This window comes from Cygnus atratus, chromosome 26 (assembly GCF_013377495.2).
Source record: "Cygnus atratus isolate AKBS03 ecotype Queensland, Australia chromosome 26, CAtr_DNAZoo_HiC_assembly, whole genome shotgun sequence".
Classification (NCBI taxonomy): domain Eukaryota; kingdom Metazoa; phylum Chordata; class Aves; order Anseriformes; family Anatidae; genus Cygnus; species Cygnus atratus.
In genome coordinates, this window is record NC_066387.1 from 3,333,578 (window position 1) to 3,456,692 (window position 123,115).

The 123,115-nt window shown below is 46.7% G+C and overlaps 4 protein-coding genes, 3 long non-coding RNA genes and 1 other non-coding gene across 16 annotated transcripts; 5 read left to right on the plus strand and 3 right to left on the minus strand.

Annotated features, from left to right (window-relative positions):
* Positions 1-1,254: 1,254 nt before the first annotated feature.
* NMRK2 (nicotinamide riboside kinase 2) lies at positions 1,255-17,778 on the minus strand. 3 transcript variants are annotated; one of them, XM_050715665.1, is made up of 8 exons: positions 7,592-7,627; positions 7,257-7,298; positions 5,705-5,795; positions 4,436-4,607; positions 2,844-2,915; positions 2,232-2,338; positions 1,727-1,812; positions 1,255-1,622 (listed from the first exon to the last, which is right to left on the minus strand). In XM_050715665.1, the coding sequence occupies exons 1-7, from the start codon at positions 7,607-7,609 to the stop codon at positions 1,727-1,729; spliced, it is 588 nt and encodes a 195-aa protein (XP_050571622.1). In that variant the 5' UTR covers positions 7,610-7,627; the 3' UTR covers positions 1,255-1,622. The 3 variants fall into 3 exon arrangements, with proteins under 3 accessions (XP_050571622.1, XP_035423984.1, XP_035423985.1); XM_035568091.2 differs by lacking the exon at positions 7,592-7,627 and adding an exon at positions 4,808-4,856 and having other exon boundaries at positions 7,257-7,410; XM_035568092.1 differs by lacking the exons at positions 7,257-7,298; positions 7,592-7,627 and adding an exon at positions 17,728-17,778.
* Positions 11,041-15,134, plus strand: LOC126913577 (uncharacterized). The gene is made up of 4 exons (XR_007709159.1): positions 11,041-11,164; positions 12,405-12,593; positions 12,718-12,792; positions 14,527-15,134. It is a non-coding gene; the product is annotated as an uncharacterized LOC126913577 (long non-coding RNA).
* A 3,320-nt stretch (positions 17,779-21,098) lies between the features above and the next one.
* Positions 21,099-33,641, plus strand: LOC126913581 (spidroin-2-like). The gene is made up of 3 exons (XM_050715690.1): positions 21,099-21,607; positions 24,907-25,076; positions 33,577-33,641. Exons 1-3 carry the CDS (start codon positions 21,135-21,137, stop codon positions 33,639-33,641), a joined length of 708 nt encoding a protein of 235 aa, XP_050571647.1. The 5' UTR covers positions 21,099-21,134.
* An 808-nt stretch (positions 33,642-34,449) lies between these two features.
* On the plus strand, positions 34,450-46,721 carry HNRNPM (heterogeneous nuclear ribonucleoprotein M). Of its 3 annotated transcripts, none has more exons than XM_050715633.1 (12): positions 34,450-34,468; positions 34,554-34,647; positions 36,874-37,068; positions 38,057-38,210; positions 39,067-39,116; positions 39,523-39,583; positions 41,822-41,923; positions 42,511-42,555; positions 42,947-43,021; positions 43,502-43,600; positions 44,215-44,996; positions 45,133-45,282. In XM_050715633.1, exons 2-12 carry the CDS (start codon positions 34,570-34,572, stop codon positions 45,244-45,246), a joined length of 1,755 nt encoding a protein of 584 aa, XP_050571590.1. In that variant the 5' UTR covers positions 34,450-34,468; positions 34,554-34,569; the 3' UTR covers positions 45,247-45,282. The 3 variants fall into 3 exon arrangements, with proteins under 3 accessions (XP_050571590.1, XP_035424017.2, XP_050571589.1); XM_035568124.2 differs by lacking the exon at positions 34,450-34,468 and adding an exon at positions 46,286-46,721 and having other exon boundaries at positions 45,266-45,317; XM_050715632.1 differs by lacking the exons at positions 34,450-34,468; positions 41,822-41,923 and adding an exon at positions 46,286-46,721 and having other exon boundaries at positions 45,266-45,317.
* A 1,514-nt stretch (positions 46,722-48,235) lies between these two features.
* TIMM44 (translocase of inner mitochondrial membrane 44) lies at positions 48,236-68,180 on the plus strand. Its single transcript, XM_035568104.2, has 13 exons — positions 48,236-48,481; positions 50,560-50,667; positions 51,158-51,328; positions 51,883-51,963; positions 52,618-52,767; positions 53,829-53,968; positions 54,456-54,541; positions 55,552-55,644; positions 55,979-56,103; positions 57,786-57,836; positions 60,582-60,671; positions 64,609-64,719; positions 67,412-68,180. The coding sequence occupies exons 1-13, from the start codon at positions 48,455-48,457 to the stop codon at positions 67,529-67,531; spliced, it is 1,353 nt and encodes a 450-aa protein (XP_035423997.1). The 5' UTR covers positions 48,236-48,454; the 3' UTR covers positions 67,532-68,180.
* Positions 68,181-75,466: 7,286 nt separating this feature from the next.
* On the minus strand, positions 75,467-83,834 carry LOC118258971 (uncharacterized). 3 transcript variants are annotated; one of them, XR_004781935.1, is made up of 3 exons: positions 83,709-83,834; positions 81,537-81,662; positions 75,467-79,410 (listed from the first exon to the last, which is right to left on the minus strand). It is a non-coding gene; the product is annotated as an uncharacterized LOC118258971 (long non-coding RNA). The 3 variants fall into 3 exon arrangements; XR_004781936.1 differs by having other exon boundaries at positions 75,467-79,700; XR_004781937.1 differs by lacking the exon at positions 75,467-79,410 and adding an exon at positions 80,004-80,706.
* On the plus strand, positions 83,679-119,760 carry LOC118258969 (uncharacterized). 3 transcript variants are annotated; one of them, XR_007709155.1, is made up of 5 exons: positions 83,679-83,817; positions 111,162-111,309; positions 113,222-113,445; positions 117,103-117,216; positions 118,155-119,760. It is a non-coding gene; the product is annotated as an uncharacterized LOC118258969 (transcript). The 3 variants fall into 3 exon arrangements; XR_007709154.1 differs by having other exon boundaries at positions 113,302-113,445; XR_007709153.1 differs by lacking the exons at positions 111,162-111,309; positions 113,222-113,445.
* Positions 99,453-104,601, minus strand: LOC118258972 (uncharacterized). The gene is made up of 3 exons (XR_004781938.1): positions 104,336-104,601; positions 100,245-100,409; positions 99,453-99,550 (listed from the first exon to the last, which is right to left on the minus strand). It is a non-coding gene; the product is annotated as an uncharacterized LOC118258972 (long non-coding RNA).
* Positions 119,761-123,115: the final 3,355 nt, after the last annotated feature.

Consider the following 123,115-nt stretch of genomic DNA (forward strand, 5'->3'; position numbering starts at 1 on the left):
TCTCCCCACCAGATTTCATTACTTATGTGCCTGCCTAAAAGCCTCGTGCAGAACAGCAGCCGTGCTCTTCCTGAAGGAGGGAACCTGGGCAGAGCGTTGTTCCCAAAGGCCCCGGAAAGCATGTGATGAATAAAGGACAATAAAGACCTACCGCTTGGTTTTGCGTCAGGAACAATATCTATCCCCCCTTCCTTTCTACAGCGTGTCCTTCTAGGTAACATTACACTCCATATTACAACTTATTTCAATGTTCTCATTGTGTTTGCCTCTTCCTTCTCTTTCGTGCTCTCTTGCTTTGAGTGGGAAGCTTTTCTCATCTCACCATAACACTGAGAAAAAGCCTACCATCAGAAAACCCAATCAAACTCTTTCCACGGGTCGTTTATTGATGGTTTTGCTGGAAAGGGAGGACACGAGAGATCTGTGTCCTTTCACCGTACCGCAGGGTTTGTCTTAATGCAGGGTGTTCCTATACCTGTTGGGGCGTGAGCTCCTCTGCAGGACATTTTGAAGGCAGATCACCCAGTGGGGTAAAGGCCTGCTTTCTCCAGCACAGGCTCCTTGGAACACTTCCACATGAAGTTAACCAGGAGTCTATCAGTAAATTCACACGCACTCCAAGGAGACGTTTGATCACTGTTTGTTTCAGCCTAAAATTAGGTTGGCATTTTCAGTACTAATTCCTGAGAAGAGATTCCTCATATAGCACAATCTTAATGTCATTCCCTATGAAAACCCACAGATTTTCCTGCTGGATTTTCAATTCAGTAACACAGCAGTCCCCACCTCACAAAATTCAGCTAGCTGGAGAATTTAGGACACAATAACTCTCGTCTGGACTGCAAAAGGCAGAAATGCAGGCGTCCGCCCAAACCTCTCACCTTGGGAGCACTCCACAGTTCTGTGAAATGGGCCACGGTATCTCTGCACGCTCATTTGCCTGAGCACAAAGTGAGAAATGCAGACAAGCTGAGGCTGACATAAAGCTGGTTTCACACCCGTGATTTAAAAATATCCGCGGTGCTGTTCACGTCCCATGATCGCCTCTGAGACTCTCACCCTTGTTGGACACCCGAACTATGTTTCCAGGCTGGAGTTATCGCTTAAAGCAAGGCTGCCTGAAGCTGCACAGGTATGGTTAGCATGAAATGTCAAATGCCACGAGATGTGCGGGCTGCTGTTGTACTGGTGGTGGTGTGCGTGCACCTCTTTCTACTAAAGGTGATCGACATATTAAAATGGGAGCTCAGAAAAGAGATTTTAAATAGATTTTTACTGAATTTGAACGATGACGTTACAAACAAGCCATTACATAAAGGCTTAATATCTGCAGAAGCATATAAGCAAGAGAGGCAGTTGTTTTCCAAATGCATCTCTACTTGTCCCACCATGAAAATGCATTTTCAACTTATGTTTAAGCCAGTGGAATATAAAATAGGAAAATTAAAAAAAAAATCCTGTCCATCACAGCTGCAAATAACTTATCTTCATTTTTCAATTATATACAAAAGATGCTTTCCAAAGGGCAGTGTAAGAAGTGTTTACACAAATAAACCCCAATTCTGACTTCCAAGTACTATTTACATCATTCTGTACACGGGTCTTTCAGGTCTTCCGAGACCCTGCAAAGCAAGAAGGAACAGTGTGACCATCCGAGCATAAAAACAGATTGTTTCCAGCAGTCAGCCCCTCACATTTCACCCCCTTGGAGCAGGAATGTATTTACCTATAAGCAGTTCAAAAGCTTGTTCTGAATATCTTCAAAGACTTGATTGTAAAGCTCATCTCTAGACTTCAGTCCATCTAAATAAACTGAAAGAAAAAAGACAGAGTCAGTCCATAGGCTTCTACTCGGAACAAAGTTTATATGTAGATTAGTTTTTTAGTTATTTTACTGGATTAATCCAAATGACGACTTGTTTTCCACTTCTGTTTTCCAGAAAACAGAACCCTTCTGAGAAACCTATGTCCCCCAAAACCTCTTAACCCATTATAAAGTTTTATTTTTCCTTATAATAAAGGAAAATATTCTTATAATATAAAAACAAAGAGAAGGAGTTCTTAGCTGTAAGACTGCATATATTTATCCGTCCAGAAAGTAGGCCAGGACTACAACTTAGTAATAAAAATAGCGCCTTGCATCATTACAGTTAAAGTTGCCTTGATTACATTACTGACTTCCTTAAAATCCAGAGTATAGTACCAAAGGATTTGGGTTTGGAGAGCCTTACCAACATTAACACCGTTGTCCTCCATTTCTTTCCTGTGCTTTAAGTACATGGGCCAGACGTGTCCATCGAAGAGCCCGGGGGGGTCAGGGACAGTGTAGTTGCGTGTGCTGCAAACGTGGAGGTGGGAAGCAGCGTTAGGACCGCGGGGACTGCACCCTCGTGCAGTACCAAAGCCTGACGTTAATCTGACAGCTGCGTGCATGTGAGAACTGGTTGCTCTTATCAATAATTGGCAATAGCTTCCACATTTTGCACGAAGTTTATTCAAACACCCAAAGGAATATGGAATGTAGTGGCAGGCAAAGCGAGCATCGCTAGGGGTGCGCTGGGGCTCACGAGGGAAGCACGCAACAAAACTGCTCTCTTTGCACCCCTTAACAGATGCAATCTTGACAAAACCCCCCCAAAGGGGGCAGCCAGAGCTTCAGTAAGCGCCACATGAAAGTCTCTTCCTCCAATTAGATTAAACTTTTTAACTGTAATTCCAATTTGCAAGTGACACAGATACATCCTGATGACAAGAAGATGCAGGTAGCTCAAAAGCCTGCCTCTCTTGACTGCAGCAGGCAGTGTTTTTGGGGAGGAAGAATCAAAGTCAAAGCATCTGCTTACCTTCTCCTCCTTTTGCATTCATCGTACGGAACTGCCAGGTAGTAGCGTATGTCAAAGAGGTCTATCAGTGGTCTAGGGTGGGGTGGAAAGAAAGAACGTGTCTATTTATTGCTTTCTGATAGAGAAAAGTGCTAAGTTACCCCTGAAAGCCATATAAATCTTTCTGCTTCTTACATGTATGACTATTGCAGGCAATTCTGCTTTTCATTAAGGCAAGTTCTGATCTATGGCAGGTTTATTACTTGCTATAAAACATGAACAATGTGAGCTTTCAGAGGTCAGAACTCTCCCTCCCTCCCCAATATCTGCTACGAGTTACTGGGGAAGATTAGACGTGGGGCTAGGTGGGCCTGGGGGGTGAACCACAGCTCTTGCTCTATCCGCTCAATTTTGTTTGAAGTCAGCTGAAGTTTTAGCTCCTCAGTCTGGCACAAACAAACTTATCATCATGCAGAAGCGAGCTGTCAAAACGTGCACAGAGAAACAGGTTTGGTACAGGTTCCTCCAGAAACCCAGTCACTGAGCTCCACCGTGGCTTACAGAGTTGCGCTGCTATTAGGCTGCAGAAAACAAACCCTGAAAAAAAAAATCTAAAAAGCATAGAATCATAGAATGATTCTATTTTAGAATCAATCTATCATTTAGAATCATAGAATGATTCTAAAATCTAAAAAGCAGAATCTAACCTAAGCAGCTAGTTTGACCCTGGTGGGATGTCTGGAAAATGATTATGGTGTGAATTGAGCAAGCTCTGGGGAATATAAAAATATATAAAATATTCCCCAGACGAAGGGCAGGCTCCTGCTCCCGGGACGGAGCACTGGGGTGGTATTTGTAACCTTCAGGAGAGGTACGAGCGTCACCTCCCAAGGGACGGGCCAAGAGCAGCAGGTGCTGTGCTGGGGCAGCCCGCAGCTGGCCGCGCTTTGTGCATGCAGCCCAGGGCTGCTCGTCCTGTGGCACAGCTCAGGAGGAATTCCACTTTTGCCAAGTGTCACGCACAGCTTGTTCTTGTAAAAGTTTTGTAAACAAAGCCACAGCTTGGAGCCAGCCCTCTGCTCGCTGTGTTTATAGCACACATTTTTCTGGAGTTTATATATTTAGCTATTGGAAATCTCCGCTCTCTCCTCTACTTGTCTTCCCAGCTTCTTGCCAAGCATTTTTTCCCCATATAAGAATGCGAAAAGGTTGATCTTTGATCCAACGTACAATTAATTACTCGGCTGAATTTAGTCAGCGTTAAGCAAGCACATATACCACATGAGAACTATTCCTGAAGCCCACGAGGGATTCCAAGCAGTGAATGCAGCACTGATTATCTCCTTGTTCTTATCAATGACCTTCTCAGGTCATGGTTTAGGCAGTGCGGTGGGAGAACAGGAGGGAAGGAGAGCTTCCTGCCCTACCCCAAAAAAGCCACTGTGTGCAGCCCGGTTTTACCAGCAGCAGATTTCTTACGCGTGAGAAATTCTTAAACATGATACCTCAGAAGGAGAAGGAAGGGTGTATTAGTAAAAAGGAAGTTTTAAGTCCTGGCACTAGTCATCTAGCGTTCCTCCCTGGAAAGCCATTAATAGTTCCCCAAACCTTACTTGTAATTATAAAGCAGGAAGCCTTCAATGACCAAAATATGGATATCTTTGGAGGCTGGCTCTTTAGAGCCAGGCGTGACATTCACCCCGTGGGAACGGGCAAACTTCACTGGGTTCTCAATCCAGGCACGCACAGTGCTCACCATTGCCTCCATATCCAAGGAATCCAACACTAGTTAGAAGAAAGGGGGTGGGTGGGAAAGAGGTACACAATCAAATACCTTGAACCACACAGGTTTGAAAGTATAATATATAATGAACTTGTAAATTTTGAAATTACAATTAATTTACTATTAAAACTTTAATAATTAAAAAGAAATACTTAGGAAAAAAATATACATTACTGCATCCTATAGCGAACACTGCTCTTACCATCCCATTGTTTAAAGCCGTCTTCCCCGACTTCTATTTGATCTTGTGGCTGAAATATAGTGAGCAATAAAACATTGCTGCAAACTCAGCGTGATCAGTTACCTAAGATCCGATCACAACCTGGACGCTACCACAACACCCAACAAAGTGTTCACTTAACGAAACCACTGCCGACCTTACTGAGATCAAGTTAAAATTTTAAATTCCCGTTTTTCACCAACCCGAGAGCTTTGAAAAAGCATTCTTGGCTCAGATAAGCCACATGTGACAAAGAATTTGAGGTTGACAATTTGGTATGCTATTGCTGGCCAAAACACTCCAGGTCCCCTATTTATAAGTGAGCAGGTAAAGAATTATTCCTGGCCAAACTATTTATAAACAGGGGGCCTAGAGCGAGCACGTGTGGACTTAATATGCCAATGCAGTGTTAAGTAACTTCGAGTTTACCTGACCAATAATAGATACCTGAACTCCTCCTAACATTTCTACCAAAAATACAGGGCAGCACAGTATAACTCGTGGGCCAGTGAAAGCTTTACGTGTGCCAGGTTCCACATCCTTATGGAAAACCATGTGGGACCTTCTCCTGCGCGCCGAGGGCTGGCTTCTGACCCAAATTCATGCTCGAGGCCACCGCCAGGGCAGCGCTTGTGGCTCGGCACCACTCCACAGGTGCAAGCCGCGCTGTGCGGGCTCTGAGGGCTGCTGGGGGCACATTTTTTAGGTGAAATGCGGAGAAAAGGCCCAGCTTGAGGGGTCCACATGGACAGGGGGCTTTTAGCTGAGCTACAGCTGGGTCTGTCCTGGGGACTGAGGGAAGCTTTCGGTGCCTGGGGCCACTGCTACGCGTGGGAGCGGCGGCGCGTGCCGGGGGCGAGCGGGAGGCGCCGGGCTCACCTTGAAGAAGTCGTCCTGGTGGACGACGCAGCAGTTGGGCAGCGCCTTGACAAGCCTGTTGGTCAGCGTGGTTTTGCCACCGTTGGTGACGCTGAAACAGAGAACGTGAGACAGGAACGGGATGAGGGACACTGGCACGGGGAACACGGGGATGGCGGACACGGGGATGGGGGAGCCACTTTGGGGTGCTGACAGGGACATGGGGCTGACGGGGGACACAGGGGGGGCACGGGGCTGACAGAGCTGCTTTGAGGTGCTGATGGGGACACGGGGAACACGGGGCTGACGGGGAGACACGGGGCTGACAGAACCACTTTGGGCTGCGCGCAGCCCGCGCGCCACGTTTGAATTTCCCGCCTCGGCGGAGCGCGCTGGGCGCTGATTGGCTCTCGCCGCCCCCCTCCCCCCCCCCCCCGCTCCGGCCGCGGCTCGCGCCGCTCTTAACTGCCGCCGCTTCCCGCGCGCGGGACGGCGCGTCCTTACCCCTCCCCCCCCCCCCCCCGCTTCCCCCGCCGCTGAGGGGAGCGGCCCCGCCGCCATCTCGGCCGCTCCGTCCCCTTGCCTTCGCGGCTCTCCCCGGGGCTGGGGGAAGCCCCGCGGGTGTTTCCGCAAGATGGAGGAGGGGGAGGGGGGGCTGAGCCCTTTCCCTCAGCTTCGGGAGTGGGCGTAAAGCGCCCGAACCGCCCTTGCTGCTGCCCCTCGTTGCCCCCTGACACTTCTGTTCAGGAGGCTGGCGTCCGTCGGCTTAAGGGGCTGCCCCGTGAGAGCAAGGCACGCGAAAAGTGCCTTTACAATTCACTAAATTAGTTGTGAATGAGGGAAGCTCCTTCCTTTTACAGCCATTCAGAGTTGTAGCCGCAGAACCTGCCTTAACACGAGACATCTGCACACCCCCCCCCCCCCCCCCCCCCAGACGGGAGAGCTGTCAAGCCTGACTGCACTTAATCTCTATTTTTTTAATCCAAAGGCTCACAAGATCACACGCTGTCCTCGACCTGCCTTTCGGCTCAGTCTTGCCTGGGGTCACTTTTGCGAGCTCCTCTGCAGTGAGTGGAGCGCTGCCAAGTTGCATCAGGCAGCCTGTCCTCAGCCGCAGGCCTGCTTCCAAGCCCTCCCTTGCTGCCGAACAGAGCTTTTTGTCCAATAATCCAACTCAAAGCAGTTCCCCCCCCCTTCCCCGTGTCCTTCAGAGAGGCTTTTAAAAGCCTAAATTAATGTTGAAAACATCCTTTTACAGAGTTAAGGCGCGCCATGCCTGTAACTTCACCTATGAGGCTATTTGCAGTACTTCTTTCTACTTCAGTCTATTTGCAATACTTCTTTCTACTTCAGCCAGCCTCCCGTTAATGCTATAGAAGTTTGGGGGACGCCTCCCTGCAGAGCTCTCAGTGTTACATAAAACACAAATTAAGAGCCAGCAATTTGTCGGTTTTCTAGAATCCCGTACCACGACGGTCCCTTATATAACCCCCAAGGCTCAGCTCATTTTACAGCAATTAGGCACAAAGGAAAAGCAGCGTATTAGATACCGATGACACCGATAGGAACTTACCCTCCGATGCCTATGATGTATTTCATCTCCGCAGAGTTGCTTCTGTAGCAGGAATGCGGCGAGGAAAATAACGCGGATGAGGAAGGCTGAAGTGACTTTTGGCAGCACAAAGCCGCTCCGGGCCCTTTCCCCCCCTTTTTCCTGCCCGTTTCCCCCCTCAGCCCTGCTCCGCTTTACTATTCCATTGAAGAAAAGGCGGGTTGAGCTTTAATTTATAGAGCCCCGCTGCAGCGCCCTCCCCGTGGCTTCCCCGCCCCGCCTGGTGATGGAAAAGCCCTATGACTATCATGAGCCCAAGATGCCATATTTTAGAGCCCGGATTAACCAATCCTCACCTCGGCATATAGGGTCATGCGCGCTGCCGCTGCACCTGTTTCTGCACCCCTTGCAGACCCCCACTCCGCTGCCCTTGCTGCCTTCGCTATAAATAGCTTTTTGGCAAGCCTTCCCTTTGCCTAAATTAGTAATGGGGTAGGTGAAAATGTCACCCCTTTTTACATTTCCTTTGGGAGATCTGGGGAAGGGTATGGAGGTGTGCAAGGATATAATTAAGTGCCTCGTTTTTTTTCCTTGAGGTCAGATGAGCTCTCTCTTTGCTTTCCTCCTCTTTTTCCCAATCCCACTTTGATTATTTTAAGTGCATCCAGGAACGTAACGAAAAAGGAATTTTTTGTTTCTCTAAACTTCTGATACGGGAACTAAAATATTTTTTTTCCTGTTTTTAGTAAAGCTGTTCAGAGAAAGGAATATGCAGATGCTGATGACTAAAATCAGTAAATCCACGATCTTTTAAAACTTTAGGAGGAACATTTTGAACCTTGGGCTTGTACGTCATACGTAGACACAAAGTCATAAAATTACATGCTATACAATTATATTACAGATATATATTATATAGATAATAAAGATATATATATATATAGATAATAGACAGATAATATATAGATATAGATAATATATATTATATATATATATTATATATATACAATGATACTAGCTTTCCTGAGGGCTGCCTATTCCCCAGTTCACTCATGTAAAGCAACGCTTTTCAAGATGTGTTAACTCTACCTGAACTTGAATAAATAGTTTATTTGCATAAATGCCTCTCAACAGAAATACATGTTGTAGAACCTGTGCTTTAGTTTTAATTGTTTCAGATACTTCTAAAATCTCTCTTGAAATATGTTAGGTAAAGCGGAGTTAGCAATAGTTCTGAATGTTTTTCAGATTAACATAATGATGTGAATCATACAGCATGCATTTTTAAATAATATCTTGTATAATAGAGTTTAAATCACCCAAACCACTGTGTCCTTTTTCCTTTTAAAAATTCTATGTTTCACACCTTATAAATATCCCCAGTATTTTGCGGACACCGATGACACCTTTTTCTCAAAATGGGTAACTGTGAGGCATCATTAATTTTTATTTTATTTATTTATTTATTTATTTATTTATTTATTCAGAACAACTGCCTCCATGCTGTATTTAACTTGAATTTCTCTGTTTCAGGCCTGAAGAAAGGTTTATGGCCTAAAAGCTTGTTTGCAGCACCTTAGCTATAGCAGTTGATCCAATAAATGATGTTACTTCTCCCTACAAATCTTGCCTGCCTCAAAGGCTAAATTATGTTCATCAGCCATAAGGTCAAGGCCTAGTGCTTTGATAAAATGAGCTGATCAGGAATAAATATGGGCTAAAAATTAGTAGCTGTCAGAGGCGTCAGATTCTGGAAGTCCTGCAGTGAAGGTATTGGAGGCAAGAAATTATTATTATTTTGTTTTTAAGAGAGAGCCTGGTAAATTTATGAACAGGATAATGCAAAGTGGTCTTTTTCAGTCTATTATGCTGTACTAATTCTGTGGGTTTAACAAATAGACCTCAGCCAGTGCTTCCACTATAATTCTTATATATTGTCAACATTAGTATGTTATTGGATTGTTTCTGGAGACTTCACCTGGAAGTTATACTTTTATTACCGTTACCAAGGTAGCTACGTAAAATGTTTGCTTCAGGGAAATTTGGATCTGGAATTCCTGAACATGAATGAGACGTGACTGTCGGGGAAGTTGGATTTCCAGCAGCTGCCCATCACAGCCTTTGCAATGGGGAGTCACCAAACTGAGTCACCAGAGCCTCAGCTGGCGTCAATTGTCATTGTGCGCTGAAGTGGAGCAATGACAATTTACACCAACTGACAATTTGGCCTAAGATTAGCCCTGTGCTCAATTTTTTCATGCCCTTCACTGTGTTTCTCTTCTGTCCATGAGCTAGGAAAATGTCTTGGTTAAAAAAGCAAACTGTGTGCTATACTAGTTTATATTTTACCACATTTGACCTTGTGTGCTAGGCAAAAACTGGAAGCCTTGGCAGTTGTGTAAAAGTTAGGTGGGGATACTGGTGTCAGCTTCCTTTGATCCGGTCTTCTTTATGTTGGAGTCCTGCTAATCCAAATATTTTTGGAATGTGCCAGCCTCCAGGTGAGTGAAAATTGTATTCTGCCCTGGTGTCCTTACTAATATGCACGTGCTTCAGAAACAGAACTTAGGTTTTTGCATTGAAAAATGAATATTTGGCCTAAGATCGAAAGAAACAAAACATTTATAGTATAGGTAGAAAAATAATAATAAAAAATATTGCAGTTAGCAGCAGCTGGTTTTAGTATTTGGCTGTGTTGTTCGGGATCAGTGAAATCTAGAACAGCGAAGTTCCACTATCTCCATTAAGAAAGTCAAAGCTCTGTTTTTTCTGAAAACAAATTTTCAAGAAGGCATTTTTTTTTTCCTCACTGTTCCAAATCTTGTTCTGTGAGCACTCAGTGTAAGAGCTCATTTTTTAAAGCCTTTTCTTCGTGGTCCCTCAGTGCTCCTGGGGATGTGTCTGGCTTTTCCTGAAGCTGTTTTTAAGCCACTTGTCTATGTTTTTCTATCACCTATATTCATAATCATGCACAAAACATCCAGTGAAATCATTTTCACCCACATAGCTCAAATTCTTAGATTCCTGAGTGGCCACAGCTTTGCTGTTGTTTTAGGAGGCGGCATGTGTCTGCCTGTGTTTGGAGATCTCAGGCATTTCAGCTGTCTGCTTCGTAAGAACCCCAAAGACCTCTTACACAAAACTGTCTGAAATGAATGGTGACAGTTACACTTACCAGCTACAGCAAACTTTACCCAACCTGTAAAAACGTCTATGCAAATGCCAAGTGTTCATACATTCTTTTTTTAGCAAGCTATGTTAGCCACGTTTCTCAGTGAGTTATGCGTTGATCTGAAACTTCCTTTTTTTGTGCTTGTTTATCCAGCAGATACGTTATCTGCTTGACACTTTACTAATACAAATACCATTCAACAGCGGTTTTCAATCAAAGATAGAAAATGTTCCCTCTCTTTACATTATTTTTAGAACACTGATGTTTACTAAAAGTTTAATATTAATCTCCTCTGTTAAAACTAAGATCAATTTGTCAGAAGATGATTTAACACTTGCGGAGCACTCATGTTGTTTCCCTGAGCTAGTTTAGTTTTTGTATATCCATTGACCTCTCTGTTGCAGGATGTGACTCATTTATTCTAAACCTTTAATTCAGGCTTCAAATCCTTCCCTAATCATAAGACATTGCTTATGGTATGAACAAGGTTATGCCAAGGTTCCTTAATGCTTTAGTTAGAGGCAGGGGGTGGGTAGCGGCTAGATGAGACAGCCTGCCAGCTGGTGAAAGAACAGTCAAAGGAATGAGAGTAATTTTCACTTGTGAATTTTTGAATTACAGGTTTATTTATTCTTCGCAGAACGCTGAGTTGGTCGGGTTTGCTATGAAAACCTTTCAACAAGCCTTTGGAGACCACACGTCTCAACAACGCAAAAACTTTGGAAGAAGACAGGCTTTTACTTTTCAAAAAGACAAGGTGAGAGAAAGTAAGAAGTGACACAGTAATTGTTAACTGCTAATAGCTAGGACAGCTAATAGTAAAAAAAAAAATAGGCTAGTAGAATAAGAGGCTTAAATACGATAATGCCTAACTAGCTGGCATCTTGTCCCAGTGATAAGCAGACTGTCTTTCAGGGTGCCACTGTCAGAGGTGATATTTTCTGCCACTGCTGCCGCTGAGCCCACCGCTGCCATTAGTGGCAGGAAGTCTGTAGTCCCATGGAGGAGGGAGAGGTGGAGCAGTAGGTTGGCTGCTCCCCTAACCCTAATTATGACCCTAACCCAACACCTACGTCACCAAATTCTCCCATGAACTACTGCTAACAAGGGAAGCCTTTTGGTAGACCTGAACTTCATTTGGATGCCATAACACAACCCCCCACACAACAGGACTCTGCGCTTTCTCTCTCACCTAACCCGAACCCGAACCCTTATTATGACCTGAAGCCAACAACTATGTCGCCAAATTCTCCCATGAAATAGTGCTCACAGCAGAAGCCTTTTGGTAGACCTGAACTTCCTTGGGCAGCCCTTACACAACCCCACACACAACAGGACTCTGTGCACTCTCTCTCTCCAAACCCTAACCCTAACGCTAACCCTAACGCTAACCGTAACTCAAATACTAATTATGACTCTAACCCAACACCTACGTCGCCAAATTCTCCCAACAGTGGTCACAACGGAAGCCTTTTGGTAGACCGGTGAGAAACAAAGTAGTGTTTTTGCGATAGAACGTGTTTTTGCAGTGGGAAATTCCACTAACCTTGCATATTCAAAAGTGATTGTGCAGGCATGACAGTAGCACAGCTGTGGGGAGTATGGTAAGCAGATAAGGGGAAGGCCCCCCTGTCCCAAAATAAGGATGGTAACTAAGAAAAACAGGACGAACAGTGCGAAATCAGTAAAAAACAAAAAGTCACGGGCCTTCTAGTCATGAGAGAAGAAGGAAAAAAAAAAAGGGAAAAGGAGAAATTAATGGTTGGTCAAATGAAATTGTACGTATATGGTATAGTTATAAGTGTTGAGTAGCTTGTGACCCTGTAGTACTCAGCCAGTGAGGAACCAGGGGAGGAATCAAGCATCGGGTAATAGGGAATATAAGGTTATGATAGACTTTGACTGTGTGCTCCTGCTTGCAGGATGCCTGCTATTGCAGTCACAAATAAAAATGCTACTTCACTGAGATATGTCTGAGCCTGTGTTCTTGGCTACAGAGTGTTTCTCACAAACTGGGGGCTTGTCCCGGATCCTGTTGCCTTCTGGGGAACCCTGTTACCACTGCAGCAGGAAGGCGTGCTCCGCTGATTTCACCGGTCCTGTGCCTTGGTGATGCAGAGAGCTGATGAAGGAACTGAGACTGGTTAAGAAGGCAGGATTGGTGAAGAGCTGGGGAAGAAAGGAAGGTAGGCACTCCAGTTTTGAGAATTGACCTGGTAACTCTGCACAGACCAAGGTAAGAAATATTAAATATTGCCTTGGGGATCAGGTAAGACTCTTGTGTGACGTGATTGAGACGTATTTCTGTAGGAAGCGAGTGTGGAGACCCGACACGTGGTTCTGCAGCTCAGCGAGGGGCGAGGCCAGGGACAGAAGAAGTGAAAGGTAAAGGTGAGAAAGCAAGAGTCTTGGGGAAATGTGGTGTACGGTACAGCAGTACGCCGGGGAATCTGGTTAACCCCTAAGTGTATGGTACTGCCTTGCACAGTAAAGTGCTCTGCAATACTCCCTCATTTTCTAGAACTGGAACGTTAGTGTGTGGTACCCTGCAGGAGGTAAAATTCTGTAACACACTGACAAGGGCTAGGAAAAATAGGAAATGAGGGTTCCAGGGAACAGAGAGATATCCTGGGGCAGTGCCTGCCAACAGTCCTTCTGGAAGAATGGTAAGAAAGTGGAAAAATAATACCAAAATGAGAGGAAATGATAAAAAGAAAATGATTAAGTACTGTGTATTAATCTGGACAAAGGAACGAATTAAGGAAACAGCAGGATTTTGGCCAAAATACGGGTAGGATGACAATTCAGGCTTTAAATTTATATGTAAACAAGAAGACTCCTCTTTCAGAGGAGGAATCAAGTTATGCTGCTTGCTGGGTGCAGGGGGTAAGTCAGTTTTTATTGAAAAAGGGTCAGGACCAGGAGAAAGAGGACTCAGAGAGAAGGACGGGTCAATGGGAACCCTTGGGTAATTTACCCCCTCCCTGTAATCCTAATATTGCACTGGTGGCAGCAGCAGCTGCTCCAGGAAGGGAGACGGGGACTGCAATTAACACTGCCCCTAGAGAAGGAGGGCACTTTGGGCTCTGGTAAGAATTAGAACAAGGTAGAAGAGATATTGAGAATTTCACCTTCCCCTATGCTCCCAGTACTAACACTCCTATGTATCCTCTTAGGGAGGTCCCAGGGAGGCAAGGACAACTAGGTTCTGTGACCCTGTGCAAGACTGGGAAAGAACCAACCCCCCCAGACTAGTACTAATTCTGACAGAGCAGAAATATCCGCTTATCCAACTGAGATAATAACAACCCACAACAGAGAAATCATACGAGAGACTTGGGGTCAGAAGGAGAAAGTAGTCGGGGATGAATCCTGAGGACCCGGTAGCCCAAGGGCTCTTTAAAGTTCATTTTGTGATTAAAGCCTGGCCAGATACGCAGAAAAAGCTCCAGAAGGTGGGAGGATAGAGTGAACAGTCACTGGAGACCCTCCTGCGGGAGGCCCTGAAGGTGTATGTCAGGAGGGGAGAGGAGAAGGAAAAGCAGGGAGCGAAACTAATGGTCTTCACAGTGTACCGGGTAGTGAGGCAGAGGATTGGGGATAGAGGAAGAAAACTTTCAGGGGAAGTCGAGTCCAGGATGGAAGGGAGAGGAAGAGAGGCGAAGGAATGGCATCCAAGGAAAGCTACCTGTGTTGCAGCCTAACTCCTAGCAGGGACAGGCTTTGAGATGTTCTAAGGCCGCCCACTTCCAATAGGAGTATCCGGAGTGGACGAAGGAGGAGCGATTGTTTGCTGTTATCAGTTCAGAATAGCGGAGTCAGGGCTTCCCAGAAAGCTAGTCCCACTGAGAGCCCCTGATAAATGAAACGGGCTCAAGGGTTGAGATAAGAACAGGGAGGTCACTCTACAGTTATCGTCACGGGCAAAACAGACTTAGCATAGGGAGATTAATAACATTTATTACCCATTGCTGACGGGCTGGAGCGGTGAGAAAGACAGAAACAAGCTGGGGGCACCTTCCCCCATCTCTCTGGGGGTAGAAGGGGCTGAGATAACAGTGCTACTTTCTGGGGACACCATGCTGAGACTAGGGCAATTGTTGTATGTACCTGAGGCAGGGTCACTCGTTGGGATCAGACAGGAAAGGAGATCAGACAGTAAAGAAGCGGATCAGACAGTAAAGAAGCAATTGACTACGTCCTGGAAACTTGGCTCCCCGGAACGAAGTGCTGACCTTTGGCACTTCTCCGAATTCAAATGGTGCCAAGCAAAGATGTGGGAGTTTCGCCATATGAAACCTAATTTGGATTGCCGGACCTGGGCAAAGGGAATGAACTACCTCAATTTGAGACAAAAGATGCTTTTCTTAAAAACTACATGTTTGGGATTTTGTCGTCTTTGTCATCGCTCAGGACCATTAGTCCATTAGGATCATTAGCTCAAACCCCAACCTTGGAAGTCCCGATCCATCCATTCCGAGCAGGAGATTGGCTTTTGATACGAGCGTGGAGGGAATTGAAACTGCAACCTGAGTGGGACGGACCGTTCCAGGTACTCCTGACTACTGAGATGGCAGTAAGAACAGCTGAGAAATGGTGGACTCAGTACACTCACTACACCCGGGTGAAGACATCAGTTGACCCTGAGACCTGAGAGACTGTTCCTAGAGGAGAACCTTTAAAATTAAAAATTAGGAGGAGGTGTGAATCATAGTTGTAAACTAACCTTTAACTTCTCCTTGGGAAAAAATAATGAATACCATGTGTAATTGGGAAAAAGAGATGGATTACATAGAGTGTTCCCAGGGTATTTTGGTTTTTATATTGGTATGTATATCGTTCTTCATACTGCTGGAAATTCAGGGGGCAATAATACTGACCCTGGATGTGGAAATGTTACCTGTGAGGGAGCGAATTATCTATGTTGTACCGAATATGGTAATTACGGGAATGTTAATATTCATTAACATATCCAATATTCTGGTGTTAATGCACACCAGACACAACATGGGAATCATCCTGTAATCAGATGGCCAGGCCTGAACGGCAAGGGGTGGTGTTGGCTACCTGGTAGTAAAGCCAGGAAGGTGTTGCCCCTAGAATGAGATGTATGCCCGCTCCCCTCCCCCCCAGTATTCGCCCCTTGACTTAATTCTCAGGGGTCAGAATCCAGCCTCAACATGGACCACAGAGGCCAACCAGGACATTGCCTGTTTCCTCTTCATCCCCTGAAAAGCGGAGTCACCCAGAGGTGGGCCAATAGACTACCAAGCCAAAACCCATTCCTTTTTTCCAGCTTTTCTCCACTCACCTTCCTGATCTAGCGCTTCAATTTGCCATGCTGAGCCAAGGCCACGTGGGTTAGACCAAGGAGAAAGAACAGACAAACGTGACAATCCACAAAGCAGTCTGTACCCTCACCCCTTCTTTCCTCCCATACAGCCAAGCCCCAGAACCACGTCCCCCAGCCCAGCACTGACACTTCGCTCACCTAACATCCCAAAGAGATGCATCACGCTCCCTGCTCCTGCACTCCGAGCATCTCCAGGTTCCAGGATCTGCCAGGATCTGGAACCGTTGGCATCTGGCGCGCCTCAGAAACGTGGCAGGAGATGCACACTGCTGTCACACGGTGCTTGCCAAGGCAAAACAGACTAACAAAACCCACCGACCAACTCACTGCCCACAGCGCCGTCCAGTCGCCCTCATTCCTCGTTCAAATTTCCAGCTTAGCCTGTGCCTGTGAGCCGGGCTACAAGAAACAAAAAGCGAGGGTCATATCCGTGAGGGACACACGAACAGTGCAGCTCCTCGTAGAGGACTCGAGCACAGAGACCGGAGCCAGAAAGAACCTTCAGGTCCACAAATGCCAAAAAGCCATGCACACACAGCAGCCCTGGCAGGGGTAATCACAGACTTGTCCTCCAGAGATGGAAAAGGTGACCCTGCTATGGTAACTAAGGTGACCCTGCTCAGCCTCTTGGTAATACTGCGCCTATGTGGCCAAGCCGCTCGCGGTGTGTATGAAGCTCTGTGAGTCCTCTGGAGAGCTACACAGAGGCCTAGATATATCTAGTGATTAAAATACAACCCAAAAGCATAAGTGTGCCCCGTCGCATCCCACAATCAAGTTGGCCACAACCTCTGCTAAACATCCCCCTGTTCACTGAATGCCACGCAGTCACACTCCGGAAGGCTGCAAGGTCCAAAGGCTCTACCGCCACCAAAACAGCAGGCGAGACCTCCAAAATATACCCAACTGTCCCTAACCCTGAAAAAGGCCACGCGGTACGTGCCCGCTGCTGCTGCTGTCAGACACACGCCTGCACAGGGAGCTCGGGCAAGCCCCAGCCCTGCCCCAGGGGGCACCTGCACAGCCCCGGGCCTGCCCCGACCGCCCCCAGGGGGAGCGGGGGCCGACGCGCTGCCACGGCGCATGCGCGGCGCCGCTCCGCCTGCAGTGCCGCGGTGGGGCCAGCAGGGGGAGCGCGGAGCCGCAGTGCCGCCCTCCGCCACCAGGTGGCACGCGGCGCCGCCGAGCCAGCCCGCTCCGCGCATGCGCGGAGGAGCCGCCCTTCCTAACTGCCCACGTTGCCCAGGCTCGGAAGCCGAGCGGCAGCGCGGAACTACATTTCCCGGCACGCCCCGGGAGCCAAGGCGGCCAATCGGAAGCGCGGAGCCCAAGGACCACAACTCCCGGCATGCTGCGGGGCAAGGCCGCCCCGGGGCCTGCGGGCGCCCGCGGCTCTCGGTGCCTCCCCCCCCGGCGGGGCCTTCCCTGCCCCGGCCGCCGCTCCCGGGGGTCCGGCCGGGGACCCCCCAGACGCCCGCAAGCAGCCGCGGCTGCCTCGTGCGGACCGGCCCCGGCCCGGGGAGCACAGGCAGCGCTGGGCCAACCCCCCCCCGGGGACGGCGATGCCGCCGACCGGGGCCGCAGCCACGGAGGGGGGCACGGGGCAGAAAGAAAATTGTTAAAGTCCTGTGCAGGACCCCGGGAGGTGTCCCGCTGTCCCTCCGTCCGTGTCTGTGCCCGTCCCGTGGGGAAGCGTTGCCTCCTGTAGCCACGGGCTGCAAGGCACAGGAGGAAGGAAATGAAGGGAAAGGGCACAAGCAGCGCGAGAGAAAATGGACGGACGGACGGACAGAGGGACAGGAGAACCACCCGGAGGGCAGGGAGCAGGGCAGGGGTGCTCGAGAGGGTCGGACAGGGAGCCCAACAGAGGCACAACTGCAGTGGGCACGAGGACGGAGAGTAATGGTAATTTTATTACCACTGCCTTCAGATATTTTTGGTTTGGGGAAATAAGAAACAAAACATACCGTATCAGAGATGACTCCGTTTAACAGTCTCTGCATTTCCGTTATTTGAAAGAAAAAGTCATGAGGATGAGTGCAGAAGTACGCAGCTATTGCCGACAGAGACACTGTAAGTAGGCCTCTCAGTATTGCTTTTGGTATCGCATAGGGAAAAACGTTAAGCCTAAAATTTCTCATCCGTAAGGCCTTGAAGGGCAGGCAGAGAAGGAACCCGATACTCAAAGTATGTCTCCTGAGAATTACATGGCTTCTGGTCTCACAGGATGAGGCAGAAGTATAATGAATTCCTTCTCCATCTCTCTGGAAAGAGCTTTTCTCTGTGACAAAAAGAAAAAAACAGGTTGTTATAATGCAAGTCATTACACAAAGCCACACTCAGTGAATTCACTATTACAGTAAGATCATTTTTAAATGAACACACTTGGGCAGCACTGTTACCAAATCAAACATAACATTGCACAAAATTCAACTCGAGATAAAGGAAATGGCAAGCTGAAAGGACACATACGTGAGCTAAGGCATCTGCAACAACGGTAGATGGTTGTCCACAGCCCCTGTATATCATCTGTGGGAGACAAAGGGATACCACAGAACTGTAGGGGTTGGCAGGGCCCTCCAAAGGCTGCCCAGACCCAGGTCTCTCAGCCTCTCCTCCCAGGGGAGATGCCCCAGGCCCCGTATCAGCTTTGGGGCCCTCCACTGGACTCTTCCCAGGCGCTCCCCATCTTTTTTGAGCCGGGGAGCCTAGAACTGGACCCAGAGCTCCAGGTGAGGCCTGACCAGGGCAGAGCAGAGGGGGAGGATCACCTCCCTTGACCTGCTGGCCACGCTCCTTTTAACGCACGCCAGGATCCCGTTGGCCTTCTTGGCCACCAGGGCACACTGCTGGCTCATGGCCAACCTGTCGTCCACCAGGACCCCCAGGTCCTCCTCCGCAGAGCTCCTCTCCAGCAGGCCGTCCCCCAGCCTGCACTGATACCTGCGGTTGTTCCTTCCCAGGGGCAGGACTCCACACTTGCTCTTGTTAAACTTCATTTGGTTTCTTCCTGCCCAGCTCTCCAGCCTGTCCAGGTCTTGCTGAACGGCAGCACAGCCTTCCGGCGTGTTGGCCACTCCTCCCAGCTTTGTGTCATCGGCGTACTTGCTGAGGGCAGACACTATTCCCTCATCAAGGTCGTCGATGAAGATGTTGAACAGGACTGGACCCAGCACCGACCCCTGGGGAACGCCGCTAGTCACAGGTCTCCAGCCGGACTCTGCGCCGCCGATCACCACCCTCTGAGCTCGGACAGTCAGCCAGTTCTCAACCCACCTTACTGCCCACTCGTCTATCCCACACTTTCTCAGTTTTGCTAGCAGGATGTTGTGGGAGACAGTATCGAAAGCCTTGCTGAAGTCAAGGTAGATGGCATCCACTGCTCTCCCTCCATCAACCCAGCTGGTGATGCCATCATAGAAGGCAACGAGGTTGGTCGAGCACGATTTCCCCTTGGTGAATCCATGCTGACTGCTGCTCATAACCTTCTTCTCTTCCAATTCCTTGGAGATGGCATCCAGAACGAGCTGTGCCAACACCTTTCCAGGGACAGAGGTGAGATTGACTGGCCTGTAGTTTCCTGGATCCTCCTTCTTGCCCTTCTTGAAGATCGGAGTGACATTGTTTATCCTCCAGTCTTCAGGCACCTCTCCTGTTCTCCAGTTTTCCTTTTACTGTTTACATACTTTAAAAAAAACCTTGTTATTATCCTTTATCTTCTTTGCCAGCTTCATCTCCAGGTGGGCTTTAGCCTTCCTTGTCGCATCCCTGCAGGCCCTGACAACACTTCCGTACTCCTCCCAGGGGTCAGGCCCTTTTTCCACATTTCCTAGACCTTCCTCTTCCTCTTGATCTTGTCGATGAGCTCCTCGCTCATCCATGCAGGTCTCCTGCCCCCATTACCCAATTTCCTGCTCTTAGGGATGCACCGATGAGCTTGGAAGAAGTGCTGTTTAAATGTTGCCCAGCTCTCACAAGCACCCTCACCTTCTAGCAATCTACCCCATGAGATACCTCCAAGTAGGTCCCTGAAGAGGTCAAAGTTGGCTCTCTGAAAGTCCAGGGCAGCAATCCTGCTTTTTGCCTTACTTCTTCCACCAAGTTCCATCTTGAACTCCACCATCTCGTGGTCGCTGCACCCCAAGCTGCCCCCAACCTTCACAACCCTAACAAGCCCATCCCTGCTGGTAAGAACGAGGTCCAGAAGCACCCCCCGCCTCGTCAGCTCCTCAAATATGAGATGATTTTGTTCCCCAAATACATACACTGTTCTCAGGAACTCTAAGTCTGTTAACATGCCAACAGTATTGGGTTTTATTGCCCAGGAGATCTTTCATAGCTTAGTCCAATATTGCAGACCCATTATTAGCAACAGATGAAGCTGTATTGTGAGCAATACTCATGTGCTATGAGTTATATAAGAGTTATATATAATAATAAGAGTTATATATAACTCTCTTAGTATTGAGTATTATAACTCTTATTATATATAATATATAATATAATAACATAATAAGAGTTATAATAATACTGAGAGTGCAAGGGAACACAGCGCTGGTGAACCATGAGCGGGGTCTGGGCCACATGCCTTGGCCTGTGGTGGTCCTCATGCTGCCATCTCAGGTTCCCAACATCGGAAGGGATGCAGGTTTCTCCCCTGCCTAGCGAGGAAATGTTTCCTGGTGCTAACATTACCTCCTGCGTTTGTTCCCACTGCCCTGTCCCTAGACACCACTGCTAAGAGCTCATCTCTGTCTTCTTCGCGCCCTCCCTTGAGGTATTTTACGAGGAGAGGCTGAGGGAGCCAGGGCTCTTTAGCTTGGAGGAGACTGAGGGGTGACCTTATTATTTATAAATATGTAAAGGGTGGTTGTCAGGAGGACGGAGCCAGGCTCTTCTCGGTGACACCCAATGACAGGATAAGGGGCGATGGGTGCAAGCTGCTTAAATATGAGATAAATTTTTTTATGGTGAGGAGCCATGACGGAGCGCTGGGACAGGCTGCCCAGGGGGGTTGTGGGGTCTCCTTCTCTGGAGATATTCAGGAGATATCTGGAGATACCTCTGGAGATATTCACGGCCCGTCTGGATGTGTTCCTGTGTGACCTGATTTACATAATCCCTGCTCCGGCAGGGGGGCTGGACCCGGTGATTTTTCAAGGTCCCTTCTAACCCCTAAAATCTGTGACGGTGTGATTTACGCGTACGGACGAGACCCCCCCCCGCCGCCTCGGGTCTCGTTTAGGGGCGGAGGGCGCCAGGGCTCACCGCCCGCCCGCCGCGCTCGGCAACACCCCCGCTCCTCACAGCCCGCACTGAGCCTGCCCAGCCCAGAGGCGGCCCTGAGGGAGGGGCCGTGCAGCGGGACGGCGCCATGCGCTGTTTGCCGGGCGACGCGGCCCACCAGGCCAGAGCGGGCCCCGGCTGGAGCCGCCCTCGCGGTTCCGGCCGCGGTCGGGGCTCGCAGAGCGGCAACGGCCCCGCGGGGCCCGGCGGGATCCCGGCAGCGGCCCCTCAGGGCCCGGGCCCGGCCTCTCAGGGCCCGCGCGGGCAGCGGCGCCGTGCGCAGGCGCGGGCGGACGGCGCGGGGCCGGGAGCGGCCCCCCCTCTCGGCGGCCCTCCCGGCATGCCCCGCGCGCGGGCGGCAGGGCGGGCTCTCGTCACACAAAGGCTCGGCGCTGGCAAAATGGCGGCGGCGGCGGCGGTAGCGGCGGCGGCGGGCGGCGAGGGCACCGCTAACAAAATGGAGGAGCCGCCCGCGGCGGCGGCGGCGGCGGCGCAGACGGCGGCGGCGGCCCCGCCACCGCCCAACGGGGCGGGGAGTGCTGGGGACGCGCCCGCGAAGAGGTAACGGGGGGGGTGGGGGGGGCTGTGGGGCCGCGCGCGCGCGGCTGGGCCTGACGGGGCCTGGGCCTGGCGTGCTGCGGGCTGAGGGGCCGCCGGGCCCGGGCCCTGCCCTTGTCCCTGTCCTTGTCCCTGTCCCTGTGGCCGTTGTTGATTTCCCTTCGTGTCCTAAGGGACACGGCCCGGGCCTGCCGGCCGCACGGGCTCACCTCTGCGGCCCTGAGCCGAGCAGGCCGTCAGGGAGCTCCCGGGGCCTGGACGCGGGAGGAGTCGGGATCTCGATCTGGGGCATCGAGATTTTTGTTTATTACACTTAGGCCCAGCAGAAACGTTTCCTCGGGAAATGTAAATGTTCCCATAAGAGTGTGGGTAGTGCCGGCGGGATGGGTTTTGGAGCTCTGAACTGCTTTTTCTAACTGTTCTGTCAGTGGCTGGTATGCTGTAATAGGCAGTCATCGTTCATACTGCTGCGATATCTGGAGCAAAGCGTGTCTCTGTCTTATCCTTGGTGACTTACCAGTGAAGTTAGTTAGGAAGACATCTGAGTTTGGTGCCTTGAGAACAAGAGATGACTTGAAAGTGATGCCAGACCCTAAGTAAAGGTCATACGTTGGATATAAGTACAACATTACAGGAAATGTAAATAATAATCACTTCTGAGGATTATGGTTATCAGTCTGTAAATAGGAAGTTCATAAGCAGAAAAAGTTTGAACTGCATGTCACTTTCTCATGAGAACACTAACCTAATTTTGAGAAGTTTCATAGTTAGCAAAACTATTTTTTTTTTTAATGCCAAGTAAGGACTGCATTTTTCCAGTTAATTTTTGTCCCCAGGCCTGAAATCTTATGTAGATGAGAATCAGCATTTTTAACTCTGTGTTCTGGGAGTGATCTGTTAGACTTTTGGTCAGATTTGTTTACCTGATGTGCCTGAGTTGTGCTACGCAGTTGGGCATCAGTCAGGTTCCCAGCCGCTGAAGGCTGTTACACCGTGCTGCAAATCTGCAGCCTGACTAAGAGTTGGGAGATAAGAAAAAACTGCAGCCAGAAGTATGTTAGTTGAGGCTAGAGAAGGGTCTTCAGATCATCTTCCTCCCTCGTGTTGGGTGTTTGATATTTGGAGGATATTCCTGTCTTGTCTTGGATTCTGGTTACAGCTCAAAGCTTGCCGTAGTTTGACTGTAGCAGTGCCTAGGTAGTACGGTTACAGGAATTGCTCTTAGATGAGACTTTCTGTAGCCTTGAAGCATTTCAGCTTGGAACACAAGGAAAATCAAGGTAGATAAAATATCTTATGAAAGTAACTACTTGAATGCATTTTTTTTTTCTGTACGACTTGCCTTTGCCACGGGGGTGTTATTTTTCTGTATTTCTTGCGTTAGCCTTGTTGTAAATGGATCACAGTTATTCACAGTTGTTCCTTATTGGGATGGGAATTTCACTCCCATTTTTTAATTCCCTAAATTTAATTTATTTCACTCCCATTTACTGTGGGAATTTCGTCTCCCATTTTTTAACTTAGCGATGCCTGCAGGCACGGTGTATTTATGGAGAGGATGTGGGGAACTCACTTCTTCCTGCTGTCCAGAACTGCCTTTAAATGCTCAGTTGTTCTCGTACTTGGCAACCACAGTGTTTTCCGTGGCCACGTGCCTGCTTGTTCTCCTCCTTTTAGTGTGTTGGAGGATGCCCACGGATGGAGTTGCTGTCTGACGTCCTGCAAAAGAGAAACATTGCAGCCAACGTAGTTTCCTTGATGTTTCTTTAGACCTAGCTGGATTTTGTTACACTGAATGTGATAAGAAATAATTTCTAGACTAATGTTTGACTTTAATAGCAGGTACGGTGGCTTGCCTGAATTCTTTACAGGTATACGAAAGCTTGACGTGTGATAATCTGCTCTGGGAGCTTTAAACGTAGAGTTGCAAAGATCTCTGCATTGTACCCCGTGACTTTGAAGCAAGTTACACAGCAGTTCTACCTATGGGTAGCTTGAACAGTTCTCATTTGAGGAATAGCTGTAGAAAACCGGTGCATTATAACAATTATAACAGAAATGCTGAACTTTGTGTTATTTCTTCAGCAAAACAGAAGCACGAGTGTTAAAAGAATTGTCCTGTCATAATCTGCTTTTGGATTTTTAATTTCTTGATTACTCAAGAATTTTTTTTGAAAGTACAAAGAAGGGAAAGCCTAACATTTCCTTTTTTGATTAAATACAGTAAATGACTAAAGAACATTTCTTCATTATAGACCTCTCTTCCAACATACTAGTTATGTGCAGAACCTGGATCTCCTTTGTTGTTTAAGTGGTACATGATGGCCATAACTAAGGTCAAATACTGTTAGCAGTTATGGCTGCATCCGTAAAGTACAATATTTGTGGCTGGAAAAGCGTGGGTTGCCTTGTAGTAAAAATGAGGAGCCCACTCAAATATCAAAATATCACACTCGATAAGCATCTGCATTTTTTTTTCCCTGCAGGCTGTTGTATCTGCTCAGTGATTTAATTTTTTTATTTTTGTTTGTATATTTATATACAGTTTATTTATATAGTTTGTGTATTTATATACAGTTTATTTTATTTGAATACTGCTGTTCAGTGGCATTTGTCTTGTTAACTAATGGTGGTGTAGGCTGGTTGAAAAATAGGCGTCACTTTGCGTTCTTTAATTATGATCTTCTGGAGCTTGTGTTCTGAAATAGGTAAAAACTATTCAATGTGTTTGTTGAAAGGCACAGTGACTTGAATTTGTGTTGCCCAAAAATGGTATTAATTGGGGGGGGTGGGGGAAGATGGTGTAAAAAGAGTGTCACTGACGTGAGTGCTTAGATACAGGATCACTTCGCTGAAATTCTTGTAGTGCAAGAATACAAATGTGGTAGGTCAAAGCATTATTGGTCTTAAAGGTGTTGAAGTATAGTATGTAAAGGAGAAAATAGGGCGTGTCTGGTCTGGAGCATCGCAAGGAGATGAAATTAGGCCTGCTTGGCTTTGAAGAGATTTAGCCTCTGAAACCAGAAGCTTTGGTTACGTTGTATAAAGAACGTGGGAGAAAATAGTGGGTCTTAGGGATATAAGTTGTCTGCTGTTAGGAACTCTTAGTTGCAATGCCATTTGTAGCACTAATACTCTGAGTACCACCTTGTCTTCTTATTACTGTTTTGCAAATAAATGAATAGATGAACGTTTGTGAGTTTTGATTTGTCTTGGGAATGCAAGAAGTTATGTTCCAAGAGGTGATATGACACTAATCAAATGCCAGAGTAGTTAATGTGTCCAATTATCTCTGTTTGCAGTGAAGGTGAACGACCAACTCAAAGTGAAAAAAGAAAAGAGAAGAGCGTCAAAAGAGGAGGACATCGCTTTGAGCCGTATGCTAACCCTGCTAGAAGATACCGAGCTTTTATTACAAATATTCCATTTGACGTCAAGTGGCAGTCTCTGAAAGACCTGGTCAAAGAGAAAGGTAATGTACAACCAGGGCTGACCAAGTGATGTCTGTCGTCTTACTCGTAGCTGACTTGGTAAGCTTAACAGTTGAAGTTCTGGGTGGACTTAGTGACAACGAGTTTTGCAGAAGGTCTCGAAGCCTTTTTTGGTGTTACACAATACCGTTCTCTGGCAGCCTTCCAGACGGATAGTTCCTTTGTAGGCACATTGGCGTATTTTTAATAGTGCTTCGTCAGAGATTAAAAAGAGCATTTGTCTTATGGGTGGAAAAATAAAAAAGAAAAATGAGGCTTTTATCAGATCTTAGTCTTGACATGAGCAAAACTTTCTGAAGTATTTTAATGTCTTCAGGGTTATAAAGGTAGCCATATAATGTCAATCTGGTGTATGTATATGTAGCTGTTTTTCTAATCTTCGTAGTGATTTGTGCTTAGATAAAGATCCATACTGCAATTGGATAGCAGTAAAAACGTATTTAAGGGTGACCTGCAAAGAAGAAAAACCAGGTTTGTGCTTTAGTACAAGCAACATGGGTAGGGCTTTGGAAATCAAGTTCATGATGTTTTCCTCCATCCCTACTTGTATTTAACTTACACTTGTAAATGGGAACCTTCTTAGTTTGTTGACCTTAGCACCTTCATCTCTTCAAGAAGATGAAGAAATTGAGCTGATTACTCTCAGGTGGTGACGAGTCTAAATGCATCTTCTTGGCTCACTTGATATTATTTCTTTAAGTTGATGCCCAGCCTACAAGTTTTCAACTCAGTTTGGAAGTGCAGTGGAGTGGCAAGAAAATACTTGGCTTCTCCATCATTAAAATGTCTCAAAACCTGTTAGGCCTAAGTAGTACGAGCATTGCTCTTGTGGGTCACTTCTAAAATGCATACCATCAGACATACATGTCTTGCATAACAGTGATCGATGTTCACTTGTGTTTGAACTCGGTAAGGAACTCGGTGGTTAGTGACTTCACAAGTTGTGGCCTAATGAATCGGGGAAAAAAATAAAATTTCCAAAATGGTTTTACAACGTCTGTCTGTGGAGGCAAAATGGAGCTGCTTAGTCTGCGTAGTGAACTTCAGGACTATAAGCCCTGGCAAACTTCCATAATTAGAGGCTGTGAAACGTTGATGCTTGAGATGCAACGATGGTTTCTTGTAATCTGAAGAACTGCAGTCTTAAGACTGCTTTAACAGGCCCTAATTATGCATGGTCCCCTGTCCTAAGCTGTGTTTGCACTTAGCTACACGAGATGCATTGGTTAATAGGAGTATCTGTATGTGTAGATGTCTAATTTTAAGTGCTGTGTTGAATTCCGTTCCAAGTGTCTTGTGGTTTCTCTCCAGTTCACGTGGATGGAAAAGTCCGATGTGAGATTGTTTCCTGCCTTGCTGTTCAGCTGCTCATTCCAGCAGATAATCCTAGGGGAACATTGAAACCTCTTCAGTCTGTCTGCAGGGCTTGTCTACGTATTGAGAAGCATTGTTCTTGGTTTTTGGGACTGCTTGTTAAAACATAACAGTTTAGATTTGCTGCGTAGTTGTGATTCATTCTAATTAGTCCCAGACTTCTACCAAATTGGTGCTCTTGTGCTGTGCTTGAACTTGCTGAATCGGTGCTTTTTGATATAAGGCATAGTAGTTCCAAGAACCAGGAATGTGGCTGTGGAAAAACCTAAACGTGAGAATTCTTGGTTTGTAAGCGTAAGAATTACAGGCCAAACGTTCAAGGCTTTGAGAGCATGTGAAATGGATCTGTACGCAAAGGGTAAACGTAGGTGATTCATGACTATTGCATTGCTTGGCAGTCATAAAGACGGAAGCTGTTAGCAGCAATGGCATAGCAGGTTACCGAACGTAGGAGGAGTTCACCTCTGTCGGCTCTTTTGTGTCAGTAAGTATGGGTTAGGAGACATTAGCTTTGAGGTCTCATATTTCTGCAACTTGGTTTTTTCAGATGCGTACATCTGAAATCTGCTAAAGGTGACATCTCTCAAGAGTAATGCCTTGGTTTAGTCATTTCAGTGAATTTGTTGGTGAAAGTCAATTACAGGTGTGCAGTATAACACAGTTATTAACAAAATAAAAAAATGTTCTTGTTTGAAACTCCCTTGTATTGGCTGACAAACACAAGGTTCTACTAAACTGAGGTAATCAGCATTGATAACTGGCAATTGGTAAGTGGCTTCAGGAGAAGAATGAGGCAGCAGTTCTGTGTGGAATTGGAATCTAACGGTAAACATAACGTGATTGAGTGCTAAATACTGGTCTTAATCTGTCCTCCCCAAAACGGCTCTGTTTTGGGGAGCAAAATGGTAATGCTTGGTGGCAGCTGGTATACATAATGTGATACTATGTAATTAAAAAAAAAAAAAAGGAGTTTGAGATATTTATGGATTCTTTTAGGAAATAGAGAACTTTGTATCTTAAACCTTTTCCCTGACAAGAGTAGCAAGGTGGCATACAACACAAGGAGAAATGTTAGCTGTAGGATCTGCTTTGTTGCAAAGCTAGGAGTAGTTACAGTCACGGGGGCAGTCGTCACATCAGATACAAAGATTTCAGGACATGCTAGGGACTACTTGTATTAGCATGGTTTTAACCTCATACTTAAAGCATAAACATGGTATCTGACAGGCATGCTTACCCCTTCATATCAGAATCTGAACGTGTGAACAGATATGAGGAAAAAAACAAAGCTGTTCCCTGCTTAAACTTGCTATGAAGAAAAGCAACCACCAAACTTTATGTGGTGCCTTCTGTCTTTCTCCATCTTGAGTAATTGTTAGAGTCTTTGTGACCTCTTGAAGATGTAACTCATGCCCTCTTGTTACTGGACTTGAACACAGGTACTGTTGAGCACTTCTGCTGGTTTGGTTCGGACAGCTGTTGCTCTGGTACCTGAACACAGCTCTTCCTGGAAGGCCACCCGGGTTTCAGTGCTAAAGAAGATTCTGTTGCAGCGTGCTTTCACACTGAACTTCTTGGTGGGCAAAGGGAAAAGGATGACTTAGTCAATGTAGAAGTGCCGATTTATCTGACTTTCCTCCTGCCCTTACTTTCAGTAGGTGTGCTAATGAGTTCTAAACAGGGCCGTACCTTGGTACAGAATGGTTCCTTTTCCTAGCAAGAAAATCACTTAAAATTGGATCTTCCTCAGTCTTTCAGCCTCTTCCCCACTTGTACATTTCCTGCCATTCTCATTCTTCATCGTTAGGTACCACAACCAGCTTTGTGCAAGATAGTTAAACTTAAAGCTGTAGCTTACTACTACTAACACTTGCCTGTTTCTCGTTCTGTGAAATGAACAGGATTTCACTGAATGTCAAAATCTCTTAGATGAGGGTCGTGCTGTTCTCTCTGCATTTCACAGCTGGATGCTGGTGGCAATTTAATTTATTTCACAGATAAAGTCCATATTCAAAACCTTACAGATAAGTAGTCAGCAGGTAGTTGGCTTGAATGAGGCTAAAGGAAGTCTATAATTACCTTTCTTCTGCTGGGAAATAAGGAGTGTTCCTTATCTGTGGGAGGTGATCTGCTGGGTTCCTTTTCCTTGTATTAGGGTACTCACGTGACTTTTTACAGACAGCAGAAAAGTGGTTTTTACTCTTCAGTCTGTTCTTTGCAGTTCAAAGCTATAGTCAAATGCAACTAGAGTAATTTATCTGCAGAAGAATTCCCGCAGAGTTACCTTAATGTGAACTGTAATGACTTGACTGAAACTTGGTGCCAAGCTTTTCATTGTGGCAAGTGGTACGTTGGTGTGATGTCCTGCTACCCTCAATAAGGGGGTTGGTATACTGCTCCTTTCTTGTTTTAGCACAGCATCTCAGTTGTACCTTTGTTATCTGAAGATGTTTCAGCTTGATTCACTTTTTGATTGAAGCAGAAAGCTTTCTGCAGTGAGAAGTCAACTGCAGTAAGTTAACTATTTGGCATTTTAATCATTTGTAGTTCTAAGATCTCTTTCATTGTTGAAAAGAATTGGCTGCTTTCAAATGTCAAAACTTGACAGTATTCTTCAGGTGGATGTGAGAACACTGAAGTATCTTTTTTAATGTATTTACATGTATGGTGACTGCAGATAGCAAGGTTTGATAATACAAATGTGTAGTGGGGCTTTACAGCAGGACATGTGGAGTGTTAAAAAAAATAAAACGAACAAGTAGCCAAGAGCTGCAGTGACTGCAAGCTTTTAATTTCTATTTTCTCTTTTTGCGTAATTTTTGCCATTTAGGACCGTGCAGTCATTAACTTGTGTACCTAATTGCCAGAGTTAGGTTGTGAGCACTAATACTGAAGTCTGGTGTTTGAGTACAGAGCTTCACTGAAATGTCTTGAGAAGCCATCAGTGGAGGTCAGTAACTTATAACAGGACTTTCAAATGTAAATGTTGCGTGTGTTTTCTTAAGTAAATTTTGTATTTCTGCTGTTGCTGTTAAATTTAATGGAAATTTTACCATCTTGGAAAATCTACATAATTTTTACTAAGAGCAGAAATTGTACTTGATGTTCTTGAGCTGACTGACACCTTGCAGCAGCTTTGTGCAAGATGCGGTACAGTCAGCTTCCTAGTAAGATAGACTGAGGAGTTTTCAGTATCACTTGAATGCTAACAATATCTTAAGCAAGTATCTTAAACTTTAATTGGACTATCTACACTGAAAGCTTTAATACTAATAGACTTCGAAATGTGGTGGTGGGATCTGAGCGTATCTTCGTGTTACTTTCATTGTTCTAACCGTCTTTTCCAGGTGGTCCTTCAGTGGATTCAGTGAGCTTTGCACTTCATCTGTTCTTCCAGGGCTCTTTAAGAACCAAAATTACCCATCCTTGGTTTTCTGGTCTCTTTCATGCAAGAGTGGGACTACAGGAGAAATAACGTGTTTCCTCTTCGGGAAGATTGTTTTTCTTCTCCCCTTTTGCACAGACAGCGTAAAAAGCTGTAGTTACAGTCTGTTCTCTTCCCTGCCCACCCTGGAGCTTTTCAGTGGTTGCCAGTCATGAGATCTAAGCACTGTACACGGAGGAGTAACTGGCCAATTCCAAATTGTCTTATGTTGAAGGCATTAGACTTCTGATGGCATGGTCTTCCTTCATGAATCATTCACTTTACAGTTTTTTCTAAAAATGATGGAAATCCAGGTAGTCTTGGTGATGTCTTGAGTGGCTACTTTCTCCTTAGTTTTGACCCTGTGAGACAAAGAAACTACCATTTTATAGAGCGTTTACCACTTCTTCATTTTCTGTGCTCCTCCTGTTGCCGAGACTTTTGTCTTTGGACTTCTCAGAGAGAATCATATTGCCCAACTTCATAATCTTCAAAGTTGATGTCTACGTCTGAGTCTGTTATCCTAGGTACTTCCTAGATACCTCTGTAGGGCTAGGTGAATCCATTTGAGCCATGCCTTGAGTTACCATGTACTTACATGAGCTTCCTGAACAATACAGGAGAAAATCTGAATGCTGACAGACTAACCTTGCCTGAACGTGTGAATTTTCCGTGCAGGTAAACTTCTGCATGGAAATTTGAGGAAATGTGACTGGTGTGAAATAGCACTTAGTCTTAAGTAACAATAGACATCCTTTTAGTTCGTATTTCTAGTTACTGTATTGACTGCTGCTTCAGTCTTTTGTTTTAGGAAACAAAAGGTTTCTGAGCTTTCTCAAATGTGAGGTTTAAAGAAGTCTGCTCTACCTTCAGTCTTAAAGACACCAATGGGGAACATATTCCTTAATCACATTTGCATTAACTTAGAGCTATTGGCTCAAAGATTCTGCAAATTTTATCTGCCCTTGGAGGCTGATCTGGTAACTGCAGAATCAGAGAATGGTTGGAAGGGACCTTGAACATCATCTAGTTCCAACCCCCGCTGAATCAGCTTGTCCAAAGCCCATCCAGCCTGGCCTTTAACGCTCCCCTGCTTTCCTGCAGCCCCCTTTAGGTACCGAGAGGGCCACTCTAAGGTCTCCCCAGAGCCTTCTCTTCTCCAGGCTGAACAACCCCAACTCCCTCAGCCTGTCTTCGAAGGAGAAGTGCTCCAGGCCCTTGATCATCTTGGTGGCCCTCCTCTGGACTCGTTCTAATATGTCGCTGTCCTTCTTGTGCTCCAGGTGGGGTCTCATGAGAGCAGAGGGAGAGAATTGCCTCCCTTGCCCTTCTGATCATGATTCTTTTGATGCGGCCGAGGATACAGTTGGCTTTCTGGGCTGCAAGCTCACACTGCTGGCTCATGGTTAGTTTTTCGTTAATTAGCAGCCCCAAATGCTTCTCAGTAAGGCTGCTCCCAGCCTGTTCATGTTTGGAATTGCCCTGACCCAGCTGCAGCACCTTGCACTTGTCGTCGTTGGACTTTGTGAAGTTTGTACAGGTCAACCTCTCAAGCCTGCCAAGGTCCATCTGGAGGGGAAAAACTTAGGCTGTGGTTTATTTATTTATTTATTTTTTGAAAGTTAAGTAGTCTTTTCTTGTGCTAGCAGAAGGAAAATCTTCTTACGTGTTTTTCAGGTGAAAAGTGCATTTTTATTGTAGTTGTTCTGTAATCTGGACTTGTCTTGGATACTGATCTTCTACGCTATCTGTGTCATCCCCCCCTCCCTTTGGTGTGCTTTTTGGCTATACAGGAAATTCAGATGCCCTTTTAAAGGAAAATAGCTCTCTCAAGGTCCGTTTTGTTTTTAATACAGGTGTCTCTAAGGCTCGAATGTGAATTATCGAGCAAAATTGACAAACTTTCTTAGTGATACACCATTGCCTCTGTAGTAGACTCCAGGAAATCTTGTTGTTCAGAGGTCAAATTAGCATATGTTAAATTGTATTTAATATATTATGCTCAAGCTTGGCAAACTTTTTTTGGGAAGTGTTTGTGTGCATTTTAAGAGATGTAGCTGGCTTTGATTAATGGTTGGGAGAGGAGAGCCCTCAGTCCAGAGCCTAAATAATGTTATTAGGAGAAATGAGGTACGGATCTATAACCTGTCATCTCTGGGGTCTCTGAAATGGACTGGTTTTTGTATCGTAGGGAATCTGAGAATTTGTTGTTCTCGATAAAAGTTCGGTTGGACTCTGGCTGCTGCTGTTGAGATGGATGGCTTCAGAATGACCTGGTAACGCTGAATATTTGGACTGGCCGCATGGGCCCCGTGTACCACCAAGGATGATGCTGGGATGACTGTTTACAGTGCAGTCCCTTTCACTGCAATTCCGTGGATACACGATCTCATAGTGCTCAGGTTGTAGGTGGTAATTAAACACTCTAATCTCTCCTGGCCCTTTCAAAGGGATTTGTTAGCCTCTACCAGTCTTGAACACTTCGTATCCTCGTGGAAGCATGAATGGATCTCACTGCTTATTCTGCCAAGCTAACTACTCTCTGGCTGGAATGCTGATATTGCTTAATTATTTTCAAAATCAGAAATGGAGAGGGAAAAAAATGTAATTTCATTAAGCATTCCTTTTCTTCCAGCTTCTAGAAAAAAATGTGGGATGTTCACTTTGGATAATGACACTAGGTGTCCGATAAATGACCAGTCCTGTGGGAGGTGAGGCTGAGCACTCCTCTCTGTCCCTTGCAAAAAGGTAGACCATCGAATGTGAGCTTCTAGATCCCTGCTTAGAGTATGTTACCAGTATTTAGGTTTGGTTGTTGTTTCCTGTGAAGACTGCTTTCTTTTCATCTTTCAGATAGTGTAACTTGGAGTCCTATCTTAAACTTTAAAAGCAGAACTTATAAAACCAGAAAAAAAAGTATTAAAAGAAAAAGTTTTTCAGTTATTCTGAATAAATTCTGTATGCCAGTCACTTCAAAGGCAGCAGCCATTTTGATAGTCATGTTCCGGAGGTACGTGATATGGTTATGTGGTCAGTTGAGGAAAAAAGCAATCCTAGTCTTGTGAGGAAAGGTGCAAATATAGTTTCCTAGTGCACTTTGCCTTTTACTGTAGACTCTTGTCTTGAGGGCGAACGTGACAGACAGTTAAACGCTAACCTAAAAAATACCGAACCTGAAAATGGACTTAAATTTTGCTGTGACTTAAAGGCTGAACTGCTGAAATAAAAAGTAGGCAGTGAGTGGTCTCTTGGTCTGTTGGTCAGTCTGATCCCCTTTTGGGACGTTTACCAGAGGAAAAATCCTGAGAAATGCAAGCAGCTGTTTGAGTTCTGGACTGTGGAGACAAAATCGTGTGCTATGTGAAGTGAAGGAAACTTGTTCTTGCAGACTTCCCCATGGATTTGGATTGCCTCAAGTAACGAGTGAGCACTAAAGGTCGAGGAAATTGGTATTGTGGAAATAGCTGGCTTTTGAAGTGGAGGAAAATCAAGAACATGTTCAAGTCTTAAAATGTTACTGCATACCTGTAATTGTCCAGTTTTGTGGTTTAGAGAACATGGAGTGTTTCTGGGCTTTCTTATAAGGCAGAGGCTCCATACACGGTTGTTGATTGTTCTAAATTCCCATTGTTTTCTTGGCTTTTCTCCCTTGGTATATGTGTCGTCTGGAATCTGATTTGTAGTTGGTGAGGTAACATACGTGGAGCTCTTAATGGACGCTGAAGGAAAGTCAAGGGTAAGTGTTTGAGAGAATTTCTTCTGTGGATTTTCTACATGACAAATGTAACTGTATGGTGGCGTGGAGCGAAAGGAAGTCAGGAAGGTAGAGAAGTGTGTATGCTTAGTGGCTATAACAGGATTGCTTAAAAGCTTCTTTGGGGCTGGGGAGGCGGGGGGCTGGGGACTTGTAAGAGCAGTGTTAGGGTGGTCTTCCACTGTGCTCAGGTGGCGTTGGCTGTTTGAAGTACCCATGGACACTAGCAGTATGTATAGTGGTACGGAAGGTTAACTTGTGTTTTGGAAAACGTTACTGTAGTGGTTTGCTGAATTTGTAAGGCCAGTGTGCAAAAGCAGGTTCTGGAAACTATACTTCCCGTGCCAGTAAACAGAAGTTAATTTCCAAGTTAAACGTATATTGCCTTTATAGGTACTTAAGTCAATTAGTCCAGTGAAAGTATCTTGCAGGGAAAAAATTCACAGTAGGAGTTCACTTAACTGTACTGAAGGATATGGATTTAGGGTGAGAGAATATGGCGAGGATTTGTCTGTATGACAGAGAAGAACAGTTGATGTGGAGTGTATGGTATTTTTCTTGGAGATCCTGGACTTAGTTCTGCTTGTTACAACTTCAGAAACTACAGTTTAATCCTGTTATTGTATAAGAAATTATATCTTATGGAATTCAAGTAATGAAGGCTTTATTGGGTAAGATTACATTTATTTTTGCCCCTAGGGTTAACTAATGTGATTTGACTTTTTTTTTTTTAAAGTGTTTTGTGCTTTTACTTACTTTATTTTTTTTCTTCCCTCCTCTGCTTGTTACTCGCCTCTGAAATCAAATCATCAGGGATGCGCGTAAGTTCACTTATGAATTCATAGCAAGAAATAAGGAAACTCTTGAGATACGAACAGCGTTCTTAGATGTCTTGTATCTTCACAGTGTTGTTGAATTCAAGATGGAAGAAAGCATGAAAAAGGCTGCAGAGGTTTTGAACAAGCATAGTCTTGGTGGAAGACCATTGAAAGTGAAAGAAGTAAGACTCGCGTCTGTTCTTTTAGTATCTTGGATTTAAGGTGAAGGGGATACCTCTTAGTCAAGCTTTATGGCTGACTCATTTGCGGATAAGAATATTTGACGAAGTAGAACTCTTCAAATAGAATTTAAAAAGACACATGGCTTTCTTTATTACCAGCACCTATTGCCAAACTTGAGTTTGAACTCAGGTGTCAAGACTAAGCTTGACTTAAAGAATAGGTGCTACTGATAGCAATGCAGAACGTGGATAAAGCAAGTGTTTGGCTCTAACTGCAGGTGTACTTCTTTATCTTTCGATAAAGAAACCTGCATAAGTATTTTGTTCTTGACTGACTTTTCCCATTTAATTCTGCACCATAATGAATGTATTTTACAAACAATTCCATAGAATAAGACGGTTTCTGAAATACTTTGAAGTTTTATTTCCGTTCTAATGGCTTTTCTGTTAGCAATCACTGTAACACGCTCAACTGTACTGTGAGTTACTCCTTATCTATTGACAAGTTTAAAGCCTTATCCCAATACTTTGGGAACCGTAGCTGCATCAAAGGTCCAATTAAAAATCAAGAGAGACTTCCTTCAGTGTTAGCGGTGATGCTTGGCCTTATGGTATGCAAGCTATATTTTTGGCTAAGCAAGCTGTGTTCTGCTGTGCCTGCCCCACCTCCCAGTGGTTGGGGAAAAGATATCTGCATGATGGGAAGCATGTGCACAAGGTCCACTTCTAGCAATCTGCATTCTGAGGAGCACTTGAGGAGAAGAATGGAGAGAGCAAGTGGCAGCACTTCTTGGAACTGGCAGATTTAAAAAGTAATAAATTCTGGGGGCAGTAGTCTGCTTCTCACTGCAAGCTATCTCCTGGCACTGTTGACCACTTGTGCCCTTTAAAGGAAGTGAGAGGTGAAATGGAAGGCTCAAAGAACAGTTCCATCTGAAAGTTATCAGGCACTGACTTTTCTGAGGGGCTTTTGGAAGAAAGTGGGCCATGTGTGGATCTGTTGTGGAGCTGTTAACGGCATACCGTTAGAACTGGAAATCAGGTTGTGCCCTTGGTATCAGTCCTTGAAAAGAAGTGGTTGTGAATTGACCAAGTCTTCACGAAACAACTGCCATACGTGAATATTTCTGCTTGTATGGTATAGACAGAACAGAAATTTATAGTTGAAATCAGCAAAGAAGCATGTTATTACTTTTAAGGGGTTCAGCACCATTTATCCCATGTGCTGCAGTCTGCCTCTGCAGGAGGAGTTAAGTTCTTGTAGATGACCATTAGAATTAGTTTTGCCAACTGCCTGGTACATACCTCTCCGTGTTGGCTGTCTCATTGCTGAGAAACACAAAAGCCTTCGTGTGATTGACCAAAAAATAATAGCTTTCACATGATTAATCCAGCTATCATTTCTCCTGTTTTCAGAAACGTGCTACTTTTTGCCTTAAAATTCAGATGAAGACTAAAATTCATGTAAATATCTTTTAACACTTCTGTGTTCCTGACTAATTCTATTTTGATGTTTCACTTTCTTCAGCAGTCTTGTGATACTTGTACATTTTGCTCGCTGAATACAGTGTGACAGTTCCAACTTAAGTGACATAAGTTTACCATGTATTATGAAGGTACTTGTCTTCACTTTCAGTATGAAGCGAAGCTACGATAGCTTTATCTCCTTGCTGGAAGTCTTCATCCTATACTTCGTATTTTCTAACATACCCTAAAATCGTGAGGTTTGGTAGTAATACAGTGATACTTTTTTTTCAGTTTGGAAACCTAGTGTGAGTGGGGGAAAAAGAGCTGCCCAAACCACTCTTTGTGAACTTTTACACGCTGTATCTTGTCTTGTAAGGAAGTCTAACTGCAAGATAAATGAGTTGTTGTACTGTTTTGAGGATGCCAAAGTTAATCAGTGTTTGTCTTCTAAGGCCTCCCCAGTACTGTTCTGTCTTTAGAACAAATGCGGCTGTGGGGTTTATTGTTGGTGTTAATAGATACACACCTGCAGAATCAGGGGGAAATGCATGGATAGGAGTAACTTGCTAACTTGAAGCGTGCTGGTGCGTTGATTTGAAAATTTAAAAAATAATTAAAAAAAAAAAAAAGAAGTTGGCTGAAGGTCTATAGGGACCTTGTATAAATGAATATCCCCTTTGACTTTTGGCCTTGCCACTAAATCCTCATACATTCGTTGGAATACGGATGAACTTAATATGTTGTTTGTGTTTTTTTTAGGATCCTGATGGCGAGCATGCCAGGAGAGCAATGCAGAAAGTCATGGCAGCTGGTGGAATGGGTATTGGTCCGGGCCCAGGTGGCCCTGGAATGCTCAATATCCCACCTAGTATACTCAACAATCCCAACATACCCAATGAGATCATCCATGCCTTACAGGCAGGGAGACTTGGAAGCACTGTCTTTGTCGCAAATGTAAGCGTTGTGTGGTCTCTGAACAGGGTCTAAACTGAGTAGAATCTAATGAATTAGAGGAAAAGCTGTAGACTTCCAGCTCTAGTGTTCTGTGACTAGTCTTGTTCTCTTCAGTTGGAACACCTGCTGAGTGGGAAGTAAGTTTTCACTCTAATGTATGAACAAAAAATGAGAACTTCCCCTTGAAAGGTATGCCCTGTTGTGGATATAGTATAAAAACAAACATTTCGGTATGCACATACATCAAGAATAGGACTAGTTTTCAAATCCTAAAACTGATCTTGATGTGGAGAAAATGTCTTGTTTGAAGGAGGGGCAGTGGGAACGTATTTAAGCAAGTTCAGTGGTGAGACACCAAGTTAGGTAAGAATCTAGAGAATATGAAATTGTACAAGGTCTGAGGGGTTTGTTCAGCTTTAAAGGAAGAAGGTGAAAGGGGTAATTGATTGTTGTCTCCAGCACCCTGACTCACATGATAGAGAGAAGATGGAACCAGACTCTTTGCAGTGGACGTCAGTTGGAAGATGGGCAATACTATTTAAATACTAGAATCATTTCTTTTTACTTTGAGACAGGTGAAATAAGGGAGAGACTGCCAAAAGACTGTACGCGCTTAAGTGTTCAGAGCTGAGCTGGACATAGCCCTGAACAACCTGAACTAATTATACTTGTTCTCAGCAATAAGTTAGAGTAATGACCTTCAGAAGTTCTTTCCAGCCTAAATTATTCTGCGATTCTCTTTGCTAGTGAAGTTGTAAGATCAAGTTGTATCCTATATACTGCAGTGCTTGATAACTTGTATTTTTGAATGAAGCTAAAAACAATGCATTTAGCATTCTCTAGCATTCTGTTATTTAAATTTTATCCCATCTCTATGAAGATGACTACTTCTCAGGATTGCAGATACCAGGAAAGGAAACTGATGAACACTGAAGATGGTCTTTGGATGGAAAGCTTTCTCATACTTCTAATATTACTTATCTTCCAGCTGGATTACAAGGTTGGGTGGAAGAAACTGAAAGAAGTATTCAGCATGGCTGGTGTTGTGGTTCGGGCAGACATCTTAGAAGATAAAGATGGCAAGAGTCGTGGGATCGGCACTGTCACTTTTGAACAAGCTATAGAGGCTGTTCAGGCTATATGTATCCTTGAAGAGTATTACTGGTAAATAGTAGACAGGTTTGGCACTCCATCCTGCACTAGCTTCCAAGAGTTTGCAAATAACTGTTAAGAAAAGCAGAATGAAAATAAAAGTTGTAGTATTAAAACTGAGGATATTGCCTTATTTTGCTAAGTGAAGCCATTGCAGTGTAGGGAAACCGAAAAGGAGAAAAAATATCTTGAAATAATTATTTTTGTTTGCTCAAAATCATTAACAAATAGATGTGAGTTTCTAGGCCAAATAGTAAATTTTGTCTGTCAGAGCTAGTATTGAATTAAAATGCAATTTCTAAGAAAAGATTTGTCTTAAATCCTGTAATGGAGGTAAAGGAGGAGTGAGACGGATCCAGCTGCAGTGTAAGCAGGCTTGATCTGGTGTGTTTCTCTGTCAGCCATATTACACTGCAAGCTGTGCTTTGCTACCTAACAGTCTACCCACACAAACACAAAATTGCAATGTGGATACTGTTACGTGCTTGATCTCTCAGCTTGGGTCTATGGTGTGGAAGGAGGGAAGTGTTTGAACACCTTGGCTGCTTTTGAGACATTTTAAGTGGTGTCTTAATGTCTTTAATATGAATCAGAAGACTTTTTGTAACTCATGTTTTAATTTTGAAAACAGAAACTATTTGAATATGCAGTAATTAGGTTTGGAAGCTTTTCAGTTTTGGAGAAAGCAAAAGAGTATTTGATAACCTGTGAATTACAGTATAAGAAGCTACCTGGAGTCTAGTGGTTTTCTGATAGGGTTTTTATATTCCCCATCAGATAGTATGTGGAGTTTTAAGACTTTTTGTGGTTCCAGTGCTTGAAAGATGATCCTTAATGAAACGAAAGCAATGTTTAATGGGCAGCTGCTGTTTGACAGACCAATGCATGTAAAAATGGTAAGTACATTCAGATTCTTACTACTTTTTGAACTGATAATGTGCTCCTGACTTTTTTTTTGGATGATGTGTGGCTTCAAGGTTGGTGCGACCTTCCCAGGGCAAACAAAGGTAAATAGCATATCATGACAGTACAGCCCTGTACTTCACATCTCATTTCTAACTCATGGGTTGAAATACTGGGGGAAATGAGTTCTGTTTAAAGGACTTGGCCTAATACCTAATGATGTCAACTCACACAGTTGTTGAAGGTTATTTCTAATTATTTTTCTAAAAGACAATCATAAATATAGTAAGGATTACTTTAGCTTTCTCTAATTACCTTTTTTTGAAAAGGTAGGAAATCATTCTAGTAAGAAAGCAGGCTAGAGTCATGTACAAACTTAATGTATCAAATTATTTTTAGGATGAACGAGCCTTTCCAAAAGGAGATTTCTTTCCTCCAGAGCGACCACAACAACTTCCTCGTAAGTCTCTGCTGTATGACTGAACATGTTATGTTTTTAACTTGTCTTCACAGCAACTTGAATATTTGCAAAATGAGACTCAATTTGAAAGCATTCTGCTCTCAGGTTTGCATTTAAAGAGATTTCCTGTATATTCCTGGATTACATTTATTACTGAGTTCATCTGCTGGCAAACAAAGCTGAGTTGTTAATAGTCCATAGGAAACTTGTGCTCAAGAGGTACTGCCTCTGTAGCCTGCCATATGTGGGAGGAACCGATGAATAAATAGAACACAACTAAAAACTATGAGCTGTTGTTAAGATGTGTAGGCAACTTTTGCTACTCCCCATCTGCTCAAACCCAGCCCTAGTAAAGCTCAAGTTCAGCCTCCTGAAAACTGGGATTCAAACGGCCTTAATATCTAAGAGGGAAATAATAGATAAGTTTCAGTCTTGTTCTTTTTGGATACTTCCTTCAGCTTATAGCTCAAAGTTTGTCTTAAAAACAGTATCCCATTCGTGTTCTCAAAGCTTCCAAGTCTCTTGATTGTAAGTTGAAGGTCCTGATGCCTTCTAGAACTATTGTTAATAATAGGATTTAATGGAAATTTCATCAGTTTGTAAAGAAGAGTGTGCACCCTTTTATGTACTGGTATTCTGGGTGTCTAATGGTTTTCCTTCAATTGAAAGGGCTGAGTTGAGGACTTGAGAATCTTCCAGGTCTTCAGGTTTCCTAGGGGAATAAATATATAAATACTAGAAGGGAAGGTGCACGGAGGACAGAGCCAGGCTCTTTTTGTGTTGCCCAGTACAAGGACAAGAGGCAAACTGAAATAAAAGGCTCCATCTAAACATATGGAAACATTTTTATTTTTTTTTACTGTGTGGGTCACTGAGTACTGGAGCAACAGGTTGCCCAGAGAGGTAATAGAGTCTCCATCCTTCGAGGTATTCAAAAGTTGCCTGTATGTGGTCCAGGGTAATGGGCTGTAGGTTACCCTGCTTGATGTGGGGGATCTGTGCCAGATTACCTCCAGAGGTCCCTTGTTACCTTGACCATTCTGTGATAAGATAATGAAAGTGTTGAGCAGGAGTAGGCTGGGTCAGAAAGGAGAATTAATGGTAAGGAAAAGCCCTACTGTCTTACAGCTGAAACTGTTCTAAAATATCTGTAATTCTGTTAATTCAGCCAGAATTTTTAAGAATGTTTTCTTAGTCATGGAAAGAAAACCTGTGTATGCTGCTAACTTGAATAATTCTCTATCAATCCATCCTTTAATTAGTCAATTTTCTGTGTATCTACCAGAACCTTGTTCAGCAGCTGTAGCGTCCACAGGTTTTTTTACTGCTGCCATGACTTTCTGTAATGGTATACCTCGTCAAGAGAAAATCACTGCTTTTCTGTTTAATTATTGTTGTATGAAAAAGAACAAATAATGATGGAAACGTATTTCTTGGCCTTTAAGTGGGGGGATGGGAGGGAGGAATGGTATCTTGTGGTGTTGTAAAACATAATTCAATGCTTCCTGAGATCATTATGTTGAAATGTAAACAAGGAAGTCCTATTCTCGTAAGGAAAGAATGCTATTAAGCTGTTTGATTCAAGTGCAAGCAGAGAACTTTTTCTTCCTGATCCACTCTGAGGAAAATGAGTTTTTTTTTTTTATTTGACTGGGGAATCCTTTATTCACTTGGGTACAGGAAGAATCAAAATTGTGTCTGAGAATGATATATATTTTTCGTTTGCCTAGGAAAGAGGCTGGCTGTGTGCTCTGAATTCTATAGGTGGCTGTCATTAATAGTGGAACCTTGCAGTTATTTAAATTATTAGCTGCAAGGGAACCTTGGCAAACATGGAAATAAGCCTTTTATCAATCAAAGGTAACATTGTGAAAAGGTTAGAAGTTCTTTATACTAAATTGCCCACTCTTTCCTCCTTAGATTGAGGAGTTGCACAAAATAAGCAGTGTTCTAGCCAGTTATTTTTCAGGAGTCAGCTTAAAACCAACCAAAAAAAAATCAACTTTTCTCAGCAGTAAGATAAAACATAGATGATGAAGAAAATATTTGGGATTAATTTCCAGTCTACTTCAAGACACATCTACTCTAGATTTACACTTTCATGCATTAAGTACATACCCCAAAGTGGGAACACAGCAAGCTTTTTGGAGAATAGAAGTCAATTACTTAAGAATAAAACTTGCTGTTTTGTCAAATTATGGAAACAAGGCTTTTTTGATATCTGAATATTTTCTTCAGATGGTCTTGGTGGTATTGGCATGGGATTAGGACCTGGAGGTCAACCTATTGATGCAAATCATTTAAACAAAGGCATGGGAATGGGCAACATGGGACCTGGAGGTAAGAAGATTACTCCTATGCTTTGTTTCATGAGAGCTTTAAGCTGTATAGAAGGGTAGATAGCTTTGTTTGCCTACACAAAAAGTTGAAGTGTATTAGGAGTGTTAAAGCCAAATGAGTTTTTCTTGAGCTAAATCATGAGCTTGATAACAGAAACTTGAACCTAACCGACTGCTCCATTTTTATTTTTTACCATGGTAAGGGCACAGCTCTCATTTTCTGACTCTTGAGCATGAGCAGCAGACACTGCAAATATACATAAAACTTCTAAAACCATCTGTCACTCTTAACACTTGTTAGTGGGCTTGCAAATCTATGTTTAGGATATATTTAAATAGCAAAAAGTTTTAAAGAGCCACCTAAAAAGTAGCACACACTCAGCTTTCAGTTTGTAAATGCCTATGGTTTTTTCCACTTCCTGCTTTTATTTCTTGAGAAGGAATGTTGCAATCTACTTGAAGAGCTAGCAAATGTAAGCTTTCCAGTTCAGAGTGGATGTGCTGTATGATTTCTTTCTACAGCCAATCTAATGGCTGATGGTTTGTAGAATTACATCTGCTACATAAAGCTTTCTCTTTTATTTTGAGGAATGGGAATGGAAGGCATGGGCTTTGGAATGAATAAAATGGGAGGTAAGCTGTGTTTTTTGAAATGTATATAGCTTATTTTTTTTGAAAGTCATGTAAACTTAGCCATATATGCCTAGCAGGCATTTGTTTTCTTTGGAATTGTCACCAATTTAGTGATGACTTCTGTTTTTGAGTATTAGTAAAACTGCTGTAGATGTGTGGGGAAGGGTTAAAGCCTCAGAGAAAATATGACCAGTGGTTTGGTCATGAGACTTTTAAAACTTGGCCTAGATTTAGGAGATAAGTTGTGACCAAATTCTGACCACAGTTTGTGAATCTGTGGTACAGCGTTGTCTTGGTGCCTATGGAAATGATCTGAGAAAAAAGCTTATTTTGGTGAACTGTAGTGTTAAGTTGAAATGCTAAAGCGTCCCTGGAAAATCCTTTCTTTTAGGAATGGAAGGTCCGTTTGGTGGCATGGAAAACATCGGGCGCTTTCCAGCTGGAATGAACATGGGCAGAATGAGTGGTAGGCATTAGTTTTGTGTGTTTTTTTGGTTAGTTTTAATATTAAGCTTCTGAGTTCAACAGCAGTCCTTGGTCTCTGAAACTGTAGCACCGGAGACTGGTCTTATTCCTCTTCCCAGCTTTTATTGGAAAAAACTTAAGGCTTACATCTCATGCAGTGTCTGCAAGGCACTTACGGCCTCTATGAACCACTTGTTTTTTGTAGCTTAGAAGTTGCCTTCAAGGACTGCTTTGGAAAGATAAACTGTGCTCTGACTGTATTCACCAAAAAGACTTCTCCAAAGCAAAGTGTCTTGTCCGTGTTGAGAAGAGTCCTGGATTTTTGTTCTTGTTTTTCTGGGGTTGTGTTTTGGTCTCAAAAAGACATAATAAAACGATCAGGAGGACATAATAAAAGTTTGCCTTGCTGTTAATCTTTAAAAACTACGCCTATAGTAAAATGTTGATACCCTGAAGAACATATCAGACTTAATCTTTACAGAGATGGATCGTGCCATGGGTGGAGGATTTGAGAGAGAATTTGGAAGAAGTGAAATGGGAATGTCTCGTAGTTTTGGAGACACCTTGGAGAGAGGAATAGGTCAGTATACGAAGCTAAGTACTTACACTACCTACTGGAAATACCTGAACTGTGCGTAAAAAATGTGCATGTTTGTTGTAACAAAACAGACCATATTTTACACATAGCTCCTCTAACACTTTGATCAAACAGTAATTTCAGTTAACTTATTACTCTTGCTGCACAATCCCCAGGGTATTGTACAGGACAGCTAGCAGTTAAAATTATATTTAAAATACTACTTTCGCCACCTGAACTCCTGGGTTTTCATATGCATTCAAACTTCTCTCCTTGTTTGCACATCATTTTTTTGTTCTTTTTTTTTTTTCTTTGAAGCTTTTATTGTGCATATGGAACGTAAACTTTTTAGGAAGGGGTAAACTCTTGCACATGGACTAATGAGGTTACCAGCCCCTTAAAACGTTTTGTGTTCATGGTGATCTATGTAATCAACAGTGGTACTTGTTTTCCCATCTGAAATAACTGCTTCATATTCTGCAGCAGCACACACATTAGGTGGTCACTTTTTTTTTGAATAATGATGGTCTAAAGGATTTCAGTAGTGTATGCAACACAAGCACATGTTTGGTTTTAGTCTGTGTTTGACTATTGTTAAATTGTGTGTTCTGTTCCAGGTGGTGGAAATGCCAGCATTCCTGGGATTGAGAGGATGGCACCTGGCATTGATCGTATGGGCTCGGGAATGGAAAGGATACCCTCTGGGATGGGGCATGGGATGGAGAGAGTAGGGTCGGAAATAGACAGGATGGGTCTTGTTTTGGATCGCATGAGTTCCAATGTGGAACGGATCGGTTCTGGAATTGACCGAATGGCCCCTCTGGGCATAGATCACATGGCTCCTAACATTGAGAGGATGGGACCAGCTATTGAGAGAATGGGTTCTGGCATAGAAAGAATGGGCTCTGGAATAGGCTTTGGCATTGAGAGAATGGGCGCTGCCATTGAACGCGTTGGTACCGCTATGGATAGAATGGGATCAGGTGTAGAACGAATGGGGTCTGGCATGGATAGGATGGGTATAGGTATGGAGCGTATGGTCCCTGCTGGAATGGGAACTGGAATGGGTCAGGTCATAGAGAGGATGCCAGGTGGCTTGGATCGCATAGGTGCCAATCCTATGGAAAGAATAGGAATAGATCGTATGGGTGCTGCTAGCATGGAGAGAATGGGCTTGGAGCGCATTGGAGCCACTAATATGGAAAGAATGGGTCCTGCTATGGGACAGGGCATGGGAGCAGGCATAGATCGCATGGGACTTGCAATGGGAAGCAATTTTGAAAGACCAATGGATATGGAACGTGGAAACTTTGCAGGCAATTTTGCAGGCTCCCTTGGAGGAACTGGAGGACCTGCAGCTGGGGTGGCCAGAAAAGCCTGTCAGATATTTGTGAGAAATGTGAGTAGCCTTCATCCTATTGCTCCGCGTTGATTTCTTTTGTGTTCTTTTGACTTTAGTTACAATATTTAATACTGCATGCTGACAAATGTGGGGTTGGGCAGGCCTTTGTGAGTTGAAGCCATTTTCTTAACAGGAGAAAAGCTTTCTGCGTATGAAAATGACGGTGCTGAACTATGGCTCCCCAGGATGGAGAACATGTTTTGAAGAGACGGAAGTACTGACAAGTCGTTTAACAGTTCCTCAGTAATTGTTCTTCTTTTTCACAGCTGCCTTTTGATTTTACATGGAAAATGCTGAAAGATAAATTTAATGAATGTGGTAAGTTATTATATCACTGGCGATCTTTACTGAGAATTGAATAGGACTTACAGAGCTAGGAATTACCTTTATGTCCCTGACACTACTACCTGAACTAAAATTTCACTCAGACTTGGGGAAACATTAGATATTCATGTTGACAAGTGGTTTGGGGATGTTTACCATCCTGCTATGCCGGCAAGAGTCCTACAGTATTGAGAAGAAATAAATGTTTTGACTGTCTTGTTGATAACCCAGTCAATGCATGCTCCTTCTCAGCTCAGCTCTCAAGGGCTGGATTTATTATGTGGATAGCCTCTCTGTAGTTACAGAGAGACAGGAACAGATATATGGAAGCCCAGGATGAATGATGAGATTCATTTCCTACAGCAAAAAGCTGAGAACTACTGAAAAGCACTGGCAAGATGCTTTATTTTGAAGTGAACGTATTTGGGAAAACTGTCCTTAAAAGAACCTTAAATTAGTAATAGCAATAATAAAAGAAAAACGAAGAAATTGGGGAGCTAAAAATTCCTGAATCAGCTGCATATTGTTAGGTGTATTTATGTCCAGCTCATGAGACGTTTGACCTTTTGGAAAGCTAGTCCCACATAGATTTCTTGCTTGCTACAGTGACCAATTTCCAATATTATGCTGTGGAATAAGCTAACTTTCTAGAGGACCAATTAGCATAATTCATTAGAGCTTTCTGCTGCTTTGAGAACCATCGTGCTCTTTAACAGACTTTGTGAGCATGCTTTTCATTTCAGAGGCTTAGATAAGCTACTAATGGTTGAGGTAGGCTGTTCAGCTTCTGGGGGACTTTTCATGGCAGTGGTCACTGATAAAATTGTCCTAGAGCTTTAAGTTTCAAAGTAATGGTAGTTTCTAAAGGTATGCTTTCTGTGGCTTAAGGTAGAGAACTTTAGATCAATACAATTGTGTGGTACGTACTAGATTAAACAAGAACCTTTCTTTTTCTTTTGAAGGTCATGTGCTGTATGCCGATATCAAGATGGAAAATGGGAAGTCTAAGGGATGTGGTGTGGTTAGATTTGAGTCCCCAGAAGTAGCTGAGAGAGCCTGCCGTATGATGAATGGGATACAGCTTCGTGGGAGGGAGATTGACGTGCGAATTGATAGAAATGCTTAAGTAGTTGCTTTTTTAACACTGATACCAGATTTTCGAATTTGTATTTTTTCTTGTTAACCATTTTAATTTGACTGGATGTAAAGGTGTTTAAAACAGTTCAATTGCTTTCTGGAGTAATTTTAATTACTTTTTTAACAAATGGATTTCCATTTTACTGTTTTTGCATTGAAACTGCAATGTGCACAATCTTTTTTTTTGTAGTTGTGGCATCTTGTTGACATTACAGATGTAAACAGTATGACTTTGATAATAAATGCAAGTTAAAGATTTCAGTCATTGCATCTGTTACTGGCAGCACATCCCTATGCTTGCAAAAATATCTGTAAACTGAGTACAGTAAACTAGAATTTTTATTCTCTTGTGAAGTGTCAAGAAAGTGTACCTTTGGGTTGTCAGGTCATGACAGTATGAATTAGACTTTAAAACAATGCACTTGAACATTCATGCTAGTACTCGAATGTCTTTAGCCTATTGGTTTCCTGTGTTCAGACTTGGTAGGTAAACTACTCTTAGCAAAAGTACTGGGGCTGATAGCTTGATCTCTCTCCAGTGGCAATGCTGATTCAAAAAATAAAGTATCCTGCACCTTCAGTTTTCAGTGCCATTCTGAAGGCCTGAACTAAAGAGGGATTTAAAAACCCCATGCTTTTCTCTAGCAGGGGCTTCAGTGGGGGCAGGGTGTGTCAGTCTCAGTTGGGAGCAAGGACCAGTATGTGAGTGGGAAACATCTGGTGCAGGTAAAAAGGCAGGAGGTGGGATAAAAGGCAGGAGGGTGGGATGTTTCACCTTTTTATACAACAAGTATAGTTTTAATTAAGCAAATTGAAAGTGATTATTTGGGTCAGAATTCTTGTTGCAGGAGAGATGAAACTTTATGCTAAAGGATTAGAAAAAAGGAGTAAAAAGCCATTTGAAGTGTAATCATGCAATTAATGTTAAAAGTAAAGCTTATTAGACTTTTCTTCAGGTAAAAGGTTCCCTCTCTGTTTCATGATATTCCTGAATTGCGCTGCCACAATCAGAGTAGCCAGAAATCCTAGACGTGGAAAACCAGCTTGAATTAGATACTTCAGAGCTACTGTGTATGGGGGGGGAGGGGGATGGATGCTTCACAACTTCAACACTTTCTCCCCTTCAACCTCCAGCCCCTAAGTTTCAAGATAACATACTTTTCAAAAATGTTTTCTGTACGCTTCAAGCTAATGAATTTTAGTTTCTTTTGCTTTTTCAGTCACAAAAAGCTAGCATAAAATAAACGCCCTTTCCAAAAGCTCATTCTCATGCCAATTGTTCTTCAGTTACACTCACAGAAGCACTTACAGGATGTACAGCTCAATTTACACAAAGTTTTTATATTGCAGTTCAGTAATGGACAGTTCTCTTGCACAGCTCTGCTGTTGAAAGGTAATCTGATGCAGGGAAGTGTAGGAATCTCAGATCAGCTTTGCTATTGCAGAAAATGTAGTGAACAACCCCTGAGTTGGTATGTTTGCTACGAAAGCAGGTAGCTGTTCTCAGAGCTGAAGAAAAACCTGCGCGAATGTCCCCTTCAGGAGATATTTTAGGAGGTACTTCAGGAGATGCTCGACATGCTGCCTAGTCTCAAGAGAGATGCTGGAAGGAACAAAAGAGCAGATACTGCACTTGATCTTTTGTTTTGGATTTAAAAAAAATGCACTCTTCGTAATAAAAAATGTTAGTTACAATGTTGTTTGACTCTCATTTTGATGGTAGGCAGGGCTGTGCAGCCTGGGCTGTGAATGCTCCCGGGGGCATCCAGAGGCGGTTTGTCACAGGCTGGGCTTCGGGAGCTGGCCGTAACTCAACACAACGGCAAACGCTGACTGAATTTAATCGTTTATTTAACTGTCTTAAGGGAGTCTTAAGGCAGAGACTTCACGGGCCTTCTCCCGCCGCCGCCGCCCGTGACGGGGTCGAGCCTCAGCGGCGCGCGGCAGCGGCGTCAGCGCTCGGCGCCGCCCGAAGGTCACACACCGGCCTCAAGATGGCGGCGGCGGCGGGCGGCTGCCGGGTGAGCGTGGGAAGCGGGTGGCGGGCGCTGCCTTCAGCCGGGGCCGGGCCGGGCTCTGTGGGTCCCCCACTGCGCCGCGGGACCGCGGTGGGGTAGCGGGAGCCCCGGCAGGGCCGCTCCTCTCCTCTCCCGCAGTCCCCTGAGGCGCGGCCCGGCCCGGCGGGGAGCGGGGTTGGGGCGCCGGGGTCGCAGTTACCTCAGCGGCGGGAGCTCCGAGGGCTGTCCGGAGAGGCGGGCAGCCTCCGGCCTCATCCCCCCTTCCTCCTCATCCCCTGCCCTGCCTGTGCCGCTGAGGGGATTCCCTCCTTCAGGCTCGGGGCCTTCTGCGTTCTCTTTCCCCTTCACTGGCCTCGCCCACGCTACTGATTTTCGTTAGCTTCAGCACAGTGACCTACGCTGCAAGTTTGAGCTGCTATAAAGCTAGGGAAAGCAGTAAATTTAGCCTAGGTCTGTCTTTGAGCTTCTAGGGAGTCTTACCAGAGCTGTCTGTAGCCTAGGACTCTTCTGTTGATGGGGTCTTACAAGGCTGAAAATAAACCAGGAGGCTTTTCTCCTTTGTTGAGAGGTGAATGGATGTATTAATTCAATGCGAACGGTCTGGTTCTCAAAATCTATTTTTGACATCCTTTGAAGCTTGTTGATCTTCTCATGTGCACAAAGCTGAACGTGGCATTAAGCATTTCTTCCAAAGTGGTCAGTAACACGGAAGAAATCTGCATTTTGGTTAGGAACTGCGATCTGTTAAAATCCAGCAGGCCTTCTCTCCCAGGTTTTAATGCTCTTTTTTACGGTTAATTATTGTAGATGTTTCAATTATGCATATAGTAATCTCATTTACTCTTGCTTGTTACAAAGCTTGTCCTCAGTGATGGCTTGGGCAGCAAATCTGAAGGCTGTGGAGAGCATTTCCTTCTTTGATTCAAACTCGATACTTTTAAGTTCAGCAGTCCAGCAAGTGGAATGTAGGTAGAGCTACAGAGCTGAACTAAAAAGAAAAAAAAATGGAAAAACTTAAAAACTTTAAAAAAGGGGGAGCTGAATTTAAAAGATGTGACTTGCTAGAAACATAGAACCCAGTGAGTTGTCGTAATGTGTATCTTTGGGCCATTAGGGTATTGACAATGATGTCAGATGTAATGTCTGGATTTGGCTTATGGTGTTTGGCAGCATTGTGTTGTTAATGAATCCCAGAATGGCCAAGGTTGGAAGGGACCTCTGAAGATCACCCAGTCCAACCCCCCTGCCCAGCAGGATCACCTGGAGCACGTTGCGCAGGATCATATCCAGGCGGGGTCTGAATATCTCCAGAGAAGGAGGCCCCACAACCTCTCTGGACAGCCTGTCCCAGTGCTCTGTGACACCCCCAGTAAAGAAGTGCCCCCTCATATTCCTGGTATTCCTCCTGTGCTTCAGTTTGTGACTGTCGCCTCTCGTGCTGTCACTGAGCACAAATGAAGAGAGTATGGCTCCATCCTCTTGACCCCCACCCTCCTCTCAGATATTTATATACATTAATGAGGTCTCCCCTCAGTCTTCTCTTTTCCAGGCTAAACAGGCCCAGTTCTCTCAGCCTGAAGCCACAGGATAGGGCAGCATGACAATTTACAAAACTTTTCAACGTCTACAAGCCTGCTAAAACACATAGGCACATTGTTAGTTTGGACACAGAATTAAATAGTCCCAGGTTAAAAAGTGTTTTCCTAAATCTTTCAATTGTAAAGCCCATTTGTTCTGACCATGCTTTGTTCTATTTTTTTTATTATTATTTTTTTATTAGTTTTTGGTAGGTTGGTTGCTTGTTTTTGTGTGTGTGTGTGTGTTCATGCTTGCATTTTTTTTGGTGTTTTTTTTTTTTTTTGTTCTTTAGGGTGAGCAGTTTGAGAGAGACTTGCAGAGAAACAGTTTGGCTTGCGTGATTTGGGTTACACAAGTCCTTAGGTTACTCAGCACTCAGAATCTGTTCCCAGGAGACCAGTAAATATCGTCCATTTGCAGTATTCTTTCCTTTCTTCCTTGGCTCTTTAAGACTGCTGTCATTTTGTATTGTGTGCTAACTTGATTGTGTGTTTTGATTGCAGAAATGTCTCATCAGTGGCATATGGCTTATATCTAGGAGATACCCAGTTCCTGCAGTCCACAGTGGCACCACATATAGAACGAGCACACCTCTTTTAGAGATCAATCAGGTTGGTTAATGGCTGATTTTTTTATTTCAGGATGAATGTGGTTTCTCGTTAGAGTACTGAATCTACTAGATGTGGATACGTTTCTGAGAAGCAGCAGTTCTAGGATGAAAGTTTCAGCTTTTCAAGATATACTTGACAAATTCAAGGATTTTTGTAGTAGCAGAGTCCAAGTGACAGAGTTCAGGAGTGGTGCTCTAGTAACTTCATCTATCAGGTTGTTTCAAGCCTGGTTAGATGTCAAACTGTCCCTGGAGAAGCATTTTTTTTTTTTAATAACTATATAGATTTCTTTCACGGGGCATCAGAAATAGGTCTGATGCTTGGCTGTTTTAAGGGGAAGGTGCTTCTTTTTCAAGGCAGTGGTACATTTTTCTACAACATTTAATACATTAGAAGTGATCCAGTGCTTGTCTTAAGTAAATCTACCTGCTGGCTTTGATACTTGTTTAATTTCTCTTTGGATTCTGCAACATGTAACAATTTTCTTTAGTCTAGATGTTATTCTTCAGGAGGAAGAAAGGGTTTTATATCAGGTTTTGTGGAAAACATCAAACAAGAATTAGCAAAAAACAAAGAGATGAAAGAAAGTATTAAAAAGTTCCGAGATGAAGCTAAAAAGCTAGAAGAATCTGATGCACTTCGAGAAGCAAGAAGGAAATACGTAAGTCTTCCCCATTAATTCTTTTGATGTTTTCATTGCATAGTCGCTAAGCTATTAGAAAGACTCAAATTTAACATTCAGAAATGAACTGTTTAGTTATTAGCATGCCTATTTTTATGAGAAGTTCTGCTCGGCTGTAAATACTGAGAGGTAAATGGATGTCTTAGTGGAAATCTTTCCAGTAAACCATTTGCTGGAATTTCTCAGATAATGAGCAGATAAAATAAGGGGACATTAAATTTGATGTTGACAGTGTTAGTACTTCTTCTATAATCTTTAAAGAATTATAAACAGCAGTAATTAAACGCTGGTGCTGGTTACTTCAGTAGTGTGCACTCTAAAATGGATTTTACCCAGCCGAGAATGTGTTACCTTCTGATTTTTTTCAGTAAGAATGTGTTCCTCATTTGAAAAAAAATAATATATGTATATATATTAGGAAGAAAGCTAAATGTATTAATCCTACTTAGGCCTAAGCAGTTGTAGCTCTTTTTTTGCCCTATGTTACAATGTTAATGGGGTGTTCTATGTGCTAATTTTTTTTTTTCCCACAGAAAACCATTGAATCTGAAACAGTGAAGACCTCAGAAGTGATTAAAAAGAAACTTGAAGAAATCACTGGTACAGTTAAAGAGGTAAAACACAGCCATGGAGTAACCTTTCCCTGTGGCAGTTAGGTTCTCAGGTTCTGTGTTTTGTGTGTATTTGAATTATCACCTTTTCTTTTTTTTGTTGGTGCAAGTTGTTTGCTATACCATAGGTGATCACTGTTGCAGATCTTAAAGGACAGAGTTGTTAACAAAGTTGCAGCATCCTGGCTCTTGTAAACACAGCCTAAGTAATATATATGAACGTGTTGGACTGAGAAATGCATTTGCTAATTCGGCAGGAAGATTTGAATAGCAAAGAGCTGTCTCAACACTACTGTGCCTTCTCTTAAGAAGCAGTACCTAACTGTTTCAACGAACAGAACTGGGATATTTTTACTCTGGCATCGTTGGTCCTCTTTGAGGTCAAAAAAAAATATTTTCTAAATGTATGGGTAGCAGCTATTACAAATGGGTATGGTCCTGTGAGTAGCCAAATTATTGTTCTGCACAGACGTCTGAGTTTCAGTGGCAAGCCACTATTCCAGGAAGTCTCTCCTGCGACACAGAACTGTGTGTTCACCTTGGGTTTGGTTAGTTTTATTGCGTGTGCATCAGGTCTTTAGCATTCATAAAGAAGGCTTACTCAAAATGTGTTTTCACCCGTGTTTTTGTGATCTTTTCTTCCCTGTTCTGTTCCAGAGTTTGGATGAAGTAAGTAAGAGTGATATTGGCCGGAAGATAAAAGAAGGTGTGGAAGAAGCAGCAAAAACGGCGAAGCAGTCTGCAGAGTCAGTGACAAAAGGAGGGGAGAAATTAGGCAAGACAGCAGCCTTCAAAGCTATTTCTCAGGTACTTCAGCTATTTCTCAGCTATTTCTCTAAGTCCAATGCTTCTCTGGGACCCAGTGCTGCGGACACTGCTTGTTAACGTAGAAGCTATGTGCAAGCTTGCGCTGAGTATAAAATTAGATGCAAAATTTTTATTTTAAGACCTTTTCCATTAAGAGGTACTGCTTGTGAGCCATTGTAATAAGCCGATAAATTGAAGAAATGTATTTTATAGGTGTAGCATTCACTCAGTAACCCTAGAAAAGTCTCGAGTAGCTGAGCTTCTATTCAAAAAAGTGTAATGGGGAAGGTTGGTATATTTGTTTGTGGAGTAGAGTAGTAACTGTCCTTTTTCTGTAGACAGGTTCTAGTGGTATTCTTGGGAGCTACTGACTGAAAAACTGGCATGCCTGAAGCTCTCCTTTCCTAGAAGATAAATAACCTAGAAAAGAAATAACCACTCATATGTTCTGACATCACCTAATCAACGGTCAATTAGCTTAAAAATAAATATTCCACTTGACTGGTTACCTATGCCTCCTCAGAAGTATTAGATTAACCCTTGTAAGAGGAGATACCAGGCCAGATGGAATATTAGTCTCAGCAGTTAAGTCAGTTTCTGTTTCTCATAAGATGTCCTCTACTAGCCAATTGACTAGCTAGACGTCAATTTTAGCCACTCCGCACTGTTTTGTTTTTTTTTTCCTCTGTTGAAACCTGTTATCTTACTGCAACTGCTTCCTAATCTGAGAACTGTTTGTCCCTTCTTTGAAGCAAGCTGCTAGGCTGTACCTTGTAAGCAGCCATCAGGGTTTGACTGTTGACGGTGTCTGTGGTTTCTACTACATTGTAAGAACTTCAGGTAGATTCGATACAACCACATGTTTGCAGTCCCAGATGTAACTCCTTAAGCAGAAGGCCTTGGTACTGGTGTGTTTGTCCATAGATAACAGCAAAGAACCATTTGCTGAGTAAGAGAGCCAAGAATAACCTATCTTCTTCCTTCAACAGAAACAATTTTCATTTTGGGGGAAAGGAGGGAAGGAAAAGTAAATCAACCTAATAGGGGTATTTTCTTTTCAGGGAGTAGAAACCGTTAAGAAGGAAATAGATGAAAGTGTTTTAGGGCAGACTGGTCCTTACAAGCGTCCAGAGCGGCTACGAAAAAGAACAGAATTCTCAGGCGAGAGGATTAAAGAGGAACGAGTATTTGAAGCTAATGAGTATGTATTGTTTATAATTTAGGGTAAATATTTCTGTGTACAATTTGATAAAAGCTTTAAAATTTAACTGCAGATCAAAAATGGTTAAAGTGCTGAAATGAAGCTGTAGGGAGAGGTGTGACCTAGCAAAGCAGGTAGGTCTGAGAGCAAATTGCCACCACAAATTGATGATACTGTATCTTCTGATAGCGAAGCTGGGCATTTAATAATACAAAGTGGGTACATAATGTTCTATCCTGAAACTATGACTTGCACCTGTTACGTTTTCTCAATTCTAACATCTTGCTATTGAATTACATTTGGCAGGACTAAGTCTGTGCTCTCCTTTCTGTACTGCCTTGCTCCACTAAATCATGTATCTTTTATGCTGTGCATCAGTGTCACTGCTACTGCTTGCTGCAGTGATATTCAGTGGGCTATCGTTCTTTTTATTTTCACTCTCATGTAAGTTACTTGTTCACAAGTACCCATCTTCTGAACTTTCTAGAGAGGCCATGGGTATGGTGCTGCATAAGGACTCAAAATGGTATCAGCAGTGGAAAGATTTCAAGGACAACAATGTGGTGTTCAATAGTAAGTGTTCCAAAGACAAAGTAGTAGCATGTTATTTTCTCTGATCTGATTCTTGTCACGTGGGATCTGACGCCATCTATGCAACTAGTCTAAATATAATGCAAATCAGGACATTTTGTTGTTGTTGTAGCTGTTGCTGTGAGGTGGTTTGATTAGGAGATCTGTAATATTGTCAACTACGTGTCTTTTCCAAGCTGCTCCTTTTGTGTGCACATCTCTCCCCCAGTCAGGCATTGTCTTTGGTCAGTCCCAGCTCCCTGTAGGTACCTTCACCGTTGCTCAAAGAATTCTAGGTAGATCCACTTTTACACTGTTAAGAGGCCAGGGCATACAGAAGTGCATGTCACCGGGGATAGGGCAGGCCTCTTCTTGTCCTTGAGCTTATGGTGAGGAAAAATCTTGTTTTCAGTGAGCTGGTTTCTACTGTCATCTGCTTAGAACTCTGGAGTGTGAGGAACTTTGTCATTAGGTTGTTGTTGTTGTTTGTTTGTTTTTTGCAAAATGCAAAAGTACTGGATATCTCTACTACAGTGGGCAATAACTTTTGATAGTCATCTAGATGTTTAATATTTCTGAAAAGTGTAAAGAAATGATAGGACAAGGGGCAATGGGTGCAAGCTGGAACATAGGAGGTTCTGCTTAAATATGAGAAGAAACTTTTTCACGATGAGGGTGATGGAGCACTGGAATAGGCTGCTCAGGGGGGTTGTGGAGTCTCCTTCTCTGCAGACATTCAAAACCCACCTGGATGTGTTCCTGGTGACCTCATCTAGGTGTTCCTGCTCCGGCAGGGGGATCAGACCAGATGATATTTCAGGGTCCCTTCCAGTCCCTAAAATCTGTGATTCGGTGAAGATGGGGAGAAAACTAGATTTTGAAATGAAATGTTGTTAATCAACAAAGAGATTTGAAAGAGTGCTAGCAGGTTTCATCTACAACCCGTTGCTTGAATTTTCTAGCTCAGGAACTTAGTGGAAGGACGCTGCTGCTCATGTCTCCTTTTCTTTCAGGGTTCTTCGCAATGAAAATGAAGTATGATGAAAGTGATAATGCATTCATTCGAGCTTCCAGAGCTGTCACAGACAAAGTCACCGATTTGATAGGTAATGCTTAATCATTGCTTTGATTAAATGCAATTCTCTGGCCTTCTAGCTGTGTTGCTAGTGACTGTCTGTGATGTTGTACCCCATGTGGTACCAGCTTTTTGGGAAAGATTTGGGAGCTTTTTTGTATTTTGCATGGGTCATTATCCAGTGCCATACAGTGTAGCAACCTGCTATTGGCAATATAACGACAAGTGTTTGGGTGGGATAAATCTCAAGCGTAACCTACAGCCTGGAGGTGTTTCAAGATGAGTCTTTCTTCCGTCTGTTAGATAACCCAAGGTCCATCTTTCTCTTGTTTTCTGGCAACAGTCTCTCTGAATTGTTTTATCAGGTGGATTGTTCTCGAAGACAGAAATGTCTGAGGTTTTGACAGAGATACTCAAAGTGGATCCCTCCTTTGACAAAGATCGTTTTTTAAAGCAATGCGAGTGTGATATAATCCCCAATGTCTTGGAGGTAAGGTAGGGACTGAGTGTGATGCATTTGTTTTATTTTCTCCTTTACTGTAATATAGAAGACTTCTCTTTCAGTTTCCTAGTGCTAAAATTAAAAGCAGGGGCTGTATTTGCTTCTCAAGCACCCAGCTTTGCACAGGATCGTACGTACAGTAACCTTAGGAATAGGAACTTGCATTTTGCATTATAGTTTAGTTGAAAACCATATTTCATAATTCAGTAGCCTTGCCAAATTTCTTTGGGCCTGGAAAAACAACTGGCCATCTTCTCCCATGAGTAACAGTATGAACACGAGAGGGGTCAAACTGAACTAGGTGAACGAGCAGTTTTGAGCATCAGATGGTGGTGAAGGGAAAGAATTTGGTGCATGGGCACTACTGCTTTCTAAATGATCTGTGACTGCTTCTGAAGACCAGGTCATAACGAATGGTTCAGTGAAAATATTTCTGGCCCTAGTCCAGAAAGTATATGAAACTTTTCAAAGACTAAGTTGTGAAAACACTCAGAGGATGATAGCAGAGATGAAGGGTGTGCTACAAGGTAAATCCATGACGGATGTTACTACAGGTGTGTATAGTTCCGCTCACTGTTACAGTATGTCAGGAAAGCCTGTGAAAGGAGGGTATTCAAAGAGGTACAATAGCAATTGTTTTGGGACGTTCGTATGAGATCGGAAAGATCAAGGCTTGAAGAGAAGGAAATAAATGCTAATAGAGAGCAAAGTGTCATTTTTGTCATCCTACAGTGTAATGCAGAAGCGTGTTATGATGTTGGAAGATCTTATCTCAAGCTGATACATGCCAATACACACAGAAATATTTGTGATACTCTAGTCATGAGGTAGCACGGTAGGATGAATAAAAAAAGCAACTTGATGCTTATAGATACAACCATCCAAACTGATGCATAATTAGTTTTTGTCACTTCTGTCTTTCTAGTGACTGACCTGTGTGTGTATCAGAGGCATGACTGAACTGCAATGTCTGCAGTGAAATAAGACAGTGAATAGTCCAGTCCAGCTCCCTGTCCTGACAGTGCCATGTCGCTAAAGCAAGCTGCAAAAGTGTGGTGCACTTGACTTGGAGCAGTTTTTCACCGGAGGGTTTTTTCAGGCTGTACGTGGCCAGCTTACTGATGCCATCGAGCATAAAGATTTAGAGCCATTACACTGGAAAACACCCTGCCACGTAGAACTCGCTTTATTTTTGAAATCTGCTAAATTTCTAGCATCTGTCTTGTTATGAATTCCAGGTGTTTATTACACGGTTTTAAAGATAAACCTTTTTATGAGTTGCAGTGTGATTTTTCCGCTCATTGTATTTCCTGACATTTTTTCAGCCTTAAAAACTATGGACTTACATCTGTTTTGTACTCCTGCTTCTGTTAGATCCCACCTCCCAGGATTTCTGGGTAGGGTGCATTCTGGTGATGTGCTAGACAGTAGGACTTAAATTTGTGCCTTAATTATCTAAAGATTTATGTACCTCTGACTAGGTCTGTTTATTTTTTTCTATCGAAGTTCTTATTGCTGTTCCTCTTTGATAATTCTTACTCTTTTCCTACGTCAGGTTTTCATCAGATGTGGGGTTTAAGATAGTTTGCTGCTGAAAGTGCTGTCACTTCAACTCTCAGACAAGGCATGTACTTTAAAATGTTCAAAATGTATTGATTTTTCTATTTTAGGCTATGATGTCTGGAGAGCTTGAGATCCTCAAAGATTGGTGCTACGAAGCAGTAAGTATAGCTACTAAAAATGTCTGAAAAGGTTTAGGATTCTCATTTGTAAGTAGGTGTGCCGTGCTTTCTTTGCAAGCCATTTAGCCATTGCATCTGTAATGTTGCTTACCTGTTCTGCCTGGCTACTCCCCCATCTAAAATGTTCGTACTATAAAATGCTAATGCAGTGGATTTTTGGAATAGTATGGATGTGAGAGAGAGTGAATTGAGAGAGAAGCTCAAACTAGTCCAACTAGCTCCAGTTCTACACAGCCATTCTTGATTTGGATGGGCTCTAGTAGAGCCTTTGAGGATTGGTGCACTGTATATTCTAAATTCCAGGGGCAACTGAAGTAGTTTCTAGTACAGAAGTCTCCAAGAGTCAATGAGTCTTTCAAGAACTCGTGACATGAGGTTTCATGGGGCTTCATCAATAGTGCGCAGCTTCAATCAACTTGGTGCCTATGCAGCCCCAATTCACACATTTCCATTATGTTTAACATAATCCCAGCATTGCTCTGGCTGCCTGATTTTCCTGGAACTATTTGAGTGTCTTGACACTGGACTGGTTTGTAGGAGGCTTTATTAAGAGAGATGCAAAACGAAGTGAACACACAGATCCCTCTTAACTTGAGACTTACTTCAGCTTTAATGAGCCAACGGAGCCTGAAGCTATGGGGAATGAGTGGAAAGACAGTGTATGGTCAGCTGTGTTCGAGCACAGCTGTGCACAGTATGAAGAAACTGTACTGGGGTGGCTGGGTTTGGTGGCTCTGTCTGCCCTGTATCCCCCGGTATCTCAATCACAGAACGGTTTGGGTTGGGAGTCACCTCTGGAGCTCCTGTGGTCAAACCTGCTGCTCAAGCAGGGCCATCTGGAGCAAGCTGCCCAGGACCACGTCCAGACATCTTTTGAAGATCTCTGTGGTTGGAGACTTCACAGCCTCTTTGGAAAACCCATTCCAGTGCTCTGTAACCTGCACAGAAAAGAAAAGAAAGATGTTTAGCCAGAACCTCTTGGATTCCAGTTTGTGCTCGTTGCCTCTTGTCATGGCACTGGGCAGAATCCCTGATATGGTGTGGAAAGGTGCAGAGATGTTTGAGCTGACCCAGAAAGGTGATGATTTCCTGCTTGCAGGGTCAAGTTGTCCCTGGAACTGTAACGCAAACGCAGCTCCACTGCAGTATCCCAGCAATCTTGGCAGGCTCAAGTTTTTCTGAAATTGCAGCATAGAAAATCAGCAGCCTGGATAATCTGGCTGCAGAAAACTGAATTTATTGCCTAGATGGTGATTTTATTTTGTACTGGTATAATTTTTCACTGTTGGATAAACTTCTTGAAGGATTGAATATGAATTTGCTGTGATTCAGTGATTGTACTGTTCATTTAACTTCATCGAAGCAGATCTTTACATGACAATGTCATTTAAACATGACAGGACACTTGTTCTCCTCTTCACTCTGCTCCAAAATAATTCTGTTGTCAGCTGTGCAGGCCTATACTTGATTTGTTTCTAAATAATTTAACTGCTTAAAATGAATGTTCTCCTTACTAATGACCACCACCAGAGGGCTGGAAATTCACACGCTGGAAGAGACAGTCTTTAGTATTTACAGTTTTTGAGGTTAGCCGTTGTTGTTGTGTCTTTGTAACAGTACTGTGTGATGTAAAAGTAGGATATTTAAAGCAGTCTGAAAGTAAAGACAGGTCTTTAGTGTTTCAAGCCACCTTTGAAATCGTACCATAGAATTCCTTTCAAATCTCCAGAGGGAAGTAGCAGATTGCTTTGGTTTATGAAACACAGAGCAAGCCCTTCTAAGCTGGTTGTAGTTACAAATTAAGCTCATAAGGCAAGAATCATCCATAAAATAAGGCAAGGTAGGAAAGGAGTCCTATTAATGAGAATCCAGAAGATGAAGGCTCTTGAGCAGAATCATATTGAAAGTGTTACGTTTGTGCTACTGGTTGCTAAAATGTTGGAATACAAACCAGTAAGGCAAGTATACAGAGTTATAGTTTACCTAAAACAGTGGCCTGACAGTATAGTTTAGACCAGTTGACATCCAGGTGTCCCTTCCAACCTAAACCATTCTGCAATTCTGTGTTTCATAGAGCTGTTTCTGCCTGCTGTCCCTAGAATCCCTGTTTTGTAACTCCAACTTTGCTCTAGTCTGTCAGTATACTTCTGTAGGATTTTTGCCTTTAAATGCTTGTGAAAAAGGTTAGAAGATCAGTGGTGGGGAGGCACGGTAGGGACTGCCTCCTGTTTGTTTGATAGCAGCCAAAAATACTGTGATACTTGCTGGAAGCAAGTAGAAATTTGAATCCCCAACAGCAGTTCTCGATGCATAAATAATGAAGCATATGTACCTAAAAGGTGGCAGGAGGTGCTGGTTTGCCTCCAGGTTCTGGCTGAGCGTTAGGAAACCAGCTTCATTTCCAAATTGTTTCTCCCTTTCTGCTCTCAGATCAGAACTTGCAAGTTTCTTGGCTGCCAGTTTGACTCAGTGTGCATATTCTGCTGTGAATGATGGGTCTCCTGTTCTGTCCAGGGGAGATGGGATTCTTAGGGAGAACTTGGTTATGTGAAGCCCAGAACATTTGATGTAGCTGTTTGACATCTTGCAAGACACTTGCATTCAGCATATTTGCAAAAAAACTTGACTTTTACTCTTTTCTGATGGTTCTCGCTAAGCAGAAAATCTCTTTTTCTTTGACAGAACAAATTTAAACATGTAACACAAGTTTGTTCCTTCATTTAGACTTACAGTCAGCTTGCTCATCCAATCCAGCAAGCCAAAGCCATGGGTCTCCAGTTCCACTCCAGGATTCTGGACATTGACAACATTGATGTGAGTATCCTTTTCTGTATTTCACCTTGGGGAGTGAATTAGAAACTCACGACTTCATGTTTTTTCTTCTTCTTTGCTCTGGCTGTTTTTTGCCTCATGCTACTCTGGTATTTACCATTTCTGCTAACAGAGATCATTGTTACTGGAAGGGAGACATGGGATAGATAAGAAGGCGTGATTTGCTGCTGTGTGATCAAGCCTAAGTTACAGCATTGTGGTTTGTCTCCTCTATGCCAGGGCCCCTTGGTCTTAATCACCATGGATTAAGAGAGGCTAATAATAAAGGCAAGTAGTATTTGCCCCAAAAACCCAGTGCTTTCTGTGAAGGGCTTCGTTGATGCTTTCTCTGGATGATAACGTGCAATGCCTTTGTGACTCTAGGTTGTGCAGTGCAGGAACAGTTATCAGAGAGAGTTAACTGCTGTTTTGTATGGCTCTTGATGACTAGCGAGGTAAAAATATCTAATTTAAACCACCCTCTTTTAGTTTAAAGCCGATACTCCTTGTCCTACACTCCCTGATAAAGAGTCCCTCTGGAGAGGGCCACCAGTTTCCCCAGTCTTCCTTCTATTACCCATGTACCTATAGAACCCTTTCTTATTGCCTGTGATGTCCCTGGGCAAATTTAATTCCAAAAGGGCTTTGGCTTTCCTAACGTGCTCCCTGGCTGCTCAGACAATGTCACAGTATCCATCCCAGGCTCTTTGTCCTTGCTTCCACTTCTTTTTCTGGTTGAGTTTGGCCAGGAGCTACTTGTTCATCCATGCAGGCCTCCTGGTGTTTTTGCCCAGCTTCCTCATTGATGAGTTATTAAGTGTCTCTGTAGGGACTGATGTCAGGTCAGACAGTATTCAGTGTTTTCATCAGTAATCTAGAAAGAAATACGAAATTGTTGCTGATCTGTTCAGACAGTTACTGTAAAGCTAGGGGCAGGGCCATTCCTGTAGGAACAGAGAATGCAGTTACATCTACAGAATAAGGATCTAAACCCACAGGTGATCTGGTCCGAGGGAAGGATGTGGAGAATGGCAAGCTTTCAGGTAGAGGTTAAAATGGAACATGGTGATAATAAATACTGTTCATAAAGTGGGAGCTGTTCCTGCTGTTGTTTGGGTACATCGGCTTGCTGGATGGTGCTTCCTTATAGTCATATCCACCTGCAAAACCAGAAGTTAGGAAGAATTCGGCAGCCGTGATGGAAAACCAAGAGAATAGAATTTGGTGCTGTTGGTGGTTTGCTCAGAGGAGTTCTACTGATGCAGATTTTTCTCTATCTGCAGCCCCGTGCGTGAGTCTTTCTTTTTGTGCTCAAATCATTAAAAAAAAAATGGAGTGGGTGCAGGAGAGCTCCAGAAACATCTGAGGAGATGCCCTACAGCAAAAGATTTAAAGAGTTTGTCATGTGTAGCCCTACAAAAGAACAGTGGGAGCTGACCTGATTAATGGCTGAGTATCTTCACAGGGAACAAGAAAATCATCTACCTGTTAATAGACAAGGCGTCTCCTAACACAGAAAGTTAATGTTTGGTCCTCTTCCTCAGACCATTTTGCATTGGTGCCTGATAGGCTTCTAATTTTCTCATCCATCTAGGGGCAGAGGAAGTCATTCCTACCAGTTTGATAAGTTAGGTATTAACTGCAAGCAGGTGCCAAATGAGCAGGAAAATTTCGGTAGCGTCTGCAATTTGCCTGAATATCTTGAGCAATAAATAGCATGTTTTAACAAAAGTAAAGCTGTGGAAGTAATAAACATGACTGCTTTTTTTCTAAGCCTCTTATTTAAATCAAATGTTTTTCTGTATTGTTAGCGTCTGGGAAACCTGATTTCATTTTATGCTGAATAACTTTTTTTCCTCTGTAGGTGCTAATTAGTATAGAGCTGTGCACTGATTCTGAGTAGTGCATGTGAAGACATTTTGTTGTTAGCCTGTTTTAGAAGTCTATTTTCACATAAAGTTTCTCAAGAAAATTACATCATCTTAGTTGAAATATGATCGATGTGGAAAATAATGAGTACATTCTTATTACACCGTCTGTGTTGCAAGAAAGGAGCATAAAAGGATGCTGTATGTTTAAATTTTTAAATGCATTTCCCTAGAAAGGATTTATAGGAGTATGTTGAGTGATATCATCCACAAAAGCTGTTCACTGAATTTGAGAAAGAATATTGAGAAGATTTAAGGGAGTTTACATGCCACAAAGTTTGCAGCATTAAAATTAAAATCGAGTCTTTAAAACATCAGCATAAGAACTCACGTTCCAGGTACCTGCTTAAGCACTCTAATTTCCTACTTCATTAGATAGCTGCTGCCATTAAGTTTAATGAAATTTTGGGTCTTTGATATTTGTTAGGACTATTCATTTAGCTGCCTAAATGTAGTTTTAAGTATGTGACTTGTGAAACAGGATTTCTGAACTTGATGTGGGGGGAGTGATATGTATTCTGTCTTGAATATAGTGTTTTTTTCAGCTGGTAGTAATACCAGCATGGAAGTCTTGGTACCTGTAAAGGATACGCCCTAATCAGTGATGTGGTCCCCCTCCTCCTTGAAACATGCATGGAAATGTGTGTTGTCAGAAATTGTCAGTACCAGATGGTGTCATATAAAACGATTGTCACGGAAATGGGTCCGATAAAGAGCTGTGAGATCTGGTTTTAGATACTTGACTACAGGGCGTTATGCATTGCTGGATGAGCAGGCGCATTCCAAAACTGCAGCCTTGCCTGGAATGGCGTGAGTTACTGCAGTGCTAGAGAACCGATTCCCTCTGGATAAGCAAAGGAGCGTTGCAGAATTGCTGGGTTTTCCTCAGGGGAGAATAAAATGCATATACATTCCATTCCTGGTTCTCATGTCCTGTTGAAAATAGCAGGGGGGAGGAGATCTGACCTCTTGCAGGAATAACGCAGTCGATGTTCTGAGTAGGATATGGGACTACAATGAATAGCTTACCTCGTCTTAGCTGGAGAAGCAGGTGTTGATGTCCAAGTTTGTGATTTAAAGCAGCAATGTGCACGTATAAAATGCAGTGCACGTCTTTGTAAATTGTAGCATGTTCTTGTAACTGTCTCTTGTGATGCATTCTTTGCTATGTGATAAAATGCAATGTGTTTGGTTTTTTTTTTTTTTTGGAAGCATATACAGAAGAATATAATCCTGCTACCTAAAGTTTGCTAATTAAATTTTAAAATCTAGTTCAATACTACTTCATGTTAAGGATCTGTTTATAAGCATTTTCTTTGGGAAATGTAGCTTTTTGCTTTTGTTTTTTTAAGGGCAGGGTTTCTTTTATTATTACTTTCTAATTTGGAAAAGATGAAACAGAGCCTGCTTATCTTTTCCAGATTTTTAGATTTGGAAATACTGTGAAAACTTTCAGAACAATTTTGGGAAATCTTTTAAGTATAGAATAGAATAATTCAGTTCGAAGAGACCTTCAGAGAACATCAAGTCCAACTGCCTGACTACTCAAAAAACAGAAACAAAACAAACAAAGAAAAAAACCCTAACTCATATTATTGAGAGCGTTATCCAAATGCCTTTTCAACACTGACAGGCATGGGGCATGAACTGCCGCTCTAGGAAGTCTGCCCCATTGCTTGACCACCCTTATGGTGAAGAAATTTTTCTTAATGCCTAGTCTGAACTTCCCTGGCACAGCTTTGTGCTGTTCTCTTGCGTTCTGTCACTGGTCACCAGAAAGAAGAGACTGGTGCCTCCCCGGAGAAAGATTGATTTTGGGAAAATGTTTTGTGATAAGGCATGGAGCATTTGTGTGAACAGAGCAGGTATAACTGGGTGAAAATAACTACATTCAGTGCTTGGAGGAGATGGGATTGTTAGCTGTGTCAAGTCACAATAGTTGTGTTAAACACTTGCTGCTTTTACATTAATCTGCAGAAATGTCTAATAGATTTTTTTTTTTTTAATTGCAGCTGGCTATGGGGAAAATGATGGAGCAGGGACCAGTATTAATCATCACTTTTCAAGCTCAGATTGTGATGGTAATAAAGAATCAGAAAGGGGAAGTGGTAGAAGGCGATCCGGTAAGTGATGTTCACCAGCTGCACATGGTTTCCCTAGGCCCCCTGCTAGCCGTGTCAGTTATATGTTCTCTGTAGCAGTTCCCTGTAGCAGTGTGTGGTGTATTTGCATTTCACCTATCCACACACATTATAACTCACACACAAGTGCATGCTGTCTTGCTCTAATGGCATTGCTGAGAACATCAGGGAATATCCCCCTTCGAGCATTACTGCTTCCAAAACAGTAATAGAGTGAATTACTCACCCTGCTCCCTGGCTCGAGTTTGTGGGTGAGCTTGTTCCTTGAAGGGTGAGTCCTGAGATCCCCTCAGGGGTACCCTGAGAGGCGTCTGAGCTCAGTGGGATATTGAGGGTGCAGACTGCTGCAGTCCTTGGAGCTCTCCAGGAATTCTTGTTTGGGATCGCTACTTATAGGATCGCAGGGCCATTGTCTTTTGGTCATTAACTTTCCAGAAATCAGGTCTTTGCCAGTTTGTTTAGGAGTCACGTTGCACAGTAACCCCTCCCCTTAGCACTTAATTACGTCCTTGTCAATCAGTCACACCACAGGGCCCGATATGATTAGAGGGGAGGCCTGATCATCTGAGGCCTGTGTCATTGCAGAGTGGTTGACCCTTTTGTCACTATAGCTAACTTTGTAGCTCGATTCTGGCTGCCCATAGATAGGAACCTGGGTTCTCTCTGATTAGGAGGGTGGTGAGATCCTTTTTGTTCCTTTCAGTCATTTCACACATGTAGCGATTTATTTCTGGAGTCATAGAGTTTCCCATTTCCGTCAGTTTCATTTTCACATATTTTCTTTGTTGTGGTTATTTGGGGACTTGTATAGAACAGTATTAGAGGTTTCTTCACAGCAATTGAAGTTGTAATGGTGTGTTGGGGAACGTTCTGTGGCTTATAGGGGCTGGTTTTGGCCCTTATAAAGGAGATGCCTCCTGGTCAGATACTCAGGGCTTCTGGCAACAGGCTGAGCTTCAGTGCTGCCTTCCAGCCCTGGCAGTCTCTCTTGGTATCGTGGCCTCTTTATCTAATTTTCTTCCAGTTGAGATTTTAAGTGCATTGGTGAATTTTCATCTGGTGCTGCCTCTAAAACATGGTGTGGCCTTCTGTATTGTTAGTTGTAGTACGGAGAGCTGCCTTTTGTTTGGAAATCTGTCTGTGAGGGAGGAGGAACCTGCTGTGCCCTGTGTGTTACAGAATCACAAAATGGTTGAGGTTGGAAGGAGCCTCTGGAGCTCATTTGACCTGACCCCCCACTGAAGCAGGGTTGCTCAGGACCGTGTCCAGACATCTTTTGAATATTTCCAAGGTTGGAGACTCCACAACCTTTGTGGGCAACCTGACCCAGGGCTCAGTCACATTACATGACTGTACTAATAGTCATCACATGCTTTTTTCTGATGGCTGTGCGTTAGTAGCAGTGATGAATTTAGACAGACAGCTTGAGTAAAGTTTCAATTCCCTTCTGGGCAGCTTTGGCAACTCAGAAATGGTAAAATCAGAATAAACTTTGATTTGTGGAAGGAACAGTCATGGAAAAAGGAGAGCAGTTAAACTGATCATAGCACCTGTGATGCTGTGTCAGATTTGGGTTCCTAGGAGCACATTTTCTGTCCGATAGGCAGTGTCACCTCTTTCCTGAGAGATGCAGAGACTTTGTCATGTGTAGCTGCAGTGACTAGTCAGGGAGTTATTTTCGTAAGACCATGTGCCGTGGTTTTACCCAGCTGGGCAGCTGAGCTCCGCTCTCTCATTTCCCCTCCTCAAAGGGAAAGGAGGAGAAAATCCGATGGAAAGGGCTCAGGGGTTGAGATAAGGACGGGGAGATCACTCAACAATTTCTGTCCTGGGCAAAACAGACTCAGCACCAGGGAGATTAATATAATTTATTACCTGTTACTAACAAGCTAGAGCAGAGAGAAACAAAACAAGACAAAAAAACTAAAAACACTTTTAGTGGTGGGTCCCTTTGGAGCCTGCTGAAACTGGCCCTTATCTAACATGGGGCAGCTGCTGGATTCTTCTCGCAGAGGCCACCCCTGCAGCCCACTGCTACCAAAACCTTGCCACATAAACCCAATACACCATAAGCAATGGATTCAATTCATGGTATTCAATGGATTCAGTTCATGGTATGATCTAAGCTACGTAGATAAGTTATTATTTTTACTTTCTGTCCCTCCTCAGATCTAGTGGTGATAATTTCTAGTTAATTTGGGCTGCTCGAATGGAAGTGTGAGTGCTAGTGATGTAGCTGTGGGGAGAGGATGCAGCTCTCAGGCTGGTGTGGGAGTGGCAAAGCTGGAGGGAAGAGCCTTAAACTTGATTGAAGGCTACAGACAGCAGGACAGCCTGACAGTCAAACCAGTTTGAAACCAGAAATGTAATAACAGTTGATGTATTGTTAATAGAAAGTTGGCTGTGGTGTCAGTTAATGTTTGTCAGCCAGAGATATTTGGGAATTCTAATTCTGTTTTCAGATATCGAAAGTTTATCTGTTCCTGATCGGGATAAATTTCTAACCACAGTTTAGTAAACGTTGCTGGAGCTAACCTTGTTTGGGACCTTTGGGCTTAGAACCTACCGAGAAAAATGACAAGCCTCTGGAGGAAACATTAAGCATCTCCCCAGTCAGTACTGAGCTAGAGGTCTGTGACCGTAATGCGAGCTCTAACAAGGATTTTCCTTCCAGGACAAGGTTCTGCGGATGCTGTACGTATGGGCACTGTGCAGAGACCAGGATGAGCTCAACCCCTACGCTGCCTGGAGGTTATTGGACATTTCCTCATCAAGCACTGAGCAAGTTCTCTGAGAAGAAATTACGTCTGAGAGCTTCCTGTCCCTCTCTTCAAGCAATGCCGGTTCTGAATTTGCACCAGTCTACTGCATGATGATCTGCGGGGGAAAGAGGCTAGATTGGTTCCTTTTCAGAAGAACAGGCTGTGAGGTGTGCCATCGTTATGCCAATTCCCATCATGAACTGGACGAGTCTGACACATCTGCCTTACACTTTGCTGTGTAGCTGTTGCACTGTAAGGACGTACGGTAGATTGTAATGTGAGTGCTCTAAGACACTAGCGGCTGCTGTTGGCTCCTGTTTTAATCGTGGCTGAAGGAGGCTGGTTTGGGTTCTGTGTATTTCCCAGTGCTTCCAGTGATACCCACAGAGGTGGGTACTGAAGAACAGTGCAGTGAGATGTGGCGGGTCTAGTTGCGATCTGCTGTCATCCTCTGATGGCCTTACATCGGCCCTGAAAAGAACTTAGAGGTGCTTTTAAGGCACCGTTGGTGTCAGCTAATCCACATCTCATACAAAGTTGCACCAGTAAGCCTTCTGTTGCTGTAGTGTCTTGTACCTCACCAAACCAAATGCAATCAGGTATTTGCACGTGACTTGGAGTAGAACAGAGTCAGGATGGAGGTGTTTGCATACATAAACGCCCACAGTTCTGCAGGGGGAACATTCTTGTTTGTGGTGTTTCTGTTCATTGTGTCAGCTGGTACCACTAAGCACACACCTGCATTTCTCTGCCAGGCTAAGCTGATGGTGTGGAGGAGACAGGCTCTAACTGGCTGCCGGGAAGCAGGATCAGGAATAAGGATGGACAGAGTAACAGCAAATGAGGAAATAAAATGCAATAACAAGTAGAACGTCACCTCTTGTAGCTCGGACAGTGATTAAGTGAGATGAGAAAAGAGGATGCGTTTCCCTTACTGCGTGAAGTTCTTCCCAAGCATGGCTTTCTTCACCGGATGGATTTCTGCTTTGGGGGGTCACACACCTGTCCTGGACCGGGTAGCAACTGGAAGGCGTCAGAGGGCAAGCTGCAGACACGTTTACAAAGAGTCTTGGTTCTGAGCTTCCACTGAAGGCTCAGCTTGGGGATTGTGGTGGGGTTCAAATCCTCAGCTGCATCCCCTTAATGGAAAGTGAGGTTGGGGGGAAAGAAAATAGTCATGGAAGGTCATCAAAGGGCTGATGTGCTGCTGTGTTCTGCCTGTGCACAGAACAGGGTGATGGTGGGTAGCACTTCTTGACGTGGGGATGGAAGAGTGTCCAGATCAGTTCCTTTGAGTGTAAATGGGGTTCTCTCACAGCCCTTGGGGGAAACGTTTCAATCTCACAGCCCTTGGGTGATGTGTGCAGCAAATTCAATAGCAGTCTACCCTGCCCCATAGAAGATGCCCAACTTGCTGCCTGGCTACCAGGCTAGGTCCTTCTGCTCCCAGGGCAGGCTGGGGGTGGGTGGGATGTAGTCCCTGCTGCCTCCCTCGTCACAGTTTTCTCACTGGTGCTTTTGCCATTGAAATAATTTCAGATTTTTACTCAGATGTTTTAAGCGCTAGCACACAGACTAAAGATCTGAGCAGAATTAATTCTACAGTGCAGAAATCAGCCATGAAATAGGGAATCCCTGTATCTGACTGCCTTCAGAAATGGAGGACGATGTGGACCTCACTCGGTGAGGCTTTTTCTGGGATGGATCTCATCTAACATCTCTGCACGCTGGCTCTACTGTGCGTGGAGAGACTTAATTCTTTATTTGAGTGTCTGGACTGCTGAGTGGAAATGCAGTGTCTTTGAGATACTTCCTGAACTTCATCAGGGGTGGGGAAAGTCTCATCACCAACACGATACAGAAATTGAGTCAGTGGCCTCGGAACATGAAGACTGCTCATCTCCTGCCCTGCTTCCTCCGTAGCTGAACAGAGGCTGTCACTGATAAACACGAGTCTACAACAGCCTAGGTATGTATGTGCAATGTACAGCCTACTGTCCAAAACTTTTGAGATACTTCTATGAAACATGTGCAAAACTTCTTTTATCTGGTATGCTTTACATTATTTTTTGAACTGGTGTTGGGGAAAAAAAATCTGGGTTAAGGTGTTGTGGTGGTTTTACCCAGCTGGGCAGCTGAGCTCCACCACAGCCACGCTCTCACTCCCCATCCTCAAAGAGAAAGGAGGAGAAAATCCGATGGAAGGGGCTCAGGGGTTGAGATAAGGACGGAGAGATCACTCAACAATTTCTGTCCTGGGCAAAACAGACTCAGCATAGGGAGATTAATGTAATTTATTACCTATTACTAACAAGCTAGAGCAGAGAGAAACAAAACAAGACAAAAAAGCTCAAAACACCTTCCCCCCATCCACCCTCTTCTACGTCCTCCCCCTGAGCAGTGCAGGGGAACTGAATGGGGGCTGCCATGGGTCCCTTTGGGGCCGTCTGAAACTGGCTCTCCTCTGAAGTAGGACAGCTCCTGGACTCTTGTCACAGAGGCCACCCCTGCAGCACCCCACTACCAAAACCTTGCCGTCTAAACCCAAAACACCAGGCTCAGCAGCAGCTTCAGGGCTTCCTGGTCACGGCACTGAGCCTGCCAGAGTTCAAGAAGGGTTTGGACAACACTCAGACACATGATCTGGTTTTTATTTTATTTTATTTTTATGGGTGGTCCTTTGGGGACCGAGGAGTTGGACTCGATGATCCTTGTGGGTCATTTGGATGGCTCCGTTCACAGTTTTTTGCTGTGGGGGACTCCTGTGTTCCCCCAACCCCATTTCATTTGAAGTGGCCCACGGGCCGCTTCCTTCTAGTTTTAAGTTGAGTCTTCAGCTGCATCATTCATATCAGCAAGACCTGCCTTTAATGCGTATAGTCAGGCGGGAAATGGGTGAAAAGTTGCTCCGAGGACACACAGCCCAACTGCCACTGATGCGCAATGGGAAAGGCGTGCGATGGCACATCTTGCAGTGGCAGTCAAGGAGCACAGGGCACAGGGTGCAGCTGCACGGAGCCAGGGAGTGTAATTAACTCTGCACAGCTCAGGATTCAGCACAGACAATGACACTTAGCTTATTGATTTCTTCTTAGGAGAAATCTGGTTATGTTTCATGAGATCAAGCAGGCACCAAGCCTGGGAGAGTGTAATTTGATTGAGCCGAGACTTTTCAAGCCTGCTGTGTCTCGAGCTCTGTCTGTGGAAAATGCAGCCGGGGTTCTGCTTGGGGGGGAGAGGAGAGGGCTTGGGGCTGAAACAGCTTTTGGGGAGGAAGCTTGGGGACATCATTCTTCATTAGGGTTTAAAATGTTTTAAACTATTTAAGTTCTACATCCTTCGAACCAGTGAAAGAGAAGCCCTTTCATCTTTTATGGAAAGAGTAGTGCAGAAGAGAAGGCTCCTCCTTTTTGCCACCCTTGGTCAAAGTAGCAAAGCCATGGAGAGGCTCTGCTTTTCTGGCCCTTATCTTCTGTGTACTGGGCTTCCCTGTACAGTTCACCAGCCTCAAATTTTCTGCAGCAAAACAACTGTTTCAGGGTGTTTCAAGGGCCAATACTGTGACAGGCCTGCAGGGGGCAGAGGGGTCAAGCAAGCAACCATGGGCTCTTCGGGTAGCAGGAGAGGGACAGGAGCATGGCCTAGGGCATCTCTTTGGACCCGAAGGTGTTTATTCCTGTGCTTCTTAATTTTGGCTCTAGCCCACTTCTGTTCTTCACATGGATGCAGTATCCTTAGAACAATATGAGCGCTGAGGAAGCCCCAGAAGAATAAATACTTTCTCACAGAGCCTGGAACAGGTGAGAGGGACGTGACCCTGGACTACTGAGCTCAGAGAAGATGGCACAACGCTGCCCGGTGCCTCCCGGTGCCTCCTTCCAGTGCTCAGTTATCCCCAGGGCCTACATTAAGCATGTGCAAGCAATGCTACCTGCTGCTCTGCAGAAACCAGGCTGCCTTTCTCCAGGCAGCCGGTTATGTGACAACCCCATTTCCCTCTTCATATCCCATCCTTGTGTTCCTGTCCTGTGCTGGACGTTTCCTGCAGCAAAGCAACTGCTTCAAAGTGTTATTTCGGAGCCTTTGCCGAGGCAGTCCTGCAGTGGGCACCACGTCCTCTCTGTGTTCGTGCAAGCAGGCAGAGAGGTGCTGAGCCCTCCTGTTGCCCAGAAGCACTCTGTACACACCTGTAGCAGCCTTGGCGAGAAGTTCTGCCAGTGATGCCTTTGGCATTATCTGCGCTAAGGGTTATCCTTTGGTTGGGAACACTCCTGGTAGGGACAAGGGGGACAGGGCAGCAAGAAGTGGCTTTGATGCACGGGTAACTTCAACATCCCATGTATTTGGTGCCACCTCTGCTACAGAAGGGCTCTGGCAGGCCGGTTTGCCTCACCGATGGGAGGTGTGCTGGGCAGAAAGGCTGATAAGACAAACGGGAAAGCAGAGGACAGTGGGGTCACTTGCTTCTCCGTCTACGAGCGAAGGCAGCCCACCTCCATCTCCTCCCCTTGGACCCATGGAGATTCTTGTCTCCCCATGCTGCAGAGCTGTGCAGGGCAGGCCTGCATGGTCTGCATTTGACTCCTTCCTCCTCTACACCAGCAGCACCGGGAGGAAGGAGCCCAGGGTGCTGGGCGTTCAGTGACACCAAGCCACGACGGTGCCTCACGTCCCCAGGATGTGTTTAAGGTGAATGGAGTTGCTGTGGGAATCGTGACTCACCAAAAAGCTGCTCCACGAAGGTGTCTGACATTTCGTAGATGTATCGTAGATGTTTGTGTGCTAGCTAAAAAGGAAGGAGAGACCTGCCACGTGCCCTGGAAAAGAGACCAAAGCCATCGCAGAGGGCACAGGCTTTGAACCTGCCGTGTTCCCATGGGAGCCGTGAGGGATGGGTGGTCCTGAGCAGCCTGCCCTCCTCCTGCTGGTGCTGAGCTTTGTCCCCAGCGCCTGCCAGGGAGGCTTTTCCCTCATCTGCCTCCTGTCCTCAGGCTGGCACTGGAATCTCAGTTGGTGACATCTCCCCTCTCCACACCCGACCAGCCCGCAGAGTGGGAAGCTCTGGGGTCTTCTGCACGCCCCGTGCAGGGACGTGTGGTTGTGCTCTGGCCACGCTGGCGTATCAGCCCTGCAAGGCAAGAGCTGGATACCAAGCACGAGAGAAGAAGAGAAACCTCCAGAGCAGCAGAGTGTTCCTCTAGCTGTCAATGCCAGCTCTCTGAGATATATCTCAGGCACAGGAGCCAAAGAAATGACTCAGGAACGGTTTTTTTCTCCTCGGTTCTGCTCGTCAGAGCCATGCTGGGCTTGAATGGGTGGCTGGGGAATAAATCCTCGTGTCCTGAGCGCCAGTCTGGGCGCCAGCCCTGGCACTGCCTCACTCCCCTTTAGCCCAGCATCACCTCCCTCACTCTTCACTCTCTTTCTCTTGTCTTTACTCCAGTCTTGATGTTGGGGCCAGAATGGGGCTGATCAGTGAAAGATCAGCTCTGTTGTCACTGAGGGGGAAGGACTGGTTCGAGCACAACTTTTCCTTGCAAGAAACTACAGTTAAAGGAGCTCCAATTAGCAGAGCCCCTCATTATCATGCCAGCCTCCCAGCACTGAAAGCAGGAATCATGCAGTCACCGTGATTATAGACACAGTCGATTGCAAATTGCAAACAATTTGCAGCAGGGAATTCGCCTGGCTCGGTAACGCAATGTGTATATTTACGCTGCCATATACAGCAATACGGTCATTATGGGTTATTAATAACATGGCCCACTTTTATAAATAAAAGTGAATCTCTCTTTCTGGCTTTGCTGCCTTGCAGTATGCAAGGCTCGAGGCACGGCCTCCCTCCAGCTCTGGTCTTGCTGCCTCTATTTTCTATGGCATCAAGGGCAGGGGCTTCCTGGTCCCCTGCTGTCTGTCGTCACTTCACCCTTCTCATCCATCAGAGGGGGTACATTCTCCTTGGCCTTTCTTTTCTCTCTTTTCTTTCTTTTCTGATCTGTAGAACCCCTTCCTGTTACTCTTTGCATCCCTCGCCAAGTTTAGTTCCATCCGTGCCTTGGCTTTCCTGATCCCACCCCTGCACATCCAGACCACATCCCTCTGCTCTTCCCAGGCCACGTGTCCCTGCTTCCACTGCCCGTGCATTTCCTTCTTGCTCCTCACTTTGACCAGCAGGTCCTTGTTCAACCATGCCAGTTTCCTGCCTTCCCTGTGTAGTTTATTACATGTACGAATAGAGCTCTTGTGCTCTAAGGAAAATATCCTTAAGGAGTCTCCAGCTCTGATCAGATCTGTCCCTAAGGACCGTGTCCCGTGGGATCTCATCCACTAATTCTTTGAACAACTGGAATTTGGCTCTTCTAAAGTTCAGGGTCCTGACTTTGCTCTTAGCCAGGCCCTTATCCCTTGAGATCACAAACTCCACCAGGGCTTCGTCACTGCAGCCCAGACTGCCTCCAGTCTTCACCTCTTTAATGAGCTCTTCTGCGTTGGTGAGCGCCAGGTCCAGTAACACTTCTCCTCTGCTTGGTTTGTCTAATACTTGGATGAGGAAGTTGTCCTTGATGGACTCCAGGAGTTTCCTGGACTGCTTACTGCCTGCCACGTGGCTTTCCAAGCAAATATCTGGGTGGTTGAAATCCCCCAGGAGGATGAGAGCATGTGAGCACGATGCTTCTGGTAGATGGAGCCAGAAGGCCTCATCCACAGGCTCCTCTTGGTTGGGTTCCTATAACAGACCCCAACCACAATTTGTCCTTTATTGGTGTGGTCTTTAACTCACACCCACAAGCTCTCAACCTGTCCATGGCTGTTTCTCACCCCCTCCCTTCCTTGGGATCATTTCAGGAGCAGGACATACATGACTATCCTGCCGTGGCTTTCAGGATGGCCACGATGTCACCCTCTATGCATTTTTGCCCTCACGGTAATGATAGTACTAGGGGTGTACTTGTCCACGATTAGGGTATGAGATGTGCCCCACGGGCAGCGCACAGCACGCTCCAAGGGCCTCCATGGCCAGTGGGCACCAGCACCCTGGGGTTACCCACACCGTACTCTGTGCCGGTGTGTATGGGGGGAAGGCGGTGTTAGAGGGGATCGAGCATCCTGGGGTTTTGTGGTTGTTACAGGTGAATGAGTGGTTGTGACCTGCTGCAGTGGGAAGCCCCGGCTATGCTTAGCAGCACCTCATTTGAATGCTAACGAGGCCTTCCAGACAGGGTGGTTCTCTGCTGCAGGAAGACATGTCAGTGATGGATGAGGCTGTGTTCCCAAACCTCACTTCCCAGCTCCTTATGCAGAGCAGTCTCCCTCTGAGCGAGCACAGGATGGTCCCAGAGCAGGAAAGGTCCTGGGACCCTGAGGGGGCACAGCCCGTGAAGGATTCCTTCTCACCACGCACGGAGCCACTTTCTTTGCCAAAGAGGCGTGCAAAGTGGCCCCGGCCTCTCCAGCAGCGTTGTTCAGGGGGAGGCTCCGTGCCCTGATGCCCTGACAAGCCAGGCACTGGGCTGGCATCACAGAATAGCCCTGGCCAGCAAGCATCTCCCTTTTTGTACCACGAAGTTGTGAGCAAGGCTCTTTGCAGCCCGGATGACCTCCAGCTGGGTGCAGCAGTCGTGCACCCCCAGGGCCCCACGGGTTCCCAGTCCCACTCTGCAAAGGGGGCCAGAAGCACTGAGTTTGCTGCCCTTTGGTTGCCACCCTTGGGTGCAGCACGGAGACCTGCGGTCAGACGCCCTCTCACCACCCCTTTCCAACGGTTAGACGATAAATGTATAAACGTTTCTCGTCACAGCAGATCACACGCTCTTTTTTTTTTTTTTTCTCTTCTCAGGTTTTCCTGAGAATGGAGTTTGGGGGCACACAGGTAATCAATAAGGCAGGGCAGCGTGGCCTCTGTCCCACCCATTGCACTCCGAGCGCCCCTAGAAAGAGAGATCCATTCCCAGCACTGCAGGAAGCCTAGGTAGGGACAGAAATTTGGCATTTTCCAGCTGGTCCTGAGCAGATGGTGGCAACTACAGAGCTGTAACCATGTGGAACACCATGGGTGTGATGGGGAACGCCAGGATTGGGACGGAGGGACCTGCAAGGCAACACTGGGGGTCCTGCCGGGAGAGCAGGGGGCGAGGGACTGGACTGCTGTCCTTAGGGGTGCAGGACGGACTCAGCCCACCCAAGCAGCACTGTCTCTGTTCCACACAAATCATTTTATCACGATCAACGTCTGCTAACATAACACAACACCATAACAACGTCAAGGAAGAGCCATCTGACTTCCTACTCACACCCTCCTGAAGGTAAGCCATGGGATTCTGCCCATAAATATGGCAGAAAGCTGAGCAAAAAAAAAAAAATGTAGAAGGGAGCAGACACAGGAATAGGGGAACTTTCCAGAGAAAGAGAAGACCGGCCCGAGAGGTCTGAGTGAAAGCAGCAGCAGGCCAAAAGCCAATGCGGGGAGACAGCAGGCTGGCTGGGGGACGATTTTTCTACGTTCTGTTTGCCTTTCACAATTATTATAAATTCAGGTTCTGTCTGGACCTGGAGACTGTCTGGAGGCCAGAGGGCACTGCAGTGCCAGCAGGAGGTGAAGGAGAGGCAAAACAGATCCTCTGTGGTTAGCCAGGCACAGAAGAGGGCTCAGACAGGGCAGGAGCCCAGTGCGGTGCCAGGCGACGTGCTCACCCTACAGCAAGAAGGGGGGCACATCCCTGGGGAGGTGGGTTGGGACTGAGAGCAGGCTGGGTGCAGATATAGCTGAGCAGCTGCAGGGCTCAGGGCTGCCCGGAGAAGGATAAATTTGTAATTTATTCTCCAGAGAAGGATAAATTCGTAATTTATTGCTCAGAGAGGTATTGGCATGCCAGGCGTGGACCCTCTGTCTAGGTGGGGGGCTGAGCAGCACCAGGGCTCTCTGCAGGCCCCATCTCTCCTATGCCTGCTGCCAGTCCCCAGCTGAAGTCTGTCCAGCACCATTAGCTCAGGCCATCCTGGCAGGAACTGTCTGCCTCGCTAATTTAATGAGCCCCCAGCTTAACGCATGGCGAGTTCTGACATAAATAAAATAAAACGTGTCAAAGTGCAGCTTCGTTCCAATTACAATTCATTAGCAAGCTCTGAGCCACCGGCCTGACCACGGTCAATAATCCCAGTTGGGGAAGAGCAGAGGAAAAGCAATTTATAACTTTCCCCGAGCGTTTCAGGGGGAGGCAGGACTGTCTCACACTGGCAAGGCCTGAGCAGGGCCTGCCTCCCCCAGGAGGGTCCCACACGGGTCCCACCTGGCTCTGGCCTCTGCGTGTGACCCAGGGATAAGGACACATCCTTTTTCTGTCCCCTGGCCCCTCCACGATGCAGGAATTCACTGGCTGTTGGGATCTTGCTGGGACCCGTCGATCGACCATGGATCGACCGTGGCAGGGCATCAGCTTAATGGGGACCTGCCTGGGTTCCCCATGCTTCCTCTTTTTCTAAGAGCTGTTGTAAGACTGAGCAGCTGATGTTCATTTCTCTCTCATTTTTCCTGTTTTAGTCCATTGCCTTCTCCTGGACAGGAAAGGAGCAGACCCTTGCACCCCCCCTGAGCATCCCGGTTTCCCCAGGAGATGCCAGATCAGGGCAGACAGATCCTAGGAGCCAGCCCCTGGATTTAACACGCGCCTTTTGGAGCTCGTAGCCCACGCAGCAGCGATCCCTGCTGGGCACTAAACCAGCGCTGGGGGTGGCTGGAGCAGAGCCTGCTCTGCCCTTTGGGGCTCCTGGTCCTGGGCACACGGCCGTCAGGGTCTGCAGCACCCAGCAGCTGCAGAAAGTCATCCGTGAGCAGCTGTGAAGGAGGCAGTGGGGTTCCACGTTACTCGTGGTGGCTTCTGCCAGTGGGTCCTGTGGTTACAGTGCAGGAGGCGGCTCGGGGCATCCTACCACCAGGACCCAGCGGGCTGACCTTTTGGGATTGGGGCCGTTTTGTGGATTTGACAGTGGCTTGGGGGATTTGACCGTGGCCCTCTCTGCTGCTCGGGTCATCTGGAGGTTTTGGAGATCAGAGACGGAGGCAGAAAGCTCCAAGCTGCTGTGGCCCAAAGCAGCCTTTTGCCGGAAGGGAGGATCCGATGGGGATGTGGCTCCTGGGAAAGCTGTGGTCACTCTGTGAGGCTCATTGTGCCAAGGTGGGCTCAGAGACATGGGATTTCTGCCTGTCCCTAGGCAAATACTCCCTGAGTGGGCTTCACAGACCGACAGTAATTGCAAACTGGTGTCCTGGCTGCCCTTGGGCACTGCTGCATCCACCCAGGGGCATGGTGCCAGCTCGCCTGGCTGCACATGGGGGTAACTCACCACCTACATTTCTGAGATGCCTCCTGCCTGGTCCTGTCTCTGCTGCTTACAGGCCCTACAAATGATCCCCCTTTCTCTCCCTTGTGGTTCTTCTGCAGCAGCTTGAGCCCTGGCCTACCGTGGCGAGGAACATCCTTTCTTCTGCAGTCGTTCTCAGCCTGCAGGAGACCTTCAGGAGCCTGCGAGGCCTTCTCAGTCACAGTAAGCTCGTAAGAGGTGGCGGGAGGAGGCTGAGTGTGGGCAGATGGAGACAGAACTCAGAGTGAGCTGGCAGCTTTGCTGGAAGGGCTGCGATTCCTGGAGGTGCTGGGAGCGGGGCCAGGAGGGAATCGGTCTCCAGCTGCTTGTGTGAGAAGACCATGGCACTCTGCACGCAGCTAGGATGGGCACCTCTTACAGACGATGCTGAAAAATGGTGAGAAAACTTAGTTCGTACATCTCCCCGGTGTGGGAGAGGACGATCTGACTTCTCCCTGGTTTGGATTCAACAAGGACTGAATAAATTCCAGTCTAAGCTCAGCTGTCCTCGACACTGTTCAGGTTCAGCTTGGCCCGAAGCAATTCTGCATTCCTTCTGGAGTGAATCTATCAGGATTTTACAATAGTGCTCGGTCTCAGCTCAGATTCAGGAGGGAAGGAAAAATTCACACAGGTTGTTGTATCGTCTAGAGCAAAGGCTCAGATTTTAACAGTGAAGGTGGTTAAATTAAAGCACAAAGTCCTTGGGAAATGGTGGCATGTCCTGCTAAAGAGGTCTTCAGGTCTGAACTAGATGATCTTCAGCAACACACATCTCGACCAGACATGTAGGTATATGGCCCAAACAATATGGGAGCTCAGGCTGGATGATCCCATTGTCCCTTCTGGCATTAAATACCACAACACTGTTTGTACGTTGTGGTGTTCCTGAGAGCCTGGGGGAAGATGGGATGGGTTGGAAATCTCAGACCTTCCCATACCGCATGCTCTCAGTTTGTTACCTTCAAATGTGGGGCTTTGCTCTGCTGTCTTAATTAGTCCCATTGTGTTTGAGTTTGGGCAGTTGGTGTTTAGTCTTCTTACCAAGGATTTTGTTCCAGGCCTTTCCAATTTCTTTTTGCTTGATTTTGATTAAATGTGATGATTAGGATGGATCTTGAACACATCACAAGTAGCTTTCTAGGTGCACTTTGGTGCTCCGTTCCTCACCAAAACAGCATATATCAGGCATGCAGCCCATGCTGCCAGATGAAATTTTTCCTCTCTGGTCTTTCTGCCACAGGGATTGTATTTTTTTTCAGGACATACAATGTGTTCACTGTCAAATTGCAGCTACAAGGAAAGAGCTGTGCCAAGAAACTTTGTTTAAGAAAAGTTCCTTTGAGGTGGAAGTTTTTTTTAAATTAAGTGTATTTCATCTCTGAAATGCACCTGCCTTTCCCACGTCCATGGAGCAGAAGGGTTCTGTGCTGTGCTTTCTCTCAAGATGCTCATGTCATCTGTTGAAGCCTCATTTTAGCAGCAAATCACTCCAGAATGATTCTTCTCCTTTAGTAGATCAGCTAAAAGTGCTGCGAGTTCTCCTGGAGTGCTGCAGAAGAGAACAGCAGCAGGGTTATCCGAGCTCGCTGGAAGAATGAGTTACTGAGAAATTTGTGGATTCTTCTGACTGTAACTATGCCCACACGGTACGGGGAAAAAACACGTAGCTTCTTTGAGGCAAATGATTTGAAAACACTTTCCTGATGCCAAAGAGCATGGAGGGGAAACACCACGTTAAAAAGTTCCTTCTGAAATGCAGCATCAGGGAAGGGGAAGAGTTGAAGGCAGAACATGTCTCACACGTGGCTGTGCTCCATGGTTACAGGGAGGCTGCTCCCTCTGCACAAGGGAATTTTAAAGGTGTTAAACCATGTTAAACCATCTGTCAGTGACAAGGCCCCCAAAAGCTCGCAGATACCTTTAGAAAAACCTTCAAAGCTGTCCCAGGCTGAAGGAGAAGAGGTGAGGGCTGGAAGAGGCCTGAAAATCTCCCAGGGAGACAGGATTCAGCATATCTGCATTACCTCTTAAAAACCACCGTGATTTCATGCAGTTTTGTACTGCTGGTTCTCAAATAACTTTTAATTGAGAAATGGCTACAGGTTAATAGGTGAATAAATTAGTTCTATTATTATCCTTGATCTAAATCTTGTATTTCCCTTACATGCTTTCAATTGAGGTGTTTTCTAGAATGGTTTTCATTCATTTTCATTCTGCTGCTGCACTACTACTAACTGGAAGCTAACTGAAGGTGTTTGATGAGATTTACATATATTTCAAAAGAGAATAACAGCACAAAAATCGCAATTTTTAAAAAGCAAATGCAGCAAAAACTTAATGAAACCGTTTTCTTAAAATATATTGAAAATATCATAGGATTTTTAAAAAAACAACTTTCTCAATAACTAATTTCTTTTGGAAAGGATGCAATGCTAGATTAAAACTGCCTGATAAGCTCTAATTGTAGGAGGTCTGTAACTGTGCAATAACTGCAATAACCGTGCAATAACTGCAACAACTGCGCAATAACTGCAATAACCGTGCAATAACTGCCCGGACAAGAGAAGCTCTTCGGCACATGCTTAGATCTCCTTGGGGACACGTGCCAAGCGTTTGCAGCAGCAGGTGGTGCTTGTGTTTCCCTGCCAAGCCCACCTCACCCTCTGTGTGTGGGATGGTTTCTCCTCCAAATGGCAGGCATTTATTTTTGTCCCTGTCGGTTGCTGTGTGGGTCTGCTCTGAGCATCCAAACCCTACCCCGATGGAGGATGAGCTCCTGCAGTCCCTGTTGACACCACCGTGTCTGATTTCCCTGGAAACATCTTCCATGCTCTGGCACAGGCTCCTGTAACCATAGATACACACAAGCAGTGCACAGCGATGCTTTTCCCTGTTTTTCTCTTAGATACTGCCAGCCTCCTCAGGTAGGCAACTGCCTGGTCTGCTCCCTGAGCAAGGCATCTCTCTGCAGGGCTGAATTTTTTTAAGCAAATAGAAAATGTGAGTTGTACAACCGAAGCTAAGCAGCCCCTTCCTGGGCCCTGGCGGTGGGTGTGCATGCTGTTAAAGCTGGTGTTTGCTCTGAGCTTCCCACTGTCTTTGAAGCAAAGGCCTCTGTCTCACCCATGGGCACCTATTCCCAATTAATGGGAACCCCAGAACGAACCTGACCCCAGCTCTGCCTTGGACAGAGCAGCTCAGCAGCTCCGCTCCTCTCTCCTGGGAAGAGCAGGATGGAAGAAAGGATGGGGGAACACGTGCAGTGGGAGCTCTGCTGTGCTCAACGTGGGTTTTTAGAAGCTGCAGACCACTGCCCTACGTGATTTGAAGGGTAAATATCAAGAGTATATCCCAAAGGGTATGCCAGCAAGGACCTCCCTTCACCCAGACAGTTCTCTAAGAGCTTTGGATGTTTTTTTTTAAAAAAAACACACCTCCAGTGTTGGACACAGGGATTAAGGCTCCCCAGATCCCGGAAGGAAGGGTCTGTCTCTGATTCCTCGTGTGCTGAAATAAGCTCTGGGGATAAAACTGGTGGGGACCCACGGGAGGTGTGAATTTTGTAGCAGCCGTGACTCATCCAGGTCTTGGCAAGTGCTGGAGGGCGAAAGCTCAGACAGCCCCAGAGCTGGTACGGAGCAGATGCCAGCCCTCAAGGATGCTGGGGAGACTTACCGCATGGCTCTGGGCGGGGACAGATTGTGTGGGTCCTGCTTTTGCTGTTTTCCAGCCATGTTTTGTCCCTGCTCCTCCTCCCAAAGGATGTGCAGCCTCTGCAGTGCCTGGGAGATGCAAGAGGAGCTGGAGGAGGAGAGCAGCGTGTGATTTAGTCTCAACACATCATGGTCACCCCTGCCTCTAGTCTCAGCGCCTGTCCCACTCTCTAGACCAGCTTGTCGTGGTAATCCCACGAAAATCTTGGGATTTTTCTGGGATGTAAGAGAGGAAGACAAAGCCTGCAGCCCCCTGCCCCCCCAAAAAAAACCAATGCTGAGTGCCTGCAGCATCCACGGGGCAGAAACCAGGACCCGTCCTGGAGAAGAGACCAGCTCCAGGGAGCTGTGGTGCATCCAGCAGTGGGGGCCAAACCTCCCTGGGAGCTGCTGCATGGCGGAGGGGTCGTATGGAGAAAGTGGCTCCTTGGTGACAGCCCCTGGGACTGTGGCTTCATGCTGGCACTGGTCTGGGAGGGGGTTCCAATCCCTCCCTGTCTCAGTTCATCTGTGCACATCCTGCAGTTCCCCTGAGCTTAGTTAGCCACGCCTGGGGTATCACACCTCTGTACGCACGGGTCTGGCATGCGGTGAGCATTTAGTCTGCTCTACGGGGACAAAGTGCTTAGGAAAAAAAGGATTTTGCAGGAAGGTGCCTGTGCTAACATCAGACGTGTCACAAATAGGTAGCATTAAAAAACCTGAGTGTGCGAGGGAGACGTAGCACTCTTTTTGACATAGGACCACAGGCATGGACTCAGCACCTGCAGAAGTTACGCTGAGCCCTGTCGTGCCCACCAGAAGTAGCCACAGCTTTGAATGCCCCTCTAATCCATTTTTTTTCTCTGTATATCTATTCTGCACCTTTGCACAGGACAAAAGTCCTCTGCTGTCCCCAACGCTGGCCCTGAAAGTCCCCTGGGGAGGCCCCAGCAGGACTGGAGGAGCTTTTGCTAATCTTTGTCAGCAAGGCATGCTCCCAGCTGAGAGCTGGTGCTGAGCACAAGCAGCAGCAGTGCTGCATCTGACGGGGAACTCCTTCTGACCAAAAACCCCATGGGGCCTTTGCCTGGATCTTTCTTGCCTGCCCCAGCAGACTGGTCCTCTTTTAGGGCTGTGTCCCCTTCCCCAGCATCCCCTGGGCTGTGCCTCCTCCCTTCTCGCCCTGGTGCCCACCCACACCTCCCTGCAGCCACATCGCTCCCTTTGGTCCCAGTGGATACTGGGGTACCCCTGGGATGGATACTGGGGTACCCCTGGGATGCTCCCGCACGCTGCCCCCTTTGCACAGCCGCCCCTCCTCTGGGTGTTACCCTGCTTCCCTGCACCCTCCCTGAGAAATCACCCTCTGCACAGCACCACCCCGTGCGCCCTCCTGCTCCCCGGTATTCCCTGCATCTTAGAAGCCCACTGGTCCCTGCCCCACAACCCCCACACCTCTCCTGTGTCCCCATAAAAATCCCTCACCCTGCGTCTGTTCGTGTGCACGGCTCAGCATCCCAACACTGTGCCTGGCCCCCTGCATCCTCACGGTACCTCCCCAGGACCCCACAACCCTCGCAGCACCCTGGCCACCCCCCAGAGCACCACACGCACCTGCATCCCCCTCCGTGTCCAATGCACCTGCGTCCCCCTACTCCCCCTCCGTGTCCACAAAAACCCCACAGTCCCACTCCTCCCTGCATCCCCGCCCCACCCTGCACCTCCAAGGATCCCCCACACCCTCCAAGGATCCCCCACAACCCCCGGCTCCCCCACACCGCCCTGCACCCCCGTGGCTCTCCGGAGGACCCTATTCCCCTGCATCGCCCCCCCACCCCCCTGCATCCCCCCCCCCCCAAAACCCCCGCATCCCCCCGGCCCCCCGGGGTACCCCATCACCTCCCGCACCCCCCCGTTAGCCCATTCCCCCGCAATCCCCCCCCCCTTTCCACTCCCCCCCGCTGCATCCCCACAGCAGCAGCACGACCCCCGCATCCTCCCCCCACCCCCCGCCCCCCCGCATTCCCGCATCCTCCCCGCTCCTCCCGGCCCCGGCCCCACCCCGGAGCATCCCCCACGCCCCGGTTCCCCCCCCCCCCCCTCCCCCCCGATCCCCGCAGCCCAATCACGGCGGCTTTGGACGAATTCAAACCCCGCAAGCTCTGCCGCTGCCGGTGCTGCTCCTCTCCTCCCCGGCTCCCCCGGATGGGCTCGGGGAGCTCCGGGGCGGCCGCGGCCCCTCTCCGCCGCCCGGAGCTCAGGTGAGCCGGGGGCTGCCCCCGGGGCTTTGTGTGTGTGTGGGGGGGGCTCCCGGCAAAGTTTGGGCTCGGTGGCACCGGGGGAGGCGGCAGAGCACGGCCGGGCTGCGCCGGGCACCGCCCGCCAGCGGCTCCGCAGGGGCGGCGCGGGGAGGGGGGGGGGGGGGAGCGCCCCCGGTGCCCGCAGCCCCCGGTGCCCGCAGCCCCCGGCCCCGCTCCCGGTTCCGAGGCGGTTGCGGCTGCCGGGGGCATCGCCCCCTGCGGTGTGCCCTGCAGAAATTGGGTGGGGGTGGGGGGGAAGAGCCCCCCCGGGGGTCTGAGATAGCCTCGGGTGGCGGGGGGGGGGGGGGGGGGGGAGGTGGTAAAGGGTTTTTTTTGTTTTTTTTTTTTTTTTTGTTTTTTTTTGGGGGGGAGAAATGTTGTTGCTGCCACATCAGGAAATCGGGATGGGCCTTTTCTGGGGGAGAAGTCAGAAATTGGGGATTTCTGCAGCTTGCTGCAAAACTGCTGGTTTTGGAGTTCTTACAGCGGGGAGTGACGGAGCGGCTGCGAGAGACCCCCTCCACCGAAGGGCCTCAGGGAGTACCCACCCTCTGGGGCTGGAGTGCTGCTCTGAATTTCGAAGAACTTTGAGTTAAATTAAGTTGATTTCTCCCTTCTGGAGCTGCGGTTCTGTCTGGAAGCAGGGGAGAACTGCACAGACCCTTGGGATAAAGGAACAAGCCAAAGAGCAAAATCTTCCTTCCTAGGAAGAGTTGGAGCTGCAGGAACTCTCCTTGCAGTGCTGGGTGTGTCAGCGAGCCCAGCCCATGGCAGAGGGAATTCATCTCTCCCAATCCATGGAAAGACAGTGGGAAGACTGGGCTTGGCTCAGACAATTTTTGGTGCAGAGCCTCATGTTAAACACGAGGGTAAAAGCCGTTGGCAGCAGTGACAGGTATGGATTTGACAGTGTCTGTAGGCTCCCCAGCACTTCACTTCAAGCTTTAAATCTGTGCCATTCCAGGATCTGTTCTTCTTTTTCCCAGCTATTACTATTTGCCATAAATCTGCCCCAAAATAAGGGATGGAAAATCTTTAGGAGGGCAGGGCAGACCTGTGTGCAATAGGAGGGGAGGTGCGACTCGAGTTCTGGCTACTTAACAAGTTTCACCCTCTGTGCACTGCAAATGCCTCATCACCCCAAGCTCAGATCACGGTCCTGTAACCAGGCATTCACGGCTCCGATCGCTTTGCCTCGTTTGATCCCTGCTGGTTTGGGGCACAGATCTGGAGCTGAACAGAACCACTGCACCCAGTGGGACTTTGGTGTCCCAGGGACCCTCGATATGGGGTTAGGCAGGCAAGGCAGTTTGGCTAGGAGTATGCCAGGCCAGGATTTGCAGCTGGGCAGTGGCAGAGTTGCAAACACCTTTCTGTTTTGCTTTGTGGGTAGTTCTTGTAGTGCTGTTGTAGGGCTGGTGGATGCTTGGGAAGGTGTCTGCAGCCCTGGCTGCCACCAGGTTGTCCTGGCAGGAGGACTGGGTGAAGGCAGCTTTGTCGTGGTGCACCTCTGGCCTTGCTGTTAGCAATTCAGCCCTGGTTTGGTCCTTGCTGGCAGTAAACACCCAAATCTTCTCTTCCCCAAACCCCAGGGAACCCTTGGGGAGCCTCTGTGGGACACATGCTCTGGAGTGCTCCCTACGGTCTAGTTCCAGGAAGGGAAGGGATGCCTGGCACCGACTCTGCAGGATGTAAGCACGTCGCATGGGTGCAACACCCAGCCTGCAGGGCCCCCTGGAAATGACTTGGCACTGCTCTGAGGATGCACAGCCCCTGCCAAGCTGCTCCCCGGGCTGGGAGAGGCTGGCTGCTCGTATCAGAGTGCTATTTACCTGTTGAAAGTGGCGCTGGCAGGGCAAGGTCTTGCTGCCTTCCTCACTGTGCTTCTGCCAGAGAAATCTACTCTTTATTCCAGTGCTTGATGAGCTCTGCTGCGCTGTCTGCAGCCTGGTTGGGGCAGCTTTCCATCCTCGGGGGATGGAGTGGGCTGCACAGCAGTGACCAGCACTTCCTTGGTGATCGTGGAGAGGTCAGGGCTGGAGCAACGGCAGGCTGTGGGTGGGTGCTGGAAAGCCACGGGGATGCAGCAGCAGGCCCGTTTTGTTGGCTGTGTGGCTTGCTCATGGAGGCTGACATGGGTGAGAGAAGCCGGTGGCATCCTCTCCTGGCTCTGTACTACCTCATGTTGCAAGCCGTCAGTAAATCCTGAGCTGATGTGTTTTCTGAACAGCTGCTTCTACGAGGAAAGCGCTGTTGAGCTGTCAGGTGCCTGGGAGCTGCTCTGATTTCACTGCAAATATGCCTACGAAGTAAAATTGATGGATCAGAATCTAATATTCTGAAGGGGAACTTAACGGACATTAAACTGCTTCTTTTCCACTTCGAGTGCAGATCTACTACAATTAACTAAGGGGATAAAGGCATAAAGGCAGAAGAAGAGGGCTGTGAGAGAGGTGGCATGGGACTGTCTGCCCCGGGGCATGGGGCCACAAGGAGGGAGGCTGCTGGGAGGACGGTGGCAGCAGCACGTGTACCTGTCACCTGGCAGGGCAGAGCTGTGCTGACCTGCAGAATGACCTGTAAATAGGGTCTGAAATGCTTATGTCTGCAGGGATCAGCATCCTTGGTGTCCCCTGGCCATGGGTCTGCTCTCAGCAGTATTCTGCTCGTGGGTCTCAAGCCTGTGAACCCTTCTGAGTCCCAGACCTGCTGCTCAGCATTGCCTCGAGGTCCTTTGGATTGTGCTGTTGAGATAAGCAGACTAAACCCTTGGGCAGGACTCAGGATCTGCACGGGCCAGGAAAGCTGGCATAAATTCTCTCTGTCCTGGCCTGTCCCATCCTAGCCAGCTGGAGCAAAGTCCTTACAGCCTGTGCTGTGCTCCTGGAGCTGCTCTGCTGTCCTCTTCCCGGAACAGCTGATTGCTACTTAACTGGCGTTGAAGCAGAGAACTTTGCTCAGCTTCAGGCACGTATTTTTTTCCTCTCTGATCTGTCTCTGCTTGCTGACATCAGGTCTGGTCTTGTTTGTGCTTCCCTTACTCAAACCAAACCCTGTTCCTACCCCATGAATTTGCTGTTCTCCCCATGGCCCTGTTATCAATGCTCTCTGCCTCCCCTTCTTTCTAGCAGCATTCTGCAGGCAGGGGCAGTTCTGAGATGTCTTGTTGATGTTACTGCCATGGGGAGGTCCTGCCGTGTAATGCTGCAGTGCCCGTGTGTCTTTGTTTCACACCTAGTCCCTACGTAGCAGAGCCAGGTCTTGTCTGTGGCCTGGTGGATGCCATGTGTGCCTCTGTCTCCCGAACGGATCCTCTCCTGGTCAATACTGCCAAGGCCTGTCTGCCAGCTGATTTGCTTCAAATGCTGCAGGATAGTGTCTGAGACCTGCAGGATGTGGGAGATTCACATCCTGGTGGCGTGCTTGGCCAGTGTCACTGAACCTGCCGCTCACTCTCCTTTGACCAGTAAGAAACCCCAAGGGCAAAGCTGACAGTTGTCTGTGATAATGTTGGCGTTGGGTCTGCCTTCTCCAAGGTCTGTCTAGAAGACCACTGGACACTGGGATAGTGCTGTCATAGCACCTGGATCTCACCATGGGTCTTTTCTTCATGGGCATTTCATGTGTCTTGGCTGACACCTGGGAGTAGTAGCCCTCGGCTAGCTGGACCAGGCCCTCTGGATAAAGGCTCGTGACCTGTGGCCTTATCCTGGGGAATGGGCAAGATCAGGCCACCTCAGCTTCACTTCTGGTCACGAAGTACTCCATGATGTGTGGCTCCACATGGTCAGAGCCTTTTGCCTGGAGGAGCTTCTTCTTCCTGGTTTGTGGAGAATGACAACAGGTATCCAGACACATGGAGAGCCAGAGCTGGCACCCACGGGGCTGGCTGTGCTGCCCTTGTGGGGCCACCGGCTCCAGGGTCTGTTCAACACCTGCTGTCAGTTAAGAACCCCAAACCAAAATGTGCAGCACTCAGAATCCTTGCTGGCTCTTCACACCAGATGCTGGGTGGGAATTATGTTCACCATGACTTCCAAACCCCAGATACTGCAGTGCAGCACATCCTTCTGCTGCTCTGTCCTCAGATCTGAGCTCATGATCGTCGTGGGCCCTGCTTCCCACAGACCAGTCACACCCCAGTACAGCACACAGTTCTGCACGCACCCCTTGAGCTCTGCTTTACAGCTACAAATGGACCTGGTAGCAGAGGATGGAGCTGTCAGCGGCAGTTTCTGGCCAGGACTCCCCTGTGAAAGTTAGCAGATGTCTTGCCAAGCCATATTACTGTGTAGGAGAGGTGAATTCATTAGTGCTCCACTGGCTTCAGGTGGTCTGGGTGGACTGATGGAGGAAAGATGCTCCTGGCTGCTGGATCTGCTGGGCTGGGCAGGCCCTGCAAAGGCGAGGCAGGCCCACAGTGCCAGTTGCAGAGAGCTTTCCTCCAGGCTTGCTCTGTCCTGCTGCAGAAAGGACTGCAACTCCCCTCTCCCAACTGTGCTGCAGGAGCAGGCTGCCTGTGGGGCTCACAGCTGGCTCCTGCGAGGCTGGGAGGAAAGTGGTCCATTAGGCTGGCCTCGTTACCCATCCCAGGTCCCAGAGAGACCCCCGCGGGGAAGCAGAGGGTGTGAGTGCTGAGCGAGATGGTTGTTGCAATATGGTCAATGCCAGGACCAAACATCATGAGTTTAGCTCCCAAAATCCTGGGATTGGCTTTAAAATCATTTTGCCTACAGAAGCAATCCAAGATGCTGGGACCATGCTTTTCTACTCCAGCCACAAAACTCTCCCTTTTGTAATAATAACCGATATGCTTAGAATCAGGAGCTGACACTAAAGCATTGCCTTTATAGTCCCAAGAGCTGTCAGAAGCAGCAGGATGACTGCCGTGTGTGCCAGATGTATGGGCTACGGCTGTCCTCTCCTCCTGCTTTTTTACTGCAATTACTGTGAAGGGCTCAGGTTGTCCCTGCCCGTCCTTGTAGTTGCTCTGGTTTCTCATGCTGCTGGAGCTGAGGAGGACCCAGGTGACTTCTTGCGCCTCTCAGAATGAAGACTCATGCTGTGTTTCGTGTAGGGTCTTCCCAGACTGGTGTGGGCTCAGCAGTGGGTTCAGAGCTCCCTGTGGGATCTACTTCATTGCATGGCACAGGGAGGAACACCTTGGCACTGGGTGACTTTGCACAGCGAGGCTCTCCTCCAAGCAATTCCTTTTTGCTGTTCAGTGACTTCTCATGCCCCATGAGAAGCTATCATGTTTCTTCCCTAGGTGTAATCTTTCCCTCCAGCAAATGTTGCTGCTATCCTGGGAAGGCAGGAGGGATATGGGTAGGGGCAGGGAGTGGAGCCACAGAATTAAGTGCATCTCTCTGGGGATCAGTCGTGTCACAGGGCTTAATGCCATAGTAGATCTTGTGCAGTGTTATTTTCCTCTCCTGTGGATCCTATGGGACCTACTTGCTCATCTCCCAAGACCTGCAGCGACAGCAGCTGTAGTTTGTCAGCTCAGACTAACTGCCTCTATTTCCTCTCCAAGCTTCTGAGCCCCCTGCACACAGGCCATTTCTCCAACAAAATTGGCTGGAGGTGTTTCTCGCCAGAGGATACAGTACTCACAGCCCTAATCTCCATGTCGCCCAACTACCTCTAAAATAGTCTTCATTCCTGTTTCCGTGTCATGAAGGTGTGTGGCTGTGCAGGGCTGCTTCTTATGGCAGTAGCAGCCTGTCCTCATCACTCTTCCACCCCAGCTGCGTGCTCCAGGCAGCAACAGCAAACCAGACCCACCACTGCAGCCTGCACGGTCATCTGGTGAGTTGGCTCTGAAAGCATCCCTGAGTGCTGATGCTCTAAGCATATCAATTCTTCGGTGCATTAAGTGAAATAAAGAAATAAATCCAAGGGGATAATAAACCAGAAAGTGATAGGCCAAGAACAGCCACAATAAATGGGTAACCACTCAGCCCGCAGGGAGAAGCAGAGCCATACGCTGTTCTTCAGTGCATCTGAGCAGGGACAGGCAGGGCACGCAGGCACATATGCATACCATAAATATGTGCGTGCATCTTTGTGGCAGGACCTATGTGCATGGTCACATGCTGCTTCAACAGCATGTGCGGAGACAGCTTTACCATTGTCTCCTGCCCCCCATCGTCCAAATATTTACTGAGTCATTGAGCTCCTATCTGGCCCAGCTTGAGGGAGTGTGGGATGAAGGCTCTGCCTGTGGGGTGTGAGGTATTGGTGTGGGGCCAGCTCTGGCAATGCTCATGAAATTAAAGAGAAAACATCTGTCAAATCTATGGTTCTCTCCACTGCCTTGCAGGAGAGGTTTAGCCAGTTTTGCTACCTCTATCCCTTTCCAGCAGCCTGCTTTGTACTTCATGAGTCTGGTTCTTGTACATGTTGCTCTTTGCGTATGTAATGGGATTAAGGCAGAACCAATGCAAACCCGTGATCTCAGCACCACCTGGGTTCTGCGAGTACCCAGCAGTGTGCTGCTTCTAGCCCCTGCCAGCATAAATGGGTTTAAATAAATGCCCAATTAATAAATGCCCATTGAGCTGGGGGGCTTTGGGAATGGATGGGGGGTCTTGCGTGCATCTTGCACACAGATTCGTGGTGTTTTGTACAAAGTGTGGAAGTGACAAGAGTTGTTGGCACAGTTGACCCTCAGCTGAGGCTGACGTTTGCCTAAGTTACCGTGAGTTGTGCTTACTGAATGTGGTGCTTCGACAAGGTGGGCATGGACAAACCCCCTCCTAGAAGGGACTGTGGGAAGACACCAAGGCAAGATGTAAGGGTTTCAGGCTGGGATAAATTTGCCAGCAGGTTGTTCTGGATCTTGCAAGGGTTGTCAGCTCTTGGGGCCAGATGGGGCTGCCCCAAAGAGACATTTTATTTTGCTATGGTGTGTTGCTTTGCAGTGTTTGTGTCGTCATGGGGTTTATAGACTTAGCTGCAGTAGTGTTGCACTGGAGAAAGGGTCAGGTGCAGGCATAGATAAGGCAGTCCACCATTGAGAGCTGGTGATCCAGAAGAATAGGGAATTCAATAGAATTTGATCCTCCATCAAAGCAGGAGGAGTGCAGAGACCAAGTAACAGGAAAGCTATTGCCTGCAACCACTACCAACCCTGGCACTCATCTACTGTTGGCCCTGTCCTTAATTCCTTGTTCATTTGTCCTGGCCCATTTTGTACCCCATTCTCTTTTTTTTTTCTGGTGTTGGTTGCACCTTCTTCATTCATTCCCTGTGCATTTGCTCTTGCTGGTTGTGTGTACCACGCTCCAGCTCTGCTTACCCCAGAACCACACGCTCAGCTGATCTTCTCCATCACTCCTCAGTGCAGAGCCCAGTCCTGTGCATGGGTGCAGCCAGACCTGGGCCAGCCCCACGGAGCTGCACCGCACAGAAAATGCTCCTCAGCTTGGGAGGTACTGGTAAATGCAGGGATGAATCCACAGGACCTTTTGTTGGTGCAGACAGCCTGCATTGCAGATTTGGGAGCGCTTGTCTTTAATTGTATCAGACGGGTGCTAATGAAGGGATTAAGGCCCAGAAGGGTGAGCAATGCAGGCCAATTTTTCCTTTCCTGTATCAAGGTCTTTTGTTTTGTACTGTTCTCTGTTTCTTCTCTCCTTTCACTCCCTTTTTTCCTGCCCTTTGCTTGGAGTAGCCTTCCAGTTTCCTCCCCACTGGAACCCAGCGATACCGATCCATGTTCTGGATATGGGCTGCTTGCCTCAGATATCTTTCTCCCACCAGCCAGCTAAAATTTCCTCCCCTTGCCTATTTCCAGGGGGCCACTGGGCCACTTTGCTTGAATATGGGTACTGTGTCACTGAGGTACCTGTAACAGTGGAGAAGCAGGGCACCTTGCTGTGGTTGTACAGCAGGTCAAAGCAATGACAAGAGAAAGGGTTTGCCTGGCCTTTCTGCAGACTAACATCAGTTAGAGGAATAATGAGATCAAAAGGGCAAATGAGGGAGGATGGAGGCTGCTCAGGCTGTCCTGCTTTATGTTCCTTCCCTCTAGCATGAATATATTGGAAACACTGCCTGGTTGGGTCCTGGTCTGTTCCTGCTCTGATGTGTGATCAGGACCTTGTTATTTTGGGAGTGGTAAGGACTCTTGTAGTGTAACCCCAGCTCTCTCAGCATTTTGTCATAGGAGAGGTGCTCCGGCCCTCAGATCTCTCTGTATCCCTCCTCTGGACCCATTGTCACCTAACCTAATGAGGTTCAACAAGTCCAAGTGCAAGGTCTCCTATGTCTCCTATGGGGACAGGCTGAGAGAGCTGGGGCTGTTCAGCCTACAGAGAAGGCTCCGGGGCGACTTCATTGCAACCTTTCATTACTTAAAGGGGGCTTAAAAAAAAAGATGGAGAGTGACTCTTTGCTCAATCAGATATCAACAGGATAAGGGGGAATGGTTTTAAACTAAAAGAGGGGAGATTTAGGTTAGATGTTAGGAGGAAATTCATCCCTCAGAGGGTGGTGAGGCACTGGAACAGGTTGCTCAGAGAGGTTGTGGATGCCCCATCCTATGGGCATCCTATGTCCTCTGAGGGTCTGCTAGGCAGCCTGACATGAAGGTCCCTGACTTGTGACCCAGCTGAGAGAGGGCTTTAGGGATGCCTGTGATGAGCTGAGAAGTAATATTGCTGCTTTGGTCCTCCAAGCCTGTGTCCATGCTCCCGAGAGGAGGGCAGTGAAGGCCTATTTCCCTTTGATTTTGTATGCTGAGGTCCAGAGTCCAGCTGGGAGAACAGCAGCGGGATGCAGAACTGTGTCAGCAGCAGCAGGATGAGATATTTCTGGTGTCAATACTTGTGAGAATCAACACGGGAAGGGCTGGGTCCATTTGGAGCCCCTGGGTTTTGTCGTGGAGAGCCTACGTGGTTGCTTGGCTTCAGTGCAAACCTGAGTGCACCAGCCAAGTACTGGCAGATCAGGATGTCCTGACGGTGCCCCACAAGATTTAGAGCAGTGGGGAGAGACTCAGTTGTAGGGCTGCCTTTGCCAATTGCTGTCAGGACAACTGGATCGATAGGAACTAGCAAAGTCTTGGTCTGAAGATGATCTTTTGATGCCTGTGGAAGAACCCCTGGGTTCATTAGCACTGAAATATTTGACGACAGGTGAATATAACAGGCATCAGCAAGCATCAGGGCTATCTTTTGTACTCCCAAATAAGTTTAAAGTAGGGATCAAAGAGCCTTGCCCTGTGCCAGAGCCATCAGTGGAGCAGGAAAGGCCCACTTGCATCACTCATCCCACATGCATCCCTGCCTGTGGTGTCATCCGCTAGGGAAGTCATGGGCAGCTTTGGCTACAGCCTGGAGTAAGGAGATAATGATAGCTGAGAAGTACTTTGAGCCTTTGCTGCAATCAAGGGCAGTCCTGTGTCTGTAGCAGGTTCGTGATTGCCCCTAGGTCTGACAACTGTTTTCTCACACCCACCCTACATCCCAGCACAGCCCTGGAGCAGGCACTGCATCTAGTTAAGGCTCAAAAGTGTCAACAGCACAGTAGCTCCCAGTTCCTTTGTCTGCATGGCTCATTTGCTACTCGTTTAAATACAGCTTGGCGTAGGGTAGTGCCTCAGATGTTGGGAACTGGAAGAAGTGAGATTTGATTAGCACCTTGCCTAAGGGAAGCAGGAATGGGATACCCTGGCTTCCTGCAGCTTTGTCTCTCCTGCTGCTGCTGATAGATAACGTTAGTTTGAGTTAGTAGCAGTCTGTTCTGGTCATGGAAGCAGCATCGATTTATACGAGCTGCAGACCTAGTCCTGGAATTGATCTGCATTTTTATCAGCTCATCTCAGCTGACAGGAGATGTTCTGACACTGCTTTGGAGGAGCTCTGCTCCGGATTGCTGTTGTTGGCTGCCTCAGGTCATCCTTTGGGGTCCTGCAGCGTAATAAAATTGCCTGCAAAAATTTGGATGCATTTTCTTCAAATCAGAAGTCTCCTGGTGTGACTGTGCAGTCCTCACACTTACACTTTACGAGTGTGTAAATGGTTACAGTGATTTGTGGTAGAGGTGGGGATCTCTTCCAGGCAACCTTACATAGGCTGATTCCAGCAAGGTTATCAGTCCCTTTGCTTTCCTCCCCTCCCTTCCTCCACTTGCCTCTGAGCTGTACATGTGCAGGGGATAAATTTCCAGAAAGACTGCCAAAGGCAGGGCGTTTGCTCTTTTTCTTTTGATATCCCTTAATGAGAGCAATTAGCCCACATTGGTGTTTGAAAACTCTATTGTCCCTTTGGATTTATTATCAAGTAGGGAGTATGGGTTGTAGAGCACTCGCCATTTCCATGGCAGAAGAAGCTCTTGCTGTGCTCTTTCAGCAACTTGCCCCTTTGTAGAGATACCCTGTCTGTGCAGTTTGTTTCTTGTGCTCCAAAGGGACTCTCTGTACCTGGGACTCCACTAGATACAGGCCTCCAACTGGACTCCGTCCCATTGACCACAACCCTCTGGCTTCTTCCCTTCAGCCAGTTTCCAGTCCCTAGGTGTTGTGGTGGCCTCCCATGTTCCCATTCCTAGGTGTTGTTGTGGCCTCCCATGGAGGTCTCTTCATTTGACATCTCTTTACTGGACACAGTGTACCCCCACTCAGAAGTCACCTTCCTTTACCTCCTGGCTATGCCCTTCTTCATGGATGGTTTGCCTTAAAGATGCAAAGGCCCATCTGGATACAGGAGATGAGTTACAGACGAGTTCCCCAGCACTGTGGTGTAACCCCAAGATGGGTTAGAGCTTGGCCATCTGATGTCAGCAGGATCAGGTTGGCCTTAGACATGCATGTCCCGGATGTTCATTTCCCACCACAGCCAAGAATAGTGATGGGCTGAGAAGAGCCCAAGGTGGGCAGGGCAGGAAATGGTCTTGGGAACCTACTATGCCAGCTTCTCAGGAACCTGTCTTCCCATTTCCTGCTTTTCACCTGTCAGGAGCCCCTGCCTGACAAGTGCTTGGGTTTGGCGGTGATACTGCTGTCTGGGCAGGAGGTTCGTCAATGAACGATCCAATTTCAGCTCTAGGGCAGACTGTTCTTCCCCTTTCTCCACCCATGACTGACCTCCAGAGGAAGGGAAGGGTCTTCACTGCACAATTCAGTAGAACCCAGCCCTGTCTGGCTACATCCCAGGCAGAGCAGAACCAGTCTCCCTTCCACCAAGCAGACTCAGCACTGTTTGGGCTAGGATGGAATGGGATGTTCCTCTTGCAATTATCTTTTCCTAAGGTTGTCCTACACTCCCCCAGATTTGAGAAATAAGCTCTGCAACTAGTCTGGGAAGCTGTGTAGAAAAGTGAGAGCAGGGAGTCTGCAGAGTTTTTCCTGGGTGGCCTGATTGCCTGGCCTAAGTTGTGTGCCTCTATCATCTTTCTGTAGAGCCCTGTGCGTTCTCAACATCACTCCCTCTCTGCTGGAGAAAGCAGCAAGACTTGAGAGAGTTAAGAAGGACCAGGAAGCCTGAAAGAACAAGCTGAATTCGATCAGCAAAGAAAGGGAGTGAACTCCTCTCAACACATAAAGCTGTTATGAACGGATCAATTGTTCTTTGCATCCGATGGGACAAGATGGGAAGTGATCAGTTTAATTTGGGGCTAATGAGATTTAGGTTAGATATGAGTGAGATGCAGATTGGTTCTGAGGGAGTTCTGGGAGAATCCTCATCAGCTGAGTTTTGACAAAACAAGTGCCTGTTCTGAGCATCCTTGGGCTTATTTCACTGCTGGGAACAGATGGTATTAAGAGATGCTTCTGCTTTCATGAGTCCAAGATATTCTTTGTTTAAAATCTTCCTTAAGATAGCTCTGGCTATCTAGTAGCTTGTTGTAATTTGTTGGTGCAAGTTGCACACATGGTACTGTGGAAACCCACAGTGCTGCAGGATGGCAAGGAAGCTGAGCTCTCAGGGGGAGGGCAGGTTGGGGTGGGTAAACCAACACACACTTTTACAGCCAAGCTGGGTTGCTCTTCTGGGGAATTCAGCTCCACCAGCCACAGAAATACCCAGGCACTGCTATGCATCCTGTTGCATATGAATGGTTCCAGGCTAGAACCAAAAAACAATTTAATATCTTTTAATTGCAGCAATGGGTTTCTTTGGAGCAGCATATTTGCCCACTTGCTAAATAATTCATAGAAGAGCCTAGTAATTAAATGCTAAAGACCTGATTTGCTTAGCATTATTTGTACTTACACTAGTATTTAAATGCAAGAAATTACTAAGACATTTAATTGCTAATTAAAAATAATACAATTACATACTGCCTTATAAGAATCGGTCACCATTTCTGTGCATTGTTTGCACAGAGCATAAACACTTATTCTCTCTTTCGGCAGTTATCTTGCAAATTGTTATCGTTGTATTTGTGCTGATGGAAGGCATGTACTCTGTCTTCCTTCAGTGGCTGTTAAAAACATGAATAAATAAATAAATAAGCCACATAGACTGCCTGTAGAGAATCTCTGTGGAGGGTGCTTGGCTTTGCTCCCTATCTTCCTCCTCCTTTTCCCTGCAGAAGGTCCCCTGGACACCATCCCCTGTTGGACCTGCACTCAGAAGCTCTCTCGTTGCTTATGGCGTTGGGCTGTGTGTAGGGCACGTTACTGAGAAGGAGCATCGTAGGTGCTGGAGAGAGAGCAGTGCAGGACATACAAGAAGTTGTCTTCAAACTGAGAGTGACAAATAGGCTAAAAGGGCATTTTCCTAATCCCTGAGACCTGAGCTTGTTGGGGAAGGCTCTGGAGGAGGCAGTGAGATGTGTTGGGATATTCTATTCTATTCTAATTCTGCAGAGTCATTAGCAGGGTGAATTAGATGTAAGGACCCAGAGACTGGTGAGCCTAGTCTTATGAGGGACTCTCAAAAAAACAGGGCTGCTGGACCAGGCAAGGAGTTTGGGTGCAGATCAGTGATGCATAGGGTCTGTCCTGTCCAAGGAGTAAAAGAAAAGTCTGTGTAGGCATACTACATTGTGTGTGTGTTCTTCGGGCTGTGTGGGAGGGACAGGATGAATGTGCACGTGGTGGGAGCATACGTACTGCATATGTGTTGCATGCATATAGAGGCTGTGTGTGTATGAGTGGTCTGTTTATACAGTGGGTGCTGGGAATCTGTTTGTGTACATGTATTGGGATGTGCTTGGAGTATGCAGGTGCTCCTGGGGGCCAGTTTGGGTATTTGGATAAGGGAATGTGTCTGTATTTGTGTGCAATCCCCGAGAAATAACAACTGTTTTTCAGCTTTTCTTAAGGGAGCTTGAGGGAGGTGCTAAGGTCTATGAATTCATCGTTAAATGTTCCTAATGAGTCACGCACTCCCAATCACAAGCGCTTACTCAAAGTCAGTCCATTGGGTGGCATCCCTGCCTATGGTGGGGGGGTGGAGTTAGGTGATCTTTAAGGTCCCTTCCAACCCAAACCATTCTGTGATTCATTCTGTGATTCATTACACGCCTTCTTCACATGATTCACTCATAGCTTTTGATACTAGGAGGGGTACAGACCACATTCACTAGGCCAAAGCAAAGCTGGGCTTCTTCAAGGCAAAGTCTCTGGGTCCCTTCTCTGGGTTATTCCATGGGGTCTTCCATTCACATATGTGCAGATGTAACTGGAACAAGTGGCCCCTGCTCTCTTTTGAGATGCTGATGTAGATTCTTCCTAACCAGGGATAGACTCGGGGGAAAAAAATTCCAGCCTAGTCTCTCGCTATTCCATCAGCAAACGTATATCATGTTCCCAGGAACGGTTGTGTTATCTGCAAACACTGCTTGCTTGGTGATAGGTCATGACATGATGCAGCACTAGCACGTCCAGCTGCTCTGAGGCCCTCTCAGAATTGCCTGGCTTAATGCAAGTCTCCCGGGATTTCCACAGTGAAAGATGAGCTCACCCCTGGCCCTAGGAAATGGAAACAGGCTCAGCCGAGATAGGGACTGGTGTGGGGGAAGTGTGTTTCCCATGTCTGTTGCGAGCAGCAGTCCTGTTGCTAAAAAGCTTGTGGTGCAGTTATATGTGAGGCAGAGCCACCGAAACACATCGAGAGTGTCTGTGCTGGTGGCTGAGCTTTCTGTCAAGGCTCCCTTCCTTCTCAGTGTAACTGAAACTAGGAAAAGATCCCTTCCTAACCTGGACTGCTGTAACGCTTACCCACTCAAGGGGGCATATCTACTGGAAGAGGGCCTGCATTTCCTCATACTGTGGAGGAATATTTCCTGGCAATATCACTGGGGCAAAGAAGGATGATAATAAATTGGAGAAAAATCGGTGAAAAATGTGACCAGTGAGTGAAGGTGGGAAACAGAGGCATTTCAGTGAAAGACTGGATTATCACAGATGTCTTATCACAGGGAGATAAGACCCTTGCTTGGCTGGAGAACAGAAGAGCGATACCACCTTGTTTTACAGGTGTTAAAAGGCCCAGTGGCTGAAAGATGAAGCTCAATAAGCTCTGTCTAGGTACAAGTGCAGGTTTTAAGGATATTATTTAAGCATATACTGCTGGTAAGTTTTCACAGAATAAAACAATTCTTAAATATCTGCTATGATGAAAAAATACCTCAGGACATGTTAAGCACTTCGGTGTTGTGACACTCACTTGAAAACAAGCACAGAAGGAAAATCTATTGAGTGCGAATTGTGATCTACTTAAGCTTTGTTTTGTGTTTCTAGTTAAACTCTGGGAGCTGATGTTGCTTTTTTTTTTTTTTTTTAAAAAAAAAAAAAAGCCATCTTCCTGTGACACCGGAGGCAGAGGGCTGAGAAGACACAAGCTCTGCTCCTGTCTTTGCATGTACTCATCCCCTAAGCTCATTGTCTGTTTTTCCCTTCCTTTGTTCTTGCCTGCTTGAGTAAGGTGACCCAAGAGAACATTTTTTGGCACTGTGGGGTACCTAATTTGCCCATATTGCCTTGATAGCCCATGCCTCTTGCTCTTATGTCCAAGCTTCTTTCTTGAGGTGGAGCTGTCTCTCCCTCTCCTCCTAAGAGTTACACGGCAGGAGGCTGCTTGGGATGGCAGCGTGAAAGGCTGACTGCCTTCTGGACTCCTCTTATAGAACTTCACATCCCACTGAGGACCTGTACAGCCTTCCCTGAATCCAGCCCAATTTGAGACCGTGTTATGGACCTGCACACATTTTTCCAGGCGAGTGCTTGTAAAGCCTTGCTCTTATTGCTTCTCTCTGTTTGCTGTGAGCACCTCCTGTTTCATTTACCTTTTCCTCCTTTGTATCATTTCTACCTGTTAAGCTCTCAGCTTCCAGCAGGAATTCTTGGTATTATGGCTTAAATATATAGCCCTGCCCATGGCACTGTTATCTTCATGTACATTTCGTTATCCTAGTCCTTCAGACCTCCTTTCCTTATGGATTACAGATTTCCCAACATACCAAGTGCTTCGCTAAAATCTTGTTAGATTGATATTAATTTGAATTTCTTTCTCTAAACAGTGATTTTGTTGAAGAGAACTGTATGTTTGCCTGGCATAGTCATACTCTGATAATGCTTCAGCATTTTATCTCATTTCCCATTTATTTATTTATTTATTTATTTATTTTGTTTGCATTATAATTTAGAAGCCTTGAGTGCTGTTGCAGCTGGGCTTATACAGAGCCTGTAGTTTCTTGTGTCTCTATTTTTCTTTCTTCAGTCCAGTAAATACATTTGCTGTTCTCCAGAAAGAAAAGGAGAATAATTAGTGGCCTGTAATCATGTATTCTGGCTCAACATTATCGTTAGCAATACCAACTAAAGATTCCTGACTAGGACATCTGTGCCTGCTGTGACACAGCTGGTCAACCTGCCAGTGAGGTTTGCCTCTCCCATGATTTCTAGGTAATCTGTAGCAAAATCAGACACCAGCTTCCCTTCCCTTTGTCCAATAGCTTTCCAAGAAGTCCAAACACTCGGAACTGTGGGTCACTGAGCTGTTGTGTCTGGGCAGTGTAGCTGGACAGAAAAAAAGTCTCAGCAGACAACCTGAGCTTCTCCCTCCTCAGTATACCTGTGGTATGTGGCCTGGTTTACCAATCCTCTGCTCCTATAAGTACTGCTAATTTTCTGGGAAAAGCAGACAGAATGCATAGAGAAACTTGGGTGCTCTCTGTAGTTTCTGGAGTCCATTGTTGTAATGATGCCTGCACCTCTGGGAGGCAGGTGCAGTCCCTCTGGTGTCTAAATATCCCTCTCCTGGGATAGATTCCTAGACAAATCTGGGCTATGATGAGAAGACTCTTCCTGTATGTGTGAATAGAGTATGAATCAGGGATTTAAGAAGGGAGATGGCAGTGATCTCACACTAAGCTTTGCTCACAGTTAAGGCAGAGCAAACTGTAAAGAGACAGCCGTTCAATCTGAGTACCTTAACTCTGCCCTGGAGCAGCACCAGGCTAGAGCCAAGCGATGAAGTCTGCTGGGTTGTAGCACTGTGGTTGGAAAAGCTGTGCTGTAACCTCTCAGCTGATGTCAACGCAGCTAATGTACAGAGCAGGGTCAGCAGAGCAGGCAGACAGGGGTGCTGAGACAGCTGCAGAGGGAAAAAACAACAGATAGTTTCAAGTAATTTTCATATTTTTCAGCCCAGGTGATGTGGAGGCTCAGGGACACAAATTGTATTGACACCTCAAATGGGACACATTAATCTGGCCCTAGATATTTCACACAGACAGCCTAGTGATGAAGAGAAACATTCCCTGAGTGTGCTCTTTCTGAAAGAATTTGTCACCATCAATAAATTGATGGGAGATTTATTTCTGCCAGCCCTAAAACTGCACACAAAGTAATGTGATTTGTTCAAACTCTTTAACACACTGTTCTCCTTGATTTAAAGTCTGTTGAGCTATCTTTATTTTCTTAGCACATAATTAATTCAGATTCTGGCTTTGACGGGAAGGAGCTGAGATGTCTCTAGAGTCTGTTATTTGGGAATGAAAGAAGGAAAGGGCAAATGGAAGGGCTTAGACAGTAATAATCAGCTCAGTATCACTCCAACCTGAGAATAAGCAAAGGTTATCTGCATCTTACACATTACTTAGCTTTTTCTTCATGCCTACAGCTTTGACCATATTAAGATGGTTGGGCCCGAAGAATTGGGGTGAGTGGAGTTAAATCCGGTCAGAGGCTGGTCACAAGTGGTGTCCCCCAGGGCTCAGTGCTGGGGCCAGTTCTCTTTCATATCTTTATCAATGATCTGGATGAAGGGATTGAATGCAGCCTACAGTAAGTTTGCAGACAACACCAAGTTGGGTGGGAGCGTTGATCTCCTTGAGGGCAGGAAGGCTCTACAGAGGGATCTGGATAGCCTGGATTGATGGGCCAAGGCCAAATGTATGAGGTTCAACAAGGCCAAGTGCTGGGTCCTGCACTTGGAGCACAACAAGCCCATGCAACGCTACAGGCTGGGGAAAAAGTGGCTGGAAAGCTGCCTGGTGGAAAATGACCTTGCGATATTGGTTGATAGCCAGCTGGAGGTCTTCAAGAATCGTGTAGATGCAGAATTTAGTAGCATGGTTTAGTGGTGGACTTGTTGCTGCTAGATTAAAAGCTGGACTAGATGAATTTAGAGTTCTTCCCACCTGAATGATTCTGTGATTCTATGAATTTGGGTGTGCTTCACTGATTGGTGCTGGCTTTGATCTGGTGTTTAAATAGAAATGGGGATGCCAGCCCCAACTGCATAAGTCAGTTGGGCTAAAAGACGTGAAATCTTCTGCAGCTTGAAGACGCCTGTTCAGGGTGGTGGTGGAGGGCATGTTTTTATCCAGGGCTATGACAACAAGGGAAAGAGAGACCCTGGAGCTCTGTCAGAAAGTGCTCACAGTCCTTCATGTCTGGACCACGGCTGCAGACCTACAGTTTGAGACTCAGCTGGCTAGGCAGCAAGCTGAGAGACCCCAGCAGAGATCTCCAGGGAGCATAAATCTGCCTTCAGCTGGTTCAGAGCCTGGCCATGGGGGTCACAAGCTGGGCACTGTGTGCATGACCAGATATGTCTACTTACTCAGCAGCTACACTCCAGCTTGACAGGGAGGAAAGAAGAGAAGTTAATTCATTACTGCAAAAGACTTAGAAGTATTTAATTGATCTTGTCAAAGGCAAGGGATAATTCCACGGCTGCATGGTCCCAGCAGACACTTCTCGTCCCCTGACAAGGCAGCTTTGATACAGCTATTTCAGTAACACATGCTGAAGTCAGGAAGGGGACTTTTTATTTAATGATTCACACTAATTAGGATGATGCAGGCATGCTCCCTATCTGCCCCATAGCACAGTGGTGACCAGGCCCTTCATGTCAGCACCATCTCCTTGGGCTTGCCTGCTTGCATGGGCCGACGTTGGGAGATGCTTTGTGAGAGTATTTAAGGACAGGTGAGCTTGTTGCCAAATGTCAGAGCTCAGCACCCCGATTTAGTGGTCAGGCCAAGCCCTGTGCATTCATATCACTGCCTGGGTGTTTTTCTGGCAGAATTGTGACTGCTGGCCACAGACAGCTCCTGGTGTGATGGTCCTGGTGGGCATCAAGTCCCGGGGGCCTGGTGGTGATGTTCACAGTAAATAACTTTTGGATATATAGCATCCTGTGGCCTAGGGGAGAAAAGGGCCCATCTTGCTGATGTATTCCATCCCAACCCCCAAACAAAAAAACAAAAAACAGAACAACTGAAAAATCATGAAAAAACCCAAAGCCAAGCCAAGAGAAGGCACTCTCAAGATCTGCCTCCCAAGGCCATCACACCATATTTTCCTAGATGCATCATATACCCGGACGTGATGCTTTGGGGCTATTTTTTCCTCCTAACTGTGGCAGCTGCAGGTGCCTGTGCCACTTCCAGGGTCTTGTTGGGGGGGAGCAGAGCTGCTCCACGTCTACGAGGCCATTCAGCAATGTCCGTAGTGGGGATCTACCATGGAAAATAAGGTCCTAGCACAATTCAGGGCTGACAGCAAAACCCCAGTACAATATCTTAGGGTATTGTACTAAGGCAGTACCCTATTGTACTAAGGCAGTCCCTTAGCTTTGCCTCTCTTCTGGGGAAATTGAATAACTGCTGAGGGTCTCTGTTATGTCTGTGTTCTGCGGGGGAGGTTGAAGCAGTCCTGAGTCCCCATCCTGGCTGCTTGGGGGGGGTCTCAGCCTGTGCCATACAAGAAGGAAAGGTTCCTGCTGACCAGCAGGTCTGAGCATTTCTGTATGAAACTGGTTGTGACAAAACTGAGCTACAGATGAGAAGGCTCCTCACCATCGGATGAGGGGAAGGAGGAAGAAAACAACCTCCCACCACAGGAGGAGCAGGAACAGAGCTGCTATTTCAAGGATTTTATCCTATCCAGGCATCATATGACATGGCACATACAAAAGCAGGGCTCCTACATGCCTGCCTTCCTCAGCAGTCGTGCTCTAGATCCAGAGTAAAAAGACCAGGGCTTCCCTGATTTTTCTGTCTCTTGTAGAGTCAGAGTTGTCTAGTGGCTTCTGTTGTAAAATTGCATATTTTTTGTCGCTGTGTCCAGTTCTACCTGTTTACAAGATCTTCTGAGTCTGCTGCAGGCTACATTTTTTTGGAGGGAAGATTTTGGCTTAAATGAAATTGGAAGAAACTTGTATTTCCTTCTTGTTGCAAAAACAAACAAACCAAACCTCCAAACCTCTGTCTTTTAGAACCAAATCTGGAAAAAAAAAAACAACAAACCACCACCCACAGTGATGATTACATTTTATTTAGCCCGCATTTGTCTAAATTTTTGAAATGCATTTACCCGCTCCAGTTTGTTTGCTCTGCTACCTGACCATGTGTCTGTCACATTCCCTGGACTTCTTGCCGCCTCCAGATCTCTCCATCTTGTTCATTCTAACTCCATCTCCACCAACACTTCAAGCCAGAGACTTATTTGTTCCCTTCCAGGCTCTTTCTTTACTCTACCTTGTCTAGCTGTTGCACACTAAGGTACTCCTTAGAAAAAAAGTAACTGTTTAAAGAGGATAGAAATAAAAAGAGTAATATGGTAATGTGGATCACAAATAAACCTTTCAGATGCTGAGCACCCCATTTTCATGCAGCATTGATGATAGATTTTCCCACAGTGCTGTGCTGATCCTGTCCGTGGAGATGTTGTCCAACAAAACATTTGGATTCATTACCCAGTGTGCAAGAAGCTGAATGCACACACTAGGTTGAGATATTGGTTATTTCAGAATTGCACAAGTCTAGGTACAAGGGGGCTTTCCACAAAGTTGGCCCAACTCTGGACTTTCCCTGTGGATTTTTATACTGTTCTCCACAGTTAGTACATCCCACTAAGTTCTAACTGGTTAGTGATTTACATATAGTTGCACAATCTTATCTAGAAAATCTACATGTGCTCAGGGAAAGGGTATTCACCTGGGCCAGGGTCGTCCTGACCTGTGGGTATGTTTTTCAGTGTTACAATGACATTATAATCAGCAAAGTTTACCTTCAGACATTATTGTTCCTCTTCTTTTGCCAGCTTGACACAATTCCCCTTGGCATGTTGATCACCACATCCAAGTTCCTTATATTCTGGGATATTCTACACTATAGATAGTGCTAGCTCTCCACTCTTACAGTACAAGGTTACAGAACAGTGACTGGACCTAATAATAGTTGTCCCGGTAACAGAGAGAGGTTCCTCCTTTTTGATCATTCGTGTTATTATATGTTGTCTTACAAAGAAAAAAAAAGGTCTATTCATAAACGATGTTTACATGGCAAGTTCTTGCTGCACTGTTAGATAAAGGCAAGGCCACGTGTAATAATCAACAGCTGCATGCATGCTCCTCTGTCACACCGAGCTGTCCCAGTTTATCCTGCAGCCAAGGCTGGCTGTTAATTCTGGTCTGGATGGCAGTGTCTCTGGCTGTCTCATTGTGAATCATCACTTTGACCTCTGCGAAGCTTCTGTCTTGTCCAATGCAAACAGACAGGGAACGCAGGGACCTGTGGATCCGGGCAGCTGATCTCGCCACCTCTGCTTTGCTCTGCACTTGCCTGTTCGCCCCCCCCAGGAATGATATCCCTGCATCCCTTCCTTCCTTGGCACAAGTTGGCTCTCGCTGAAGCTGACTGTGACTGTTACAGTCCTTGGCCTGCTCAGGACTCGGAGAGGATTTGTCATAAACTGTGGGTGCAGGAGTGCCTGGAAGACCATAGTTCCTTCTCCTTGCCTCTCTGTAATGGTTACAGGAGCTCCTGGTAGCTTCTGGGGCCAGAAGGCTCTGCAGGGAGAATTGACAACACTTGCAGATATGAAAGAACAGGTCAACTATAAAGCATCCTTCATGATCTCCATAATAGCTCTGCAAAGCTGAACTTGGCTCAGAGAAAAGTGTAATGAGGTGCAATTCTCTGCTTGATTAGCTGCCATTATAGAGGAGTCAGCCACTCCCAAATGCTCTGGATTAGCTGTGGAAAGGACACACTCTTCTCCCACTGTCACCCAAGCATATTCAGAAATATGCCCTCAACCCTCAGCGGGAAGGCTCGGGTCAGCATTGAGTATTTTCCAGGAAAGAGGATGGGGGCATGACATGAGCCCTCCCAGTGTCAGGGGATTAAGAAAGGTGCATTTGAACTGGCTTGGTCCTTCCTGCCTTATTCCTTGACAACAACAGCTCAGCATGCTGTCTTCAGACTGCTGGGAGACAAGAAACTTCCCTGAGTTTTTCAGCTTTTCTGAATCAGCAGCAACACTTGCAGCAATCCGGGCTCGCAGAAGGTCAGAAGTTAATTTTCATTAAGTTAATTGCCATTGGCAGTTAAATTAAAATCTTTAATCATTGAAAACAGAAGGATTTTCACAGCCATGGGCAACTATTTTTGCTTTGAACTAAAGGATTCAAATGTGCATTCCCAGTCGTCAAAGACAAAAATGTTCATTCCATGCCACAGGGTTTTATCCACTGCAGTATGTTACAATATCACTTCATCAGCACAAAAAAAAAAAAAAGAAAAAAAAAAAAAAAACAAACCACAGTGCTTAGATGCTATTCTGAGATTTATTTCATTTCATAGGTAAATAGATTTTTGATTAGAGAAACACTCTGCTTTTTTCTTTCAAAAGTGCTTGGCCGAGTGGTGAGATAATGCAAAGACTGAGCCTCATTTAATTACAAAGTCCTTTAGGTCCAGGCAAAACAAACTCCCTTGCTGTCTCCACAGTGCAATTAGGTTAGCATAATCTAAAGCCTGAACCACCCTTTCTGGTGCTTTACTGGGCAGTGACTGTGCAGGCTGCAGTGCAGTATTAAATCAGTGCTCTGAAGTACAGTCAGGATCAATATTTCCGAATGCCAGAGTCTTCCACATTTCTCAGAGAACTTTTGTCCCAAACTTCCCTGAGGCTTATCCATCTCTTCTGTCATAAAAGGCAAAATCTTTGGCAGAAACAACTCTGAAACGCTTCCAAGAAGTGAGGGCAGTGTGGGAAGTTCCCCACATGCTGATTGCTTTGGGCATGTTCTTGTTAACAGAGATTTAAATAGGGGAATTTAAAGTCAAAAGTGTTAGATCAGCTGAAATTTGGCTTCTGGTGCAGACGTGACCCTTCTTTGCCTGCTCAGGGACAAAGGAAGAGCGTGCAGTGCTGGGAAGGGCCAAGGGCAGTGCAGGATAGCAAGTAACACTAGGAGCAAAAAGGCCTCTGTGCTCCCAAAGCCCTAGTCATGTTCTGTGGATGCTACATGTGCACAGGCTGGTCAGGTGCATACACCGATGGACTCAGCTGTCCCGTGGGCTGTGGGAGACGTGCAGACCCCAGCATGGGCTGTTTGTGAGTGCAGCTGGAGAGAAAACACTGCCCAGGGCAGCAGGGCCCAGGGGAACCCTGCGCCCCTCAGAGCATGATGGGCCGTGGTCCTTATGTGGGCTCTGAATGCTCCGGTGTTGCTCTTCTCTTCATAGAGCTTTTTCCACATCCTCTGGCACCAAAGGCACTAAACGCAAAGAGAAAGAGCTGTTAGTTTAGGTCATTGTAATGCACCAGGGCTAGCGTTCATTATGCTCCAATAAAAAGGGCACTCAGACTCCATGAGGTATTGATTAAAATAACATTTATTGGAGCTAATGCTTGAAGGAAGAAGAACATAGTATACATAACCTGATGTCCTTCCAGATGCAGGGAACCCTGAGTTGTATAGCACTGGACTTACTTCTAGTGGGTGCATGGCATGGTGCAAATCCCATCCGGGAAGAGGTTTGTTTTTTAGAACTCTCGCAGGATTTTCTTAGAAGAAAATAATTCTATTAATCATTTCTCCTACTAAGCAAAAGGATGTTTGCATGAGAACATGCTGCTTTGCTTTAATATAAAGACAAGGACATGCATGATAGTGCCAAGTGGGAGCTGCTTGCAGACACCTCCGTTACCTTTAACCCCTTTAAGTTTATCCTGCAGCCAAGGAATATGTGCTATGCTGCACAGACCTGTGCCTGCTCAGGTTCACTGCTGCCTTGCATCTCATCTCTGTTAGTTAAATACTCAGTTGGCAGGGTTACGGGAGCCCTTGAACCAAGTCAAACAGTAAGCATTGCAGGTGCAATTCATCTACCCACCAGTAGATGTGTGAGGCATAAACAACCTGCATCCATGTCACTGTAGGGTCCTCTTTCCTTAGGGAGAAGCAGTCATGTCTAAGGCTCGAATTTTCTACCTGAAAGAGTTTACCATGCTGGGTGCAGTGATGTATTCCTTCTGGTCACCCTCTATTTTCCCTTGACTATAAAGGGATGCATGGGTGACTTGCCCAGATCATTTGTCTTGGGGAACCAGCGCGTTTTCTGCCACTAAAGCCATTCTGTGCTTATCCTGCCTGAAGAAGAGAGACCTGCTCTCCCCACACTGATCCCAACACTCGGATGTGCTAGCACATCTGATCAGGAAGCCTCTTCTGGGCCAGCAGAGTCCTGTGGGTTCTCTGCAAGATGCCACCAGGCAGAACAGTAAAATTTGCTTCCACTGTTGCAGAAAGGAGTGACCCCCATGCCTGGTGTGGTTTTATGCTCTTTTAGGAAGACTCCAGAGCTAACCGGCTTGTGACAGTGAGGGTCTTCACTGTACCAGGGCTCTGCTGCTGCTCACAGATACTCTATCCCCTGTGGTTTTGTGAGGTTGTGGGCCGGAACTGGTGCACACTGGTCCTGTTAGATCTTGCTCAGTGCAAACGGACCTCTTGGTGTCCCAGGTGCAGCCTGCTCTGCTGGAGACAGGCCCAGCAAGGGAAATCCTGCCTGACCCTTAACAACGTGGAGAGCCCTCAGCTGGTGTAATTGTGTTTGCACAAACAATCCTTATCAGTTTAAAGGAGATATCATCAGGAACTCATTGAAATGCAGCCACAGCCTCCACTAGAGTGCAGAGTGTCTGTCATAGCTTGAGGCAGAGGAGGGGGCATGAGAAAATCTCAGCTCCCCAGAGGCCCTGGGGCAGTGGATGGTCCTTCCCGGGAAGGTGCAGTGCTGCTGGCTGTGTCCTGGCTCTCCACAGCAGCTCTGTGCATAGCAATTAGCTGGCTTCTGAGAGGAGAAGGGCTGGGAGAGGCACTGAGGAGTCTCCTCCACAGATCAGGATTAGAAATTCTAGTAGGCTTCCTCACAGAAAGCACACAGACTGTCGGGGCACCTGGAGAGGGGTTGGTTTGCTTTCATTTCTCTTCACAGACCCACAGCCTGGGGCAAGGGGTGACTTGGAAAAGAAAAGAGAAAAAGGAAAGAGAATAATGAGGGACAATAATGAGGGATGAGGCAGTGGGCAAATGAGCCACAGGAAAGCCCACACAAATCTGGGTCTGAAAAACAAACAATAGCTGGAAATGGTGAAAATTTGTGTCATCATCTCATGGACCAGCTGCTTTTGCAAGTTTGGACACTGTACTGGTGTACGACTGGCTCACAGGCTTCATTCTGGCCAGAGGCTGTGATGTTCACTCCTTGGGTGAGGATGTGTGAAGGCTACTTGGCTAATCACGGTATACGAGACACGAAAATCATGGCTGTGGTGTCAGAAGGAGGGTTGGAAAGGGTTTGACTGGACCAAACTGGACCAGATTGGGCTAGGTTGGGCTGGAATGGACTGGGATATACCGGGCTGAGTCAGGTTGGGCTGGATGGACCGCATAGTGGAGAGCCAGTGGCTACCCAAGGGGATTTTTAGGACCATCTTTGCAAGTATATCCTGTGACTTGCAGGGCACACAGTCCCACATCCAGTGCAACCACAGAGCATAAAAGGCTCCCGTGACTATTCCATGAGTGGATGTGAAGGCGTTTATGAACTGTCCATTCACACACACACAGTCCTGACAGAGGACAGATTACTAACATAAAAATATTAATATTAATTTTGCAGGGAGGTCACCTATGTGGCCTATCTCCCCTTTGCGCCAGGCAGTGAGATCTCTCTGTACCGATTAAGTGTGAGAATGCTGTCTGTAGACACCTTTCAGAAAAAATAAATAAATTAAAAAATATATATATATTTCAATTAGCACCTAAGATGAATCAAAAAGGAAATTATGTGGTTATTCCCAGATATTTGCAATGAATTACCTTACTGTAGGAAGGAGGTATGCTGCACTGCACTGAAGGGGCTGGGGATCACTATTATGTTCCCCTGGTACTGTTACACTTCGAGGAGCTTGCTTTTATGGTCTGGTGATTAATTTTTGCAGGATGATTATTTTGCACTGGGGAAATAGCTGAAATTGTGAAAAGGAAGCAACGTGGAGAGGAATTGCATCACCTCTCAGCAGCTATATGCAACTTTGTCATCTAATCCATACTGGGGTTTGCTCAGACAGCCAGGCTATGCCAAGATCTTACGGGTATTGGTGGTGTGAGCTTGTATATTTATTTGCTGGGCATTCTTCACTTGCTGACCTGCCAGGGACCTGGACCCTGGTATTCCAGCATCTTTTAGCTCAGGACTCAGGACAAAGAAACAGAGCCTTTGTTTGTGGTTGTCCCTCGAAACTGGGTGTGGATCATGACCCTGTGATCTCTGCTACAGTCAGTCTGTCCTGATCTTGTCGACCAACCCTGTCCCTCTGACTCACCTCTCCCATCCCATCTGGTGCTAGTTCTTCCTCCAGATTCCATCCCATTAGCACTGGCTCCAAGTCTCCTGTCTCCTTTCTCCAGAACAGAAAATGCTGCCTTTGTTTGCTTGTACAGATCTGGCACACAGAGGTGGGGAGGGCATGCAGGTGGGAGGCAGCGACAGGCAGAGTTGGTGACACACACTCAACCTTGAGGAGCTTGTGCAGCACTGCCAGGCTCTGGTTCAAGGTTCAAATTCTGGTTCAAATTTCTGGTTAAGGGCCAAGCACGTAGCCAGGTTCTTGGAGATCTCCCAAACCTGGTCCTGTTTCCATGTGAGCTGGGTGTGACACTGTACAAGCCTGGCAGCCCCTTGCATCCCAAATTGCTACCAGGCTTGGCACTGAAGCTGGATCACTCCTTGAGTCTGGGGTGGGAAAGTGTACACAGGGCTGTAGTGAGATTTTGCAGTCCCAGTTCCTTCACCCCTTGAGCATCTTCATGGTCAGCTGTGTACCCAGTACCTCTTACACTGCACCTCTGACATGCTTACATCTTACATCCTGGTGCTGCAGGCAGTCAGGTCACTTCACTGCATGAACGGCAGTGGTGTGCCTGCCGAGCAGGAATGCTCTGCTTCCCCCAGTACATCTCAGTGTGTCAGGAGTGGGGCTGTGGGGCTGGCACAGACACAGGCAGTGTGGACAGACAGGGGTCTTGGATGCGTTAGAAGAGGTGGTAGCATAGGCATATTGCCCCTGGGACTGGAACAGCTTTTGGATAGCTATGCAGAAGGAAACTTGTGTGGGAGAGCAAGGGCTGCCCATCCTGCTGCTACACAGAGCCTTATCAGAGTGGGATCTGCTCCCTCTGTGTCTGATGGGGATGGTGGGAAGGGTGGGAGTGCGCAGGCCTGTGCTAGGCAGATTCGCAGCTGGATCATACATGTTGCTCCCAAAGCCTTGGACAGCCTTCTGAGACATGCAGGCAGGACCAGCAGGAGTGCCTGGCACATTCCTGTGTGCTGCACTGGGAGAACTGGGAGCATGCAGGGGAGCACTGGGATTCAGGAGCTGTACTCCAGGGTTGGACAGGCCTAGCCTCCAGCCCTGCTCTAACACAGCCCTACTTCCACAGCCTGGCTTTCCCAGGCAGGCAGCTCCTGAAACTTCTCTCAGCTCCAATTGCTGTGCTCCACCTTTTATTATAATTGATTCTGCATCGCCATAGGAACCCGCTGCAGCGTGAGTGAAGCGCAGCTGCCTTCTCTGTGTGCTCTCCAGGAGACGGGAGGCTGCTCCTTCCCTCGAGATGGCAAGTGCTGAAGCTGGGAGTAGCTGTGGCTGAGCGGCAGGGCCCCCCGACCCATGCCAGCCAGGTACTGTCCATGCCCCAACCCCTCTCAGGTGGTCATGCTATGGGTAGGACGGGGGGCTTGCAGATCCAGGGATATATGCAAGGGGGGTGGGGGAGAATGACACATTCCCTCTGCATTGTCAGGGACCACCCACCCCTCACTGGTGGTGGGCTCAGGATGTGGATCTGGTGCTGGGGCCCAGTATATATTCTGGTGGCAGTTGTCAAGTCTGGACGGAGAGAGAAGGATGCTGGACTTTGGGGTTGGGGTGGGTGGGAGCCAACTTTCCTGGGTAGCTATCTTCATTCCCAGGTGGCTTAATTTGGCAGTGGTGAGGTTTCTGTGTGTGCTAATACAACTGCAGACAGGAAGCACACCCTGCAGGGTGTTCTGCAGAGCCTTGCTTCCCATGCCCCCCCTCCCCAGGAACCAGGGATTACAAAGTCTGGGACTGAGGAACAAGCATTTCTCCTTAGCTGAGGATGGATTAAACCTCACCCTCAGCTGAAGGGTGGCCCTTTATCATGTCAAAGGCTCAGCTGGCCTGAGAGATTAGGACAGACCATCTCTTAGGTGGAAAACAGGCTGGAGAAAGTTTATAGCTAGGTGAGGGACACTGTGCCCGGTGCTGTGCCTGTGGGCTAACTGGGCATAGCTCAGATACCAGCACGAGGGACAGCCATCAAAAGGCCAGGGCATGTAATGGTGACACAGCCATGGACCCCAGAGCCCAAGCACTGCCCCCGCTCCCTCGTGGGGCAGTGGTGTCTCACACCCAACATCTCATGCTTCTACCCTGGCCTGATCAGCTTAGTTCTGCCCTCCATGTCCTGGGTGCTACTCATCTTCCTCTACAGCTGGGCTCAGCTGCAATCCTGGCAGCAGAGCTGCCTTGCTGGGAAGGCCCCTCTACAGTGGCTGCATGGGATCAGAGAAACACTAGTGTTTTTCCAATTAGACACGGGCTGGTTTAGCACAAGCTTTGTCAAGTTCTTCCATCAGGGTTTGGGGCATAGACATGCAGAAGAGCTGGGCTGGGCTGGAGTCCCGGGCCATCCCTACTACCAAAGGAATGGCCATATGCAGGGAGAAGGGGCATGCCTGGTGTCCTCCTGCACCCCAGAGTGAGAGGGTTGTGGATATAGCCCCTTCTGCCTGGCTCCCTGTGTTTGGGGAACAGTGGTCTTCCCTAGCCCCTGCCCTGCTGTCTCCCTGCACACCAGGCATGGCAGAGGAGGGAAGGCCTCAGCAGTCCCAGCCTGTCTAGCTATGGGACAGGAGTGCCATTCCTTGTGGAAAATATTGAAGGAAGATGTTGACAATGGGCTTTAGAGCGTGAGGGAACATCTGGATACATCAGTGCAGCTGGGGGACCCTGCTGAGACTTGGGGTCTTCCTTGGACCTACAAGGGACCTGGGAACTGGGCCAGGTAATGGAGGAGAGCTTAGAGGGCTCATGAAGGAGGCCCTCATGACGGAGAACAAGCTGCTTCCACCCATCTCCGTGGTCTGCTTTTATGTGGGAGGCACAGACACTCCTAGAGAGGCATTCATGACCAGCAGCTCTACTAGAGCAGAGACCTGTACCCCTTGTCTCAAAGCTGGGATCATTAGCGCCACAGGGTGGATTCCACCCAGGACAGGTTACTTGTTCCCGAAAACAGAGCCTCCAAGCTTTCTCCCTAAGGGGCTGAACTAGGCTAGGATACAAGCAGGTCCTGTGAAAGGAAAGGTGAACATTGCAAAATGCCAGTTGGTTAAAATAAAGTGTTTGGGAAGATGTTAACAGAGATGGTATCTTTCCTTACCTCCTCTTCTGAGCATATGAATCTCCAGTTGTCTCAGGACATGCAGGCCCCGGTATGACAGTGGTTGTGTTTACGCTGGCAGCTGTGCAGTAACCCAGTGGGACTTGTTCGTTATTTGCTGCCAGGAATCAGCAGCAACATTTACTGAAAAAGGCAATGTAAGCCCAGCAAAGACCTCAGCTGTGTCGTGATCTCCGTATAACAGCGCCAGGCACAATCCTGCACCTCCCAGAAGCGTGCCCAGCTGCCTCTGTCCCAGTGGGGCTCAGCAGACCAGCCTCAGGCTGTGGGCTTGGGAGCACAGAAGTGGGACGACTGAGGGACAGCCACACGTCTGCGACACCTGCAAGTATAGCCTTTTCCTCTCCCTAGAGATCTTAGGTCCTGGAAACCTCTTGCTGAGGCAGAAACTTGTTTGTCTGCAAGGGTGCTTGCTTTCCTGTCTCCCTGATGATTGCATTTGCTGAATGTTTGCAACAGGCTCGTGTGTACCATGTGCTGCAACACGATGAGCAAAGGGGAAGGTGGAGCAGGGTCCCATGAAACCCATGGCTCCCACAGAGCAGCAGAGTGCTCTCAGGCAGGGTCCTGAAGCATGGCATGGTGTATGCTGCACTGCCCTGCTCATTTTGCGTAGCAAATTGTCTTTCTGAGACATTCCTAGAGCCCTGGATGCATCTATCTTTTGGATTTTTCTCCAGGTTTTCTCAAATAGGTTTATATGGGCAGTGATGGTGGGTTTGTGCTTTTCAAATCAGGTTTATTTTAGTACTATCCTAATGAATTTGCTCCAGTTCTTTGTCAGACATTTTACTCTGTTTTCTTCGTTTGAATTTAAATATTTTAGCCCCTCATAACTCCTCCTTCAAAACTAGTTCCACCTTCTCTATTTAATACATTAGTCTCATTTGTCATTGTTATATAATTGTAAATGTCTATTTTTGGTTATAAGACAGTACTAAGTAAGTTGTGTATATTTAAGAGTGTGTAAACCAAGTCACTCTCTAGTTGTTGGACTGCATCCATGACATAGTGCAATTAAACCCTGCTTCACTGTGGCTCATAATAGTATCTATCTTCCAGTTCCATTCTTTGAATAGATCAGCCTTTCTGGTACAATCCCGCTTTATTGTGCAAATCACATTGATCTTTTTTAATTCCTGCTGAAAAAGTGCACACTTTTAATTCCTAGGTGTTTCTTTATGTTAATTACAGTATTGAAAAGCTCCCAGCATCCAAATTTACAAAGACAAATTTATTAGTGATCTGTTGATCTGCCTTGGCCCTGGATCTAGAGATGGGTTCCTCTCCCACCGACCCCTGTGCAACACTAACACAGAGCATACAGTCTGTGCACTAATGCAGAGCTAAGCCCAGCTGTGTCAAGGCTCCTGGCTTCATCTTTGATTTGATGGTGGGAGTAAGCTGTGTAAAGGAGGAACAGATTTTTGAGCAAAGTACTGTAAATTGGAAGCAAGCAATACCAGAAATGTCAGTATCCAGAAATTGCTGTCCAGCTGACACAAGACTTTCTCCAGCTGCTTTCGCTGTTTGGGCTCTGATTCTGCTTTGGATACTCTTTATGCTTTCCTGTACAGTACCTATCTCTTGGTCTTGACTCCTGGTCAAAAAACTGCAAGAACTTGAAGGGTGGAAAACACTGGTGCTAGCAGTGTCTGGTGTTGCTCAGTGAGCAGGCTGAGTCATGCCAATGCTGCACAGAGATGCACGCTGAGATCCCATAACCTCCAGCCACTGCCCACTCATGGGATCAGACTCTCAGTTTTGAGGTGTCTGCAGGGGGAACAGTAAGCCCTCCACGCCAGATGGCATCCTGCATTTGTAAACACTACTCTGTACTTCTTCATTACTCTTCTTTAACAAGTTGCACGGAGAAGTTGTGGTTGCTCCATCCCCGGAACTGATTAAGGTCAGGTTGGATGAGGCTTTGAGCAACCTGGTTTAGTGGAAGGTGTTCCTGCCCATGTCAGGTGGGTTGGAATTAGATGATCTTTAAGGTCCCTTCCAACACAAACCATTCTATGATTCTTTTAAAATATTTGCCATTCCCAAATGAACATTTAATTTGCGTTTCATACCCATAAAATCTCCCCACAGTGTTAATAAATAGTTGACAATGGTCCTCTTCCTTTCTGAGTTCTGTCCCTATTTAGAAATTTCCTTGCGCATGTATTCTTTTTAGTTACTAAGGGAACATGAATCTTAATAAAACTCAATCACATATTCCTTAAATAACAGCTGCCTTCATTTAACTACCTTATCAGCATTTTTTTTGGCTCTGCTCAAAATTCTCCTCCCCAAATGGGAGAGAAATAATTTATCCTGTATGCAGGCCTACTATTTGGCAGAAAATCTTCTATTTTGTCCTGAATATGCATATTCCTCCCTACCCTATTGATGTGAGTTACAAGTCAGTTGGGTACCTCCAGGTACATGATTTGTAGTTGATTTGCTTAAAGCAGGGACTGTTCTGAGCATATCTGGTACCAAGGACCACGAAGGGAATTTTCTTAACCCAGATGTGCCCATCAGAATCATAAATCTCCCCTAAAGTCTCTGGTGGAGAGCTGTGGCTGGTGGAAGGAGCTTGGCCAGCCGTGGCCTCTTAGCAGCCACAAAGCAGGGAAGCTCTGCCTGGTGTTTAAGTAAGACATAGCATTAAGGGGGTCTTGGTGCAGGGTTAGATTCTGTGTGCAATCACAAATGACCAGACTACAGAAGCCCCAGTTGTCCCAGCACCAAGCAAGGGTAGCACTTGGGAAGAGCACTCTGTTCTGGGGTTATTGGAGTCCCTGACCCCATGCAGTGTACTTTCTGGAAGAAGCTGTAGCAGGGAGAGAAGGAGCCTGCAATATGGAGTCTGGTCTCTTATCTTTTTGGTCCCTGAGCTGTTTTCATGACTGAATTCTGACAATTGTGGCAATAATTTCAGAAGGTATCGAGAAAGTCTCTGTGCTTTGTTTGGAAGTTTTAGGACAGCGTTGCTGAAAGTTTCCTGTGGAACAGCAGCTGTTCCCACTTAGACATTTTTGCTGGGCTCTTCATTGCACTGTACAAAACTGAACTGGAAAAGGCTGCATGGACATCCACTTTACTGCACTTTACTGCATGGACATCCACTTCACAAATACTTCTTTACTGGAAGGGTGACAGCACTGGAACAGGTTTCCCAGGGAGGCTGTGGAGTCTACTTCGCTGGAGATTTTCAAAACCCGCCTGGATGCCATCCTGTGCAATACGATTTGGTGACCCTGCCTGGCAGGGTGGGTTGGACTGGATGATCTGCAGAGGTCCCTTCCAACCTCGACCATTCTGTGATTCTGTGGAACAGTAGTAGTTTACCTCTGTACAGACCGTAGGGCACTGGGTCACTGCCTGGAAGCTGACAGCATCCAGGTCCTGGGACTCAAGAAAGTGGACAGAGAACGCTTCCAGCTTTCTCACCTCGCTGCTAATGCCCTTTATTTTATTTTATTTTATTTTATTTTGCTTTTGTGATATGAAATTATTTTTAAAGCCTGCAAGCACTGTTCCTCTTGATTTTCTAGGAACTGCAGAAAAAGGAAAGTGAGCAGGTTCTCAGGATGAGTCAGAACCATGCCAAATGTGCTGTGGTCCGTAACTGGGTGCCTTGGCCTTGGAACTGGGCTCTGCCTTTTCCTTTCCTGCTGATTGTTGTTCCCAGATGGAGACAGTATTGCTGCCTGGAACGTGTGTGAATGGGAGGGTGGTGGTGCTTTTGGCTGTTTCCTGATGTCTTCCAGGGGAGCTCTTTGCTGCAATTTCTAAGAGCACTCAGGCTCCAGGATGGTTGGTGCAAGGGGACGTTAGTGCAGATGTTCTCCTGGGTGAACGGAGCTAATGCTGCTCTGACAAGAGACACTGAGAACTTGCAGTTGCTAACTTCAAAGGTGTCTCGTGGTGCTTTGCTATGACTGCTAGTGATTGGGGGCCTTTTAACCTCTTTTGCTGTCTTTGTCACTAGCCCAAGAAAGCTGGACCCTGGAGATCCTTGTGCAGTGACGTGGCTGTTTGGACACAGCCTGCTCCTGCTCCTGCTGCAATAGCGATGCTAGTGCCCCCATGCAGCTGCAGTGAGGTAGGTGCCCTCCCAGGACTCGGTCACTTCTAGGCCTGGTGCAAAACCAAAGGCAGTCACTGGTACAGGGGACAGCAGCTGGACACATGTCCCTCAGTAGGAGGGGCAAACTCTAAACTTGTGCCCACCTTTGGAGATTTTCAAGACCAGGCTAGATAAAGCCCTCAGAAGCTTACTGTCACTTGACAGCTGAGGTCCTTCTCAGCCTACATTTTCCTACAATTCAGGGCAACTGGTCCAAAAGGGTCTTGCAGCACTGGGCTTGGCAGTTGAGCAGCCTCTTCAGAGGATTGCTGGGGGTTTATGACCAGAGTGGCAAGCTCTATACCAGTGGCCTGAGCTGCCCACCCACCCTATTCCTTTGTGTCCCTGAAGAGTGACATTGCTGTGGAAGTGCTTCCTGAGCTTGCTAGAAAACCAGGGATCCACTTGTGAACTTCTGCCTTCAAAGGTGGTAAGGGAGCTTTCCTTCTGAGAATTCCTCACTAGCATTTTCTACAAAGTGCCTCCTCCCTATATACAATTCCTTCCTCCTCCCCTATTGACTTTCTCCAGCTGCCAAAAGCAAAAAATAACCCCTCAAATTCTTTAATTAAAGCAAAAATGACTCCTGGTGTTTAGGAGCCATGGTTGAATTTAAAATAACAGTAATTAAGAGAAGTTTCGCATGTGAGGTATTTGTTCAATTAAAAAAATATCTTCCCACATTTCCTGGCTGAAAATACATGCGTAATTCAGCACCTAGCCATGAATGCCACTGTCCCCAGGCTTTTCTGCCAAATACCTTGTTGCTTGTCTGGCTGCATCAGCTTTCAGGTAGCTGCATTTCTAGCAACAGAGGGCTCTTCCCTGCCCTTTCCTGTCTGTAATTATTTAGCAGGATTGCTGAAGCCTGTGGCCAATTCCTCTTCCCTCACCATCTTTGCTTTTCCCTCCAGGAGCTCTTGACCTGTGCAAGAGTGAATCCCAGGCTCCTCAGCTCAGCTTAGCAGTGCCAGTGGCTATGGAGTGACCTGTGTGCAGGTGATGCTCGGGGTGTGTGGGCACAGCAGGAGGCTGGAGCTTGCTGCCTGAGCCTAAATGCCCCCTGTCCACGCACTCCTTGCAGCCAAGAGTGCCTCACCTCTGCCATGAATGATGCATCGACAATGGATTATGAACTCCTGTCCCCCTCCTTGGTCGAGCACCCGGCCAGCACTGCGGGCATGGATGCTGAGCAAAAAACCGTCTTTGCCTTTGTCATCTTCCTCCTGGTCTTCTTGGTGATGCTGATGGTGCGCTGCTTCCGCATCCTGCTGGACCCCTACAGCCGCATGCCTGCCTCCTCCTGGACTGACCACAAGGAGGGGTTGGAGAGGGGCCAGTTCGATTATGCCTTGGTGTAGAGGGCAGGGATGGGGCGAGCCTGGGTGCTCTGCGTGCCTCCCATCCCAGCTGGCCCCGGCCCCGGCCCCCCCTTCCTCTGTGGTGTTGCCCCGGGCCAGCAGGGATGCTCCGAGCAGGGAGGTGAGGTCGGGCTCTTGTCTGGGGTGGGTTTTCTAGGGGTTTCTCTCTTTTCTAAGCACTTTTCAGTTCTCTTCGCAGTCTGCAGCACTCTTGGCGAGATGTGTTGGAGGGGTGATACGACTCCCCATGGTCCTTGCTGCCTGCCGTGCCCCTCGGCAGTGTTGCATGCTGCAGTGAGGGGCAGGAGCCGATGGGATGGGGCATGGGGGACCTGCCCTCAGACACAGCCCACAGAGCTCCTGGTCTGGGTGGCTCTGCCTGGTGCCAGGCCAGAACTTTAACCGCCCACCTCCTCCTGCCTCTCACGTTGCCCTCGTCTGTGTCCTCTGGGGAGTGCTGACCATGGTCCAGTGTGTGTGTGCGTGTGTCCCTGTAGCTGAGCTTTGTCTGTGAGGTGGTTTGTAGGCACCTGACCCAAGTGCTGGCTTTGTTCCTCTCTGTGTGGCAGCCCCAAGTGCCCCTCACAAGGAAGGGGCGGGTGGAGACCCTGTGTGCAGCCCCCTTTTGGCATCCAGCCCTGCAGCCTGCTCTCTGCTTTACACCGTAGTGACCTGTCCCTGCTGAATTGTGAAAATGATCTGAGCAAGGCGCAATCCTGCAGCCACTTGCAGACCTTCCTGGGTGGCCCTGCTGGGATCAAAAGTCCCTCACAACACTTGGGAGATGCCCTTCAGCCAGCCCAGGCCTGGCAGTACCTTGCAGTACCCCACTCCAGGAAGTCCCTGCTCCAGCAGGATCTGGGCAGCCTTCTGGTGTCGGGGTGTGCTGGGGATGGTGGGCCCTGCCCTGGCCATCCTGCGCCGAGGTAGCAGAAGGGCTCTGTAAGTAGCTGAGGGAAAAATAAGGCTGTGCTTCCACCCCTCTGTGAGATCCATACCTTTTGAGTAGGGGTGCTGCAGCTAGTCACAGATCTGGCTAGCAAAAGCTGTGGTGGGTTATGGTGTGGGACAGATAGAGGGTTTGTACGAAGGGATTTGAGCCCATGGGGGAGAACTTCCTTGTGCACCATGGAAATAAAGCTGCACTGTGCTAACCCCACACAGCATTTCCTCTGCTTTGTGATGCGTCCCATCGGGCCCTCAGAGGAGTACTGCTGCTCCCCCAGCAGGGGTGGGCTGCCCCGTCTGTATCTGTCTGAGCCGAGACCCACATCTCTCAGCACAAGCTGGAGCTGCTCCACAGGGGCTGGGTGCCACGTGGGACAGGAACCTCCCTACCGGGCCATGGTGCTGTGGCTGCCCCATACTTGGGGACATGTTCTCTTGGGGACATGCAGAAGGTGCTTCTTAGCCAGTGTGACCAGCGTGGCTGGTCAAGGAAAGTCCCACCCTGGTCACGTCCCCTGTGGGCCCTGTGGGCTGTGCCTGGCCATGTCTCTTACAGCACCCTGGGTCTGTGAGATGAACACCCTGCACAGGCACAGCAGGCAGCAGCCTGGTGGGTTCTGCTGCATCCCCCAGAACCTTCTGGGTGTGTGGGTGCGCGTCACCCCTGGGGAGTTCCTGGGGCCACACAAGAACTGGCATGGGGGAAGGAGGGACTGCTGCGTGTTGCAAAGAAGCAAAGGCTCAGGGACCGGTTTGGGTGCTACATGTGCCTGGGAGTGGGTTTTCCCCATGGCTGTGTCAGGAGGGGCAGGGGGAAATGGTGAGTTACAGCTCCATAATACTCTGATTGATAGGAAAAAATCACTGGGAGCTTTCTGTCATGGGGATGGCCGTGATAGTGCAGGGGCATTGGTGTTAAGGTTAGCATCACACAGGCAGCAAAGAAAGAGTGGCTGACAGGACATGAGCACCAGGTCCAGTGCTTTGGCACCACTCTCCCAACTACCCAACACAAGACTAATACCACTCAACTAGTGCCAAGCCTGGCAGCCCAGGCAGCCGTTTAGGGGGACTGTTTGCAGCTATCTGATCTCAGTGGGAGCATGTTTTCTTCTGCTTAACTGTCCCTCCACCCAGCGGTGCCCCTGCTCTCCCGTCACCCAGGGACGTGATGGGCTTCCTCGCAGTCCTTGGGATGCTGTGCCCTCTTGTGGCACATGGCTCCGCAGCCGAAAGTGCATCTCTGGCTCTGCGAGGGAGGCTGAAAACCAGAACGTCAGCCTGGAACTAGGAGTTTGAGTTGAACTCAACCAGCTGGACCCTGGCTCCGGGACATACGGCCGAAAACCTGAACACACTGCATGTCACGTTCACCGCACGGTCGAGACAACCTTTGCATTGCATGACCTCAGCACAAGCACCGTTCAGCATATGTGTACGTTTATGCACACCCCTGTACACCCCCACAGCCCTGCACAGCTCCACCAACATTCTTACACATGCCTGCACCCACACATCCACCTCCAGGATACAGCTACAGCCCCACACCTCCTGGCTCACATAAACCCCCTTGCACATATACAGACACACAGGCCACCCTACCCCTTCAACTTCCCTCCTGCATGACCCACCACATGTCTGTAGGCTCTAACTCTTCCCCTCTCCTTCTAGTCTCCTGCATGCCCTCTGTCTCCTCTCCAGACCTCTGCCAGAGGTCTGGTCTCCAGGCGCAGACCTCTGGCATCATTCTCCTTTCCCTCTGGGAGCAAGAGCGAAGGATCAGGTAAGATTGTTAATGTGTCTGTCCCGCCTCCCTCAGTTATCTTCTGCTCTGAGGCTTTTGGAGGGACCTCCAAAGCCCCTACGGGTACCCAGGGGTGCTGAATTATGCAAGGGTAGAAGAGCTGGGCGAGGCTGTGAGTACAGAAGAGAAACCAGCAGAGGGGCATAGTGCTGCCACCAACCACTGCCGTGCCCAGACTAAGAGAAAGACTCAGAACCACTTAACCCAAAATAATTTTATTGTTGCAGTTGCTTCTGATACAAAAAGGAATTCCACAAAGAGCCATCTCTCTCTGCAGGACAAGGGGGGCACAGGTTTCAGTTTCAATGCTTCCCAGAAACATCCAGCAAGAAATGTCAATACAAAAAACACCACACCAGAGAGGAATGAAGGAAACCTTGAGCTTTTTCATTTGATAGTTTTGGCTCAAAACACACACACAAACCCATCTCTGCTAATTTATTATTATTAAAGTTTTTTTTTTTTTTAAAAAAGCACCTGTTGGAAAAACAAAATCAAAACAAAAAATAATAATAATAATAAAAACAAAACAAAACAAAACAAAACAAAAAAAATTCAAACATCAGGCCACCCATCCTGTCACGAGCTCTGGAACTCTTGCAAAACCAGAGTCTGGAGCTGCATTATACAAAAGAGTTTTCAAGTTTGACATTAGCCCAAATACAGTATACATACACTTCCCCCACCCCATGTGGTGGCAGCGTACCAGGAAAAAACAATCCCCCTCCTCGTAAGTACCAAAAAAGCTACAGGAATATGCACTCCTCACAACAACAAGCAATCATAACTTTGGTGGTTAAACATAAATACGGAAGGGTGGATGGATACAGTGCACTCACGATGATGATTCAATACCAGCACCAGCTTCTGAAAGCACCTTAGATTTGTCAATCAGGTAGTTTTGTGTGTTACCAGAGTGAATTAGCACCTTTCTTTCCTTTGCTGATGCACAGCGTCGATGCAGAACTGAAAACAGATTCATACAAAACTAGGAAATGGCATTGCAAAGACCAGCTGTGGGAAGAACGCTCTTGAGGGAGGAAGAAAAGCCCACCTGGACAGAACAGTCTGGACAGACTAGTTGAGGCAGCAGGGAGACCTTAATTTTCTTAATTCATATTTTCCACTCTTTTTAGTGCATTTCCTTCGTCTGCATTAACCAAAGACTGCATATTTCAGTTGCTATGCTGGACTGACCAAGATGTATGTAATAACCAGAAGGGAGTGACTTCCAGTCCCCATTTTCAGAAATGCTCCTGACTCAGGGGAATCTGGTTATAACCACTGGTGTCACGGAGATGTGGGAGCTCAGAGTCAAAGGTTGTTTGGAAAATGAAAGCCTCACTGTCCCTGCCTCTCTCTCTCCCTGCCAGGCTGCAGAGCCCACCCACCCTCATCTTGCTCCTTATGGTAGGATGTTTTTTTACAGGATTTTCAAACATTCTTAGTGATGGCCAGCAAACCTGCCTCTGCAGAGTGCTCTCAAGTTCTCCATCCCTCTGGCAAGGGAAGGATCCAGATGCTCTGAACCAGACTCATGACATTTCTCCTGCCAGTTTAGTTTGTTCAACCACATTCAACAGTGCAATTATTTGTCTTCCTCCAGAGCTCCTCCTCACTTATATAAGGACACACTAACCCCTGGACTTGCTGGAGCTCTGGAAAAACCCTTCCAACTCCAGTCTTTGGAGGGAGTGCACATGTTCAGCACACTGTAGTGCGCTGAACCCTACGTTCCCTACAGGATCTTTTGGCTCTGTGG

Bases quoted from the DNA above. Each gene is read 5' to 3' on its own strand.
- HNRNPM (XM_035568124.2), top strand. From the start codon at position 34,570: ATGGAAGAAAGCATGAAAAAGGCTGCAGAGGTTTTGAACAAGCATAGT. The intron at 37,069-38,056 runs GTAAGCGTTGTG...CTTATCTTCCAG, and splicing joins GCACTGTCTTTGTCGCAAAT to CTGGATTACAAGGTTGGGTG. The intron at 42,556-42,946 runs GTAAGCTGTGTT...CCTTTCTTTTAG, and splicing joins TGGAATGAATAAAATGGGAG to GAATGGAAGGTCCGTTTGGT.
- NMRK2 (XM_035568091.2), bottom strand. From the start codon at position 7,282: ATGAAATACATCATAGGCATCGGAGG. The intron at 4,857-5,704 runs GTGAGCCCGGCG...ACTATATTTCAG, and splicing joins ACCAGGACGACTTCTTCAAG to CCACAAGATCAAATAGAAGT. The intron at 1,813-2,231 runs GTAAGGCTCTCC...TTTTTCTTTCAG, and splicing joins GGACAACGGTGTTAATGTTG to TTTATTTAGATGGACTGAAG.
- TIMM44 (XM_035568104.2), top strand. From the start codon at position 48,455: ATGGCGGCGGCGGCGGGCGGCTGCCGG. The intron at 53,969-54,455 runs GTATGTATTGTT...TGAACTTTCTAG, and splicing joins CGAGTATTTGAAGCTAATGA to AGAGGCCATGGGTATGGTGC. The intron at 55,645-55,978 runs GTAATGCTTAAT...TTGTTTTATCAG, and splicing joins CAAAGTCACCGATTTGATAG to GTGGATTGTTCTCGAAGACA.
- LOC126913581 (XM_050715690.1), top strand. From the start codon at position 21,135: ATGCGCTGTTTGCCGGGCGACGCGGCCCACCAGGCCAGAGCGGGCCCC. The intron at 21,608-24,906 runs GTAACGGGGGGG...CTCTGTTTGCAG, and splicing joins GGGGACGCGCCCGCGAAGAG to TGAAGGTGAACGACCAACTC. The intron at 25,077-33,576 runs GTAATGTACAAC...TCTGATTTGTAG, and splicing joins AGACCTGGTCAAAGAGAAAG to TTGGTGAGGTAACATACGTG.